Raw genomic sequence first — 144,179 nt, 5'->3', positions numbered from 1 at the left:
AGAAAGAGAAAGAGTGAAAAGGGAGTGAAAAAATATACTAAAACTGTATGCATGCGCCCACACACAAACAAACCGACACACACACACACACAGAGTTTGAAGCCTCACACAGAGATTGTGAGGAATAAGCATGTGTGGAGAGAACGTTGAGAGAGGGAAGAGGTGAGAGAGAGAGAGAGAGAGAGAGAGAGAGAGAGAGAGAGAAAGCTCCAAGTGGCAGTCAGCCATATGGATGAGTGCTACACAGAACTGGCCAGCATTTTGTTGTTGTCATACTGTGACACCAAAACATGAAACATTTAACAAATGTTTTGATTGAACATTTCAATAACATTTGACATTAATTATTCAGTGTAGAGGTCAGATTTTGACCGACCACTCACATCCGGTACAATAGAAAATGACCTTATTAAGCAGATCTTCGTTACTAGTGTCATAAAACCTTTTTTTATATATTGAACTATATTGTGTGTGTGTGTGTGTGTGTGTGTGTGTGTACTGTATATGTGTGTGTTTTGTGAGCAAAGGCATATACATGAAATCTGGAATACTTTTATCTATTTGAACACATACTGTGGCTATGTGTGTGTAGTATGCCAGTGTGGCATGAATCTGCTCCTTCAGCAAAATTTCTCTTCCCTCTCTCCTGTACACACACACACACACACACATTGCTCGCCTGGCATGCACCCACGGTCCCTCCCGGCACTGCTCCAGGTACTACTCACCAAACCAGCCTATTAATAAGCAACATATTTGCTTTGCAGTGCACACTTCTCCTGCCGTGTTCCAATAACTCCCCGCCTCTCAGCTGCAGCCGTGTAGGGGGCTGCGTTCGGAATACGTGAGGAAGTCACCGCCGAGGCTGAGGTGTGATTGCACCCAGGGATGCTCAGCATGTCTCCTTTGGGTGAGAAACATAGAGCTGAGAATTCAGAAGTGGAGCGTCGTGTGTCATAGCCCCGAGCCTGCTGCATTTGGAGCACGACTGCTCTTGCAATTAAAATGCACTTCTTTCTCTCCCCCTGTCACAGTAGGAATTGTACTGTTGCAACCCAGGGAGCTTTCCTGAGACCAAATATTGCTAATTACAAAGAAGAAGTGCCACTTTTTAATTTGTGGAAAAGCAGCGTTAGACATCAAACATGGAAGATATTGTCAAGAATAAATAACATTACAGACAGGAAAGAAACATGAACCATGAATGACGTAGAATGTAATGTAGTGTAGGCTTTGTGTAGCTGCAGAGTAAATATGAGTTCTCAAGCTATACAGTGCATGGATTGTCCATTATGGTTAAAATTACAAGTTTTAAAGTTGATTGGGATCCATCATTGCCCTTTATCTCTCCATCAGTGAAAGGACAGTTTGTGTAGTTTTTTCACATTCCTGTTTCTAATCTGGCCATAGACTGCACATAGTATTAACACCAAATCCTGCAGCACAATCTTTTTTTGACCCATTTGATTGGCCCTGATCAAACTTGTATATATCTAATACGGAGACATTGGCAGTGAAGATGTGCCAAATCCCTGCACTCCCAGTACCACCCTTTTTTTATAAAGTTTGTATGCTTATATTTGCATGTCATATTAATATAGGCCTATCCTTACGAAATAAATAATACTGTATGGCCTAATATTACGGGTGTAGCATGGGGGATATCCTTTACCAATTTCACAAACACAAGTGTCCTGTTACTTTTATATATAATTTCATTTTATATAAATGAAAATTTCATTTGCTGATTAAACAAATTTTTAAATGTAACATTAAAAAAAAAATGCTGCCTATAGTTCAGCTATAGATTGTATTGAGGATTATGTGCTTGTAATTTAATTGTGCTTATAATTTAATTGTGCTTATAATTCATAGATTAATGTTTATCCATTCAGGGTCCAAGTGGTGTTGTGTCAGAATACTACAGTACCACTCACAGAGTCCCCTGCCCCTAAATTGATAAATTATTCAACCCGACCTAACTACTATATAGAAACAAAACAACACTACCACCCCCCCTCCCCCCACCCCCCAAAACATACAATTCACTATAGGCAACCTGAAAATGCCAACAATTCATGTATGTGAACTCTAAGAGGAAACTGGATTACAAAGGGGAAACCAATCAAGCATAAGAAGAACAAACTACACACACGCACACACACACACACACACACACACACACACACACACACACACACACACGCACACACATGACCAGAGGCAATTTAAACGATTTACTTTGGAGGTATGGTAGGCTTGTCTGACAAAATTCTAGTGGACTGAAATTCTGGTTAACATTAACGTCTCTGTTTTATCTGCTTTGTGTGTCTTGGAATCATCTGTGATGTGAGGTAGATTTAAGTGCAATAATTTGGTCCAAGTCTTAAAATGCACTACCTTGTTTTGTGACTTACAAACATGTTTTAAAAAAAGTTGATAGAGGGTGAAAATAACAAATAGACCGCTATATGTTCTATTTTATGCTACATTGAATGAGCTGTGGTATGACTGAATAAATTATATGAAACAAAAATAAATATGGTAATGTCACTGGAATAATCAGATTAGTGTCATTTATACGCGAGGTGTTCAAGACAAACAGGGACTTTTGATTGTGCAGGATAACAGAACACAGTTATGAGAGTATATAATCCTCTGTCATATTAATGTACCTATCCTTGCTTTTCAATAGTGCTTGGATACCATCAAGGTAGAAAGTTTTCTCAGGATGCTGGAACCATGATCAGACTGCCTGCTTCAAGTGTGAAACACCGGCCTTCCAGGAACTCCTTTAATAGCCATTTCCTTTAAAAAATACCTTGTTTGATCACTCTGTGTGAACGGCCTCATACTGCCCAATACACCACGTACATTACAGGAACTCAGCTGGAAGTTATTGTCACTTTCTCCATACAGTCTTGACCTCGCTCTTAGTGATTTTCACATTTTGGGCCATTAAAGGAGTTCGTGGGAGGCTAGAGTTTCAGCAGTGATAATGAAGTGAAGCAGACTGTCCAATCATGGCTCTGGCATACTAAGAAATCTTTTTACCTTCATGCACAAAGAATGCAGCTTTACAGCTCTACTATGAAAAAAATATATATATTATGTTCAAACCACATGAATAATAATATCTGAACACAGCCTATGCTTGAAATAAAAGTAGTTGTTTGGTAAAAAAAATAACTTTTTTTCCCCTGGGACTTCACAGCTAATAATGCTAACATGTTAGCCGCTTGCCTAAATAATCAAACATCATTACACAAAGATAAAGTCAATATCTAAATAAATATATGATATTAGAGCTCATTTATCATTCTAATTATATTTCACCTACAAACACAGTGTGACGCAGTTAAAAGTGAGCATGTGATGGTTTTAATGTGTTTTGCGCAATGCTAAACTCATGGCTACATTCACGCTCAGCTTCAGTAAAAAAAACAAAGAAGCACACAGCAGACACAAAACACGTCATGGCTGACAACGTTCAGAGTGGAAGTTATGTAAATACCATTTTTGCTTTAAGGTTAACACACACCATCATTCTGAAATGGTTGGCTTGTTCTAAAAAACCAACAACACAGCTGTGGGAGTAATTTCCACTTTAAAAAAATTGTGATCATTTTTACAGTAGCTATAGCAGTATTATGGTATAAAGGTTACATTTACCAAAATAAATAACAAAATATTTTATGCTTTTTTTAAAGTAAGTGGCCTTATTGTCTAAAGCTGATAAAACCGTGCATGTGTGAATGTTTTCATTAGCTCGTTGTCTAAAATAGCGTTGGTGGTGGAGCTGAGCTCTGTGTCCTGTTGATTGGAGCGCTGACGGCCCACCGTTTGTCAGCGCTCTCTAAAGCCTCATCGCAGAGCAGCAGGGCTCCCTGATTACTTAATTGCTTGTAAGAAGCTCATTAAGGCCTCCTATCCATCATAAGTTGTGTGGCGAGGATGATGAGCCAGAAAGGAGAGTCATGAACAGAAACCGCTCCGTTAGAGCGCTTCATGATATCAGCTTTGAGATTAGTGTGTCCTGTTGTTACACAGCTCTTACAGTAAAAGTGTTTATTAAATTTTAATACGAGTGCTTCACAATCTGATTCCTTGATCCGTTGTCCTAAATGGGGTTTTATATGAGTTTTATTTTTAAGTACCAAAGATCTAGACAGGACTTAATAACCTTTGCTAAAAATCTTAACATAAAGCCCTGAACAATGAAGAAAGGGAGTCCACATATTGCCCCAGGCTGATTTCCCGTCATACTATAAGCATGAGCATTTGAATATTTGTTGGATTTGCATTTACCACAGTTTTAACTTTCTATAATGGCTGACTGGAAAGATGTAAATATGTTCGTTCTGCTTCCAGGTTTTGTTTCAGCTCTCAGGTGCACCAAGTCTGAAAACCCAACAGTAGCTTTAGGATAACTTCCAAACCCGAGAGCATCAAACATCCTAGATTTAGACACACTCTAAAAATCGTTCTTCATATTCACCAGACACTTAGACACACTCTTACAAAGTGCACTTCCTTCTGATAACAATATCTTCAGTATCTCCTCAGCTTCTTGTGCTGTATGGATCACAACCCCACAGATATTATAATAATTGTACAGCATTTGCACCTACACATATTACATACACATTTAAACTTACACATAAGCAGGTGCAGAATAGGGCTTGGATGCTTGGCATATTAATTGCCGATCATTTGCAAAACGGGATGGGGAAAAAAAAATCCTTTGCCAAAAGCAAGTCTTAGAAGCCTCCAGCTGGGAGCGTCAGGGGCAGGCTTGTTGGCATCGTGGCAGCATATGTTTGGTGCCAAGAACACCAACGATTTGCATTTTCTTTATATCATTTTTACAAAGCCAAAATGCTCTCTCTTGTGTAGAAATGATCTGGATTTGAGTCTTGCAATTAATCACAAGTGAAATATATTTGCCGATGAAAAGGCCTAATTCTAGTTGCGGTTTCTTTCTTTTTTTTTGTGAAAGTGGGAGCAATCAGTTACTTGCGTAACATCTGCACAGAGCTTCTCCACGCAGGGTGATGAATGTGCCTTTAGGGTTGTATAGTTTGGCTTCATTTAGACTGGCTTGAAGGATAGAAAGAAAAATAGCACCATAGTGTAAGTGAGGTACTGCAAACACAATCAGTCATTTGTGGGGTGAAGCAAACCATTTTCTTTGTTTCAAAGAGTAAAATGCACATTTTCTGCTCTCGCTGAATATGAAATGGCATAAGGCCATGTTTTGACACCGCATGAGCGACACAAAATTCATGTGCTCTTTCCAAAATGTATTCATCCGTTTGAGAATTTGATGCTGCCTTCCAAGTTTCTTGCAGAAGTTCAGTCTGGCTTTTTTGCAGTTAAGGACAAGTTGAGGGAACAGAAATTGCAAAGGTTCTTACTTTTGTCTCTCTGTGTACAGGTAATCACATGGGGCTTAATGTAGAAATGCAAAGAATTTAGCTAAAACAAAGAATGAAATGATAAAAAAAATAATGATCAGACAATTGGTTTGTATAGTAGAATCTATTACACAAAAGATTGGTTTACATGGTACTTTTTCAGTACGGATCAAATGATAACTTCACTTATTCTGTATTTTTTCAAACATTACATTACACATAGTTCAATGGGTGTGTAATTATGTCCTGACAGTTAATAGGTTAATAGTATATATATATATATATAGTCTTGTCAAGAACAGTCTTGTCAAGTGCATTTGCAAAATCTGTCAAGCACTATAATGGAACTGGATCTCATAAAGACCATCCCAGGAGGGCGAGACCAAAACCTACCTCTGCCGCAGACGAGAAGTTCATTTAGAGTTATTAGCCTGAAAAATGTCCAATTAACAGCACCTCAGATTAGAGGCGTTATGAAGTCTTTACAGAGCATAAGTAGCAGACACATCTCAATATCAACTGTTCAAAGGAGATTATTGCATTTTTTGGACGCCTTCAGCATTTCTTTACAATGTAGAAAGAAATAAAAATCAGGAACGATCATGGATTTAGAAAGTGACCCCAAACTTTTGACTGGTAGTGTATATATATATATAGTCACTAGTGGAATTTGGAAATAATGTAGAATTTACAAAATGCTTATATTATTGTTTTATATAATCATAATATGTCAGCTATGCGCATGTATACTGTGGAGTGTAAATAATACAGAATAAAAAAAAAAACCTTGGCAAACACAAGACCGTTTGTTTTCATTACAAAGGAATAGAAACGCCCTATGAGGGCTGATATAATTGACACATACAGATTCACTTATTTATAAGGCACAATACATATAAAGTAGGCCATACATGGCCACCTCACAGCAGTAAATGAATAAAACATAAGATATGGAGATATGGATAAGGAGATAAGATAAACTGCTATGATACACGATATACAGGGAAAAGACTGCTGAGTAAACCCAACATATAATTCTTGAAAGATACAACCAGATAATCATGAAATCACCCAATGCTCATAAATATCACCATGATTCAATTCACCATGGACATTTAGCAGACGCTTTAATCCAAAGCGACTTACATTTTTTTTAAATCTCATTACACATCTAAGCAGTTGAGGGTTAAGGGCCTTGCTCAAGGGCGACAGTGGCAACTTGGTGATTGTGGGGTTTGAACCTGGGATCTTCTGAACCGTGGTCCAATGCCTTAACCACTGAGCTACTCCTGGCCCATATGTACACATATGGACTCTACATGCAGTAATGTTTCAACAAGCAGACTACCAGTATATGCATAAGGAGACTTTTAAGGAGAAATCTGCTACACTCTTAGTTCACACCTAGCACCCATCCTATCATAACGGAGAAGCCAATCCCATGTTCACTGTTCCGTTCGTGTGATACCATGACAGTGAAAAAAACTAATCACCACAGTTTTAAACTAGTTGTAGAGTATCCAGTGAAAGGTTGAAATACAACCATGCATTTATTTTGGCCATAAACAGCAAAATTCCGAATGTTGAATTAACATGCACTGTTAAATTGAACAGATAAGCCTGTGGGTTACTGGTTTACTTATCACAAGGTTGGTGGTTCAAGCCCCAGCCCTGCCAAGAGCCCTTGAGCAAAGCACTTATCTCTAACCTACTTGAGGGCCGCTGTACCCTGGCTGATCCTGCGCTCTGAACCCAGTTGACTCCGTTGGACTCAAATCAACTCTGAAAAGGTTACTATGTAGAATAACTGGAAACACCCATAAAAAACAAGTGATCATATGTTTATATGGTATTTATTTATTTTTGTTTTTTGCTTAGTCATGTTTATATGAACTTAAATTAATTTCATCACATTGCTGAGGTTGTGCTAAAAAAAAAGATATAATGCTTTATAATTGCACACACCTATATTTATTTATTTAGATTTATTAATTAAAACAACCACAAAAATGCTTTAAGGGTTAAATTTGTTGATTTTTACTCTTACCAAGATCAAACTAATTTAGCGGGACACATGAACTTTGCCATGATGCTCTAAAATTTTTCTTCACAGCAGATCATTTGAGATTCAGAGTTAGTTTAATTAGGAATGCTGCAGGCAGTGCTGCCTGTCCCTAAACAAACTCCAGAGCAGATTTCCACGTGACAGAAATCGTATGGCACTAAAAAACAAAAAAATGACTGACTTTATTTAAAAACTACAATAACCTTTAAGTGGTCATCCTGTGCATGTTATGATTTTTAAGTTTTAAAAGAGCTGCTTTTTTTTGTAGGCTAATTATTTACAAAATGCCTCTCATCAAAGAATTCATTAACAAAGAACATTAATTAAAAAATAAATGAGTAAACATCAATATCAAAATCTCAGCACTGTGGAAGTGAATACATTATGCGTGGTAATGATGTTTGAAAGGGATTTTAGCACCTCAGTGGGACTCTTTTAAACCCCTTACCTCTTAGGCAGTTGCTTATTTTGCAACCCTTTGTTGTTAAACAACAAAGGGAATGGGCGCTCATAATGTTATATTAATCAGCGGATTAATATTTCAATTTGATTTTCTTTATAGTTGAGGTGCTCTTGGCATTTCCATTTTCCCTCCATATGTGCAGCGATGTTAAGTGGTATCATTACCATTTCTACCTGGGGCTTCTGGAGATAACAGGCACCCGTGATAGCTCTATTCGACGCGGTGAGAGCAGTGCTGGGTAGCGGCTCATGCATTTTTAACAGCGCTGTTTGCTGCCGCTCCACTGCCATTCTTTTATAATGCAGCATGCAAACAGCTGAGTCACAGATTTTTTTTTTTTTTTTGACCAGGGCTAAAGAAATACAAAAGAAGAAGAAAATCTTTATACTTTAGGCTTCAAACCAAAAAAACTCCCCAAGATTGCAGATGTTAAGCATGACATATTGCAAAAGAATTGCAGAAAATTTTTTTCTTTCAAATGCATGTCATTAATAAAACTGCAAATAGGAAGAAGAGAAGGTGTATCAGTCATTAACCAAATCCAATGCATGTTACCAGCCATTGTATGTTGAACATTAAATACATTTTGTGTCAAATTTTAAGTTCAAGAAAAACTTTAAATACTGTATATTTTGATTCCTCAAGATCATACGAACTCAAACATGTTTCACCAAATTGATGCTTCTTTCCTACCCACACTAAGATCTTTGTCTTCCTGCAAATATGATGTCCGGTAGAGATGCCCAGTAGTGGCCAAAAGACAATACATACCAGATATTATGCACAAAACAGGTGATGTCACTAATTACAGGATTTTTTAGCCTAACTGCTAAAGAGTTGTGCTAATTAGAATAAGCTAGTTTAGTTAATGTATGAAACAAATATGTGGCAGGTGCCCACCTCTGCACAAAAATGGCTACAAAAAGGCCTTCAGGATGATCTTTAGGTTTCCATTAAGCAAGCATAGATTGAACAAGTGACACCAGAGTACTGCTGATGTTTTTGTGACTTTGTCCTGGATCCAGCAGGTTTTGGAGAATAAATTACTTAATACTCAATATAACTTGTTGTAGAGTAATTTCATTGCTTAAAATAGCAAATTGTTCTTATTATATAAATTGGCACTATTTATAACATTTTAAAATGTCAAACATTTTAAAACTTTCCAGAATTCCACTTTTGTCCTAATACTTTTGGCCACCACTGTAGTTTAACAAAGACAGCAGTAAAAAAAAAAAAATAGTCTGTGTAAAGATTTTAAAACTTTAATAGGTGAGTGTAATTTCTTTACAATCAAAAGTAACGGTCACAATTTGATAAAGTTGCTGGAAAGGTATGTGACAAATTGAGCTGACATTAAAGTAAACGGTTCCATTACCGTCAGATACAGACCATCCATCAATGTGTCCATCATAAACCTGCACCGTTTTAAGAGTGACATCTGTAAATTATTATTAATTTTTCTTTTTTCGATTTAAGAAGATCATTTAAAGATGCCAATTTGACTGTTTTAGATTTTAAAATGCTGGAAAAAATTTTTACTTAGGAGAAACTCAAAAATATTCAGGAGATTTATTGTAATTTTATTTAAAATGAGTTCGGGAGGTTTTCCCTGGCCACCACACATTTGTATTGTAACACACAGTTGGACAGCAGCTTCATCAAACAAATGTAACCCCCCCTCCCCCACACACACCACCCTTACGCGCACACACACACACACACACACCTGGAGAGATCAACATTGAAGCTAAAACGTGTGAATAACATTCTTATAGTCACTGTATTTATACACATGTAGAGTTATTACAGATAAGCATGTGACAAACATTTAACTTCAATTTCTGTATTCCACAAGACGCATGAATTAAATTTATACCACAATGTTATTACATTTTATTGTGCAAACTGCGGGACAAATCACTGATTCATGGTAATGAGTTTGAATTTGTTTTAAGATCTACTTTAAGAACTTGGGGGAGCTGTATAGGAAACACTGCACATAATATAATCATAAAAATGAGCACTTAAGACTAATAAAATGTTCTGTTATTTCATATTGTATAAACAGTAGTTACATTTTCTGTAAGGAGACATTTATTACATAGATTATTGAATGTGGCTTCAGTGGGAAATTCATTCCTGTCAGTAAGTTTTACACCACAGAAAAGTTTCCAGAACTTTCCGCTTCCTTGTTCCTCAGTAGTATTAGCTTCAGGATAGAAACAAAGAGGGGCTGGTGAGAGAACTTTTATAGCTTCTACTGTATAATGTAAGTGTGTCTGAAACTACTGTAACATGGAACCTTTTGGATGTGCTGGTAGAGGAACATGATCACAACTTGATCACTCTACCATGTCTTTCATAACACTGTTAAAAAAAGTGTTTTTATCCGTACTTATACCAAGTTATTGATTGTGTGAAGATTAGCCCTGTACTCACACTCATATTGACCTTTAATTAAAGTTTTGTAGTGTTGATTGCACTCTCTCCTTCACCCTCTCTTGCTCTCTCTCTCTCTCTCACACACACACACACAATAACGGTGTTGTTTGTGCAGCTCTCTCATATCCCAAGCCAGTTTATTTATTGCTCTCAATCACACTGGTGGCTAATCAAACGGCACAGCTCTTAGGTAATGCTCACTGCAATTACATAAGGCCCTGTTTCTCATAAACACCACCCAGTTCGGAATAAAAATAACATAATTGCAAAACACTTTTTTGACTGACAGCCTTTGATTGACATGCCATTAGGTAATTGTTCACAACAGCTGATTAGTCAGTGACAAGTATTATTCAAATATCGCAGCAACACCTTGGAAACCCGAGCAAAGCAAGTACTCATCTGCATTCAAAGTGAGACCTCTGTGTGATATATACGATTAGATTCATTATATCAAGAACTGACATGAGAACTAAAATGATTTAACACCTTTGCCACAAATTATACGACGTGTAAATATTTTCCCAGTAGATTACAGGAGTTTGGGAACAAAATCTGGCAGCACAAGTATAACCCAGGGAGTATCAGGTCTAAAAACACATTTTACATTCCCACATTATGTTCTGTAATGTTTTATGCCTACAATAGGGCTCTAATGCAGCCTCAAAGCATAATTCAGCAGCTTGTTGAGTCTCTGAAATGGTTAACTGAAAATGACTCCCTTGACTCATTTGTGTCTGCACATGGTGATTTATCTTTATTTATTTCATTCATTACCGCGGCTCACACAGCTAAAGTGATTAAAGTCCACTGATTTCAGTCAGGACAGTCATTTTCCGTAAGCCATTTGGCTAAACTCAATTGTTAAGTTAAAGAATAAGAGATATTCACGTAAGATGATCTCACAGAAAAAAATATTTTTTTGCAAAGAACTGTTAGAATTAATTTAGGTATATTTACAAATATTGACAATTATCTAAAGTTCATGTCCATATATACATTTTTATTTGTGTTTTTGTGTTTTAATGCATATAAATGTATGTTTGTTTTGACATTATTACAGAAAAAAACATATTGAAATAATCTCTGTCCCATAATCTTTATCCATATTAATTAATATAGAGGCATATGAAAATGCTACTATATATTGATTTATATGAATACTGTACATATTATGTATAATATGTAAATGCAATTTCAAAATTATATTTTAAAAACATAAAAATAAACAGAAAAAGGTAATGCTGGTTTTGAAAGAATGGTGTCAGAATACAGAGTGCATTGCCGCTTGCTCTATATGCCGCTGTGTCACTGCAGAGATGACAGAGTGTCCATGCTGACCCCTGTCTACTGCTACAATGGGCACATGAGCATCAGAACTGGACTATGTAGCAATGGTGGCCTAATCTGGTGAATCACATTTTCTTTAACATCAGTTGAAAAGCCAGGTGTGTGTGCATTTCATAGTGACGGTACCAGGACACTCTATGGGAAAAAACAAGTTGGCACACGGTGTGTGATACGCTGGGCAATCTTCTGTGGAGACACATTGGGTCCTGGCATTCATGTGGATGCTCCTTTGACACATACCACCTACCTCATCATTGTCACAGACCAAGTACACGCCCTCATGGCAGCAGTATTCCCTGATGGCTGTGTCCTCTCTGCGCAACAAATATACCCTGTCACTACAATTATTTTACAGCAATGGTTTAAGGAATCTGACAAACATTGTTGACTTTGTCTTCAGATTGCCAGATGTAAAGCCAATCAAGCATTGGTGGGATTCTAATGTTGAAGTTTTAATTCATTTTTAAGGAATTGATGTTAAATAGTGTTGAATGCATGAATGACCCCCTGAAACCCTTTCAAATACAACTTTTAAAAAATATATAATAATATGGTGTTAACAAAATGCCCAAACTGCGTAACTTCCTATTACCTGAATATTTGACTGAAATTGCTGATGCAAAGTTTTAGGTTGTTGTTGTTGTTGTTGTTGTTATTGTTGCTGCTGTTGTTGTTGGTAGTGGTGGTGGTTTTCCTTTGGCTGCTTCCTGATAAAATGTTTTTGACACATTGCAGGAGTTTTGTATTTTCTATGTCACGTGAGAAAAAAAAAAAGGTTAATAATGATTTAAATCATATTTGCAACATTGGGTGAGGTCATGAATTCAATATTACATTATACTGCCATGTAGTTAACATTGGTCTGATGCCATCTTATAGAAGTAATTTTTAAAAACCTGCAATGTTTGGCACCCCATCCAGGTTGTACTCCACCTCATGCTCTAAGTCTCCTAGGAATGGCTCTAGGCCCCCTGCAACCCTGTAGACAGGATAAAACTATATAGACAATGAGATTTTTAAATAACAACCTAATAACAATGGCGTTACTACGTCTGTAACATTGCCAAATTAACATTGCCACAACATTGACACTATAAAATTCAAGTCAGCTACAGTACATGGAGGCCACACCTGCCAACCTCCAGGCCTTAAAGAATATGCTGCTAACATCTTGGTGCCAGATGTTCTAAAATTGAACTAAAATTAGATTTTTTTTTTTCTGCATGTTTTTAAACCACAAGAAAAGTTTTAAAAAGGTCAAATTTACTAATCTTTTGGATCTTTTTAAGATGTCCAGCCTACCTCTGCATTTTACCTTTAATCTACTGATGGAAAATAAACAACATTATTGCAATTCCTTGCAAGAATTACAAGTTTATAACGAGCATTAATTTCTCACTTTGATGATCAGCATCACCCACAACAGCCTTTGACTCATCACCTGAGGTAAAAGTCACTCGCTGGGTTTACTCATCTTCAGCCGTCTGATCATTGTTCATACTAACGATACTGAAGAAATCATCATTTTTTTCTATCCTCGTCTGTACAGTGAGTAAAGGATTTATACACCATTCTGATGATTATATGACAGAGAAGAAGCATCACAGACATTTTGACAGACTGAATCGATTGTTGATTGATTACAAGCTGAAATGATTATGCTTGTGTCAGTTTACCAATTACACAATAATGTAGTCAATTAAAATAAATAAATAAGACAAATCTTTAGACAAACTGACTGATTACCATGATAGACTAGTGTTTAGCACTGCGGCCTCCAGGGTCGAGGGTTCAGTTCCTTCTCTTGGGTCTGTGTGTGTGGAGTGTGCATGATCTCCCATGCTTGGTGGGTTTCCTCCCACAGTCCAAAGACATGCAGATTATTAATATGGGCAGGGGTATTTTGGTGGTTGAGGCGTTAGACTTTAGATTCAAACCCAGGTTCAAACCTCAGAACCACCAAATTGCCTCTGTTGGATCTTTGAGCAAGGCTCTGTAGTCACTCTAGATAAGGGCATCTACTTAATGCCATAAATCTAAATGTGAATTATTAAGCTAATTGAGATTTTCAAATTGCCTGTAGTTTGTGTGTGTGCATGCTTGTGTGCCCTGTGATGGACTGGCATCCCATTTCCCATACCACACCTCACAGCTCCAGGGGTCACGATTTAAACTTGATCTTACTGTAGGTCTGATCTCTGTGTAGAGTCTCTCATGATCTCTCTGTGTAAGTGTTCGTTCCTTTAGACAAACAGCACAGAACATCTTCACGAGAAAAAAAATTGTTGAATGATGGGGACATCATGTCTATTATGTCACCATGTGGGTCATTTAGTACATGCCCTGATTAGGCAAAAAAGACAGAAATCTGCAAAGATGGATATCAGAACCACACCCAGAAACAAATAAAAGTGTAGTTACTAATATCTCAAAAGCTTTGTATATTGAACCTTATGTACTGACTCAATGACCTAAACTCCTCTATATATTATTAGCATCCTAATAGGCCATCTTATACTCTTTAATTCCCTCAATGACCTGTGAGCTTCGACACACAAACAGTCACCTCATTTCACTCACTCCCTATTTCTCTCTTTCTCTCTTACTCTCTCTTTCACACACACACACACACACACACACACACACACACACACACACACACACACACACACACACACACACACACACAGATAATGAGCCTGTGATAAAGGCCCTTCAGAGTGAATTGCCCACAGCTGCAGGGCCCCTTGTTGCGCTGGCAGCAGTGCCCCTGTCATCGAGCGCGTGTGCCTATCTGACCTGCTAATTTGGAGCATATGTAAGTGCTCTTAAAGTGGCGGCCCTTTTGACATGCCACAAACAGCAGCTGCCACAGCTGCCCTCCAGAAGCTTCATTTAATTCAATTACATCTCTGGGAGATATGTAAACGAGGCCATGCTCAGAGAGAGAGAGACGGAGAGAGAGCTGCCGCGGGGCAGCTCGCCATGCCGGAGGGAAAAAAAAAGGTGGGGGAAGATAAGGAGAGAGGGCTTGGAGAATGCAGAGACCCCTTAAGCCCTCCCTGTGCCAACCCACTGCAGCTATTCACATACACACGCACACACAAGCTCTCCACGCCCCCACCCGCCAGTGTCAAGGCCCAGGTGGCTCAATAGGCAAATGGCTGTGGTAAGGATTCAAACTTCCCACTCCCTTCTTCACCATCCTGCACACAGCCAGCGCCACCTTTGCCTCAGATTCATGTGTGAGGGCAAAAAGTGGGAGGGGGTTTAATCAGGGTCATGGGCTTCTATCACTCTGATCAGGGAAACTCAGCCCCCGGGCCACCCTGCAATTAATGCAACTTTTGAGTGAAGAAGGGGGGAGATAAATATTCACCATCTGGCAATTAAGGTTCACAGGCTCATTCTGGCTCAGCCGTGGCTGCACGAGTGATACTCAGTGATGAGAGGAGGATAGGGCTCCTAACGCTGGTCTAGCGCCCACTAGATAGCTGCATGGCAAAGTGTTGAAAGGGGTGATTTGGATCCCATATTTTCTCCCTTTTAGAGCATGTGTGCCGTGTGATTTTGGGGGTTTAGGCCTCCCAGCTGCTGGCTGCTGTGGCGTGTGCCTGAAAGGAGCCCAGATCATGGTGATCAAATTAACTCCCCTCCCTGAAAGGGGCGCAAAGGTTGTCAATGTGCGCCGCATCGCGTTTCACTGCCTCATTGATGTTATGATTACTCATTTAACCGAACAATGAGTGCCAAGTGGCTCCAATGAATGCCCTCCTGCATGAAAGGAGAGCGCTGCTTGTTAAAAGATAGTGATTTAATAGGAACGCTGATTCTTTTCATCCTTTTTTTTCCATCTGTGTATTGTGAAACACAAATGGATGGAAGACAAATACAGTGATTAGCTGGGTGATTAATCTCAATTATTCAAGTTGCAAATGTGGGACCTTTTACCCGGCTGAAATGTGGAGAATAAGAGCCCTTGCTTAAGACAAAAGCGAGACAAAGAGGAGCAATGAAGTACCAAAGCCTTCTGTCAACACCAGTATAAAGCCACAATGCTCCTGCTGTGGGTCAAATAATAGAAGATATTAAAGATCAGAGGTAACACTGACCATTTCTTTATATGGTTGCCCTTTATAGTACACATGCAAAGTGAATTAGACAGTTTAAAGTTCATGATACCTGTTAACATAATAATTTAGTTTAATCAGATACCTAACAAGATGTAATACTCTAAACCAATACTACTGGTTCTTTCACTGATATCATTTTTGACAGCCAAGTAAAAGATATATCTACAAAAATTATGATTATTGTTATACTATAAAAAAAATCACCATCATTATAGCTTCGCATAAATGGGGGGTTGGGGAGTTGGGGGGTTATAAAGCAGGTGCACAGATTTCATGATGCTTATTAATAGCCATAATGTTGTTAACATAAATGTTGGAATACTCGTTAGCTATGTTAGCTATGCAGCTTCAAAGAAAAACTGAAAAAAAAAAAAAAAAAACGTGCCATAACTGATCAAGGAAGATCAGGATACTTAAGATTTCCTCCTGAACTATTCTTTCAAAATTCTACAATCTGTCACTACAGTATATTGATGCTTAACTGCTGCTCCTGCTGCTTCCTTCACTCAGGACTGGGTCAGCCTGTGTGACCCCAATCTTCCACTAATTGCCAAAATCCCTCCAGCTTCCAGCTACTGTTGTGCTTTCCTGTAAAGGGATAATTACACATTTTGAATTATTAAGACTCATTATCAAAGCTTGTGCTTAACTTGATTTGCTGTACTGTACAGTTTCTCTGATCTTGGCGATCATTACTTATTTAAGGGACTCGATGCTTTTTCCCTGTTGGAATATGTCATTGTGTGGCTTAATAACACAACCATCTCACATTCCCTTATATTTTAATTTCCAACAAAATGACACGAGGATAGTCGGCTCCGCCACCGCCACCACCCAGCCCTACCAATAAAGCAAACAATAAGTGTAGCTTTTGACTTTGTTAAAAAAAAATATTTTCATATTGGCCAATTAATTAAACTAGTATTTTCATAAGAAAGTGTACATTAAAAAATGTTTTTATTAAGACTCTTTCTCCAGGGCTTTTGGATTTCTTTTTCTTAGACCTACTTTTATGACTACAAAAATTGTCAGTTGATTAAATTAAAGAATGGAATAATTTTTTTTAAGTTAAAAATTTTTTTTTTTTTTTTTTTTTGTGTGTTGTCAGCACTTTTCCAGACAGTTTGCTTGGTTTGATTGTCTTCCAGAGCAAAAAAACAGACTTCTGAGAGAATCATTTTATATTTACTTATATAAATATAAGTAATATCTAGATGTACGTTTATTTGTTGAAGACTGTAACATTAATCACAACTAAAATTAATTTAAAAAAGTATGATGTCTTTTTCTATAACAATTGCATGAGAAGAATTAAATACTGTGGTTATTTTAGAAAAATGCTTGAAGTAAAATTACATCACACCAACGCATTATTGACCTGGAAATGTCTTAATAATAACAACAAAAAAAAAGTTATTATAATAAAAGATAAGCCATTAGTAGAAGAATATTAAGTATAGGTAATGCAGATAAGGAGCCAACACAAGCGCTGACTGTCTCTTAGATTCATCTACAAATGACTATGAACAAAAACTTTATTTGGATTCTAAAGCAGTGCATTGCGAAACCTGGCTCGGGATATATTTGTAACACGTTTTCTTCAATCCCATAATTAAATATTCTGCCTGACATCACACTATGTGGTAAGTGTTCAGTTTGAAATGGAACAACACATGAACAACACTGTACAACTCTGTTCCTCAAACCCAGGGTGGTCACACAGCCGGGGTTTTAGTGTATATTTCTGGAGTGTTTGCTATTTCAGTAAGCAGGGCCTCAGTCCAGTGGCGGTTGAAAATGTGATCAGTTATGTAAATAGCCAGAAAAACAACCAGGATTAGAAAGCTAAGAAGGGACATGTGGTACAGACACTATATCTGCCCTTGTATTGGATTTCAATGCTGAAAATAACACACTTATGAAAAGCACTGACCAGACACTATCATGTGTCAAAACATACTGTATCAACCTGCTTTGTGAGAGGTTCCTTTATATAAAAACTGGTGTGTGTGTGTGTGTGTGTGTGTGTGTGTGTGTGTGTGTGCGTGCGTGCGTGCATGTGTGTGTGTGTGTGTGTGTGTGTGTGTGTGTGTGCATGTGTGTGTGATGTGATCCGATGCCATCGAAGTCATTGTGACAACATAAATGTTGATTATTTTCCTATAATAGAACAATCCTGGTGTTTAATTCTCTTTCAAGTTTATGTCTCTTTCAACTATTTAAATAAAACAGAAATGAGAAATTCAGTTTGACATGTTATAGAGAACCTGCTGTTCTGAAAAACATACCTGTTTTGGGAAAGACAGTGTGACATAGTGCTGGCATTGGAGACTCCTTATAAAAGGTTCCTTACAAAAGTCTTCACCACATCCATGATTATGGTATTATTTTCTGTTTTATAGCTTGCTAACTAGGATCCTTAGATGTTCCAGCATGGCAGTGCCCATGTGCACAAAGTGAGCTCCATAGAGGAATGGTTTGCTAAGAATTGAATAAAAGACCTTGAGTGTACTACACAGTCCTGACCTCAACCTAACTAAACACCTTTGGGATAAATTGGAAATCCAACTATACTGCAGGTGCTTTTAGCCAACATCAGCTGGGGAGTAAATCTTAAATGAGACATTTAAAAAGCAGATATGAATGATACTGTGGTGTCCACAAACTTTTGGCCATACTGTGTAACAGTGTAAATTATACTTGCATTACATATCACAAAGGCCTATTGTGCAACTGAATATATATTTTTAAAGTGATAAGATGTAACTGTGAGATGCTGGGGTGAGAGCACTGCAATGTCGTGTACTGTTTTTTAGCCACAGTATAAAGAGAAGATTGGTGAAATAAATTTGACACCAAAACTGACAAACCAGAAATAGCTGAAAGATTAAGCTATTTTACTCAATCACTCACACATCATTTATACCGATTTATCCTGTATACAGTGTCACGGGGGGCCTGGAGCCTATCCCAGAAGACTTAGGGTACAAGATAGGGTGCCAATCCATCACAGGGCACACACACAAACACATAGTCTGGGAAATTTGGGAATCCCAATTAGCCTAAACGGCATGTTTTTGTATTGTGGGAGGAAACCAGAGTACCTGGAGGAAACCCACTAAGCACGGAGAGAACCTGCAAACTCTATGCACACAGACCGGGGCAGGATTCGTACCTGGACCCTGGAGGTGCGAGGTGAGAGTGCTAACCACTAAGCCACAATGCCTTCCTAAGGTATTTTAATCCAATATACAAATGAAAATTAGTACTGTACAGTACATAAGGCCTTAAAACAGAAATACAGTATATATAAATTTGTACCATTTCAGATGACCGGATATAAATTTACAGATGCTTGTTTTCGCAAATTGATTACGCAACTGCATGATAATATTACACAGTTCTACGTTTTCTCTCTTGCAGTTCTAAATAAATCTTTTACATTCGCAACTTTTTCTATCGCTAAAAGTTACCTCTAACCGAGCCACACCAGCGGCACAGACACGTTATTCTGTTAAACTCATTTTCCAGAAGTGGTCTGTTCCTAATCAAAAAATAATAATTAAAAAAGGTTAATAATGGTCACATTACTTGGTTACATGATGGGTTTTGCCGTGGTAAGATATTTGGAAACCAAAGCCATAGTTGTAACTGCATTATATAAATAAGTAGTATATGATTAAAAACTAAAGCAATACATTAAACCATGTCAAACAAATAACTAGTACAGTATCAACATATTTTAACTCATATTCTAAGAAATGTGTTGCTTTAAAATAGGTAAATAATTATTAATAATAAAAACTGAATTATTATTTCACAACCACAAGATAATAGCTAATATTCTTTCTTAAATGACAGTAACAAGGTTCAACAAGACAAATTCCACAACATAATCTAACCCATGGAGATGGTACATGTATCTGTTGATCTATGTCTTTACGGCAGACATGTCTGTAAGGCAGAAAAGAATTATTTGTAGCACAGTGCACACATGTACATGCACTTTTCCTCTACTGCATACTGCTCTACCAGACATGACGTGATGTCTTACCTGTAGCCCAAGCCTTACTAATTATAAGCACAAAAAATAGCCACTTTGTCCCCCTCTGTCCCATCCCTTTTAGGAACGATGCGTGAGTCAGATTAAATAATCATTGAAAGCAGGGTGCGTTTCACCTTGGGGACATATTGTCCCCTGTCAGAGGAACCTTCGGGGACAGAAGGCAGCTCAGCGGGAGAGCACAGTGGGATGCGCGCAGCGCTGATGAAACGGAGCTGGCTTAATGAAGGCATGGCCCGTGGCTTCCGCGGCTACGCCATATGTTTCGCCAAATGCAAATGGCCCCCCAATTCAAACAACTTTTTCATCTTGATCTATGCAAATGTGTTTATAAATACAGGCTTATAAATATGGCATTGTGCGTTTAAAGGAGCAAGCTCAACCACCCCCGCATACACGCACACAAACACACACACATATACACATACACACGCACCCTCATCACCCTCCCTAACACCAAGCAAACACGAACAAAAATGGCCGTCAGACCTGGGACAGATTAATGGCATCCCAGGGGGTGGTTATGGACTTGTTCACATGCTTAGATGCACAAAGAGCGCCCACACACACACACACACACACACACACACACACACACACACACACACACACACACACACACACATGCACAAACACACTTAATGCCAGTGGTTTGGCATTAAGCCACTCAGGTGAAGGCTCAGCTTTTAAAAGTGGGGTTAAACAGTTAATTACACTGTTTTATCTTTATCGGTTGTTGCCAACATCTAAAGATTTATTAATACCACTAAAATAATGTCTGTATTTATGCATTGAAAGACGCATCTGTCATATTCCAAACTGTTTACATCATCTTCATTTATAATAAACTGTATAAATACAAACACAATACAACTATGAAATTGAAAGAGTCATTCCTTAATAAATAAAACTTGTTAGAGTTGGCAAGTCATTGTGGTATGACATGAACACAACACAAGGCTTTTATAGGGAAGTAACCCAGGACTTGGTGCAATTACTGTTACCACACCAAAGTTGATTATTTTCCAATAACAGCACATCCGAAAGTGTTATTCTCCACTGCAGCAACTTGCCAACAATTACATTGGCAAACGAGTAACTTTTTATATATTAATGACAGGCAAGCTGTATTCTTCATTTACTTACACAAATTTTATAACAGATGTAAATGTCATCACGTTTGTCTCTCTTTTTCTTTCTTTCTTTTAAGACTAAAAACACTGCTTGTCATAATACAGAGAAACTGCAAAGTTATATCTTTACCTTGGACTGTCACTGGAGACATGGAAGACTCCTCCCAAAGTTGTTAGAAAAAAGAAAAAAAAATCTTCTGATCTATTTATGTGCCGCTTGCCCGTGTAAGCTGTTACTATAGAAACGACAACATATTAGAACAAGCGTATTGATATTAATCTGTGATTTGTCTTGTAGCAGGCAGTACTGCCAGAGCAGCTGTTATAGACAATCAACACCCACTGACCAATATGAGTTGAGATGTTGATCGGACTATAGTATTAATATTGTTATTCATATGATTTAGGTATAATGAGGGTGCATCATCTGCCGGCCAGAATAAACGAGCTTCATAAAGACAATTTAAAGTGTTCTGACCTCAAAATCACTTAAAAGCTTTGATATGAATGCTGACTTCAGCCTAGATCTCCTGACTCAACATCAGTCCACAAACTTTTGGTCACACTGTATACTGTAACAGTGTAAAATATGCTTGCTTATCATATCTGAAGTTTAACAGACCTGAGTAAGTTATGGCAGAGAGACAGAAAGGCCTATTGTGCCATTAGGTTTTCCTTTTTAAAGAGATAAGATGCTGCTGTGAGATACCAGGGTAATGGCATTGCATTATAATGAACTGGTTTTTAGCCAGACTTGTTATAATTTTGAAACCAAACCTGACAAACCAAAAATATCTGAAAGATTGTGGTATTTTAATCTAATCTAAATGAAAAGGTAGTAATTATGCCCTTAGTGTAAAAATAGATATAAATTTGGATCCCTTCAGATGACCAGATATAAATTTATGAAAGCTTGTTTTCACAGTGTATGAGAAAATATTATGCAAATTTATCACACAACTGCAAGATAATATCACACAGTTCTACTTTTTCTTTCTTGCAGTTCTAAATTAATCTCTCACATTCTCAACTTCTTATCTCCCTGAGTTAAAAAAAAAAAGTTACTATTAACTTTTACCTCCAACCAAGTCACAGCAATGGCACAGACGCATTATTCTGTTCAAACAGATTCTCTAGAAGTGACCTGTTCCTTCTAAAAAAAAAGAAAAATAAAAAATAAAACAAATCTTTGCCTTCTTGGTGTAATTATTGGAAACCAAAAAAATTGTTGTACCTGCATCATTTAAATAAGTAGTACTATGATAAAAAGCTGCATGTGTGTTATATTAAATTGCATTTATAAAATAAATAAATTAATTAATTAATTAATAACATAAAAAATACCTTGCAACAAAAAGCACAACTGAATGATTGTGATTCTGATTATGGTGTTCAAATGCAAAGCAAACCTATAGAGTGTACCACCTGGCTTCTCTCTCTCTCTCTCTCTCTCTCTGTGCCATCACTTAGCATAGAGGTGGTCAGATTGTTGAGGGCACTGCGGTAAGTGTTGTGACTGCACCTGAGCCTCAATCTGTGTGCCAACGTCTTTATCATGGCTCTGTGGTCTGCCTGGTGCCCGAGCTGTGACAGACCTGTGCCCAGCGAGAGACCACACTAAATCACACTGACACTACCTGCTCACTTCTTACAGCTTGCTTTACATTCAGCCTGCACTTCACAAGCTCCTCATTATTATTATTTTTATATTTCATTTTTTATTATCTTGTAAACCATTTTAATCGTTAACAGAATACATACAATCGTACTATACATATTTCAACACAGTTTATTTATTCTCACTGATTCTACTGATAACCTAAAAGAAAAACACTGTTTATGTTTTGAAAAATAAAAAAACTAAAATCTTACCCACTTCACAATTAATGTTTATGTTTTGTAAGACAGCCAATATAAAATTATTAACGTAATTTAAGGCCACATACACGAATCTACTATAATCCAAAATCATTTATTTTATTTGTTAACTCATTTTGGATTGACCTAAAAAAATGGAAAAGATGAAAATGGAAATAAAATAAAAAGTAAAATGAAATTTTCAACAATAACAAAAATATTTTTCTTAAATAGAAAGAAAGAAATACACAGCGCTCTGAACCTATAATTTCTCAATAAACTAGGCAATAATATATTAGTAGGAAACATTTAGCCCCAGAAACCGAATGCTTACTTTGCAACTTGATAATCAAATGTGCACCATCAAGTTTAATTTGAGCTTTTTCCTAATCTTTTGATTAGGAAAATAATAATGAAACATTTGTTAAGGGGTAGGGTGTAAGCATGTGTGCTTGGTCTGTGATTATTAGAGTCAGGGTTAGTATTAAACTGTGACATTGAGACATTAATGGTCAGGCAAAGAAATGAAATAAAATAATAATTAGGGCGAGTACAATAATCATAGTCATGCTCAACAGTGACGGTCAAAGAGCAGGCAGGAATCATCAAACAAGGAATACCCATCATAAAAATATATAGGAAAACAGGTTGGGGTCAAAATCAGGATGCATAGAGTATGAAATTGTAGAAAGCAAAGCTATCAGCAGTTTTTTTTAATTTATGAAGTTACAGCGAGATAAGACATCAGGTCATTTCTGCCGCGCATGCCTGAAGCTGGGGCGGAGCCTGGAGGCCAGACTGATTAACTCACATCACTGCTTTGCTCATATTAAAGCTCCACTTTACAAATAGTGGTAGTTCAATTTAGCAGAAAAGTTGTTGTTTTTGTATCATATAAAATGTACATGTAGTAAAGTGGAAATATATTAGATTATTAATGTTAATATGACATTATTTGATGTTGTTGTTGTTGTTGTTGTTGTTGTTGTTGTTGATTATTAATTACCAGGTATCTACAAGACACAAACTCTTGTACACTTATAAAAATGTGAAACTTGATATTGTGGAAGCATTTGAAAATAATAATAATAATAATAATAATAATAATAATAATAATAATAATAGGACATTCTAGGATGTCTCACACCTCAAGGGTTAAGAGTTGCATCCTGTCTTTGGTTCTGCGTGTGTGAAGTTTGTGTTTGTTTTTCTTGTTGGTTTTGTTGGTTTTCTTCCAGGAAGTCTTGTTTCCGATAACAGTCTAAAGACACAAGATTTGTCAAATCGCCAGTTTGCCATGGGTTTGTGCATGCTTATGCCCTGCGATGGACAGGGACAAAGTCCCCTGGGATGGGCTCCAGACCAAAGCCAACACTGTACAGAATTATGTGGTATGTTAAATGAGTAAGTAAGTGAGAGTTCTAGGATGTTTAGGCCACTATGAAACACCTGCACAGACGCCCACTTACTATTTATATGTGTTAATGTTTATGTGTATATTTAAATGCGCTCACTTACATCCACACATGAGAGCAAAGTATTTACAACCCAATGGCGCACTGAAATTGGGTTTATTATCAGATTATTAGTGTTAGACACACGAAAAAAAAAATCTCATCATGCGGTATTATTGTTTCATAAGGTTATAAATAGACCAACTTTTTAAGGGCGAACTGCAAACAGGTGTACACAACCATTACAATTACACACCAGTGTTGGGACAGGACAGGGGTGGAGTCAGAACTAAAACCAGTTTTCATGGACAGTACTGTAGAAGACACTTTGTTTCTTTGTAAATATTGTATAATCTCACAGCTGGTGAGAGACAGACAGGTGAATACATAATATATTGAAAAAAAGGTTTTACTTTCAAAGTAAAGTCACTAAAAGTATTTATGTAACAACCTCATCTCGAATGTTTTTAGATAGAACAACATTGGACACTTTGGATAAGGTCCAATTTTTTTATTTGATAAATTTTTTAACACAATCTGAGGCCTGCTTTAACAAGGTTACTGATCAGAATGCTTTGTTCAAATTCAAGTCTTTTGTTGATTTATAAGTCCCGTAAGGATCTACTCCCTCTCGCTGATCTACATCTCTCTCTCTCTCTCTCTGCTAAACTACTCCTTTTACTGTAGGCCTGCTTCTTCTCCAAGTGTCTCGTCCATCTCTGTCGTTCAGAGTTCGGTCTGATGGGTCTGATGGATGTGGCGGAGGAGTCATTGTAACCTGCAGGATCACAGTGAGCTCATTAGCCCGTGTGCTCCGGCGCTAATTCGGGGGTTACGAGCTGGATGTTAATTAATCACGCGCTTGGCAGAGAGCGGCGTCCTAGCGCGCGGCTGTGAGCGTGCATATCAAGCAGGCCGCCCGCCACTCCAACGCTCTCGTTCATGTGTTGTTTGTGCAGCACCAGAGAGAGCAAAGGTGTTAGGGAGAGATAGACAGGAAGGAGAGAGTGATGGAGTCTGATTATCACGACAAGGGGGGAAATTTGTGCATTTGTTATACCATAACGTTGTTCTATATAATCATGCATCATGCTTTGTATACATTTTCATTACCTTTTGTTAAGTGTATTAGCTATCTCAGTTGTCTCAGCATAGGACTCAACCCAAGTGTCACACACACAGGGGGGGTCGGGGGTTTGTTCATAATGTTTCAAGAAGTCTCAAAACTATAATGTAGGTTATTAAACTACACAAATCAGCCTAATTAAATCATGATTTAATAACACTGATAGCATTCAAAAGAACAAACATTATCCCTTTTGTTATCTAAATTCCATATGATGACATCAATAATAGTTTTCTACCTATATTTTCTGTCACTGCGAATAACACTTTTGTTCAAATACTCTACAGATATTCATTAAGCACAAGAGAACCAGAGTTTTAAAAAACTACAATAACAACAACAACAATAATAATAACTATTAATATTATTATTATTATTATTATTATTATTATTATTATTATTATTATTATTATTGTTGTTGTTGTTGTTAGTAGTAGGAATAATAATGTGGAGGTAGCCTTGCAATTTGCATACTGCAGTTCATGTTGAGATCCAAAATAAAATTGTACAAATATGTATTAGTTACTTAGAAATGAACTGATAAGATTTTGGTATAAAAACAAAGAAGGAGAAAAAGTTTTCCAAAACTCCTGCTGTGCCTTTCAACGCATGTCAGCTGGTCCCTACTGTTTCCTAGCAAGGTACAATGGCCCCATCTACTGGAACAAATTAAAGTTTTCTGTTTTAACTACAATGCTTGGTGTACAGTGTGTACAGTATGTCCCTATTTAAAGACTCACCTGTCAAACTTTGCATCTACAGTTAACTAGATCATCTCAATCTCGCAGTATGTACACTGTATGCAGCACGGTTGTATATTCTCATGGGGACAAGAATATGATCAAACTGATGTGTTTACTTGAACCTTTAGGGTCGAGGGTTCGATTCCTAGCTTGGGACTGGGTGTTCGGAGTTTGCATGTTCTCCCCATGCTTGATGGGTTTCATCTGGCTACTCTGGAATCTTTCCATAGTCCAAAAGTATATAGATTAGGCTAGATGTAGTGTGTGTGCTTGTGCTCTGCAAAACTGCCATTGCCTGGATATTCTTGTTTGGCCATGCTTTCTTAACCTAACCGTGACAATGAGGTAGTTAAAGTCACATCAATAAGTCTGGGCCTGTCAGTGTCATGGCTGTCCTCAGAATGATCCACCATTTATTATATTTCTGGGCAGTGATGGCCCTCTGGTGGTTATTTTCCATTCAAACAACAAGAAAACAATTAAAAAGTATGCACTATTAGCTCATCCTTATATTTAGTCAGACAGAGAACTCTTTTGGACAAAATCATGTGTATTTGCATTATACTTTTTATAATTTTTTTTCTTCTTGGGTAAATTGGTTGTGAACAGAAACTCCTGATGGAAACTGATAGACTTCTATACGAAAAAATCCTTACATATAATGGGAGGTTTGGAATGATCTTCAATTGAAATGGAATGTAAATTTATTTAACTCCCTGAAATTCAGTAAAACTCATATAATTACTAATTAATAGCAATGTTAATCACAATCTTAACATTTTTTCATTGCTTGATGAAAGCTTCATTGCTCCCATCTCCAAAGAAATTCTTTATAAAATAAAAAAGTGAACACATAAACAGAAAACCTTGTACAGAATACAGGCAGAATCACACCTTCGATTTACATTAAAATGCATAAAAAATATAAAAAAGAAAAAAAGAAGGGCTGTAGAAAGTGTAGTACTTGTCTACGTCATATGCTAAACACATGTCTTCCATTAACATGCTCTTTTGGATAGCAGGTGTTCTGTCAAGTGGTTCTACAAAATATGCACAATATATTTAGTAATTTGAAAAAAAAAAGATTCGGTAAAAGATTGATCTAAAAAAGATCAGAAGGCATACAAATGAATAGTGCAGACAACTCTGAATAGCCATGTTGCATTGCACTTTTCCATAACGTTGGACCTTATTAGTGAGAGGAAGCAGCACCTGCATCCTCTCTTTGAAAAAAAAAAGGAAAGGTGAAGGAGGGTGCAGTTTGAACGTTGAACTTATGCAGAACAAACAGAGTAATATGTGACTAGTTCAGGACATGAGACACAGCCAATCCATTTTTACCTTTTAATACAATCCAGACAGCATCTGTGTGTGTGTGTGTGTGTGTGTGTGTGTGTGTGTGTGTGTCGAATTATTTATTTATTTATTTAGAGATAAAGTATGAGAAAGTAAATGAGAAGAAATATGTAGTCGTACAGATGAAGCTACAGAGATTGATTTTTTGGCTGGTTTGGTGGAATTTTTTTATTCCTGTAACTGTTGCTAATTTTCCTCTCGCATTACAAGGAGACATTGTTAGCACAGGTACAATGTAAAATGAGAAGAAGCACATGTTTCTCTATTAGCTCAGATAAACAAAAGAGAGCTTCATCTCTCACCATGTTTCAGCAATGTTCAAAGCCATATTAACACAAAATGCAATATAGTCCTGAGACCTGGACTCTACTGTTGTGTACATTGCAATTTCTACTGACTATTTATTTCTAATCCTGTCCAGGGTGTACCCGCCTCGTGCCCTAAGTCTCCTGGGATGGGCTCCAGGCCCCTGCGACCCTGAATACAGGATAAAACGGTATAGAAGATGAGTGAATAAATGTTTATTTCTATTCATAGCTCACTTACTCACTCATCTTCTATACAGCCTTATCCTGTATTCAGGGTCACGGGACCTGGAGCCTACGGCAGGAGGCTTAGGGCACAAGGCAGGGTACACCCTGGATAGGGTGCCAATCCATAGCAGAGCACACACATACACACACTCATTCGCACACTACAGGCAATTTGGGAACGCCTAACCTGCATGTCTTTGGACTGTGGGAGAAAACCAGAGTACCCGGAGGAAACCCACCAAGCACGAGGAGAACATGCAAACTCCATGCACACAGAGACGGGGATCGAGCCTTCTAGTCATAGCTGATAACTATAAATTTAATTAAAGTCCCCAACTAGAAAGTACAGTAGTTTGTAAAAAGACAGTCCTACAATTTGTATATATATAATCTTTACTGTATATATAGAGAACAGAGTTGAGAGAAAATGTCATTTACTGTATTTATATATATATATATAGTATCAGTAAATGCTGGACTTACACAGCACAGCTACACAAATCATTTGTGCCAAGTTGAAAATTCTTGGCTCAGTTTTTACTTTACAGTAGTAGAAACTTCTACTTCTACTTTCTAAATTCAAAGACAGGGCTACTAGTTTCTACTGGCATCATCATAAGCAGTTAGTCGAATAGAACTGTGGGAAACCGTTACCCAAGTGAAAATACATTTAAACTAATTTCAATTCAGAATGACAACAAAGTAAATCTTGAAAGCCACTGGAGATCACATGTTAATTATACAGTAAAGATTAATATGCAAGTCGTTTAGTCTGGATTTTACCTTTAATAAGCTGCTTTTGTGCTAAAAGCAGATGAATGAATGTAGACATGTCTGTCCTAAAATAAAACTGTGAAAATGACTAATGTGGTGTCATTTCTGTGAAATAAAGGCACATTAACTTTCTGGCAGATACCGAAACATTGCCTCAAGGGTTTTCACTCTAGACAGAGTTTTAGGAGATCTCAGTGAACTGTCAAATTTAATTGGTGTGAAATTTTACCTTGATGTCAAACAGATTCAATGAACTGTTGAATTTTGTCAGCAGACAGCTGCAGAACTTACACAGTTCTAACATTCATCATAGGCTCTTGATAGAAACTAAAATGATATACTGTTGCTGTACTAGTACTAATACACAGAGCAGCTGTGGATACACAACAGTTTGGAGTCTTACTCTTTGGTAAGTGTGTAGATCAAAATCTTGGACTGAAGGGTTAATAAAATACAGCTAATGTTGGGGAAATCTCGTTAATTTAGATCTTTAAAGTATGTGTTCTCTTATAAATCAAATTGACAAAACAGACAGGCGCACATTGTTTCGCACCAGCTGAGCAACATTCCTGTTCAGTTATCCATTACGGTTTGTCTCTTACATATCATTGTGTTCTGCTGATTCAGCACAACTCTTCTACAAAACTGGATCTGGTAAGAGGAAATTTTATACCGAGACTTTCCAGAAGACTTCTGCCTAGCTGAGCAAGACTTGTGCTCTTAATTACCCAATGCTGAGACGTGGAGGACATACTGTACAATAAACTGATACATGCCGGGTACATGAGGAAACACCTGGCTCACTGGAAAAGCAAAACAGGATTTTTTTCACACCATGCTCTGTCCTGTTCTGATAGAAAGATCTTTATGGAACATTTTGAGGCTTAACAGTGACAAATCTAAAAATCTACACCAACTGTCTGACTTTATTATATTCTGTTCAAACCAGTTCTTGCATCACATTCAATCTTTAGGCAATTCTTTTCTAAATGAAACCAATTTGCTGTCAGTTTCATTTCTTTTACACTGTAAGCCTAAACCTTTCTATTCTGTAATAGACACTGTTGCTGTTCAGGTTTTTGTCAAACTAATAAAAATGTAAACGAATTTAAAAAAATTAAAAAACATGAACAAAAATAAATACAATCAGGATCAAAAGCCTACTGGATAAACACACCCCAAGACATACACACACACACACACACGCACACACAAACACACACACACACACACACAAACACACACACACACACACACAGACACACACAGACAGACAAACTTACTAATACTATTATTATTATTTGTTTATTTAATTATTTCTTTATGTATTTGTTTGTTTGTTTGGAATGGGTGAGTAAATGGCCAATTTACAAACCCATAAAAAAAATCTTCATTTCCTATCTTTATTTTAGAAAATATCTCTAAATTATAGTTTCACTTCAAATTTTTATTTCTCCCTTAATTTTCCTTATGAATGTATAATGAAGTAATAAATGTTTTTTTGTTTACTTCTACCGGATTCTAATTGTACCAGATGCTTGCACGGTGTTCTTAGCTTACTGGAGGTTTCATTTTAATAAAAAGTTGTTTAAAAAAAAGAAGTCTGCAGATCATTTATTTCAGCATGGACACTAGTTAGTTTGCTCTCTAGTGAGCTTAAGTTTCAAATGTGAGAGAGGAAGAAGAAAATGAGTCTGCTAGCATTAAGCAGCTGATTGTTCTGTTTGCCATCTGTCCATATAGCAGCTGGCTGATTATAGAGGATGTTGCTGTTCTCTGTAAGCTCACACCTATTCATTTATCACACACACACACACACACACAGTCATTTTTTGTAGCCACTGTTTTTTGAATAATTTAAACCAAATAAAGGTACAGAGTGATGAGGATGATGTGAAGGACCAGTGTTATATATATATCACTGAGCTTTGCCTTGAGTCATCTCCAGGAAGACTTCTACACAATGATTAACTCAGTGTTTATTGCACCTCTTTTGTCGCCTTGCCCATTTGCTCATTGTAAGTGAGTTATTTCAGTGCTATCAACAAGATTACAGCTCAGTCCATTAGAGCTTCACTATTAAAAGCATTCAACACCCAGTTTCGTTTTTCTGGACCTTAATGAAAGCAGTTGATTTGTCACGTCTTTACTGCTGCTGAATTCAGTGGCTGATTGTTTGTGGGTTTTTTCCCACTTTATCTTCAGTGAAAAAAAAGCATGCTCAGTTGGGTTAAGATCAGTTGCCAGACTGCTCACTTTAAGATAATTGTTAAATAATAATAATTTCTTTGCTTCGTATTGCATTTCTGGCATGTTTGGTCGTTATCCATCTGGACTGTAAAGTCCTTTAACTCTCTGAATGAATTCCAGACTACTAGTTTCTGCTGCAAATGCATTCATATTTATATATTACGAACTTAAGCAGGAACTTGTATGTAGGACAATGTGTCACAAATGACAATGTGTCACAATTTCCCTTTAAGAGCATACCTCATCATGGTTCATCGTAACAGCAGAGAGCCTGTCATTTACTTTTGTTAACCAAACGCTTTAGTTGTGTTACAGGAAATGGTTTTGTAACTATGGATTATATATATGGGCTTTTGCAATTTTCTCCAAGAAACCTGAAAATCAACCCATGGCATAGTTCCAGTCACATATCACCCCCTTCCTTTTGTAAAGGAGATAAGGCGGGGATGTACATTCTCATCTTTCCTGTCTGGACAGGACACAAAAAGAAAAAAAAAAGTATGTTTTGATGAGCAAATAGAAAATTATAAATCTAAAAAAACAATGAGTAAGTCTACTATTGAAAATGGAAACTTATCATGTTGAATATGAAACACTTTTACCTGTAAAAGTTTAAAATAGTAAAAACAAAGTAAATTGAAAAAAATTAAAGCAAATAAATTTTTCCTTTACAGATGAAGAAAGGAAACATGTCTCTTGGTAGGTATTTAAATCAAAGATATTTTTGACACACTGACATTCTTGAGTTACTATATTTGTCATTTTGTTAAGCCTTATCTCTTCAAACTTTTTAGTTTCTTATCTATAAGCACTGCAAATGAACTTTATGTAAAGCAAAGCAGCATGTTACAAAGTCCAGCTTAGACTAGTTTGACTTGCCTGGATTGTTTGTTTCAGTCACGGCAGAGAACTTCCACCTACGGTACTAACATTCCCACGTAGTATCACCACAAAATCAATCACACACACACAGTACTTCCTTCTAACTGCAACATGAATAATGGAATGCAGAACCAAATGCTGATTTCTTTCAATGCCACATGTCAGTGGGTTAAAGCGATGGCAAAACTCAGATCATCTTTTATACTGTATGTGTTAACTTTTATTTGTCCAAAAAGAAACATGAAATGATTACTAGCTGTTTGAAAAGCACTAAGCTAACTTGTGGCTTTGACAATTTCAGCTGCAGTAACATCTGATAGATCTGAATAAGTTGTTTCTAAGTGGAAACTGTGATAAGCCTTTGGTTCAGAGGTTACACTCTTGCCATTTGCCAAAGCAGAAAACCTGAAGATTGATTCATGGGTGAACTTGCACAGTGCTGGAAAATCACTGTCCTTTGGTCCTCTGCCAGAGATTGTTCAGAAGTTGTAAACAGTATGTTATTAACATGGCTCAAGGCTGAACCGAAACTTTAAACCTAGTGTTTAGAAGTAATGGGGAATGAAAAAAGGACTCCCTTTAGTATTTAAAATGCCATTGTTCATAAATTGCCTATCACCACTCCTTTACTTTTAGAAGATTTAAAAGATTGCATATGGAATAACAATAGCACAATAAGGCCACTTACTCTGTGAGGTTTAAATTCTTTTAAATTATATGTTTTATTAAGAACTTTATGTTTAACACCATTGTACATAAGCTTTTGAGTTTTAAAAAAGTCATGAAAAGGAAGTCAGAATCAGACTGGATTCTGATAACATCATATTGGCTGTTCTCTGTTTTTTTTTATTTTTTTTATCTAAAGCCACTGCTAGCAGTGACCAACAAAAACAGAAGCAGAACTAAAATAATTCTTGATAAACATCTACAGATCTGCAATCAACATTCGCACGAAAAGAGGGATAGTTCGATCCTCCAGTGATATTTGAGGTCTAGGAACAAGTATTGAAAAAATGCATCAGCAAAAATAAATGACCTTTTACAATAGGAATATTTATTTATATTAATAAAATATATACTTAATATTCTTAAACATTTACATAAAATGAGTATGACAACTAAAGTGCTTGTAATTAATATAAAAGTTCCCCAAAAGGAAAAAGAAGGAGGAAAAAAAAAAAAATCAAGAAAGTAATTTGGGGTGCAGTGTTACAGACCTGTTTTACAAGATAAAAAAAAAAAAGAGTAAATTAAATCAGCAAAAAGTAGAAGACATCCAGTGTTTTTTGGTCCTACATTAACCTGAAATATGACACATATGTTACATTACATACAGTTCTCATAAATAGAACACACCCAACACTTATACTTCCTTCATCATTAACACACTTCAAGTAATAAATGTTTAATCTGCACAGTACTTTAAGAAATGTCACTTAGATCCTTCACTCCCGAGTTAATAGAAATGTGCTTAAAGCCCTGGGATTTTACAAACCATAAGACTATGATAAAACTGATAAAACTCAGTTAGGTGATAAATTTATTTATTTATTCATCTTCTATATGCATATGTACAGGGTTAGAGACTATCCCATGAGACTAAGGGCACTAGGCAGAGTACACCCTGTACAGGGTGCCAATGCATTGCAGGACACACACACTATAGGGAACAGAGGCTTAAGCCTTTGGACTCTGGGAGGCCGAAGCACCCGGAGAAAACTCACCAAGTATACTCTGACCAAAATACAGCCATCCCTTAGCATCACAATATAAACCCATTTCTACTGGTTTCTGAGCATGACTCATTACTTCTTTTTCTGCTGCTTTAGCTTTTTCCTCTGTTTAAGGATCATGTCATACAGTCTTTCAAGCCCTTCTAGTAAACCATCACCAATTATAGCACATGAAGGCTGCAAGTGCCATGGAGTAGAGGCGCCGAGTTCCCCTAATGCCAGCATCTTCTCAATTTCTGCCAGGGTCAAAGAGTTCCTGAGGTCCTGCTTATTTGCTACAATAAGCATGGGAACACCTTGACTCTCCATCGAGTGTGCAAGCTTGTGAAGTTCAGTTTTGGCTTCATCCATCCGTTCAGCATCCACCGAATCTACCACAAACACGATGCCATCAGTGCAGCGAGTGTAGGATTTCCAGAGCGGACGCAGCTTCTCTTGACCCCCGACATCCCAAAAGTGAAAGGTCACTGTCCTCGAGCGACCAAGGCATACTTTGACCTTCTCTGCATTGAACCCTTTAGTAGGAACAGTGTTTACAAACTCATTAAACTGCAGTCTGTACAGGACGGTGGTTTTGCCTGCAGAGTCCAGACCCAAAATGGTAATGTGCAGAGACTTCCAAGGAGAAAGATTAGAAAATATACTGGATTGATCAGACATCCCGTTTCCCATTTTTATCTGGTGTGAAGTCAGATGAAGCAAAGGCAATGATGTAGATCCATAAGTGGACTTCCGGTTTGACTCTCAAAAGGTTCTAGGAAAAAAAGAAGAAGGATACCCGTGAACAAATAAACATATAGTCATGGAATTTATTAATGGTACTTACCTTTAAACATACATATATAACAGATTCCTGGGTTGACCTAAAATCAAACAACCCCTAGGTTCAATTTGGTTAAGTAGCTAACTAACTAATCAACAATTTACTGTGGTTATCATCTAATATTTAATTGTGTGGGTTTCAGTAAGCACCATGAGGTCCGGAGGTTTCTAAGAAATGACTAACTAGTTTATTTATTTAATTTATAGTTTAGCTAATTCATGTTTTATTGTAGTTATTTATTTCAATATTACAGTTATAAGAGTAATTGTAAGGTCATGTGATTTAAAGGCTGGAGCTTACATTTTTTCTAGGGACAATATTTTCTTGGTATGTCTAATACTAAGGTATTTTCTGATGTGATGAACACTGTCAAACTGGATCTAAATACAATTTTAATAAACTTGGGAAAGTGCTAATGTGATTTTTAAACAAAAATGTTTTGGATACACAGTTTAAGTGTAACCACTAGAATTCCAGTCTTAGAAGCTGCACACACCCACATGCTCGCAGCCACTCAACTCATGCGTTTGCGGTCACATTAAGTTTTGATACTTTGGAGGCTTTTAAGGAGGTAAAATATTGCCGTTTCTTTACTATATGAACAATTATGGTAGATAACAGAGCTACATGCTGCTCAGTTTAATATTAAACTCTTGTATTTGAAGTTAGTTTTTATTGTTTAAATATTTTTAGGTGAAAAAAAACTAATGTTATAAGGAATGAGCTACACTTCTACAAGGCTACAACTTTTAATCATTAAAATTTAAAAACAATAAAATGGGGAAAATATAATATCGCATATGGATATTTATAAAATTGTGATATTTAAAGAATGCCAATGTTTATCAAATAGGCACCTGAGTGTCGTGATAATATCTTATAGGGAGGTGCTTGGTGATTCCCATCCATAGTAACATTAGAATGTTTAAGTAAAAATGAACATAGCAGCCAATACAAACACTGTGGTGTATATTTACAGAAAGGGGCTGCAAACTCATATGCTCATAGTAATAGTTTGGATATAGACATTTTAGACAAACAAGCTTAATAATAATAATAATTATTATTATTATTACTACTACTACTACTACTACTACTACTACTACTGATACTATTACTACTATTACCATGTTTTGTTACAATATAAAGTGAGATAAATAAATAAGTAACATAATACAAACAGATAATAGTGTTTAACTACAAACTATTACATGTCACTTTTGAAACGACACCACAAACAATAATATTTACCAAACGCACAGATTTTTTCTCAGTAATGTTCCCTTCCTGAAACACCCCACGGCTCGCGACTTTAACTGCAAGACCAAACGGACACATGTACTATAGGTCAGCCTTCCACCATAACCACTACTTTTAGCGTTATACTAAAATAAACAGTCATATATTGTTCTACTTACCCCTAGCACTTTACAGAACTTTTTTTCATTTCCACTGTTTATTTAGCCGCTAGGACACACACACACGGACACCACTGAGTGCAGCAGCAGCGCCGGACACACTAAGCGGCGGCAGTTAGCTCCGAGCTCCTCATTTGTTTACCTTTGAAATGATTGGTCGATGAAAAGCACGCGCTTCATAAACTGTGACGCAAGCTGCAGGTGCGCGCTTAGGCCGTTTTTGCATAGAGAACTGCAGCGTTGAGGCTTTTAGCTCAGTGAAGGTTCCTTATTATAGCACCTGTATGGGGGAAAAAAATGAGCGTGAGAGTTATATAAATACATCATTCACGATTTGTGCAAAAACAGGTTTAAAAAAGAAAGAAAGAAATGAGCTCATTACTTTATGCAAGTATTATATAATATATTTAATATACCAATAATTTAGGCAACATGATTCACTATTCTTGTATATATTATGTATGATAGATAGATAGATAGATAGATAGATAGATAGATAGATAGATAGATAGATAGACAGATAGATAGATTAACACAACTGGTAATGCCTTTATATGCTGAAGCAATTTCTCCTTTACTGGAATCATGAGGTCGACCCCCAAAGACAAAAGACAAAAGTTTGCCAAGAAAGAATATTGAATATCCTGCTTCTGCGCCCTGACCTGAAACCTACTAAACACCACTGGAACACCGACTGCAACCCAGACCTCCTCACATGATATCAGTGCTTGTGCCATTATGACTGAACGGGAAAATCCCCACAACCACACTCAACCCTAACTCTGGAGCTCTGAATTTTTACTCTGTAAAGTAAAAATCCTTTCCAGAATGTTGGACGTTATTATAACAACAAAGTGGCAATACATCTGAAATGTTATTTTCAACGTGCATATATTAGAGAGGGGCTCAAAAATGTATGTAATACATACAGGTGTTATCTATGCGCTTTTAAAATTTGAATTGAATTGCAATTTGTGGTATTATCCTTCCTCCTCAGTAGTTGAACCATTGTTGATGCTATCATGTGACTGTGATTTTAAAGCCTATTTTTCCATGTTGAAGTGTGTATGGATTTTTTTTGTATGTATATGTTTGAGTCAGATGTCCACAAACTTAGATAGATAGATAGATAGATAGATAGATAGATAGATAGATAGATAGATAGATAGATAGATAGATAGATAGATCTACTGTATCAATTGGTTACTGTAATAAATGACTTTTTTCAGTAATTAGTATAATGATAAGAATATCATGCCAGAGTTCTTTGTTTTAAGAAAACATGTTGCTGAGGACCCAGTGCACATCCACTAATACAATACAGGGACACATGTGCACCCACATCCACTCACACACTACAGGCAATTTGGAAATGCCATTCAACCTGGATTGCCTGGAAATGCCTTTGGATTATTAGGGTAACTGGAATACCTGAAGTAAAGTCACCAAGCATGGGGAGCACATGCAAGCTCCACGTATAGAGAGAGTCAAACCCCCAAAGCTAAAGTTACATATTATATTGTTTGGGAGAGGTTTCCTGTTTTTTTTTTTTTTTTTAAATTAATCTTGTTTTTTTTTGGGTGGAAGGGGTGGACCTGGAGCAACATCCTATATTTTGTGTAAGGTGGGAGTACACCCTGTCTGTCGATCAGCACTCTTATACAAAATTATTGTATAAGACAACCCAGAGGAAATCTATGCAGGTAAAAAGACAAAAAGAATTTGCACACAGAAAATAAATCACATCCACTATTTTTTCTGTATAGGTCTGAGTTTTACTAGTGATGGAAAATTTGCTGAAAAGTAAACTCTTGAGTAGAATAAATTCAGCAGAACTGTATAATATATTTTTTTATATAATAAAAAAACACTATTATTACCTTTAATATATTTAGTTGAAACAACTATGACAAGTCCTTCAGGATCATAGCAATATTACATAATAGTAATCATAATACAGTTTACTCTGTTTGTACTTGAAGTAATATTTTTTCCTGTTAAAATGTTATTATTTCATCCATGATCTGGTGAGTTTGTCTTCCACACGGTCAATAAAAGCACTGTACATCCCTCTCCTGCGTCGATGTCTCTGAAAAAGTATACATTAGTTAATAATAGAAGCAAAAAATGTCTATATTAAAAAATAAAAGATTAAATAAAAACACAAAATTGAGAAATCTGTGACTTAAAATTTCGAGAACTGCACTATGTATGTAAAGTAAATTGTATAATTGTAGGATAGGAAGTATATAAAACATTTTTTGCATGTTTGCATGATCATGTTTGCATGAACAAGTTTGCATGATCTCAATCAGTAGTTAACTCCCAATACCTGTTACCCTCAGGGCTTCAGCTTAAAGCCAATTGCAGATGATAATTTCCATATGATGTAAATGGAACATCTTTTTTCATACCATTACCCGTTACTGTGTGCAATGACCAAGTCACTCATCCTTTCATTCTCTTGGCAAACATGTGAGCTTTATATATACAATTGGACTTAAATTTAGCTAATAAATAATAAACACTCAACCATGCTGCCCATCTGAAATCACCGTGTATGTAGCTGATGTGGAGGGCCAAGTGGAGTTTGGCAGTATGAGTCTTGCATCCCATTTGGGTTCTGCTGGTTTGAAGGTTATCATTTTCTTTGATGGTTTTCCTTTTGGAGGAGTTGGCTCAGGTTGGATACCTGAAAATTTCATATCGCAATATTTATAACAAAAACAACGGCAATAATAATAATAATAATAATAATAATATATCACAAAGCAAGTAATTAAGCTCACGTTCTTGCAAAAACCGAGTCTTTAAGTTAAACTTTCCAGGATCCTTTTCTATGAAAGTCACCATGTCTGGCAGGTTTTCATCACACTGCAATCACAAACAAACAGAAAAGGCCTCTTAAACAGTGCCATCTAGTGTTAATATGTTACACCAAAAAAACTGTTTACAGCATTTACATCTTCAGATTTCGCGTGTTAAAGTTGTCAGTCCTTGCTGTTGTGACATGAATTCCAGGCATGAACCTATTTCAGATTAACAGTACGAATATTACCCATTCGTACTGTTAATTACTGGAGTTAATTACTGGAGTTATTCATTGGTCAGTGAGTAATGCACGGCATACATAAAGTAAAGTGACATTCTTGTAGTAAACTTACAGGTCTGAAATTGTGAGGCTTTGGGTTTTTGTAGGGACCATTTGGAAACTGTCCAAACTTCACAAACTGTAGCTGTGATTCCAGTAATCCAAGTGGTTTGTATGATGAGACAAACACTGGTGTATTCCTCTTTTGTTTTTGCTTAGACCACATGACAGGGGGCATTTTATCAAGGCTTTGAGAAATCTCTTTTAATCCTTCTTTGAGTATAGCCGGGTCGATTGTTTTTTTCTTGATCCGAGGCAAGCTTAGAGTGCGGTATAGTTTTGGGCTAAAGTCTGGTGGCTTTATTTCCCACAGGTCTACATGTCTGACAGCTGCCGCTGGCAGCAAGAGTGTGTGATTCCTACTACGGCTTGTGATTAAATTTTGACTGGCAATGAAAAGAAGCTTTTTGTTGAAAGTGAATGACCTCTTTGAGTCCATTATATCTGGACAACGCTCTATATGTACCCGGTCCTGAGAAAAAATAGAAAAGATTACAGTACACAGTACAGATTAGAGTACAATACTTGTTTCCTCATCAAAATAAACTGAAATGTACTCAAATGTAATTTGCATATTAAATTATATATTTATTAAATGTTTATCCTACCATTCCCAGTTCCGTCATTCGTCAATTGTATATGTGACACAGCGAGGAGAGCGAGTTGCTGTGTTGCACTGCAACTTTGAATCATTGTGAACAATAAAAAGAGGTTGCTATGGAGGCTTCAGCTTAGAGGGCTTGCACAGAAAACAACTCATGATAAAAGCCACAGTAAAAGGAAAAGAAACTTTGTTATGCATTACAAATATTTTTAAATGCAGTCTTAAAAAAAACTGACATTCAGATTTAATTTAATTCATTTTTATTTATATAATGCTTTTAACAGTGGTCATGGTCGCAATTTAGCTTTACAGAATCCTAAAAAAATAGGGAAATGAGTATGAAATGTGACAATTAAAACCCATCCTAATTTGGGTAATAACTGAAAGGAGGGATTGATTTGCAGTCATACTGATTGTTAGGAAACTGGAAGTTCAATATGACAGAAGAGGTGTTTAAGTTATATGGAGTCCACTTTCATTATTGGTGGCTCAGATACAAAACTGTTTGTGGTGATTTCAGTCCTATTGAACTATTAAATGACACAAGTCATCAGAGAACAGCTGTCTGCATCAGCCGAGTCTAAGACCATCTTAATGGTCAAAAGAAACTGTCCCCAGTCACTACACACATCCCAGGCAGACCACACGCGCCTCCATGAGACAAGATCTCCAAATCAGAAGCGGGCCACCAGGATGACTCAGACAGGTCTAAAGGGCAGGGGGGTTCTGTATTACTGGCAGCTCATGAGTGCCATGTGTAGCTATTTTACATTTTAAAAAATCCTTAACAAATGTTTTTTTACTGCTGTGTGTTTTTATTACTATATACCAAATACTCACAAAAAACACCATGTAGAGAAAAATTTAGGCCAGTAGAGGGAAGCACAAGGCATCAATCTGTGTGTGTGTGTGTGTGCGTGTGTGTGTGAGTGAGAGAGAGATAGAGAGAGATAGAGAGAGAAACTGATGTGCTTCACCGCAAGTAATGATAGGCACACATTAGTTTTCTTGACAACAATGTAACTATAAATGGATGAAGCAAGCAGGCTATCTATTTTTTAAGCAGATTATCTATTTAGATTCAAAGCTTTCCATGATCCAGCCTGCTAAACATGCATCATTGTTGGAGCTAAGAGTTAGTGACTAATGGCACATTAGGTTTCTATCAGCCAATACGCCAATGCATCCATAAACAGGAATTTTTTTTTTCATCTTCAGTTACAGCATGGTGCAGTATAACATTAGCAAGTGAAAGGAAATATATAAAAGCCCTGGATTTCAGCTAATTTGCACAATGTAAAATGTTCCTTACTTACACAAGTTTTACATTAACTTTTATCTTTATTCAGTATTAGCCAATAATAATCAACTATATTAAGTATATAAATCTGCAGATAAGAGTTGCCATATCCAGTGAAACTTGTGGGCAAATCCAAACAGAGACCTAGTGTCTTTATAGGCAATTCTGTCAACAGGTCAAAGGTCACACCTGGCTTTTATTGGGTTAAAAACCAGGTGGGGGAGTAAATGCCTTAGGCAAACAGCTCAACACAGTACACAGGCAGTTGTTAGGGGTAATCAGGTTGTTAGGAAGATCAGGACAAGGTAGTGCAGCATGAAACTGTCCTGAGAATGCGGCCTCAGCTGGACAAACATATCACAAGCCTTTGAGCCCTTAAGAATATTAGGTTTACTCATGACCTCATTATCCTTTTGCCCTTTCATTTGAACAGGAAGGGTCACGGTTCTAGATCGCTTTTAATGACTGTACTAGAACTTGCAAATGGCCAAAACAAAAGACATCCTATACAGAATAGTGAATGGTTTTGCTTTCCAGCTGAGGAGAGAAACGGAATTTTAACACATCAATCTAAACTCTTATATAAACATGTATTCATGTTGATTTAAAAACTATTGTCATTGTGTAAACACAACAAAATTGCAGAGATAGCATTGTTTCTTGAAAGTGTCAAAAAGGTGGTGAATGTTAGTGATGTGCAGGACAGAATTGGTTAAATGCAAAATGTCCTCAAATGTCTTGTTCTCCATGCTGCATCTATAAAACTAAACTGACTTCAGGAAAATTTATTGTCCTGATATGGCCCTGATACCGTGCTCCTCCTACATTTTCAGTGTGAAAAAAATGTGGTTTAAAAAAAAATAGGTATTAGCTCTGTTTAGAAGAAAACTCTTTAATTACTTATTACTTACTTAATAATATTATATTAAGTAAGTTCAAAATATGGCTAAAAATGTCTCCGTATATGATCGTACATAAGTTGCAGAATGGTTTTGACATTTTCGGGGGTTAAGCTCGTTAAAAGTCTTTCTGGTCTCTCATCGTCTTCCAGTGATGTTCGTCCACTCTTGAAGCGTCCGTGTTACTCAAAACACCCTGAACGACTCATGGCAGCATGGCTGTAAACTTGCAGAACCATGTAAAATGACTATATGGAAAATTTACTCAGTTTCACGCAGAATTTCACATTTACACTTTTTATAAGTTGCTGTCCGTGATACAATTGCAGACGTAGTAACAGACATTATTTAAATAGCACAGGACGTTAAGCCTCTCTATGTGCACAGGATGATGTCTTTTGACACACTGACTTACTGTATAAAGGTCGGTGCTCCCTGTGCTGCCATCTGTTGGCGTGTTACAAGACTTAAAACTTTTTTTGACCACTTTGTATTTTAGAATGGCTTTTACACAGAGCACATAAAGATAGTCGATAAATATCAAAATGTATTGTCACTTAAAATTCTCCCAGTTGCACAAAAAAAAAATGCACTTTAGGGACTTTTCCCTGTTTTTCTTTTTTGTACAAAAACTATCAGTAATTTTTTTTTTCCTTGGTAGGCAGTTTTTGTCCCCTGTTTCTTTACAGCGCTCAAGAGTTAACCAGACTGTAAGATATCCTGTATTTAAACTAAGAAGCTATACTGATGTATCATTTTTTTTAATGCAAGAATTAAAACATACAAGAACAGGGAAGAAAGACATTGATATAGTTTTACAATGTACAATCATACATAATAATAAGCAAACAAAGGTCTTTGGTTTGCATTTAACAGATTAATATCCATAAAGATAAGTGCAGAGAGAAGAAAAATAAGTAAATAAAATATTACATAAAGTTACATCCTTTCAGAAAATTTGTCAAAATGCACCAAAAACTGTACACTTTTTTTGTTATTCATAAGTCTAAGAGAGGAAACAAGATGGTTAAATTTAGCAAGGAAGAGGGTGAAAGATACAGGAGATTTACGCCATTTTTGTTTATGAATAAAAAACTTAGCATTCAATATGATAAAATTAACAACAAATTCGGCAGATGGTAGCTTTGGGTTTTCATAATAAAATATAATATCCTTGAGGTCAAAGGTATGGGTCACATTTGTAAGGATAGAAACATAAGCACTTAAGTCACTCCATAATTTTTTAGTAATACCACAATCAAAAAACAGTTGAGCAGCAGTTTCCTCCACAATTTCACAAAAAGAGCAAGACTCATCAACATCAGAATATCTTGAAATGGTCGAATTAACTGGATAAATTTTATGAAGTGAATCTCCTTAACTTTGTTAGAAATACAAAACTTATTTGGTAACAGCCAGGCCTTTCTCCAATTTACATTTGTTATAAATGAACCCCAGTAAAAATTTGGAGTAATTTTTCTTTTTGACTGAAAAATCATACTGATGTATCATTTTGAAACTGTTACCGCTTAAGTGACGTCACTACTGAACTGTTACTGTCACTACGGAACTGTTACCGCTTAAGTGACGTGAATACTGAAACTTATTCTCAAATACAAAAAAAAAAAAAAACAGACAGGCAAACAAACAATATCGGGACTGCGGGTTACTCGGAAAGTTTAACGAGCTGAAAGTCTCAGGGATGTGAGGGGGCGCGAGCGCGCGCGCGGGACCAGAAGATGAAGAGCTGCGCTCGCGCCGATACCCAGAGACGCTTGGCCGAAGTGCACAGAAATAAGGAGGATTTTTGTTCGGATGTAGGAATAACCAGTGAGGACAAACTCGACTTGTTTTTTAAGCTTATTGGAGACCGCTTCTGAGTGACGAGGCATCGCAAAAAAAAAAAACAGACATTCCACTAAACTGATAAGAAGAGCAATGAGTGCAGACATTTGGCTGGGGTGTATCTGTATCTGCCTGGCTGCTGTACTTTACACCGCTGACAGCACGCAGACTGGTAAGTGCAAACACTGTAGCTAACCGAGTACAGAAACAACGAGATAAAACGAAAATATGTGCAATACACGAACATTCATCATCTGTGCACGTAAAGTTAAAAAGCTCTCAAACCACAATTTAATCTCTTTCTCAGTCATTATTTTGGGCTTGTGCTTCTAGAACTTGTTTGTCATCAGTCTTTGGTCAGTGAGCACGTCGTATTATTTAAGACCACGGACTTTACCTCAAGACCTACAAACTCACTTCTGATTTGTGATTTGTGAACTGCATTATAGTGAGCAAAGTCATACAGTGGGAAGCAACCTTAAAGTAACAGTACTGTAAGCAGTCGATTAAAAAGAATTTAGAAGATACAGTATATACAACATGAATTTAAAAATGGGTTATAACCATGTCTTAAATTCAGTAAAAAAAAAACAAAAAAAAAAAAACTAAAAAGTCTGGAATGCTTATGTTTGGCTGCAACTTCCAGTTAGTCATTTTCTTCACAGCAAGAAATTTCTCAGTGTTACATGAACACCCTACGGCGCGGTGGTTTAGTGTTTAGCACTTTTGCCTTGCACCTCCAGTGACCGTGTTTGATTCCCATCTCTGGTCTGTGTATTGTGGAGTTTGCATGTTCTCCCCATACTTGGAGGGTTCCCTCTCAGTACTCTGGTTTCCTCACACAGTCCAAAGAGATGCAGGTTAGGTTAACTGGCATTCCCAAATTGCCTGTAGTGTGTAAATGAGCGTGAGCGTGTCAGTCCAAAAGCGTCAAACACTGGAGATTTTATTGTGGGGACACTATAGATCCACATAGAATTGTGCAGACAGAGCTTACACTAATAAGCTTCCAGTGTTCCAGTCTCTAGCTGAAGCATATTTTCATCAGCAGCAGCTATTTTCATAACAGCTTGTCTCCCACAGCACTAATGCTAGACAGAAATCTGTAACCAATTTTCTCTATACTCTGACCAAACCTAACATGTGTAGCTCTATTACAGGAAAGACATTATTTTCAGGGAATATGCTACGGTTTTTGATATGGTATGGTGAACCATAAAGGGTTCTTACTTTTATAAAAAAAAAAAAAAAAAAAAAAAGAATTAAATTCATTTCGAATGAGCTAAGTTATAGGTAATGTTAGGGAAAGAAAAATTTTCGGTCATTAATTTTCTGTTAATTTATGTCATCTCAACTCAACATTTGAGTCATCTCCAAATCTGTTTTCTGTAGAGCACAGTTTATATATAGATATGCATATGGAACTTAACCTTTAAGTAATACATGACATGCTACTAGATATGCTAGGCCTATTCATACAATACAAAAAATGTTACAGTCCTACCCTATATTTGATCATGTTCAATCTCTGAAAACACATTAGCAGGCTTAGTGAAGCAATACACACTGTAGTTTTACAGTTATTACAGTGCATTTTAGATATTAATGCACATATTCACTAAGAAATAATCTGCATTTATATTTTGAAACATTACTAAATAAATTGAATTTGCTGATTATTGTTGTATCTGTTAAGATTCAACAGACAATTTTTAATGTGTGCAACAGGAGAGGCAGAAAAGATGGGCTTATTGGATTAGAATGCAGCACAAAATCTTAAATTGGAAATTCCTCAATCACCCAGTAAATCTATATATTTGCAGAATTTCTGATTTGGCCTACTCCTGATCTGGGGGTTTATATTTATAATATTTATAATTTTAACTTAAGATTTTGTCTTGCAGAGGCACAATAGATGGAGCACTTGGTAAAACTATAGACAACAAATCATGGAAAACTCTTCTCAAAGAAAGTGCTACAGGCAACCATATTTTCCAATAACTGCTTAGTCTTCCCCTCACAAAATTACCTTAACACTGAGTACTCAATCAGTGGGAAGTTTTTCTTGAATATGGCCTGGGACATGTGAGGGCCATCCACAATAACTATCGGGCAGGTTGCTCATCTCACCCACTAGTGACCAGGGACAACCTCCTCTAGTAGGTAAGCCAACTCCTGGGCGAGTCATTGCAAAATGATGCAGCAGTAAATTAATCCACCTTTGCAGTGGAACAATGAAATGCAAAAACAACTTTAACCTTGACTTTAACTAACACATGCACAAGTTTCGTAAAACAAATGAGTTACGAACTAAATGAAAATCTGGTGACTCTTGATTTATCTGGTGACTGACAGATGCTTAAGATTCATTTTTGTAATCAATGTCACTTTTGTCCTCCTTTTGGCTGAGATCCAGCACTGTCTTTTATGAAGGAACTGAAAGTAGAATGTTTTTGAAACTGGGCATAGAATATTCTAAATTTGGGAAAACTAGACTTTACTGATGTTTGAAAAGGTTTCTACATTGCTACAGGAGTCTTCAAATCTTTAAGAACATCTTTCCCATTTTTTCACCTTCCCTTTCATTGTTTAGATGATCTTACATTGTTGCTGAATAGGATACAGGAGGTCATTTTTCAGTATGTTATCTTTGTTCGTTAGTATTTTACATTTCAGGCCCAACTTGTTGGCTTGAGCCATCTATTCTCTCTCACATTGGGCTTTCATCCCCATTACCTCTCACCATAGTGCAATACAGTAGGTCTAGAGATCTCTAGGACGGGAGAGGCTTTGATCCTACCATACAGTGTGAGGGTGGAGATGTTGGGATTGGAGCTACATTTTTAGGGACATCTGCATGGTTAATGGTGTTTAGATCTGCTTTACTGTATAGTTTATAACAAATACGCTTTAATCAAATGTACAGTACAAACAGTGTGTGTGTGTGTGTGTGTGTGTGTGTGTGTCTTTAGTGGAACCTCCTGAGTGCAGTCCAGGGGGTCACACAGTTTTGCAGAACCCATACCGGAGCACAAGCTTCAGCTCCCAGCAGGGTCCCCAGTCAGGCCTGCAGGAAAAGCTCATCTGTGACCACTCACTGACACCTGGCTGGTATAAGTTCCAGATCTTCGATAAACCAGCTCAAATGCCCACCCAGTGTGTTGAGGTACAGTAAATATGTTTAATTTTTTTCAAAGTTAGAAATCAATCTCAGGCGCAAATAGTGTAACATTGATGCACTGTAAACCAAAAGAGTTCAGCTGGTTTAAAAGTCTGCTGTAGTTATTTAGGTTTGGTTTCCATTTTCAAGGAAACAATAAAAGAAAGAAAGGGGAAAAATGCACACACACACACACACACACACACACACACACAATCTCAGCAAGGATTCTAATTTTTTCATCCGTAATATACTGTATCAATGGCTTTCAGTTATATAGTGCAGTCTTTCCATATATATATATATATACTGTGTTCTAATATTCCCCATGTAATCAAAAAGCACATTATATGTATCATGATTCTTTTGTATGGAAATACAATTATCAACTTCAAGAATGACTTTTATTGATGTTTTTTTTTTACATACAGTATGTATTTGCATTGGAGGTGGTAATGTGTTGTAGTTCCTCTATAAACAGCATCCTGTGTGGTACTGTACAAGCAAATCATTTGCGTAGTTTGTTTAGAATTGTAACAAAACCTTAAAAAAATACTAAATCAGGATATTTATTTGCAATATTAATCAAACTGCACATAGATATTGGGATAATATTGTATTGGTTGGTCGCTGGTGATTCCCTTCCTTGCTATTTCATTAGAGGAAGTTCATATACAGTACCACCAGCACTACTACTACGAAAAACAATAATTATGTACACACATTCTCATGACCCACTTTGTGCCAGGGGTTCCCTGGAATAGGCTTCAGACGATAAGAGATATGAAAAATCAATGGACTCTTAATCACAATTTAAGCCAACTTAAAAATATATGTTTGAGGAGCATGATGTCCAGTGATGTGTCATGTAATGTGAGAGGAAGTAAGTATATACTGTACTGTAGAAAGGCCATACCGTAAATATTGAGAAGCTGTTACTTTCTGTGATTTGCCTAGGTGAATCAATGCGGTACCCAGGCTCCAGTGTGGCTCTCTCTAGCTGACGGGGAGACTCTCCCACACCCCCTGGAGGTTAAGAAGTTAACAGCGTGTGCTACCTGGCAGTTGTTCAGTGGGCCAAATAAGGAATGCTGTCTGTTTCGAATGCCTGTTACCGTGCGTAACTGTGGGCAGTTTTATGTGTATCACCTGCAGCCTACACAGGGTTGTATGGCCTACTGTGCTGAGGGTAAGTCATTCAGCCTCATAAATATACAAGGGCAGTGTAAATTGAAAAGTGTAAATGAACATTATTCGATGTTACTAGTACTTTTCATATGTAGGTCCCTGAATTTTGTTTGTACAGAAATGTCTGATTCCCCTGAACCAACCTGTGAACCAGAGCACAGGAACAAAGATGGAAGTTGCAACGGTAACCCCAATGCATGCAGATCATAATTTATTGTGCAATAATGTTGCTGATGATGCCATTAAATATTTTTTTTTTACATTATACCAAACCCAATGACTTATGTGTCCCTTAATTCAGTTCTGAATTTCTAGCATGTTTTTGTAGCAATATAAATATAAATTAATTTTATGGAATGATTTCTTGTCTGCATTTTTATATTTAGAAGCAGTTTGTTTGGGTCTCTACAGGGTCTTTTCCATGCAAGCCAAAATGATTAAGGTCAGAGATGCCAAATCTCCAGAAAGTCCACTTAATGAGCTTAACATATGTGTTTACATGTTGTGCGTTAGCCTTCAGTGTTGCCATGGCATCTAGTGGAATTGAGTAAAAACTCAGCTGGTATCAGTGGGGTGCTGGGAGTCTCTCACTTTCATTACAAGCATTACTCCATAATGATTTTGAGTTTTTTATAGAAACTTAACCATAAAAGGAGACAAATACAATAGAAAATATTTCCTAATCATATTTTTATCAGTTTTACTGATATTTTGACACACAGTATCGGATTACAAATTGAATATGCATATGTCTATTTTGCAACAGCAGAAATGGGACATTACTGTGTGAGGAAATTCTATTTAGGAAAAAAGGTTTTGGACATCTTGACACACCACCACATTCATTACCCAACAGCAGCATTGCAAGAACATAGCCTAATTTTTTTTTTTAATAAATAAAACATTTCCATACTGTTATTATGGCTCGTGCAGCATGGTGGCATGGTGGTTAGCACTGTGGCCTTGCAACTCCAGGGCAGAGAGTTTGATTCCTTGAGTCTCTTGGGATAGACTACAGACCTCCAATGTAGTTCCCATGCATCATGGGTTTGTTTTTTTGTTCTGTACTATTCCTGTCTTTGCCCTTGTCCCATAATAGCGTTTGCCCCATTGTGTTTACCTGTTTAAGTTTATTTATTTGTATTTAGTTATTTCTTTGTTTAGTTGTCTTATCATTGATATTTATATCTTAAATGTATGAATTTATATCTTAAAGTATGAGCATTTTTTATTTTCTGTTGTGCTTCATTAATAACACTTCATAACTGTCTAATAATGCTCTCCTGTGATTAAACTCAAGCCAGGGACTTTAATTATGATTATCAGACTCACATTAATAAAGCCCATGTAGAGTTTAGGTAGGTGTTCTGTGTCATTTCACCTATTACAGATGTTTTAGTGAAACATATTTCTAATTTCTTAAAAAATAAATATTTAAAGGTTTTAAAAAAGAAATGGTAAAAAATTGTCTTTGTTGTATGTTTTCCAGAATTCAATTAATATCTGACTGGATTTCCCAGATGTGTAGATAACATAAGTGCATTAAGCTTATATTTTACTTGCAGACTTCATAATTCAATTGATTAAATTCCCTTTTTTTCTTGACAGATAAGCAAGCTCCGTCTCCATCAGTACCAGAGATTGTGGCTGAGCTGTCAGGACCCAGCGTGTTCTTGAAGTGTATTTTTGATGGCCAGAGTGGAAACAGCTCTTTAGGATTTGTGGTGACCTGGTGGCGGCTTGCCCCAAATGGAAACAAAGAGGAACTCAGACAGGAGACAACTTTACAGACTTCAGCCTTTATTGAGTTGGATGGTATCAACCTTCGACTTGGAGACAGGGTAAGCAATTTTATGGAAAGGTATCCAGGTTACATACAGTACATCATTACATCACAGTGCACGATAAACTGCAGCACCTGGTTCATACCTTATAGTACACTGTCTTTTAAATGAATAAAATTATTTATCATATTTACCATGTTGTTTATATGGATGTGGATTTTCTGTTCTTTTGTACAGATCTATTGCAGCTGCTCCAGTTTCTTTCTAGATGCTCCAGACAAACAAAGTCTTGCAGTGGAGAGTGTGGAATTCTTTGCAGGGATCCGAGTATGTTTACAGATATCCTTTTTATTCTTGATTTCAATGTGGTTAGACTAATCGTTAAGACATTTAACATTATGGCTAATTTGCTTTGGTTGGATTGTAGCTGCAGCCCAAACTTGCTTCTATCTTGGAGGATGGAAAGGAGCATGAGTTGGTCATAGAGAGCACTGTTCCTGTACCCTGTCTTTCAGAAACATGCATGCTTTCATTGCAGCTCAGCACCAGTAGCCAAGGTACAGAACATATCATTTTTAACACCGCCATACATAACTACATGTTGCTAAATCCATTGAGTGGAAAATATATTTTTGATAATCATTCATTTATGGTATTTAAATTACAAACCTAATTCCAAAAAAATTCACAAACCCGATTCCAAGTTGGGACACTGAACAAGTTGTGAATAAAAACAGAATGCAATAGTGAAAGTTTCGAATTTTAATATTTAATTCAGAATAGAATATAGATAACATATCAAATGTTGAAAGTGAGACATTTTGAAATGTCATAACAAATATTGGCTCATTTTGGATTTCATAATATTGATACAAGCCAATATAAACAGTATACTGTATATTCAAATACACTTTGCAAATGACCCAACACAGCATGTGTAATCTAAGTAAATCTAATTTGTAATTGAAAAAAAAAACAGTGGTTACCAGTGGTTTAAAACAGTGAAATAACTGCTAAGAAATTACATTTTAAAACAATGATTATTTTGACAAAAACAAAGCTAATCACAAGCTTCTGCTTTGTACAGTAAAACCTTGGATTGCGAGTAACTTAGTCTGCGAGAGTTTTGCAAAAATTTTAACTTGATAAACAAGCGAGCAATTGAAAAATGAGTAGAACGTACCTGTATACCCTTTGTCCGCCGAGCATCACATGATCAGAACTGAGCCCATGGTTATTCTCTCTCGCGCGCATTATGCGCAGGCTCACTTGTATAGTCAACATCTACTGTATGCGTATGTATACTTAATACTATAGCATTGTGACCATGTGTGTGCGCGTTAAGCATTTTTGGTTATTACATGTCCAAGTGGTAGTGACTGTTCTTTGACTGCATACTGCAACAACGGCCTCGTGAAGGAAAACGTTAAAAATGTTGTAGCAGTGCAGGAGATGAATCTGTTTAATGATGCAATGTCATATTTTCGCGAAATCATCAAAAGTTTTTTGGATAAAAAGCATGTTTCTGGAACAAATTATACTCGCAATCCTAGGTTTAAGTGTTTCATTTTGAAGTGCGTGTCTAGCCTAAGCTGTTGTCTGTTCAGATGAGGAGGTGCTGGGTCCTGATCTGGCTCTGTCTTCTTGTGAGGTGAAGCTGTCACATGCTCCATGCCAAAACGGAGTGTGCAGCCAAGCACTGCTTCACTACAGCGCAGTGACTGATCTCAGCAAGGACGGAGATAGAAGCACTGAAATCTCCATCAAACCTATAGTCAGCACTGATTTCCTCTGGAATGGATATACACCAGAAAGTGCGCAGGTATTTCAAAAAGATATTGCTGAAGTCTGTAATGATATAACATTATATCTGACATACTGTAGAGTCTGTATAGGTTTTGTGAAATTATATGCTTTTTGTTTGTTTTTTTTAGATCATGGTAAAGGATGTCCTACCTGCTTATTGCTACATTTTTACAGACCCTCACATCATAACATTTGATGGCAGGTACAGTAAAACATTTCAAACATATTACAAAGGTAAAATAACATGTGAGAGTGAGTTACTGTACAAGCACAGTGCACATGCATTGAATCTAAAATGGTACTGGGACCAATAAGCGCTTATCTGTTCCCTGTTCCTAGGACATATGATAACTTCCATGTAGGCACATTCGTCCTGTACAAGAGCACAGTTCAGCTGTTCGAAGTGCATGTGCGCCAGTGGGAGTGTGCTAGTATAACAGCCCACCCAACGTCCTGTGTGTGTGGCTTCGCAGTCAGAGATGAAGCCATGGTCATCTCTTTTGACATGTGTAATGGATTGGCTGGAGAAACAAAGCCACGCCTCATAGTGAAGAATGGAGATCTGGCAAAGAGCGGAATTCGCATCACTGAGTCTTATCAGGGTCGGAAACTGACTGTAAGGCACTGTTACCCGAACTAAATAATTAAATAGTATATTAATGGTAATTCTTATTAACCTTATAATTGTGGGTTACAATTTTTTTGTTGATAGAGTCTTCTGATCTTACTTTAATTTTTAATTATTTGCATGGTCTTTTCAGCAAAAAGTGCACACTTGTATAGATATATGAACATATGTATAGATATATATTTAATAAACTCTCCCTCTGTTGTAGCTGACATTCTCTTCAGGTGCATTTGTTCGGGCAGATGTAGCTGACTGGGGCATGAGTCTGACTGTGATGGCCCCCGGGTCTGACCGGAGCCACACTGAGGGTCTTTGTGGAACTTTTGATGGACAACCACTCAATGATTACCACGGAGCAGGAGGCGAAAGTTTAAAAGATAGTAATTCTTTTATTAATGCATGGAGGTAAGACCTTTAATTCATATTGTATTAATCTGGTGAAAAAAAGGTTTTGGACCATTTTAAAATTTTGCACTGTTATACAATAAACAAATATCACCTACAATTGCAGATAATTAATTGTGTTAGATAATAATTATGTTAAAAATCATTTGCAAATGTTAAAAGGCTTTTCCCATAAAACCAGTTGCTTATATGATTTTCGGTTGATATGTTTAAATTTCTTGGCATTTACTTAAAATCAATGAAAAGTGAATTTTAAAGGAATGATGTCCAATTTTTTTGGTCCGCAGGCTAGAACCAAGCAGCAGCTTTTTTGACAAAATCCCACCCGACGAGAAGCAAATGAGCATTCGTCCCTTCTGCCATTGTGAGAAGAAGCCACGCCAATCAAACCTTACACCTAATCTTCCCTCTAGCTCTTTTCCCTGCTCTCATTTGGCCCATTTTCACTCTCCTTCTATAATCCCTTTCCGGGATATCACAGCAGAATATATCAGAACCATCAAGCCTCTCACAGGCAGTGCTAGAAACCATCCCAAGGCACACAGACAGGCTACTGGCTCTCAGAGTCGGGGGAGGTCCCAGAACCACAAACAAGCTTCATCAGCCATTGCCGATCAGAGTGTAAGCCAGTCACACTCAGAGAGCTTGAAGTATTTTTTCCCTGAAGACCAGGTTTTATCTACACATCCCGAACTACCAGCACCAACATGGCCTACTGAGTCTGGTCTGACCGAGGCAGATGCCCAGAGGCTGTGTGGTGATGCCGTGCGTAATTCCACTGTGGCGCTTGGCTGTGTTGGCCTGTTGGATGAGGTTATGGAGAAGGCACTGCAGATGTGTGTGATAGACCAGCAGCTGAAGGATGAAAGAGCCTGGCTTGGAGCCACCTTGCCCCTTCTGGAGAATGAGTGTGAGAGAAGAGTGGTGCAAGAAAAAGGAAGAAGGGAGGAGCTCCGGGATGTCCTTGCCTTCCTTAAGTGCCCGAACCTATGCAATGGCAACGGACAATGCACGGAGCGTGGCTGTATGTGTTTTCCTGGGTTTGGCTCATATGACTGCAGCCAGGTCTCTGGTGAGTCCGGAACGGCTACATTTGCAACAAAAAATGTCTGTAAATGTTTTTAACAGTAGAATCTATTCTTTTCTCTTGTTGGAAGAATGGGCCAGGAAGTATGAAAAAAAAGACTTCCCACAGTACATACAATCTGCTATATAATTTACATATTATACCATATATAATTATTATAGTACATTTAAACCACATTTATTATTGAATTTAAATAAAAGTTTAACAATCATTCAAACAAGTAATTTATTAATGAATAAAAAATTATAATCAGTGCCAAAGTGGCACTAAATTAAAGTAATAAAGCACTCTAGTTTTTTTCCAGATCAGACCCCAGAGATCACAGAATTGGAGGGTGGAGGACTCTGTGATGTAAAACACAGCTCCTGTTCCACTGTCAGAGTCTTTGGGAAAGGCTTTAGGAACACATTTGAACTAAAATGTGAAGTGATGAAGGAGAAGGTAATGTCTTTCTTGACTTTTTTTTATTTATGCTTTGTATATACTAGTTGGATGTAAATGTCTCCTTTTTTGTATAGATAGGAGATGGTGAATCACTGGGTGATCCTCTAGTGGTTACTGCACTGTTTCTTAGCTCATCTGCTTTAAAGTGCCAGCTCCCTGGTGGAGATGTACTTGCCGATGTCCACCACCCACCTGTCACTCGCTGGCAAATTAAGGTACCTGTTTTTATATATACATATACAGTGTATATATATATATATATATATATATATATATATATATACACTGTACACTTTACACTTTAAAAAGTTGAAAGTCTATGTTAGATATGCTGTTGGCATCAGAGGTGCGAAAGAGTGGCGAGTCTAATATAAAGCCCACTTTTTAGCTGGAATAATGTAGAATTACAGTATTTTAATACATAAAACGTTTTGACACCACATCAGATAAAATACGATAGGCTTATTTATCAAGAACAGTATAACCGTATAATGAATACATGAACTTTATCTCATTTTGCACATGCACAATTCATGAATATAAACACCATGGTGGTTTTTGTTTGCCTATTAAGTGAATATGCCCCAAATTGCATACTCATTAAAGCATACACTCCATGCACGAAATGCTATTACACATATGTGAAAAGAGACAGGCTCCACAATTTTTGTAGCTGTCACGGTTATACACACACTAATGTTGAATAATGAGAGGGGGGAAAATAGCTTATTTTAAGTTAACTTCATCTTCTTTTTGCTTTGTGCAGGTTTCCAATGATGGCTACAGCTTTAGCAATGCCAAGATATTCACACTGTTTGATGGCACATGTCAAGAGTGTACACTGAGCAATGGGGTTCGGTGCACTTTAAAGGTGCGTAAACATCTCCACATAGTAAAATCTTTAAAGCTGCCATTAGTGTATTAGTCATATACCTTTGTAACAATCTGCAGGGAGATGTCTTAAAGACATTCATTCTTTTATACAGTTACAGCTAGTAAAAGTTAAGAAAATAAAATATTTTGACTGTGCGGCCAAGTCATTATGCAGAAGCATTCTTAAAAGATTATTGCATCTACATCTGCGTTACTTTAACACATGCAAATGTTTATTCCATGTAAATTATTGCAGCTTGGTATGTTTGAACATGCAAACAGGCTTGGCAACACAGGTTTACTGGGTAATGGGCTGCTTGCAATCATTCTTAAACATAGAACATTACTTCACTGCACATGAGTTACCTTCAATCTTAAAAGCCATTCCTTTGAACCATTGTGTGTGTTTGGAAACAATTTAGCAGATTGGCCCCTCTCTTTGCACACGAGTCACATAATAATACATTATTATTTCCTATACTGTGTACAATAGATTATTTTCCTTCTCTTTATAAGTATTTGCTAATAATACAGATTCCAACATAGCCTAAAACATTTAAATAATATTACTTTTGTCTCTATATCGTTACAGATGTTAGGATGTTTATAAGAGCCCTGACGCAAGGCTTTAAAGGGCGTGAATGAAACAGGAGTTTATGAGAGTCCTTATGATATGTACAGGAAGACCTTACCATTTAGAGATGGCATGGGGTTATTAATTAAGGAACATAAAAGGAAACTAAAAGAAAACTGAAAACTAGTGATGGTGGGATAAAGCTTCATAAAACCTTGAAGCCTTGAAGAGCAGATGTATTCTTAGTTATTTTACCAGTACTGTGATCCTCTCAAAGCTGTCTTGCCCTAGGTTGGGCATGGGAAATACAGTATACATAAGCATACATGATACACAGGAAATACAGTATACATTTTTCTCTTGTGAGCACAAGAATAGCCCATTTAAACCATCTGTTGTTTTCTCCTCCTATTAACGTGCTTGTGCTTGTTTGTAAGTAATATTCCATGGCAGTAGCACACATACTAAAGTGACCCTCCTCTATTACATTAATATTTCATAATTTCTGTCATATAGGAGGGAGGGACAGTGATGTTTTCCAACTGGAACAATGTTAACAAGATGATGAAATAATAATCATAATAATAATCATAATAAGACATCATAGCTTAGTGGATGTGAGTCTGGTAGGATGAGATTAACTCTTTTCAAACTGAGGCAGTGTTACTGAGAAGAGGAAAGAAGAGAATGGCAGTACATGTGCTTGTACAAATGGTTGTTGTGGGGTGGGGGGCGATATTTTTTTATTTTGTTTGCACAGATATTTACAAAACAAGACCGTGAACACAAAACTACACAGCAAAAGACTTAATACTTACAAAAATATACATTATCAATAATATTTAAAGCACCTTTAAAAAAAAAAAAAAAACAGAGCTTGGGCTTTATATCCGTCAATACATGGCGGCAAGATACGAACCACTTCCTGAACAGCCGATCGCAGCGAGGCTTCAAACATCATTAATGACGTCAGTTTCTCTCTCTCTTTTTCTTCTTACTTTGTCTTTGGCCCTGATACCTTAACGGTGCTTCCTAAATGATTACATGAAGTGCCGCGGTATCAGGACTCTTATTATAGACACGCAGCCAGGTGCGGCGAGTTCACAGTGATTACAGCGTTGCCTGGCAACCGTTTGTATAAATGGCCGCGCCATTGCCTGTGCAGACCTCCGCGTGGTAGCAGCCTGCGTTCTGAGCAATTTATGCGCAGTTCTGCCCCTCGCGCGGCCCGCGTCGTTATACACTGGGCATTTCCAAGTGCGTCACAAGAACATAGAACACAATAAATAGAGAGAGAACTCTAACCTTTAAGTTGGGAGATAATATGGACTGTACATAATGAAATATAAGTAATTAAGAAACAACGTGAGAAAGCAGAATAAACCGTAAAGTAGTTTTTGAAGAAATGCAAAAATAATTACATAATAAGAACACAAGTAAATAAAATCTAAAGAAAATTAAACAAGTTAATTAAATGATTTTATAAAATGATTATAAAAAAGTTTATAAAAATATATTTTTTTTTTAAAAGAAAATCATTATTTTATTTGTTCTTACTGATATACATTTGGACATGTTTATTTACACCTTCTCAGAACAGCAGCTGTAGCATTGATGGTCAGTGTTATGGAGAAAGTGAGCACAGTCCCAGCAGCCCCTGTCTCATCTGTCGACCTGACCTCTCCAAATACACCTGGTCCATTAGTGAAAGTAAGACTGTACCTGATCATATTTATGAAGAGGCATTTGATGCTGATGTTTGTGTTTAAAAACTATTCATTCCTGTCATTGTATCCATGTAATAAAATCTTCTTGTTTTTTTCTGTAAATAAGTATAAATACAGTTGAACCTTGGATTATCTGCATAATTCATTCCGGAAGTGGGCTCGTATTTTAAAACACTTGTAAAGCAAATTTAATTTTCCCATAAGAAATAATGGAAACTCAAACTATTTGTTCCACAGCCCCCCAAAAAATAAATACATAAAAAATAATTAACAAAAAAATGTAAAGTAAAAATAAAGCAAATTAACCTGCACTTTACCTTTAAAAAAAGTAAAAATAAATCCCAACAGATAAGTGTTTCCGTTTGTGTGCGCAGGCGCTGTGTGAGTGTGTGAATTTAAAGTAAGCTTCCCTTCTCCCCCTTTTCGTCTTACACAATTACCCTTCCTCCACTCTTTTCACACACTCGCACGCACACAACGGAAACACTGTTTTATCGGAAAAATAAACAAGAAATCAAATTAATTAAAGATCTTTGCTCGTCTTGCGGAACACTCGCAAACCGCGTTACTCGCAATCCGAGGTTTTACTGTATATAAAATGTGTAGGAATTTTGTTAGGTGAATGTGCATATGTGCTTTTTTTTTAAGTAATGTAATCCACATTAAAACCTGGGCATGTATGTAAGTTTTTTTTTTGGATTGTCACATTGTGTTCCAGAAAATCAGCCTCCAATATTTCATTTAGAACAAAGTCTCCTGCAGACATTTTATGGGGAAAACTTTGTGTACCAGTTTGTATCCACTGACCCAGAAGGTTCTGCGGTTCAGTTCACTCTGCTGTCTGGGCCCAAAGATGCTGTTCTTTCTCCTGCTGGCCTGCTCATCTGGAAAGCCCTTTCACCCTCCCCTGCGGCATTTGAGCTGGCTGTGATAGATGACTGTAATGCAGAGACACAGGCCACTGTAAAAGTGAGGTGTTGTTTGTTTATACTATCAAACCCACACTTGGTTTAAGCATTCATTGAGTTTACAGAAGGCGTTACAGAGAGCATTTGTTCCATAAAAACACTAATGTTTTCTAGTTACACTTAAATATTTCTACATTAAGTACTGTGCAAAAGTCTTGAGCCATCCTCAGTCCTTAATATTTTGCTTCCAAAGAGTTAGACTTTCTTGTATGTTGTAATGCAGTATTGACAAATAGTTCTTCAAGGATTTTAGCAAGTTTTTTTTTCTCTCATTTTCAGTGCAGTCCAGGAACCTGACCAGCTTTAGGGGAAAGTATTTTCTTTGTTAAGCCACACAGTGACCTATGAATTATTTAGGCATACGAACATCTAATTTGAGGCATGAACCAGTGAGAAACAGGTACAAACAATGACAGATGATCAGGCTGGTGATTAAAATACTAGGGTTCCTGCATACTGAGTGGTTGGAAAAGACGAGAGGGGGATGAGGTTGCTGCTGAGGTTGTTACACAAACCACCAATTTTTAAATTGTATCTTCAGGCATTTGCAGCCTGTCAGAGTTAAACATTTGCTCCAATTTAAAAAATATATGATCAACATTTATTTAATGAAATTTTATTTAACATAAAGAAATAAGGTGGTCCCGGGTTCGATACCCGCCTTGGGGTCTGTGTTTGCATGTTCTCCTCATGCTTGTTAGGTTTCCTCCCACAGTCCAAAGACATGCAGATTAGTCTGATTGGTGTTCTCAAATTGCCTGTAGTGTGAGAATGGACCTGGTTGTGTGTATGTACATGTGTGTCCTGCAATGAATTGGTACCCAGCCTCATGCGCTAAGTCTCCAGGGAAAGGCTCCAGGCCCCCTGTGACGCTGTATGCAGGATAAAGCGATATTGACTATAAGTGTGTAATGAAGAGGTGGCTCAAGGGTTTTGCACAGTTTTGTTAACTTATCTGTAGGTTATGCATAAAAAGTGCATACTATGACCACAAGAGGGTGGCAAGTTTCTAAAATGTGAACACAAAAGTATTATACTTGATATCCATACCCAGTTCAGGTTTCCGCAGGACGTTCTAAAGAATAAAAGTATTAAAAGAATACAGTGTTTGCATATTCTTTGTAATAGATAGATAGATAGATAGATAGATAGATAGATAGATAGATAGATAGATAGATAATTAGTGCAAATATTGGCTATAATGTAACTTATTGTGTATGAAAATAGTAAAAAAATCAGCCTTAGCCTTACACTTCACATCAAAACGGATTGCTGTTGAGACTGTGACTGCTGTTGTGAGTTATTTCAGGAATACATACATGTTTCCCAGGTCTCAGTGCGCCCCTGTGACTGCGACAATGGAGCCTCGTGCGTGACCAACATGAACTTCCCTCCTGGCAGTGGCGAGTATCTTTGTGTCTGCCCAGCTGGTCTGGAGGGAGAGAGATGTCAAGTTAATGTGAATGACTGCAAATCGAACCCGTGTCAGAGAGGTGACTGTGTGGATGGACTCAACTCTTTCACATGTCTCTGCCCAGCAGGTTTTACTGGTACATACTCATACTCTTTCATTTTATAAAGTATAAATATAATTATAGAAAGACATACTTGTCAGTGAGATAAACTTTTGCAATCGTTGTTAAGGTTGCTTTAGTTCTGTTTCGATGCTGTGTGTAACTGCAGGTGTGACATGTGAGGAGGACATTGATGAGTGTGTATCAGCTTCATGCTTCTCTGGGGTAACCTGTAAAAACACACTAGGGTCATTTGTTTGTGGACCCTGTCCTGATCACTTCACCGGGGACGGAAAAACCTGCATCCGTGAGTTCATACCTCGAACTTCTATATTACTTTTTGAGCAATTTTGACTCTTGATCAGTTCATGTAAAACATATTCACTTTTATCAGCAGCATGACTTCAGTACCATTATTATTATGACTCTACATATTATTATTATTATTAGTAGTAGTAGTAGTAATTGTAGTTATAGTAGTAATATTAATACAGTAGCAGGAGATGAACCTCCTCTCATAGAAGTTGCTTGTACTGGTTTGAAAGGAAAAGCAAGACACAGAGACCGCACAGAGGATCAAGGAGTTAACATCAGACCCTTCAAGCCCAACCTCAGCCCAGGTATGAAAGTTAATTTGAATCTGAAATCTTGGAACAGTGCAGAGTTACGTCTATCCTAAGACTTGTAGACTATAATACAGTTTGCTTCAGAGTTTTGAATCTGCTTTGAAGCTATCTGACAAGGTAGCATTTGTGTCTAATGAGGTAGCTATTTGTAAGTTACATACACTAAATATACTGTGATTTTATAGTTATAGTGGTGGCCAAAAGTATTAAGACAGAACAGGAATTTAATGAAATTGCTCTATATATCAATATTTACTATGAAATCCTTTAATCTTTAAAAAATGCTGCATCCTGCTGGGCATAGTGTCCAAAAGACATGTGCATAAATAAATAAATAAATAAATAAATAAATGAATTGCAAAAATGATTACTCGGTGCAAAACAAGCAGTTTGTCAACATGGAAAGCAATTAAGACTTGCAGTCATCTCAGGAGTGTTCAAACACTGATAAAGGTGATATACAGGTACTTTATAATTGAAATGCTATGATTACTTTTTTTTATATGTCTTAAAAGTTTGTTTCCCTTGTCATCTAAATTATAATAATATTTTTTCTGTAGCTCAGAGCCCGTGCTCCGGGCGACCCTGTTACCCAGGGGTCCAGTGCTTTGAGAGTGTGTATACATCTGCTGGATATGTCTGTGGTCCCTGTCCTCAAGGTCTCCATGGCAATGGACAAACCTGCACATCAAAACCAGAAAACAGTAAGTAAAGACACAGTAGAAGAGGGCATGGTTGTGATGATTATGGCACCAGTAAAAAGCAGATTGTGTCCTTCAAGAATAAATATTTTATCTTCTCAGTCTTTGCTTTATGACATTCAGAACATTTTACAGGGCCAACAGCGGTCACTAGGGAAAGGGACAGACCTGATGTTCTTTTCACTTCATCATCCTCCACCTCATTTCCAAAATCTACAGAACCCACTGTTATAGCTGAGAGACTGCATTTCAATAAAAAGACACCATCACTCATTGAGAGAAAGACTACTTTAAGCTCAGTTAAGCATGATAACAGTCCTGCAGCGGCTTCTGGATCTGGAGGGCAGCTTCATGACCAGGACTCAAAGCCCTTGGTTGTTGAAGATGCGAGGACCTGTACTGATTCTTCCTGTTTTCCCGGTGTTTCTTGCGAGCCTTCCAGCGCTGGACATTTTGAATGTGGCCGCTGTCCTAACGGATACATTGGGGATGGGATCACATGTAAAGGTTAGCTCTTTTTCATAATTATTGCCATTTAAGTGCATTAAATTCAGGCATAACAATAAATCATTTTTGGATGCCTTTATAAAGGATGTTCAGTTGTACAGGAAAGTCTTCAGGACAGGACTCAGGACGAGTAGCATTTTTTGCCATTTTAAACAAGTGTGAGAGAGAAAGAGAGAGCTTGGCAATGGAATGTAATTGATATAAGTGTTGGAAAGAATTGGAAATGTAACTAAAAATGATAAAAAAAATATAATGTCATTCTATAATAAACAAAAATATGCATTCATAGGAAGAATAAAAATAACTTATGTGCTCTGTTTGCAGCCACATGTCGTTATCCATGTGGTCAGAACATGGAGTGCACTCTACCTAATACATGCACATGTAAAGAAGGATACACTGGATATAACTGCCACATTGGTGAGCTCTTTTTCTTAAATTAGGTACTATCTAAAGCAAGTTTCACACAAACACATTATGCGCATATCAACCCACAATCTCAAAATCTGTTTCATTTTAAACAGCTGTGTGTCGTCCTGACTGCAAGAACAGAGGGAAGTGTGTAAAGCCCAATGTCTGTGAGTGTCCTGCTGCATTCAGTGGACCAACCTGTGAGGAAGGTAGGACTTGTCTCTCAATCACTGACACTAACGATCAATAACTTTCAGCAGTGAAATTTACAGTGAATTTACCAGAAGGGTTCAAGTCAACCTGGAACGTGTAGTGAAACATCTGGTCAATGAAGAGTTAACACTGATTAACATTTACTGAAGACTTCTAGCACAGTTCTGTGAGGAGACTCTTGGCTGCTGTAAAACATGAATGGTGCAAACATTTTAAAGAAGGCCATACTTCCATAAATGATGGCTGAGGTGGCTCGGAGCCCACTGCATGAACATTCTGTGAGTGAAGCGCCTGAGTTAGCTAAAACTGACAGCTAACTTGTCCCTAATCGTTCGTCCAGTTGCACATTACAGGAGTTATTGCCACATACCCATATACTGTAGTCCTGATCTCCTGGGAGTTCCTGGGAGGCCAACGTTTCAGTTGTAGCGGCTCTCCGATCATGGGTCTGGTGTACTGAGAAAATTTTCGATCTTGATGTTATCCAAGCACTAGTGAAACACTGTGAGAAGTGTGTAAGTGGAGCAGGGGATTATATAGAGAAATACTCTTACTCTCAGAACTGTGCATCTGGTGTTCTGCAAAAAGTCCTGGTTTGACATGAAATTAATGAGAGGTTTTGGAGGAGATTTATGAGGTTGTTCTACGAACAAGCATAGAACAAGACAATGGATGTTTTGGAATTTGGTTAAATAATCTTATATTTAGTTTTTTGTAAATGTTTAATTGAAAATTATAGATAATTTTAACCGCACATTAGATATTTTTACTTGCAAGGATTTAGCAATTCATTATTTATGTTGCTGTTTATTTCATTGTTTTCTTTGCTTTGCCTCCCAGCTACATGTGACCCACCATGTCAAAATGGAGGCAGTTGCTTGTCCAGGAACCTGTGCACCTGCCCCTATGGCTATGTTGGGCCACAGTGCGACATTAGTGAGCAGAGTTTTCATTTACTTGAGCAGTGCATTCTGACAACAGTCTTTTAACCATAAAAATTTAATTTTGCATACCCTTATTTAAAAAAAAATTGTGTTCATTTGATCAAATAAATCTCCAATATTACATTTTGCAAGTTCATATTGATTTTATCTGTGACTGTGCATCTACAGTGGTGTGTACCCGGCACTGTGAGAACGGTGGAGAATGTGTATCTCCTGAAGTGTGTAGGTGCAAGCCTGGCTGGTATGGACCAACTTGTAACTCAGGTACTTGCCTGTATTCTTTTATGTAGTAGGAAATTATTGTTACAAAAAAAAAAATAAGTTTTGACTGCTACATCAGAGGCTACTTCCAATAATGTTCCTTAAAGAAAGCTTTAACTTGTAAAAGACAGAATTTGTTTTTTATTGTTAAAAAACTTTAGTATTTATTTATTATTACGCTTAGTTTGTGTCAGTCAAAACTTACTCGCTTACACTTATTGTTCGATAATCAACTGTAATCCGTGTGTTTGTATTTCAGCTGAATGCAAGCCTGTGTGTCTGAACGGTGGCACCTGCATCAAGCCTAACATCTGTGCATGTCCTAGTGGCTTCTATGGATCACAGTGCCAGATAGGTACAGTGCAGTTATAGAATATTTTGTAAGCCTTGATACCTATGATACCTTTACAAAAGCTTATCCTAGGAACAAGTGTATGGTGGGAATAACATATTAAGACACATACAGCATGAATACACATGTTTGCATCTAGGAATAATTTAGCATAGCTCATTAACCTCTACTGACTTGTTTTTGGGAGGTTGGAAAACGCCACAACAATGCCATATTTACTTATCTTACTCATAAGACATAATAGCTAATTAATATGCAGATAATTTTGTGTGAAGAACAATATAAAATAAAATAAAACAGGGTACTTTTTTTTGTTGTAGCTGTGTGCAACCCTCCCTGTAAAAACCGTGGTCAGTGCATGAGGAACAATGTGTGCTCCTGTCCTGAAGGCTACACTGGCAAAAGATGTCAAATCAGTGAGTGTTACATTTCCAATATTATAGTTCCTCAGACAGAGATTTTTGCATGTATTAATTATGACTTGGTTATTTCACCCGTCACATCAATAAAAGTGCCAAACCTGTCAGGTAAAAATTCCATCTGCATTTCAAATTTCTGCTAATTTTAACAAACTCTTCCACTGACTATGTGTGATATTGTGCTAGAGATTCTGGTATATGGATAAAGCACAAAAGGCGCAAAAGTTGCATTAATCTATTGTACAATAAGATCTAGACTGTATGTGAATGCAACAGTTTTATTTTGATATGAAAGCTTAGCTACCTACCTATCTTTAAATATACATACTTATATTGTCCAAGAAATAGCAAATGTTTAAATGGTTTTGACTACCTTGTATTACACTTGCATGTTTGTGCACAGGTGTATGTGATCCAATGTGCATGAATAAAGGGAAGTGTGTTGGACCAAACACCTGTTCCTGTGCTTCTGGCTGGCGGGGAAAAATCTGTGACATCCGTAAGTGAGCTGGTATATAAGTCAAGCCTTTTAGTAATTATATTTAATATACTGTATTGTAAAAATAAATTTAAAAAAAGGCTGTAAATTCATAATACATATTTTAGAGCAAAGTGCTTAACATTTTACAGGATCACACTGTAAAAAACTAGGCAGTTAGAGCAGTGAATTGGTTTATGGTAAAATAAAAGAAGTTTAATGCATAGTGGGAAATCTATCAATTTTAACAGGGGTGCAACTCAAGGGGTATCCTTAGGTTCTGAAAAATGAGTCCAACATGGATTGATATGAGTCCAAAATGTGTAGTTCCTCAAATGACCTATATCATCTGGCTCCAAAAGTGTGTTAGTCCCACAACAGAAATAAAAATGGTACAAAGAAAATGGTTTTAGTTTCAATGGTTTTTAGCTAGACTTCCCATTTATGACAACTGTACATGAGTAAATTTTCATGCAATATAGTTAAATCTATTGATGCGATAAATTATTATGCATAATTAGGAAAATGGCTGATTTGAGTTGTATTGCAGGTGTCAAAACCCTGGCTGTCCACTATGCACACTTTAGATAACTGGAATCAATGCGTTAACCAGGGATTTGGAGGAGTCAGCTCCAGACCAAACCTCACACAGTTGAGCTTCAAAATTGCTCTTTAGAAAATCTATGGCAGACATCATGGAGAATTTGTCCATTTCCTCTTATATAGTCTATGGTATAAATGGAAATAATTCTCCTTGTGTCAACTTTGAATTGACCTTTAATCAGCTCAAGCTTGATGAGATAGTTATAGTGGCTCAGTGTTTAAGGCTCTGCATCCTGTTCAGAATGTTGTGTTTAAATCTCAGTATATCAAGGACTGTAATGTATGGGATCTTTATTCTCTATCTTTAACCTTCTAATTAAATGTATGCTGTCAGCCACATGAGGATATGTACTAAATTGTGTTTTTATAGTATATTACAAGGAAAAAACAATATACTGTAAAAATAACAGCAATTACCTGTATAGATAGTTCAGTACTCTACTGTAAATATGGGTTAGAGTTATTTACTGTATGTGCAAGTAGTTGACTGGCAACTCTCCTGTACAGTACACTACAGTAAATGTTTTTGCAGTGTAGGTGAGAATACCAGTACAACATATTAACAATACACATTATGCATAATTTCTGTTCTGTATGTAGCGATTTGCTTACAGAAGTGTAAAAATGGAGGCGAGTGTGCCGGCCCCAACACGTGTCACTGCCAAGCTGGATGGGAAGGTTTACAGTGCCAGACTTGTAAGTCTAACTGATATCTGGGTCTCTATTAAACAGTAATACACAGTATTCTATTTTTAAGCTTTCATGTCTTTTGTATTTGGATTTTCCAACACATAATGATGAGTCATATTGTATTATTAAATACAGCCATCTGCAAACAAAAGTGTCAAAATGGAGGAAAGTGTGTGCTTCCAAACTTCTGTCAGTGTCGCTCAGGGTACACAGGAATGAACTGTGCTGTCCGAGTAAGCTAAGATTTAACTTCCTACTCACTGTTCTAATGTTGTTGTTATTATTATTATTATTATTATTATTATTATTACAAGCTACACTTTGATATATATATATATATATTGAGTATGGAACATAAAGTAAGTCTGAACTCTGAATTTTCAGACAAGATGATAAAAGAAGAAGAAACGTATCAGGAGATGGTTTTATAAAAGGAGTCTCTATCCATCTCATACTCCACAGGAGTGGACATCTGAAAGAGAGAGAGAGAGTCTCTTAGACTCTCTCTAGAGAGTGTTCTCAAGTTTGTGTAAATGTTTATAGCAGCCAAATTTTCAGGCAGCAACCAAAGTGATCATACTTAAAATGTTGATTTTTTTTTTTCAACTTTTTGGATTTTTTTTTACATATTTTTTGGATCACACATCAAATTTTGCAGTTTCGCTCTGCTGTTAGGTGAGTGCACTTAACAAAGCGTGTCTGCCAAGTGTACATTTCATAAGAGTATTACATTATTCTCCATTTTCAGCTGTTAAACGCATAAGTTTTTTTTTTTATAAAGTCTGTAAGTCACAGTGTATAAAACAAACTGTAAGGATGGATTACAGCTAATTGTGACATGTAACAAATTGATGATCTTATATTTTATACATGTACATTTCCTAAAAAAAGAATTGATTTTATTATTATTATTATTATTATTATTATTATTATTATTATTTTACTGTGATATTTGTTTTATTTTGTTAAACACTTGTTTTAAGTTTATTTGATGTTTATGTATTTTATATTGGAATACAATAAATTTTAAATGTACATTTGTAGTCCTGGTGTTTCTTATCCATACAGGCATTGTGTTAAATTATTTTATTATATTATATGATTTAGAAATTATTTCTATGTTGAGTTTTTACTTTTAATAAATAACCTAGGGTTAGGGTTAACCCTAGCTGTTATGAGTTACATGATAAGTAACTTACCCTTAAGTACTAGTTCAAAGGCTAGATAAGATGGGGAGATTTGCATCAGGAAGGGCATCCAGGGTAATCCTGTGCCACATCAAATATGATCTGCATGTGGTGACCCCCAGTGGAGGAATTTGAAAGAAAAAGGCATACTTCTTACTGTATATAAACCCTAATTTCAACAAATACTGGTAAGTTTTATGTTACATTTATTACAGTTTTATGACTTATATTTATAGAAAAAATAAAAACTTACAACAATTTTATTAAATAAGTAAAACTGACCCAAACATTGTGCCAAAACTACAAGGCACAGTAACATCCTCATTAACCGTTGAACTTGATTATACTAATCTGCAACATGCTTTCTACCAACTTCTTACTTCTTACTTATGTTATTTGCATCATTTAAACATCTTGTAGTGTGTATTGCATAAAACCACCAACATACATACTTATCACATCCTACAATTATGCATTACTTACAGTAAAGTATATGTGATGCACACTGCAGTTACAATACTTGCACTACCAGGCACACACAATTATGTACAGTGCAGATCTGTTACGTACTCTAAACATTTTCACGGCCCTTATTTAATCTGTATAGTTATCGAATGCTGTGTACTTACTGTGTATAGTGTCTTTTTCTATAACAAACGCACAGTATTATTATGTAGGCCTGTACTTTTACAGTCGCAAACAGCTGGAATCGAATTCCTTGTGTGTCAACATACTTGACCAAAAAAAACTGATTCTGATTGTAATTCTGCACACATGTCCAATCTTAGATCTGAATCACTTTTAGTGAGGTGTATGTAAAGGCAGAATAAAGATGTTAAATAAATATATACAAATCTAATACATACCATTAAGTTTATGTCCTAAGAAATATATTCTGTAATACACAGCATGTACCACAAGTGCCTAGTCTGGATGTTTTTTCAATTAGATCAAAATTTTTCTTGATTTACATCCTTATAAAATACACATCTTATTAATCTTGAAGTAACTTAAATGTATTTTTTCAAATAACGAGATTTAAACAAAATAAATAATAACAATTTGGAAATCTTCTAACTTTGTTGGTGGTCTTTTGGCTGCTCCCAGCAAGGGGTCGCCACTGAGAAATATTCAGTCCGCACAACAACTTGGCACAGGTTTTATTCTGGATGCCCTTCCTGACGCAACCCTCCCATTTTATCTGGGCTTGGGGACCGGCACTGCATCCAGTGGCTGGGGGGTTTGGGCACTGGCTGGGAATAGAACCCGGGCCTTCCGCATGGCAGGCAAAACACCTACCACTACATCAAATTGTGATTGTTTCAATAAATAATTAATAATGTATATATTGTATAGCAGAAATCCACAGTGGGCAGTGGATGTGATTGTGTGTTTGTGGGTGTTTACAAAGACAACTGAGTTGTGATCATGTGACCCTCTGCGTCAAAACAAGAAGCGCATGCGTTTACACGTGTTACATGATACTTGGTACTCGTAAACCAAGACTTGCTTGTTTTTCAAGTCAAAATTCATCAAAAATCTTTGCTCTTTTTGCGGGACACTCGCAAACCGTGTTACTCGCAATCCAAATTTCGCTGTATATATATATATATAAATATACAGTATATACTGTATATATCAGTGGTGGCTGCTCTAAGACTACAAGGGAAGCTCCGCTTTCTCTACTATGTCAGAAAATAAATGCTTATATATGCACTGTCGTAGTTATATTGGTTTTAATAAAAGTGCGCTAGAACGCGTTTAACTTCAAAACTAGGTCGTTCAGAATCAGGTATTTATTGTAGATTGTTTGACGCGATTTTCTTGTCATACATTTCCGTGCAGCACAGCGCATTAAACCCTCCTGAAGCCCAGCTTCACTAGAGCTCTATGGGCAAAAGCACAAAGGAGCTTTTTTCACTGCAGAAAAGCTGGACGGTAATTGGATAAATGCACCAAAATTGTCAGTTTCAGGGAAGCTCAGCTTCTCTGGGAGTGAATGGAGCAGTGGGCGGGCCAGGACGCTGGGCTGCTGCATGATGATTGGAGAAGCTGTTTAAAGGGCGGAACCACTTTTTTGACTGACAGAATTTACATACAAATAACATAATGAATTTTATGATTAAGGCCTAATATGAGCTAATAAAAGCTAGCAGCTGCCACTGATAATCTACCTTTCAATGATCTAACTGAATTACAGAATTATAAAATTTAAAAGCGCACCACTAAATTCTTTTATCAGAGATAAATGTTTTAATTGATTTCTGTCATACATATTGTTACATACTGTTGTATATGCAGGCATATATAAATATATTTCAGGCATGGCAATGTGCTTTCTGACAAGATGTACAGAATTCATATTTTTTACTGTAAATATAAAATACATTATCTAAATTCCACCCCCAGGGAATCAACCTCACATACAAACATAAACTTGTTTTTTTTTTCCATTTATTTTATGTCATAAAAACACACAGTACACATACAGTATAATGTAACAAATTTGCTTACAAATGCAAAAATAAGTAAATGAACAAACTTAAATGAATAGCACCATGTGGCCAGCTCTGCGGTTCTGAGGGAGTGTACAGTAAGTACTGAGATCAGAAAAGTTTTTTTCTGTCTTCGCACTGAGGGCCAGAGAACAGACTGCGACAACGACATTTGTCTGGAGAAAAACACTTCCCACCATTCATACACGGTTTCTTGCACACAGCTGTAGAGATAGAACAATATTACTATTGTATAACAACAATAAGGCACACAGAGTGGTTCGACTGATATCAGTATTACAGTTATAAAAGATTAAAGAAAGAAGACAAAGCTCACAGTCTGACTATTATATTAAAGCTCCCATTAATAGTGAAGTCAACCAGATAATCAAGTCCAGCACTAATATTTTATAGAGTAATTAGAGATTGAAGTATGTACCTGTTGCATGTTGAAATATTTTAACCACTGCATTAAAACCACAATATACATGTTGATATGGATGTAATACATAATATTGTGCCATGAGCAGTCAATATGAGTCAATATAATATAGCCTATATGAGCTTATGATGTGCGTGTGTGTGTGTGTGTGTGTGTGTGTGCGTGCGTGCATGCATGCGTGCGTGTGTGTGTAGTTTGGCTCACCAATGTGACAGGCTCCCCCTAGCCATCCCTCTGGACAGCTGCAGATTCCAGGATCCACACAGCTGCCTCCATTGTGGCAACCCTGAGGACAGATTGCTGTAGAAACAGAACCAGCTCATACACACAGTCAAAATGTCATTCAGTCATAAAGCATACACACACATTCTCATACTGTCCTTTTTTTTTATATATAATTTCTTTTGAGAAAGATCATCAGTTTGTGATCATCAGTTGGCTTCAAATCTGCAATTATTTACAATAAATTACATTGGAATGCTTCCCAGTTATCTAATAATATCACTAAACAAGGATTGGTGAAAATCTAAAAATGACTTTTTAACGTTTTAATTATAAGACAGAATTAGAGTGGCATGTTGCACATTAATGAAAGAGGAATCCTCAATTATCTCCTTCCTACTTAGCCTTATTTCCTAAAAACTGAAACCAACAAACCTTCTTGACATTTGGATCCAGTCCAGCTGGAGGGACAGATGCACTTGGCTTGTCCGTTCACTGCGATGCATTCTCCACCATTCCAGCAACCATCACCGCATGCCACTGGTAAAGACACACGTTACCCATTTATTCAAATATCTTTCACTCTTTCACTCCAGTTGCACCTTCAGGCAATATTATTCACAGTAACTTGTTGTAGTTATTTCTTATTTCTCTTGTAAATTTAAAATCTTAAAAAAAGATTTCATTTTCCCAGAAGTCCAATCATAACACTGGGAGCTTACTGAAGAAACATACTGTACAATATACCTTTTTCGCAATATTTCCCACCAAATCCTGGAGGACATCTGCACTTTCCAGGTCGGAGACATTCACCTCCATTTTTACACTTTGGGTCACAGTTAGCTAAAATCAACAATCATATTGGTACATTTCACACAATCATATTTCATGTCTTCAGTTTATAAAGGAGTTAATTATTTCAAAATGAAATCAAATATTCTGTTTAAAGTATTACATAGCCAAAATGAAAACTGTCCTGCAGCCAAACTCTCTCTCTCTCTCTCTCTCTCTCTCTCTCTCTCTTCACATTTCCCACACTTTAAATGAGTAAAAAACTGGAAACATCACCATACTGGCAGGTCTCGCCCTCGTAGCCCGGTGAACACAAGCAGGTGCTGTTTCGGATACAGATCCCAGCATGTTTGCATGGTGGATCACACACTGCATTCAGGTCAAACACAAAAGGTAAAGAGACGCCACGGGGTGAGTCAGATCTTCCCAGGCAGACACCAGCCAGCAGAGCCAGCATGACCATACAAAGGTAGGTCCAGAGCAGTGAAGATGACCGACTAAACACTGCCATTCTCGTGTCCACACACACTCGCACACACAAGCAACAGGGCAAGAGTGAAGGTCTGGGAATGCTGTCCAGCTCTCTGGATGTGCCACCCTGTTCTACAGCACACCTACAGGAGAGAGGAGGAATGACACTGAGATATAGAGTGAATATGACAAAGAAAAAAACTAGTGGAGAGTACAAATGTACTCTGTACAAATGTGTTTATGACCCAGGCTAACCGTTCCACGTGTTACAGCCTGACTGTTTTACTTTTGCATTTTATAACGATTTGATAAAGATTTATAGTAAAAAGTGATTAGATGAAGATTTGTACTAGACAGTGATCATTTTGGAGCTTTTAATTGAAATGCAACTTTTTTTACCACAAATTTTAACCCCATTCTGGTTCCTAAAGAATGTGTTGGTATGCTGTAAGGTCTTTGTTTTTTAAAGATAGGCATTTTATTACAAAATTATGCATATTAATTTGTAGTAAGGACCTTGGATAAAAAGAATCATAATACAATGCCAGTTCAATTGCCCACTCACAGATTCTTATAGATGAACAATAATAAAGTATGTACCATCTCTATTGAGCTTGAGTCCACAAAGACAAGCTCTCATGAAATTTTCATGGTCTATTTGTAAAATATCACATTCCCAGATGTAAGGAAATGTTTTTTCCAGATGTGCACCAAATGTTCCCCCTCCTCACAAGGAGTACAATGCAATGTTTTCAGACCACATTCGATGCATTTCTTTCTCCAAAACACACAAGAAAAAAACATGTTAGATAAAATATAATAACAATAACAATACTTATGGTATGTTCATGATTTGTTGTTCAGTCAAGCCTCTCTGTATGCAGATGTCACATATTTGACATTTCTCTGACAAATAAATAGAAAAGTTATGTTTTACTCTTGTTTATTTCCTTTTCCTGGGTTATGAAGACTGACTGTTTTTTCAGGTGTTCTTACAGGAATCAAAGCAGGCATCTTTCTTGCAAGTGAAAAAGAAAGCAAGAGATTTCTCTAACAGCATTAACAGATGCCATAGCTGTTCGCCCAAGAGACCTCTTCCTCACTGTCTGGGGTGTGAATACTTTTAAACAAACACTTTAGATAGTTTACTAACACGTGCATTCTATACTGACTTCAGTATTATCAATGAAGCAGAATTATCAATAAAGTTAAAGAAAATGTGCATTTGTTAATTAAGTATGCAGCAGCATTTTCACTGTACGATTAAAGCTTAGGTTTTAAATAGAAGAAATGGCGCGACCTAGTGGGCATGTGGCGTATACGCATGCTTTTAAAAAGCATTGAGTTAAAAATTACTTGTACAGTGCAGTTTTTTTTTTCTTTTTTTCCCACGGGTTGTCAATTTTAAAAAAATATATTTTATGACTCAACATAAATCTATGTAGCAACATTGCGACAGAAGGAATCATGCAGAAACTTTCCCATTTAAACAGATTTTATGTTTTGAATCTAAATAAAAATCATCCAGATTCTTTTTAGCAATATAATTACTCTGAAAATAAGTGCTGTGAGAATACCAAATTGGGTAATTCTGAAAAGATACATCATAAAAGATGGGCTGCTGATCATTAGTACATTTTGTCAGAAGCTATAGTCTGCCCTCTAGTGGAAGAACAGCGATTAGCCCTTTTTTTTATCCTAATACTTCAAATCAATTACAGTATATAAATAAATTTTTAGAGCTGAATAGGGGACAAGTGTAAATAAGGGGATTTGTTATAAAATATACAAAAAAAACACTAATGTATACTAGAATGTAAAATACATTATCTGTAATATTCCACATGATCCCAAACGTATATAGTGGTCAGCATTGACACCTTGCACCTCCAGGTTCTGGGTTCGATTCCCGTCTCTGTGTGCATGGAGTTTCCATGATCTCTCCGTACTTGGTGGGTGTACACCCACAGTCCAAAGACATGCAAGTTAGGCTAATTGGCGTTTCCAAACTACCTTTAGTTTGTGAATGAGTGTGTGTGTGCCCTGCAATGGATTGGCACCCTGCCTGGGGTGTACCCCACCTCGTTGCCTAGGCCTTCCATGACCCTGAATACAGGATAAAGCGGTATAGACGATGATTGAGTTTGTGATACCAAATGTAAAACCTATTACATAAAACTGTAAAAGATTTAAGTGCTACCACCTCTAGCTACATTTGTTTTATACCTCAAACCTGCAATGTCTATTGTCTATGTCTCAACCACTGTAGTTACTGCACAGCCTGTTTCACTATTGATTTGTTACATTGTCTGTTGCACTGTTTTGATGTACTGTTTAACATTGCAAACTAGCAAAACCAAAACCACTTCACATAAACACAACGAACAGGCATTTCAAGTTCTTTTCTGTTCAGTTTTCGCCTGCAATGCTTTCTCTGTCCAAATTCAATATGATTAGACACAACAAGAGCAAGAAACAGGACACATTAACAGCTTTAAAAATGTATAAATTAAATAAAAAAATCCTCAACAACAAAAAAAACCCCAGAAATCCTCAAGTAAAATTTTCTTTTAATTTTTTGTATTAATTAATACAGAACAAACAAAAACACACCTCAAAAATAAGGTGTGGTTGAATAAGGATCTTTTAGTCAGATTTGTCAAGCTGTACATTTTTTCTTAGATTTTTTTTAAGTGGTAAAAAAAAAAAGAGAATATTTTTAATGATTAGTTAAAAAAGATCCAACCATTCCGGCTTCACACAATATCATATTGCACATTTTTAAAATAATACAGTTTACTATATATATATATATATATATATATATATATATACACACACACACACACACTACCGTTCAAAAGTTTTAGAACACTTGAAAATCTCTTTGTTTTTGTTTAGTGATTTATTTTCTACATTCTACAACAATGCCTATAAAATAACACATATGGGATTAGGTTATTACGTAACAACAAGAAAAACAACAGTTAGTTGTTATTTTAAGACAGAGAGGTCGGCCTTTTTGTAATAGGTCTTGTAAGGACAGTATTGTCAAGTGCATTTGCAAAATCTGTCAAGCACCATAATGAAACTAGCTCTCATGAAGGCCGTCCCAGGAGGGCGAGACCAAAACCTACCTCTGCCGCAGACGAGAAGTTCATTTAGAGTTATCAGCCTGAAAAATGTCCAATTAACAGCACCTCAGATTAGAGGCGTTATAAAGTCTTTACAGAGCATAAGTAGCAGACACATCTCACCATTAACTGTTCGAAGGAGATTAATGCATTTTTGGACGCCATCAGCATTCCTTTACAATGTAGAAAGAAATAAAAATCAGGAACGATCACGGAGCTAGAAAGTGTCCTAAAACTTTTGAACGGTAGTGTGTGTATATATATATATATATATATATATATATATTTGGTTAGTGTATCAAACAGTCCCAGACCACACATACTGTATATTATTGAGACGTTTATAAATATCCCATTTTACCATTAAATAAATACTTCATAACAGGTATAAAAAGTGTAAAGTTTATATACATAAAAAGTCACTGTCCAGACATAAATGTCTATAAAGCAAATATTTTTTTCTCCAATCCTCCATTCTTCTGCTGCTTTGTAAGTAAAATGAAACAAAATGTCAGTGGTTTATAAAACAGTCAGTGAAACTAACATGTGGTGTCTTCCTTTTACATCACAAACTCCTCCTGAAGAAACTGAGGTATTCAAAAATGCGAGACCACACTGGACCGGCAAATTTGCAATCATATGTCAAAAAACGTCTTCTAATATGCATCCATCTATAAAAAGTCATCCATACATATGTCTGAGGAAATTCTGTCTGAGGCTTTGCCATCTTCCTGACATGACCATGCACAGCAATTTAAACATAATAGGAAAAATCTCTAATATCCTTCAGTGCAGAAATGGCGGGATTGGTTTAAGGTGTAAGGGGTCACTGTATCACTGTCATGTGTCCATTGGAATTGGTGGTGTTTGTGCCGCAGTCCACGTACAAGTAACTCTCCTGAGAGATCTGTTCAGCGTGGCCAAAGTACACTGTGGTAACAGTCATCCTAAGGGACAAAGACGACATTAAAAGTGAAGGTATGAAATGAACTGTATTGCAGAACAAAGGCTAACATAATATGGTTTGAATATTCTCTACATGAACACTGATCTTCATAGTATGGTTTTGGGTAATTAGACATTGATTTGAACATATTTGACCCATGTATTTCTAAAAATGTACATCATGTACATCATGTACATCAATGTACATCATACAGATTAAACATTTTAATACTACATACGTATGACTTATAATGACTCATAATAAGGCGTTGTGAACCGGAAATGTGTCATGATGAAACTACGACTGCATTAAAATTTACTTCCTTTTTTTTTTTATACCTACAAACTCTTTTACCTCTTTTTTCAGATAGATACAGGGTTGACTGATTTCCCTAAACAGCAAATCTTAGGGACAGCAAGTTTTAAAAATAGAAAGAAAGAAATTCCCCACTTGTACCACTATTATAATTTTTTCATTAATTATAGAAAGGCTTATTTTTGTGCATTTATAGTTACATCTGTTGTAATGTCTGTGAAATCCCTGTTTTCACTTATGTTAGAACTTTCGTTATAAAAGTGATAAATAATTTCAATTCCCCATACCAACTTCTCTTTTTCTGTTGCTTAAAGTTAATAAGTCAAAAACGACAGCTTTCTATTTTTTTTAAGACTCCTTTCCTAAATGTTTTTCAGTGCCTGGCATACAAATAAATAAATAAATAAATAAATAAATAACTTGCTGTTCCAGAAATTTACAATTGATTGGCCTGCATAAAACAAATAATACATTACAGGAAATTTGCTCAACGGTCAAATATATTATTATTATAACCTGAAAGGACAGTGCTAAACTGTCAACTTTGCAAAAGTTGAGCCACTTGTCAGTAAAGCTAATTGAAAAGAAATACTTCAGTTTGCTAGACAGCATAAACACTGGACCTGAAGCAAAAGAAAGAGATGTGGTCTGATGCGTCCAAAATGTATACCATTCCAGAGTGACAAGCGCGTCACCCTTTAATACCTATAAACCCTTTATGCATAGTGGCCACAGTACAAATCTCTGGAGGCAGTGTTATGACCGGAGATTACTTTAGTTGGTCAGATCCACAATAAGCTCAGCAACATTACATTGGACTAAAATGAAGTCAGCTGATGACCTGAATTATCTAAATTTATATTTTCCTCCTCCCTGATTGCATGGGCAATTCCAAAAACTGTGAAAAAAATTACCTCTGATGAGGAATCATCACATGCATGCCGTAATCAAGGGACAAGGTGGTTAAACAAAATATTAGATCGAACTAATTTTTTTATTGGCCAGGCAGTGTACACATTTCTTTTTACAGAAATTTTATATATTTTGTATTTTATGTCTTGAGTATTTTTTTTATACAGTTAACTCTCGTAGTAGTTCCAGGTGCAAGGCAGATTAAACGTTTGTATTAATACACTTCTAATACATTGTCATTTCTGTAGTGACAAATTAGACAGAGATTTGAGTGTCCAACATACAAATCTCTGAGTAATTAATGACTACAGGAATGACAAAGTATTAGAAGAAGTGTATCAATACATATGTTAAATACGCCCTGTAACTGAAGCTACTATGTTACAGTACATTATAAAAAAATGACTCAACACATTCTGAGAAATAAGATTCCTGGAAAAATGACAAAAAGACTGAGAATGACAAGAATGCTCTGTAGTTACACACTTTATGGCAATATAGTAATACTTACTGCATGATGACCACAATGTTGTGCACTTTTATTGTCTCCATGGTACAAAAGTCACTGAAAGGTAAAAACAAATGTTAATGCATACAATATCCATCTAAAAAGTCTTATCAGGAAACCATATTTCACAACTTAAAATACTTACTAGATGTAGCTCATCTCATTGGCTATGACTGTGAAAACAGAGAAATCAACCTAAACAGGAAAAAACACAGCCGCAACAAAGGGCAGTTAGTGCTGCTTACAGTGTTTACCCAGCAGTGAACCCACGGATTAGTGTAAGAAAACTCAAAAGGTCACATCATTGCTGTAAAAACTAACAACATGTGTACTCCAAGGCTTTCAGTAATTAAAAATGTAAAATCAGAGAGCTAGTATGTAACAAAATACACTACTAGAAATGTACAGTGTATTTATTTCGTTTAAATTTAGCAGTAGACTCTATGTTGGCTCAGCTGGTTTACATTCCATTGTTATCCTTTTATCATGATGGAGCTGGTGACTCATTTAAAACAGGAGCTTAAAAACAACATATAAAGGCACTCGGTAAGCTAAGGTAATAAGTAACACACACATGCAAACACACTGACACAATTGCTGTAGCCACTGGCAGAGAAAACATCCATAACCTGGAGCATACAGTGACCTGGATGAGTAATATAATCTCTTAAATTCAGAAGTACCGTCAGTTATAAGACACTCTGTCCTAGTTATAACATGTGTTGGTGCTTGAGAAAACCCTTAGAGGGTGAGATTTGTACCATTTTCTTGTATATAGGTTAAAGCTAAAGATTACAGGATTTTCTGAACTTAAATATGTTCTTCTTTTTCTTCTACATCAATCTTCTAACTTCAACCACAAATAAAAGTCTAAGTGAAAATGAGAAAAAACACATTTACAGGCGGAGATATTTTGCAGCCTCCGGATCAAGAATAAATTTAACTGACTAATAAGCTTCTACTTTAGGGGGGTAAGTTAATCCTTTACATATTTTACCTTTTTTCACTTACATATTTTATCTTTTAAACTTTGGCCATCTCATCTCACAATGATTTAATGCTTTAAATAGTAACAAGCCAAATTTTTAATGGATAAACAATACTTTAAAAGAGTTTTTTTATTTATTTGAAGATAGTCATATTTGCAAGTGGAGCTGAAAGTAAACCTGGTGTAGAAGTTAAAACTGAAAACATGGCTTTAAAATAAAAACTTACGCACCTGCTGCATATCCAGGGGCATTACGCTTGTCACATTGCTCACAACTGACTTTCCGATAACTGTCTTATAGAACTGCACCTGTGCTGTGATGTTTGCCACTTGTACTGGATAGTAGTTGTTATTAGTAATGTTGAGAGTGTTCTGAAATGAGACAACGATTAACTTGATTATTACATAATTCACAAACAGCTCAAAATATCATATCCACCTTACTCCACAGTAAAACATATCGGATGGATGATAAATTAAAAAAGGGAAATAAACAACATTAAAGGCATTACTAAGGTGTTAGGTCATCACAAATCAACCAGAGTACTGTAGCTGTAATGCACCTTGCCAAAGATTGTAGAAGTCGCTGGAAACAGTACTTGTGCAATGAACAGGATTCTTTTAAAAGCTATTCCATTAATTGTTTTTTTGATGATGACAAGAGTGCAACTGATAAAACCACATGCATCTAATTACCAAATTTTAAGGTTTATTTTAGTTTATTATTAAAGTAAATTTACAGTATTTACAGTAAATGCATGAGAGTAATGGCCTTGTAGGATATTTTTAAAGGACACTAAGTGATACTGCTGTTACATTTTCAATAGTTTTCTTCAATAACACCAAATGAGTGCTCATAGCATATTTACTGTTTACATAGTTACTTGACAGGAGAAAAATCCATACAAAAAGACAATACAGCAGGGCCATTAAATTTGTGTAGTTCATACTATGATATAATGTAATAGTGACATATTAATTTACATATATATTATTAATTTATATACACACACACAGACACACACATACATACTGAAACTTTAAAAACTGCTACCCAATAGCCTTCCTGGTGCCTGTTACACAGTTACAGCACAGCTTCTGTAACTGACTAAGAGATTAATTCAATCAATCAATCAATGCAACAGAAGAAACAAATGATCTCACTGTAATGTTAAGATAGACAATCCTTTGCTGTGTATCAAAGTTGACATGCGTAGATTTCACTCCGACATAGGCAACATCAATGGTGCGGGGAAAGAGGAAAAACACAGCCAGGCCACAAAGCAGGAGACACAGCACCACTGACAAGCTCACGTACAGTTTACTGTAAAAACACAGGTTTGTTAATTACAGTCACTTAGAGGAAGGGTATTTGAATTAGTAAAACATTATATATATATATATATGAGCATAGAATAGACTTAGAATAGACTTAGAATCCCTTAGATTCTTAAAAATCTAACAGATCTATGAAGTATCCTTGTGAAACATACGTTCGTCTTGGTCTCAGTCTTTGGTCACTATATGGTATCAGGGCCACAAGCTGATTTTCTTGTTCTGAAAAAGAGAGAATGTACACCATCGGCTAATTTGCTTGTGCTTAAACCATCTCTATTTGTCACTAACTGATTCAATGTTTTAATGACACTCAAATGTTTTAAATAGTGATAATTAAGATTATAAGAATTACACCATTAATAAAATATCAAATTGTTATTTGATGCAATTAAAGTATGAAGTAATTCATTCTAATTTAGTCAAAAGACATCTGCAGTACTCTGGTGTCATGTGTTCAATCCATGCCTGCTTGATTGCTTCGTGAAGATTGTGTACAGAAATTTGTTACATAAGTTTGCAATTAACTTGAGGATTCTGTAGTTTTACCCATATTGGGAAAAAATGACACCCCATCCTCAGAAAGTAAAAGTTCTGCTACATATTTGTTCCATCTATTAACTACCATTAACCAGATAATTATAATAAGCAATATCACCAGTTGGGTAAAAACTAATTAGTGACATGGCACTATAAACTATAACACATGGCACATTTTATTATAATACTTTTGGCCACTGCTGTGGATACTGTAAAACAGACACCTTAACTTAAGCACCAGTAAAAGCTACTAAAACTTTACATTTATGACTAAGATGAATATAGTATATAAATCCTCTTTTGGGAAAAAAAAAATCGTATTCTAGTATTAGGTTTTCTAGTTAACAGAAAGCAAATATTAATGGTCCCCCCCCCCCCTTTTTTTTTTTTACCTCTTGGTATTCGTCCTGTTCCTTGACAAGTGGGACAGGTGACGCTGTCCTTGCCTGTGAACTCAACATAAGGGAACTGCGATATAGCAGTCTTATCCTCCTCTACCATCTGAGAGTCAGGGTCATCAGATGTTAGTTTCTCCTGACCTTCGCTTCTGTGTTTCAGCAAAGAGAAGATTGACTTGCCCATGACTACATGTACAAAAGAAATAAAGAAAAGACAAACAGACTGTTGAAGCACAGGTCATCAGTGAATATGGCTTTAAAATATCACATGCACAACTGACTTTTTACACAATCTTAGCTTTATAATCTTATAATTGTTATAATGTGACACAAAACAAATGTATATACAAAAATTAATGAATAAATAAATAAAACACTGTATATGGAAGAATGGAAGTGTGTTTTTTCCTTTACATGAAGTTAAGTTATTATTTCTACTTGGTCACCTCATAATTTTTAAAATGGTGTTTATTTTTGGAACATGTATGAAGTATAATTCTTTTATATTATCTTAAATTTTTTACAAAAAAATTAAATCACTTTCAGAAATTATGGTACTTTTCCTTGTTGCGTTCATGCTGCATACACTCAGCATGTATTGTTTACAATTACTATGCCTGGTCCTCAAGGTCCAATAATGTACATACCATGAATTGTTTGTAAAGGAATACTGTAAAGGCATATGCTTATACAAGTTTAGAGTCTAAGACCAGGACTAAATGTGCAAAATCTTTATGTCCCTGGTAGCACCAAAGAAGCATGAAAAAGCACCTTCTGCTTACAAAGTTATTTGTAAGAGAGTGACCTAATATACTGTACCAGACAAAAGTCTGGACAAGTTTGGGTTTTATTTCTACATTCTAAAACAACTGGATTTAAAGAGTGCTTAATGATAATCACTTAATTTTTACTGAGGGGTTGTCTCTCAACTGGCCGATCACATTAACCGATTGTGATGATGCAAAATTGATAAATCAACAACCATATCAAAATGCCATCTCCAGTCTTGTAATATTACCAAGTCTCTTTAAAAGATGTCAAATTTGCAATATGCAAAATTTGTTTCTAAAGCAGAACAACAGTGTGAATAATTTAAGTATGAAAGGTTATCTGCAAAGGCTGCAGCTATATCTTGTATTTTGATGTTCACTCAACAACCTATGTCAGAATCCCTCAAAAAGCTTGAGCCTTACTCTGCAGAAAGTAGGAAGGTTAAAATAATTATCACAAAAATAATAACAAAGAGAGAAATAAAGAGGAGTTTCTGTCTCTGGCCAAGACAGCCTGGGCTTATCTTATAGCTCCATGCATGCCATGCATACCAGATGACAGTGAGGATAATTGTAAAATAATTGTAAAAAAAATAAATAATAATAAAAAATAATAAAATAATAAATATTTAAATAAATCATATTTATAAAAATATACCTGCCTTCACTGCTTACTAATAAGTAGCCATGATTGGCTCACAAAATGCAAACTGTCTGATGTGTATGGTTATTTACAAACAGGTGGTGCAGAATTTCGTTTGAATTTCCACAGACTTTCCAATGACACAGCTGTGTTACATCTGCTGCATGTTATAATGAGTGACTACAGAAGAAACAGTCACATTTTAGGATTTCGGTGTGTGTAAGAAATAGAAAATGTTTTCTATTTAGTTGGGCAAAGCTATTTTACTGGTTTCGGTTTCTTTATAATCTACATACAATAATAAGAAAATGGAATATGTTGCATTACAATAAATACAAGAGGACACAAAGGTCATGAAGACACAAAGGTCAGCTGTTTCAAAATAGTCCTTGCAAGAATAGTATTGTCAATTGCATTTGCCAAACCCATAAAGCACCATGATGAAACTGGCTCTCATGAAAACCAACTCAGGAAAGCAAGACCAAACGTTACTTCTGCTGCAGAAAAGTTCATTTAGAGTCACCAACCTCAAAAATCACCAATTAACAGACAGCACCTCAGATTAGAGACGTTATAGGGGCATTACAGAGCATAAATAGCAGATACGCCTCAATATCAACTGTTTAAAGAGATTATTACATAATGTTTTCAGCATTGTTTACAATGTAAGAAGAAATAAAAATCAGCAAAGATCATGGAATCAGGAGGTGTGTCCAAATTTTTGACTGACATTTGTTTTTTATTATATGACGTGTTATGTCAGTTATATAATATTTCATATCATAAATGGAGATTTCTGGACAAGGTTGGAGAATAATTGCGGGATTTAGAATAAATGCAGGACAAAGTAAATAAGACCCTTATCTTGAAATAACAGTAAGATTAAAATCTTAGCATAAGCAGATTAGCACCAGAAATGAGACTGGAGGTATTTATACTCCGCTGTTTAATAATTTAAATAACCTACTGCGCATTTAGGGCCTCGCTATTCCTCCCATTTTCTGTTGCAAATAATAAACAAATCTGTTAGTTGTGTTACCTCTGCGTTGTACTGCATTTTACATTACTGACATTACTGATATTATTTAACGTCGTCATTTAACCTCATGTAGACCTCGGAGACATACATCAACGTTTAAAATGTACTAACCTATACATACATAACCACTGTAACCAGGCAACAGACATTTACAAATCGTTTTCCCGTCACGTTCTTACCTTCCGTTTCTTGTTTACGCTAAATCCCGCTGTGGAGACTTTGACGAGGGAAGCTTAAACGCACATGCGCAGAGACGCACACGCGCGCATCGTGCACGAGCGTGGCCTCGTGCATCAGTCGCAACGCCGCGTCATGCTTCTTTGCGTAGCTGGTCATAGAGTCCGCTCGCAGTCACTATGCGCCTGCGCGCCCGCCATATTGGAGCGGTCTAAGTCTGATACAATGCGGTGGATTGAGAGGCAGACTTCTCTACAAAATCGATTGTAATTCGCTTAATTCTGAACCGAAAATAGGACATACAGACTCTAATCTATGAATAAGCATAATCAATTATTATTTATAAGTTTAGCTTTTCTCCAAACTCTTAGATATATTTACGTACATTAGTTATGTTCTTATTAAGCAACTGGTTGCACCACTGGTTGCATTCACACCCTTTTGATAGATGGATGGACAGTTCACAAACATCATTAATATTGGTAATCTTTGTCATTGTGCTAATATAGCTTTATACTACAATTTCATATTTTTCTCTTTTGACCCAACAAACTTCTAAAGCCTGCCGAAAGAAGGGGGAGCCTAAAGAAATGACAATGGCAACTCCAACAGCAAACTGCAGCCGACGCTGCTGAAACATGAAGACGGAACATGACTCACTAAGCAGAAAGAAATGGAACAGCGATGTAAGGAATTCTACATCAACATTATTGCCTCCTAGATAATGATTCCGCTACAGGTTGACTACAGAGAAGATGAAGATATTCCTGGCATTATTGCATCTAAAGTGTAAAAAGTCTCAAAAAGAACAAAGACCTGGTATCATCAACAAAATGCTGACGACAGGCTGGAACATCCTCTGGAAAACCCTTGCCTTACTCTTCAACAACTGTCATGATACCAAAAAAGGTGACCATGAAGATCTGAATAACTACCAACCAATAACCCTACTACCAACCATCTACTATAGTTCTCCTCAATCAGATGACAAGGAACAGCCATGTGAACAGCCTGGCTTTTAAAGCGGATTCTCGATGATCGGCAATTTACATGTTGTCAACCAAGCACTGGAAAGAAGTTGAAAATGCAAATTGCCACTTTGCGTGATCTTTATTGACTACAAATGCGTTCAATTCAATCAAAATAAATGACGTTACCAATGCGCTTATCCAACAGAATGTCCCAAAGAAGTACATTTGAATACTATAATATCAACACTGGCTGTACAAAAACAATTCAGCTGTTCTACATTCAACCTGGAATCTGAGGAGTTCAACATGGTGACACTATCTTGCTAAAACGTTTGAAGGTCGCACTGGAAGATGTCTTCCGAACACTGGTTTGGGACAACCAAGGCATCCAGATTGATGAACAGTGGCTTTACCATTTATGATTTGCTGATGACATCGTCCTGTTTGCCTACAACGTACAGACTGCTGTGTTGATGCTACAAGAATGCTATTGCCATCGGACTGTGAATTAACAGGACTGCAAAATCAGCCTGTGCATTAACAGGACCAAGACGCAGGTGATGAAGAAAACCTGTTGCGGTATCACAATAAAAGGACAAGCTATTGATTTTGTTGACAAATACATTTACCTACTGTAGGGAAAGTCACCCACAACCACAAAATCGACTCAAAATATCTGCACACGACGGAGCGGAGCGTGGAATAGCTTTAAGAGCATATAACAATTCATCAAAATGAAACATGTCAAAGCCTGTATCCAAGTTTTCAATTCCACCATTCTTCCTGCACTACACTACACCTGTGAAACATGGTTGATGAGAGGAACAAAGGGTAAAAGCTACAAATGACACAAATAGCGAAGGAAATAGCGAATACTAAAGATCTAACTAAGAAATAGAATCTGAATCGAACACATTGAACAGCAAATCAAGTTTAAGGACACCTACAAAGATGCCAGAGAATGGAAACTCAGATGGGTCGTGCAAGAAGCAACAAGACGACAACCATTGGGCAGCTTGAGCAATGCTATCGTGGCCCTATGACTTCAAACGACCACTATGATGTCTCCTAGACCGCTGATGGAATACAATGGAAACGTTATTTGGGAAAAACTGGTATCAACTAGCTGGAAATTGTGAACTTTACAAAATGCTGAAGGACCTGCACCACCCTAACTGTGGAGGACCCTAGTCTTCAAATATCAATTATACTATAATGATATAGAACTACTGTATATGCAATATATTGTTTTAAATGTTTAGATATACAATGATCATATGTTAAAATTTGGCTGCTAAGCAACTATGTAAGAGTCAAAGTAGTTAATGCCTTTGTTGCCAGGCTTTAGAAAAATCTAAACGGGATGTTTAGTTTTAATATCATGTTCAGTGATAATTCCAGTTAAGTTAGCAAGAGATTATTTGTGTGGTCATTTTGGCAGTATATTTACACTATTAACCCTGATTACCACAAAGAACACTATAATCTTGTGACTTGAGAATTCACTAATAGCAAAGTTGACAGCTCTCACACATTGAGCATGAGATTCACGCAGGCACTCATCTTCACACGCATGCAGCACAGGCCCACTTTATTTGTGTTTTTCTTCTTCTTTTCCTTCTTCTTTATCATTTCATCATGCTTTATCTTTTCTTATATTTTCATATATATATATATATATATATATATATATACAAACACACACAGGGGGTTGGACAATGGAACTGAAACACTGGCCAATTTAGTGTTGAAGGTTTCATGGCTAGATTTGACCAGCCTGGTGGCCAATCTTCTTTGCACACGACATTATGTGGCATATCAGAGTTCAAAAGAGGACAAATTTTTGATGTGCGTCTCACTGGCGCATCTGTTACCAAGACAACTAGTCTTTGTGGTTGTGAATACTTTTTTGCCCCACTGTATAATGATGATGATGATGATAATAATAATAACAATAATAAGATACAGTCTATAATTACCTCCCATAGTCCAAAGACATGCAGATTAGTCTAATTTCCATTCCCAAATTGCCCATAGTGTGTGCTTGAGTGTGTGTACTGTATGTGTGTGCGCTGCGATGGATTGGCACCCTGTCCAGGGTGTACTATGCCTTGTGCCCTTGGATAGGCTGCAAGCCCCCTGATGCCCTACAGGGATCTGCTGGAGAGCCTGTGAGTAGTTTGGCTGGTATGTAAGCCTGGTCCTATTTTTATTTATTTATTTATTTTCTGGAATTCATACAGGAGCGCATCTGTTGTTTTACTTCAACACTGTAACACTAAAAAATACAGAACCTGAGGCATGCAGGATAAGCTGTATGGTTGGTGTAGGACAAAATGGCTGGGCATGCACAATGGGCGTAGTGTGAATGCCTTTAATTTTAGGATCTCACTCCAAGCTTTTCCTGAAATTATAGTTATAATCAATAAGCACTTTATCTGAAACAGTATTCCAGCTTACTGAATTAACACATGTTAGTAGAAGTATTAAGTATTGGTATTTTCTAAATGTAGGGCAAAACATTACTCTTTTAATGGCCCTCTTACAAAAACAAAATTTATATGTTCATATGTCAACAATATGATGGAAGTTTAAATTTTTCAAGTTGAAATGTGCTAAATTGCACTGTGATTATGAATTCACCCAATATATATATACTCAGCAAAAAAATTAACATCCCCTTTTCTGTGTATTTTAACAATAATGTTGTAAAAATCCAAATAATTTTACAGATCTTCATTGTAAAGGGTTTAGACAATGTTTTCCCTGCATGTTCAATTAACCATAATCAATTAATTAACATGCACCTGTGGAATGGTCGTTAAGACCTTACAGAAAGTAGGCATTTAAGGTCACAGTTCTAAAAACGCAGGACACTAAAGAGACTTATCTACCGACTGTGAAAAACACCCAAAAGAAAGATGCCCAGGGTCCCTGCTCATCTGCGTGAACGTGCATTAGGCATGCTGCAGGGAGGCATGAGGACTGCTGATGTGGCTAGGGCAATAAATCGCCATGTCCGCACTGTGAGACGCCTAAGACAGCGCTACAGGGAGACAGCAAGGACAGCTGATCATCCTCGCAGTGGAAGACCACGTGTAACAACACCTGCACAGGATCGGTACATCCGAATATTACACCTGCGTGACAGGTACAGGATGGCCACAACAACTGCCCGAGTCACACCAGGAACACACAATCCCTCCATCAGTGCTCAGACTGTCCGCAATAGGCAGTCCATGAGGAGGAGATGCACTGCAGTACTTCAAGCAGCTGGTGGCCACCAGATACTGACTGGTACTTTTAATTTTGAGCCTCCCTTCATTCAGGGACACATTGGGAAACATTTTTAGTTTATGTCTTATGGTGTTGACTCTTTTAGTGTTCATACAAATATTCACACATTAAGTTTACTGAAAGTAAAAACAGTTGAAAGTCAGAGGACGTTTCTTTTTTTGCTGAGTATAGTTTGAGTAAAGCACTATGTGCACACTGTGTTCCCTGCGATAGATTGGCAACCTGTCCAGGGTGTACCCTGCATCGTTTCCTACTGTAAGTCTCCATAAATGCACCCATAAATCTCCTTTTTGGTCTTTCTCTAGACCTCCTGCCTGGTAGGTTCAACCTCAGCATCCTTCTATCAATATGCTCACAATCTCTCCTCTGAACATGTCCGAACCACATCTTTACACTTTTCTTTAATTTTAGGTGACCTGTGGCATCTGCTAGATAGCACAGTGGATCAGAGTAGGAGGAACTCCAATGCCAATGTCACACTAGACTGTTTTTTGACAGAAACAAATATTCCAAGAATGGAAAAAAGAGGAACTGCCTCAACACAGTAACAGATTCTTCTGTGTAATGAAAATGAATAAAATTACCCGTCCTCCGCTCTTGTACCATATGCATTGCTCAATTGCATTAGCAAGTCACATCATGTCAAGTCAAGTCAAGTAGGCTTTTGTTGTCATTCCAACCATATACAGTTCAGTACACAATGAAACGAAACAACATTCCTTCAGGACCAAGGTGCTACATACATGCAACAGCATAAATTAACAACACAACATAAATTAACAACACACTTTATCAGAACCAGCTGGCTACTGTAACTATCTAATTAGCTGACTAGCTCAGATTAGACAGATTTAAATTTTTAAGTTAACCTAAAACTATCTATTTCTATACAAAAAAGAGACAACAACAGACAACAAAGTGAACGTGCAATGTGCAAACAAAGAGCTACAGTGTTTGTTTGTTTTTAAGTGTGATGAGTTATGAGTTGAGGTAGTGGGAAGAGAAACAGGAAACATTTGACATTTCTGAAGTAGCAGCAATGATAAATGTCACATAATTTTAGTTATTTTCATCCATCCTTTATTTTAGCCAATTCCATATACATCATTGATATAATTTATACATTTGAATATTAACGGATGAAAAGATGTGTGTGTGTGTGTGTAATTTACAGGAGTGGCAACGAATACTATGTAACTTATGTTAATTAATTTCTGGAGCATAACAGAGCTTGTAATAGCGATTTGATTTTGCTGCAAAAATCAAATATGCATGTCACAGTAGCAGTGAAGTAGCTTTTGCCAATAAATCCTGTGTTAAATGAGACCAAGAATGTTTTCCTGAATCAATCAGCTGGAAGCAGACTGTGATGGCATACTGAAAGGGTACTAAAGCGGTAGTGTGTCAATACCAGATTTGAAGGATCAGCAGGAGAACAAATCTTTTTTTTTAAGTGTTTAAAATAGATTCAGTGAGATAATCTTTTTCAAAATCTTAATTTCTTTAGCCTTTCTATGATTGTTTAGGCAGACAATCCTAGAGCAAGCCGATGGGCCTAAAATGATGCATGTATTTAGCACAGTTAAGCACCAGCTCACACGGATTTCCATAAAGCAATGGTGTAGCTCTTTCAGCTGATCTTCTTAAATTTAATGTGGTTCTGGCTTTAACTTTTTACCCTGCAAATAATTAGATCCAATTTTATTTGTAAAGTAATGTTCTCTCTAATTTCTGCTCAAGGAGAAAGGTTATGTGCATTAGTAGAACAATTAAAACTATTTTATATGCACTGTAGTGAGATACCAAACATTACTCAGAGTATCATGCAAACAACCCAACGCAAGTTAACGCAAGTGTTTGATAATTCTAGAAATAATGAAAATTGCAACATACTAGAGAAAGTGAGTGAGGTCTGCTTATTCGTTACAAATAAACGATACTCGCTAATATGGACCCAAAATTTATTTCACAAATTTCAACTCAAATCAATGGCACAGTTGCAAAGTGGTTAGCACTGTGGCCTCACACCTTCAGGATCAAGGGTTTGATTTTAGCCATTGGTCTGTGGGTGTGGCGTTTGCGTGTTTTCCCTGTGCTTGCTGGGTTTCCTCCAGGTACTCCTGTTTCCTTGCACAGTCTGAAAACATTTAGATTAGGCTAATTGGTGTTCCCAAATTGTGTATGTGTGTGGATTCATGGTGTACCCTGCCTTGTGCCCAGAGTCTCCTGGGATAGCCTCCAGACCCCGCCCGCGACCCTGTAACAGGATAAGCGGCACAGAAGATAAATGAATGAATCAACTCGAACCCTCGACGGCAATATCGGGTGTAGTTTTGCGTGGCTTCCGCTAGGGGCGGAAAAACTGGAAAGTGGGCTATTTGATAATAAATCGGAGGGCTTTATGCCTTTAATAAACACAATATTTAGATTATACTGTACATTTATTAATTGACCCTATTGATTCTTTAATATAATATAATTCTGCAAATGTTTTGAGAAGTTATTAGGTCTTATTGGGTTACCAGATAGGTTTCTGCAAAATACTGTAATCCACACAAGCTTTACCCTGAGAAAAACTCCATAAATGCAAAAGATTGTTATACATTGTTATATAATACAATTATTATAATAACGCATACTGTGAGAATAAGTTAATATCAGGTGGTATATAACCCTGAACTGATTTTTTTTTTATCAGTTTCACTTATTTGTTGTAAGTTAAGTAATAATTAACCTTATCGTTTGTGTACCAGGACCAAACCATTCGTCACTTATTTTGAGGATTACCGGGCGTAGCCGCTCGGCTATAAAACTTAACAAGCACCGAATTTACGCCAAAACACGAGAAGAACCGAACTGTTTTAGAGTCCCTTACAAGCGCATAAGAAATAAAACGTGTCCTTAATAGCAGTACCCATGAGATATAAAGGACAAGTTTGCCTCGAAGCCCCTGTGAATTTCGGTAAAGACGGCGTGGTTCAGTCGCGCTTCCTCCTTCACCTGTTCAGGTCTCTCGCCTACACAACACTGCGCGGACAAAATGGAGGATACACCTGTGTGAGGGGGAAAAGAAGAAAACTGCAGAAAAACTCAGGAAATACGTGCTTACAAATGTTTGGTCGAGGTTCCCAAGAGCGGCTATTTTAAGTGTTTTTAAGTCAGTTTCAAGTCGAGTGTTTTTATTAGCCGAACTTTAGGAGAGTGGATCAGCCAAAAATGCGCCTGTTATTTGTGATCCTTATCATTTTCACGGTAACAGGTACGATTATTCATAATTTTTATTTACTTGAAACCATTTCTATTTGTTCGCTTTTCTTCTTTTAATATTGTTACTACTAGGCTAAAACTATGTTGGTCTCTATACAACAGAAAAGGGTATTCTGACAGATTGCATGTATTTTTAGGCCTAAAATAAGCTCACTGTTTATTCAGTGCTGATTTTTTTTTTACCTACTCAAGCAGATATTTATCAGATTAACTCTTTTTAATGCTTAAAGTAATCCTCACCTTCGTTTTTGATTTGCTGTTAATTCCAAATGTAATATTGATAGTCTTTCTGGTAATTTCCTGCCAGTTATATCCAGTTCATAAAGCTCCATAAACAAACACAAACTTACTCCAACTATACAATTATAGTGACTTTAAATTCTGCTATATTTATTTTTAATAACTATACTTGATTTTCAGTATTTTGTTAAATGTGTACATTCCCATACCTAGAAATTAGATTGTGTGTGAGTGGGTTACAGCATAACCCCACTGACCTAGTTTCTGTCTCACGCATGTGAGTCATAGTTTCAGTTAACACAATCTTTCAAGAATGCCTGTTTTTTGTTTCATTGCCTTCATGGCATAATTTTAAAGACCCTTGCTCTCATTCCACAAGGCTAAAACTTCTCCCCTCTAACACCCCTTACTTATCTGTGCATGTGCTATTCATAAAGGCTCAATACCTTAGAAGAAAAGCTGCTTTTGTTTTAATGAATATACAGATGTTTCTGTCTAAGAGCTGTAGTGCGGTACCTAAAGCAGTTTTGTGTCTTTGCAGTTGCACATAATATTTTTGTACTTATTGGGAGCATACTATTTGAGAAAATCTGGTTAGTTTTCTATGCAGCTATAGATACGGTATGTCACAACCTAACTGTATATCATTAATGTGTTCAGTAATAAGGTGGAGTGATTTTATGCAATCAGTTAGCTAGATATTGCTGCTAAACAATTGCATTTAGAGGAATAAAACGTATTGGTTAAAATTATCCCTGGTTCTTGACAATTTACGTAAATAAAACTGTGTGGTGCTCAAAATGTACCCCAAATAACTTGTTTCTAAATCTATAAAGTCAGTCTTTATATAAAAGTTAATTTTAGTTCTAGTGTTAAAGGGATGTGTAAGAGCAGAGTAAAATACATAAAATTCACACAACGGGTGTTCATAATAAACCAGGTATCATATATTCTAGTTATTTAGCTTTTTTTATGATAACATTTATACATCTTACTAAATATGTTCTTACAGTAAAAGAAATTACTTATGCTGTATCCAGTAATATTCTAGATCAAAGTAAAAAATTTATTTGGGTTGCTATACAGTATGCTCCCAGAATCGTTTCAGATTATGCACCCTTTACAGCTCTTTATATCACATTTGAGTGTTTGTTTTATGATTTCAGCAGCCGCAAAATTTTGCTTCCTGAAACGATTCAGTATCATGCCGAGTTATTGTTCTGTATGAATAGGAACAGGTGCATTAAAAGCTTTATCCTAGAATTGCTACCTTGCAATTATAAAAGATTAGTAGAACAGGACAAAAAAAAAGACACAATTATGTATATGCTACTGGATTTTCCTTACATTCTGGATAACCAAAGATTAACCCTTTTCTTTCTGACAGGTTTCACCACAGGCGTTAATGTCATCTGCCCTGTGAAACGCTATGTGGTCATCCTGTTCCAGCCAGTCACTCTTAGGTGTGATTACACGACCACAGCCACTGTGCCCCCTATCATCACCTGGCGGTACAAGTCCTTCTGCCGAGACCCAATCCAAGCTGCCCTGAATCCAAGCAGTGCTGACAATGCTTATGCCCAGGCTAACCCCAACTACAACCCCAACACTGAATGCTCAGATGGTTCAAGGACTGTGCGCATTGTGGCTTCTAAGCAGACAGCTGTCACGCTGGGAAACCAATACCAGGGCCGCAAGATCAGCATCACTAACAGTAAGGAATAATGTGAATTTGTTAATTTTTTTTTCTCCCCTCTCACTCTTCCTCTCTCTCTCTTTCTATCTCTCTATCTATGTATTAATCTGTCTTGATTATCTAAAAGCATCCTTGTCCCTGTAATAGAAAGAAACACTTTAGTTCACAAATAAACAAAATTGTAAATTAGGTTAAATGCGTAGGGCTACATACAAGCTACATAATTGCATTTATTCCTGATACAAGGTATTAGGAATAAAATACCACATAGATCTATCAGCATGCTTCATTAATAGCTGGTAGCTTTAGAGAAAGAAATAAGGTCATAGTACAGTTCTAAATATCCAAAAATGATTTGAGGCATAGTGCAGTTCCTTTAATCGCATGGCTTTTTCTTTTAGATGCTGATCTCAACATTGAACAGACTGCATGGGGTGATAGCGGTGTGTATGTGTGCAGTGTTGCATCGTCCCAGGACTTATCAGGAAATGGTGAAGACTATACCGAGCTCATTGTTTTGGGTAAGATTTAATGATCATTTATATTTATTTTATATCGGCACACAAACCCAAAACTTAGGTTGTACTTTTCTGCCACCCGTTTTCTATTTTTTTTTTCCTTTCTTGAATTGTATAGTGTTTTAGAACATTTGTAGAGGGGTCATGAACATGAATTTTACTTTTGTTGAGCCTTCATAGGAGTTGGCAATTGAGCAGTCACATGGTTTAATTGTTGAGAAGAACATTTTAAGAGGAGAGAACTTTTCTGCTTAGAAAGTCGCAGCAAAACCCAATCATGGCTTTGTCCTCCTTCTTTCACAGAGAGAAAGTCAAATACTACAGACCTGCTGCCTGGCATTGACTTACTGATCATGGAAGGTACACTAAGTGCACCTCTGTAGTCCTAGAAGCCTACTTGTGTTATGCGCTTTTACCTCCTTCATCAGGCAAGCTACTTTGTCAAGTAAAATGAGCTGAAGGTCACTGACTTTCTCAAGAATCTAAAGGTTAAATAAAAAAAAATCTGTTTCATGAAGGCAAAATTTGCATATACAAGCAAGGTTTATGCTCGTAAACACCAGAAAACGGCTCCGCCTGCAGTAGAAGTTGCTGTAGAAGTTGCATCAACTCTACAATCTCTGAATTGAGAGTAAATGTCCAGGCATGAGTCTGTCTTTGATGTTTGCATGCTGTGTGTGATCTGAAGTTCTAATTTTGGTGGCAAGCTGTCAAGCTAGTTTCATTTTTTTTTTTTATTGTCTTTTTGATTTTTTATTGATTTTTTATTGAAATGTCATGATCTCTTGCACTGCATTGGATGTACTTAGTGGTTAGCAATTGAAAATGTACCCCTCCCCCCCCCCAAAAAAAATAAAAAAAAATTTGGTTCTTCTTAAAAATAATAATAATAATAATGCCCCCCCCCTTTTTTTTTTTTTTTTTTTTTTAAGAAGAAACAAAATTTATCAACAAATTGTACTGTGCTCTAGCCTTTCTCCCTTCAATTTATTTCCCAGGATGTCCTGGTTCTAAGGATGTAAATTAAATGTTTACAAAGCCTGATACTGCCACCATTATATAAAATTTCATTGTAGGAATGGTGTTCAATTTGTATCGCTTGGAATTATCCCATACCAAAAATTGACGCTAGTAACTCTCATGCTTTTATAAGGCCCTTCTTGGGCAATGTTTTTTTTTTTTTTTTTTTTTTTTTTCCTGCCACATTTTTGTAAAGTTCTCATATGGGTCTTGTTTAGCTATTGTGTGATGGTGTGTTCCACTTTCTGTCGATCCAGCATTGCATGATGGGGCCAAGCTTTTAGAACGCTAACAATTCTTCTTGTCAAAAAGGGAAAAAAAGTTATTTTTAGCAGTTTTGCTTAGTTTATGATTCTAAAAACAAACCATGTCTTTTGGATTTTGGAAAAGCTGCAGAGCTGATCATGCTGCTAAACTGCTAAATTTTTGCAGGTACCTTGCTCACTGTACACATTACACAACAACTGACCTTATGCCAGTGTTGCCTTTTATACATGTTGCTGTTATGTGAGCTGCCCATGTTGCCCAGAATGCTGCTGATGATAAATGGGTATCGCTTGGGTTAGTGCCACACATCAATTTTCTGTTTTGTATGGCTTTACTTGGACAAGGATGTGTTAGGGTTAGGGTCGTGTGTGTGTGTGTGTGTAAAATATATAACACTTTTCCCCCCCATAATACCTTTATCCCTGTTTAAAAGAATATTTAAATGCTCTTTTTCATGTTTGTATTAGAAGAACCCCCAAATTGACTGTTGGCAATGATTTCTTTTTCATTTTAAGAATTTTGCTGCAAGTTGCCACATGCTAATTTGCCTGTTGTAATTAATGCATATAAAGCAAAGTAAAAATTAGTACCATTTCTGTTTAAACTCTTATATATAGCAAATAATGTTTTGCACACTTTTCATATGCTTCGGAAAGGCATGTCCTTCCCGCCAAAATAAGCAGTTAAGTTAAAAACTATGTAAAGGTTTTCTTATTATGCTTTGTTCATTTACTATTCAAATTCGAATTTTATTTGTCACATACACAGTCATGCACGGTATGATATGCAGTGAAATGCTTATATGACCGCTCATGATCTTTAAACTCTAAATTATCAATAAAAATAAATTGGGGAATGGGAATGAATAAAATATAGAGAAGATAAGGACAGAATATAAAATATGGGATATAGTGAAGAAAAAAAACAAAAAACCTAGCTGTACAAAATATACACAGTGATGACATGCATGATGAAAATATGCAAAATATGGAAATGTGCAAAAGTGTGAAAAATGAAATAGATTTAAATGTCCAGAAAGTTTGCGGAAATGAAGTGAGCAAAATGAAGTGTTCAAAATGAAATGAAGTATAAATATCTAAATGTGCATTAATGTATAATGTCCATGAATGGACTATATTGTCAGTCATGAGAAATGTTCATAAAGTGCAGTGTGCAAAAGGATGGTTTTTTTTTTTTTAGTCCTGTCTGTTTTGGTTGAGGGACCTTATCGCCTGCGAAAAGAAACTCCTCCTTTAGTCTCTCTATGTTGGCCTTCAGGGAGCGAAATCACTTTCCTGAATGCAACAGAGAAAACAGTCTGTTGTTGGGGTGACTGAGATCTTTCACGATTTTCCTGGGGGGAAGTAGTGGCCACGCAGTCGTAAGTGTACAATGAGTACAGCAGGGGGCTCAGAACACTACCCTGGAGGGCTCCAGTGCTGAGGGTGGAAAGGCTGGAAGAAAAACTCAGCCTGATCATAAAGTTAGTCAGAGGCTACAGACTCCAGGCTTAAGTCGAACAATATCTGTCTGCCCAGTCTTAGTAATAGTTCAGGTTGTTTACTCTTTACCCTTTATTGTGTCCTCTTTGTCAGATTGGTTGTTGGTAGTGTTGGTGATGATTGGCTTCCTCTTGTTGCTGCTCCTCATTGGGATCTGTTGGTGTCAATGTTGCCCTCATACATGTTGCTGTTATGTGAGCTGCCCATGTTGCCCAGAACGCTGTTGCTGCCCAAGAGCATGTAAGTAGTTATACCTGCATTTATTTGCCATTGCTGTCCTTCTTTTTACAATTGTGTTCAATGTAAAAGTATATGTACTCTAATAATTTCTTGTTGCAGTTGGTCTTTTTATTTAATAGCCTTTGCTGCAATCTTTGTTGCTATAACTTGCATTATCGAAATGTTAGGGAAGAATTATCATTTTGGAGTTGCACTGTGCGTGCCTAATACTGAAAGTAAAATGCCAAATCTGAAAATTAAGTATTAATTCACACATTCTGTTTTCAATTCAAGTGTATGAAGCAGGTAAAGCAGTGAAGGCTGGTATTCCTAGCCAGTATGCAGCCAGTATGTTTGCTCCTAGTTTGTATGGACAACCAGCATATGTGGGGGGGCCATCCCCACCCATCCCTATGCTGCCCATGCCCCAGGGTGTCAACGTCCCTCCCCCTAATGGCTATGGCAGGGACTTTGACACAGCCAGCTCAGGTGGGTAATCTTCTATAAACATGATTCTTCTGTGAATTTATGAGTAGTAAACTAAAGGTGTATACACAGTACTGTATGTATTTATAATGTATAGAAACAGACAGCCAAAAAAAATTATACACACTTCAGGGGGGGAAAAAAAGGTTTGATGTATATTTTATTCATATACTATTAATAATTTCATACTGTATGTCAATTTATAATGTATAGCAATAAATTTAGTAATTAAAAAATGTATACAGGTTTATGAGCGAGATGGATAAGAGGAGAGAGAGAGAGAGAGAGAGAGAGAGTACTCTTTGTACTGTTTTATTCGTTTTTGTTAAATAAATAATGGCCCAGTGAAAAAATTAAGTTTAAAGTTTTGAAGCATTTCTTTTTTTTGTTTGTTTTCACAAAAACACAGAAATAAGAGGGGTTATCAACTTTTGCACATGACCGTACACACACACACACGCGCATACTTGTGTGTGTGAATATAATATATAATATAATTATTTTTATTAATCATACATGCTGTATATGTTATGTTGGCTATGGTACAATGTATGTACATGCTATTATATCTAGCCCAGTGTTCCTGTAGAGTTTAACATTGGAGACATGCTCACTAATGAATCTGATATTTGACTTCTTGGTGTTGCTTTATGCTTTCTGTTGTAGTTGGTCAGGGATCTCAAGTACCGCTGCTACATGATCATGATAGCCAGAGTAAGTTCAGAATGCTTGTTTACTTCTTCTTTTAGTTTTATTTACAGTCCCCATTGAAAGTATAGGAACAGCAATGGGTTCTGTTTGTTTATTTATTTATTTAGCTGTACAACAAACACTTGGGTTTCCAATTTAAAAAAAAATCCAGCTTCACGCATTTATTACAAGCTAGGAATATGTAGCCAAACATTAAATGTTATTTGCTTTAAGACATAAATATTACCTAATAAACCAAAAGATTGGATGATCTGCCACCAAAAGGTGGCGTTTTTTCTTTAAAGCTTTGCAACACATCTAGATCTGAAAATAAAAGTAAAAATTCTGATCCCTTATCTCTTATTCATCTTGTGATCCCAAATCCAAGTGACTTGGTGTATAGCAGAAACAAACTTAACTGTGATTGTAAATACCTCAATGGCTGTTGATTTATCTATTTTTTGTTTAAATTCATTTATTTCTTTTGTCTTCATATTTATGGGATGGTTTTGTTTGTTTCAGCTCGTAGCGGATATCGTATCCAGGCTAATCAGGATGGAAATCCTACTCGTTTGCTGTATTATATGGAGCGGGAGGTGGCCAATCTGGACCCCAGTCAGCCTGGAGGTGCTGCAGTCCCACAAAGCCGATGTGAGTTCTCTTGCCCAGGGATCTATGCTGAATTGTATGATTTTAGGTGGTCATTGTTGGAGTGTTAATGGAAAATCTGAAAGATCTTTCTGGAAACGTTTAGGAGAAGAACTGTAATGTGTTTTTTTTTTTTTAAATACGCTAATACGCTTTCCTTTGTCACCCACTTGCATTCTTACTCAATCTATCTCTAACTCTTTTTCAACCAACTTCTTTCTCTCAGTTGATGGTATGAGTGAGATCAGCTCCCTGCATGATGGCGGAGACCCTCGTAATCGTGGTCGATCCAGGCCTCCCCAGCTGAACACAGTGTATGATGATGAGAACATGAGCACCATCAGTAGTGTATCTCAGAGTATGCACAGAGATGATCCCAGGAGAGGTGGCGGAGGTGGTCCTAACCGCCCTGGCCGTGCTCGTTCCATGGACAACCTTGATGATATCGGCCGAAACTACAGAGACCGCGATTATCCTCCTCGAGGAGCCAGAAGAGGGTAAGCCAAGAATTGAGTGGCTTATTATCTACAGTAATCTGAATATATAATATTAATTAGTGATTTGTCATTTTCTTTATTCTAATAATCAATTTGTTCTATCTGCAGTTCTGATGATGAATGGAGTAGCAGTGATCGAAGATATGACCGTGTCCCAGATGACCGACATCGTGACTATTCCCCTGATGACCGCTTCCGTAGCGATTCTCGAGGAGTTGGCTTTCAGGGACGGCGCAGTCGTAGCCGTGATGATTTGATGGATCTAGAACGTGGGCGGGGAGGCAGAGGCCAGGATGCATATGATGATGGCTTCCTACGGGAGGCAATGGAGAGGAAGAAGATGGGCGAGCAGCAGCGGGCTCGGAGCCGTGAGCGCCTTGACAGCGACAGTGACCGCTCAGACCGCTACAGGGGAGGACGTGGGGGGCCACCACCACCACTTCCCTTCAGCAGGCCTGCAGGCAATCCCAACCAGCGCCCTGCCAACAACACCAGCTTCCCACCTCCACCATCCTACACAGAGGATACAGACAGCTTAGCATCATCCAAGAAGAGCAATCTCCGCAAGGTGACAAGCTCCTACTTGTATTTCATACAACAATTATTTTTGAGATGCGGAAATTATAATAGTAGCATTTTCTTTGCAGTTTAAAGTCGTTATAACTGATAAGTAAATAGGGCCAGCACGTAGTCGTCTTGGAATTACAATTTTTCTTTTTTTTTTGGGGTGGGGGGGAATGAAAATATTATCATAAAAATCATAGACTTGACAGATAAAACCTTTGATTCCAAAGTTATATTCTATATATTTCTGTATTCTTTATTATGCTCTGTGAAAAAAAATGTTATTTATGTGATTTGTTTTTTGTTCACAGAACGGAGCTGTGAGTCGCGAAAGTCTGGTCGTGTGAAACATTAAGTATTTGCGGTCAACATGTTCTTTAAGGTGGTTGATTTTGTTTTGTAAATTTGTGTTTTTCACCGTCTATTGCTGAATGTTTATTGTGGGTTTAAATAGGGATGTACATGCGTGTAAATGCAGTTTTATTTGAGAGTCTCAGTGAGTCAGAGTCTCATGACTTAATGCAATGTTACTATTTTAAAAGTTTTATGAATTTTAATGTGATGGATTTATATCTAAAATCACTGTTTTATAATTATGAAAAATGCATTTTTAAAAACACTTTTCATGTATTGAATATTTCCCTAACATATGGTGTACAGGTGATGTCAAGACTTTGCAGTAATCATACAGTTAATAGGCTTTACATCCTATTGCTCACAATGCATTGTAAATGTATACAAAATATAATAAAAAATACAGATCTTTGTATTTACTGTAAATATATTTTTTTCAATTAATTAATTTTCAGTATGCCAGTAATCATTTCCCTGTATTGATATTTTTTATGGTTTGCAAAAGAAAATATTCCTCTTACAATGTTACTGTAGTTGTAGAAATTCTTTAATTGTCTTTTTTTTTTTAAGAATTTAACCAGATGTGTGAACTTTCATACATTATCATTAATTTGTTTTATTCATATTTTTAACCAAGATACGTTTTTAATGAATTATAAATTACTTTTAAATAAATCTTTTCTATATAAAATACGTAAAATTTACTTGAGATTCCTTTTGCTGCCACTGGGTGTCTAGCTGAACATGAAAAGGGCCTGCAGTTCTTTGCTCCCTTTCACTATTTATAACACAATTTTTTGTGTTAAATCCGTCCACATTGCAAAGCTTGTAGAGGGGGGAGGGGGCAAGTGTAACAGATTACAAAAAAATGATGCTATTAGAATATGATTATTTTTGCTTGCTTTTTTTGTTTTAAAATAAGCCACTTTTAGATTACACTTTTAATCTAATCAGAATTAATTGCAGTTCTGCTTTTATTTTATACATAACTACATTATATGTTATATAAATTTATACATGCATGCATAAAAACAAAGCGTTTGCAAGTGTGACATTTAGGGGGATTTTATATTAAATCTAGTTTACTAGCAAGAGATGTTAAAAAGTCCATTTATTACCAGTCAATTAGATTAACAAAACGTATTACTTTTTAGCAGGTTACATTAGAGTTTGTTTTGCAAGTTAAACAAAATGTGGCAAACATTGTCCAAACCTAGTAGTGAACCTACTCAATCCATCATCTCACTAGTAACAATACACACTAAATAGCCTTTAACTATCCTTTACCAGCAGGCAGAACAACACATTCTGTATACATTAACAAGGCCAGAGAGAAATGAATCGCTGTTAAAATGTGTGTGTGCACGAGCATCGGGTTGGGGGAAATCTGGTAGACAGTGGGATGAAAAGGGAGGGTTTGGGCACACATGCCATGTGGAAGGAGATTTGCATCATACTGGCATTGCTGGCATTTTAGTCTTGCTCTTTAGGGAGTACGGATCCTCCTCTAAGGTAAGCGTGCTCTTTCTGTAACATTACATGTGAAGGATTTCAGGTTTAGAACAGTAGTTGAACAGTAAAGTCAAATCAATATTTGAATCACAGATCTGCAGTTTTGTTAAAGATATATCAATGTAATAGCAACAATTATTTGATCTGTTTAAGAATCTGGTATTATTTTAACATAATTTGTATTTATTGTTAATATTTACTTTTTAATTACTTGCATGTTTACTGTGTGTCTTGAAAATTAAGCTCGTACTACTTATTTGTCCTGCTTGTTCTGTCAAGTTCTTATATAATGTATTAATGCATAAGTACTGATTGTACCGAGTGCAGAAATTGAATTCATACTTAAACATTCTCCTCTAGTGCGATTTGGGCATGTAGTGTCCTGCTTTTTGTAACACTGGTGTATTAAATTTATGTTTGCTCATGGTCCTGTAAAAACTGATGCAGCTAACACACTAAACTATTATAAAGTTAGGACAATTTTTCCACTTGTAAATAAGCATTGAATAATAAGAAATAAGATAAGATGATCTGATAAGCATCAGGACTTAACCCCCCAACCCCCCACCAAACCTCGCCAACTGGCATTTTGTAGAACAGCTCCAACCTCCCAAGATCAGTTAGATGCTCAATTTATGGTCTGTGTGCATGTTCTCCATGTGTATGTGTGGGTTTGCTTTAGGCTCTCCGGCTTCCTCCTACAAATAAAATATTTTTATCATATGTAGATTGGTGACTCAGATTATCCATAGGTGTAAATGTCAGTATGTGCATGGTGCTCTGCAATAGACTGGTATCTTATTCCCTCTTTCCCCTGTAATTGCCTCCGATTCCACACAACACTGTGCAGGATTGAGCGGTTTCTCAGAATAAGACCGCTTGCTTACCTTGGTCTCATATTCTGTTATGCATGATACTTTTGTGATTTGGATTAATCACTCATCCTGATGTAGTTGCTATCCTGGGTGTTAATAGTCATCCTACGCTTGTCATTCTACTGAAATTGTACAGTGATCAGCCATAACATGTTAAAATGGATTTTTTTCCATTCCATTTAAAAAAAAAAATTATATACCAGTATATCCACGCTTATTTCTGCCTGTGTGAAGGAAAGGCTAGCTTCTCTGGTCCAATTCCACAGAAAAGCCAATGCAGCACAACTTGCCACAAAAAGTCAACACTGCTGTCCTGGCTTTGAAATTTCCTCGATCCCAATCTGATCAAACACTCATGGAGTCAAACACGTCCTACAAATCTACAGAGGCCCCATCCCACAACAAACAGCACCCAAAGGATCTGCTGCCAACATTCTGGCATCATGACCACAGTACACCCCTCAGAGGCCCTGTAGATCCACACACTGTGGGGCCAGAGCTGTAAAGGTGGCACAAGGTGAACCAAAACAATATTGGCCACAATGTTTTGCATTATGATATTATTGCTGATTGGTATAGTTTTGGACTTCAAGAACCACTGAGGACCAAGTTTGTTGTTAGATTTGTTGTTAGATTTGTTAGTTTATTTTTCTACTAGTTCTAGATGAGGTGGTAACTTGTGGCTAAATGGTAACTTTAGCAGTCAACATGTGAACACTTTTGTTCTCTATGAGAAGATTTAGTGGTTGCCCATTAGGGATGCATTGCTTATTTGCACGAAGAGATCCATAGATATTTTATATTAAGCATATTATTGTGACAAAAAGTATCTTGCTTTATGTATAATTTTACTTCATCCGTTTATATTTTCCCTGTTTACAGGATCATGGGATTACAGGATCCCATTTACATGGGCTTTATTAAAGAAATCTTTGGTTGTAGAGCTGTCTGGTTCTTTCATAAACCCTGTTTGACTTATTGACATCACAATGTTAGCATGAGGACATTTTTGGTGAAATGGGACTTAACAAGAAGAGTTTAATTAATTTTAAGCAGTTAAAGAAGGAACAGAAAAAGACAAGGGTGAACTAGAAGTGGAAAAAACTGTGGCCAAGATTTGTTTTGTGAATACCACCAATAGAGTTCCTTATGTTGATCACCCAGCCTTTAACCATAATATACACTTCCTTTTCACAATTCCCTTGCCCTCACCAGATCTATTACATCAGCTTGAGGAGTTATAGCATCAGGACCTGCTTCTATACTACAGTAAAAAGTAGTTATAAAGTTATGCTAAAAACAGGAAGGCAATAAATGTTCCTTCATTCTCGAAAGTGGTGGGAAATTGAACTCAAGGTTGGCCCACACAAGCAGTAAAAGAAACATTCTATTTTTTTTTTTAGATTCTTCTGAGAGGACATATGGACAGTCCATTCTAGCTTTGTGCAGCAGTAACTAGAACCCAGATATCATGCAAGGTCATCATCATAGTGTTAACTCTTCCCAGCAACAGTATCAAAATCTGGTCTGGCTTCATGATGGTTTACGCTTGGCTCAAGATAGAATCCAGCCATTACATTTGTGTGGACTTGTGCGCATTTCTCTGGATCTGTGAGCAGAGATAGAAGAGTTGACTGCCACATGGTGATGTATCCCATCCGAAGATAGCACAGCCTGAGTAACCTGGGTAAGGGTAGCAGGTGGAATCATGGGCCATCATTCCTGAAGTTGAGCACTACATCTTAACACAACCCTGGTGAGTCAGTCAGTGACTTGAGACGTTGCTAGTCTCCTGCACTGCTTTCTTGCCAGATCCATCCCTGCCAGATCCACAGTACCAGAATCTCACACATCACTCTTGCATCAGAGGTAGCGCTCTGCAACTTTAAGTGGGTGACAGAACCTTCTATTAATTCACCATCACACTTGGCAAAAAGATAGAAGAGAGAAATATAATGTCCATGTGAGAAACATTGTCTTGAATGTAGCTGTTAAAAAAGGCTGGGGTGAACAAAAGTGTGTCATCTTGCGAGAACCAGTGACTCACAAGTTTTTATTTTTATTTTTTTTTATCATTTTTTAGTTTATTTAGTGGCTGATTTGTTTACTTGCATTTAATAAGGTGTCTTGTGGGTGTATGCTAAATAAGTACTTTGTGTTTGACATTCGTTAAGCAGACAAAGACTAACCGCTTCTTAGAGACCTAATTTATTTAAGAAATAGAGGCTTACAGTACACAGGGTTATAGGCTATTTATTCATCTTCTATACTGCTTCTCCTGTGTACAGGGTTGCAAGAGCTTGAAGCCAATTTGAGGAGACTAACGTGCACAAGAGAACCCCTTGGACAGGGTGCCAATCCATCACTGGGCACACACACACACATACGATAGACAATTTAAGAATGCTAATTAACCTGCATGTCCGTGGACTATAGGAGGCAACCAGAGTACCCAGAGTTAACCAGCCAAGCACGGGGAGAACATGAAAACACAGACCCTAAGTGGGAATCAAACACTCAACCCAGGAGGTGAAAGGCCACAGAGCTAATCACTTTGCCACCATACCGCATCTTTGTGTTTTCATTAAAATTAAACTTTGCTTATTTTAGTCACTGTGGCCATGGCACATGCTGAGCTATATATAGGTCAAATCATGCTTCTTTAGATGAATCTTTCTTCACCACAAATGTGGAAATGGCCCTTTTTCTGCATTTGCTGCATTCCCATTTCAAGAGAGGTTCTTCCCTGATGCCTCACCACAATTTTTGCCATGGATACATTATGCTGCATGTAGTCACTATAGTCACTGCCAACCAGTTCTGGATAGTGTGTGTGATGGTTATGCAATATACAGTACTATAGATGTACAGTACAGTATAAAATATAGCTGTATAAAATCAGCCATATACTGTAAAAGGGACAATTTAAGTCCTGAAAGTGTAATATATTTTCCAGGACTGATACTTAAAAAAAGAGTAGTCCTTGGAAACCAGGACAGGTCACAACCCTTGCTGCAATTCTTGTGTTGTTAGAATGGTTATTAATATGAATTTTGACACTACCTTGTACCTAAAATGAATGGTTTACCTAAATAATGATGTACTATGACTTTTGACACTGGTTTACCTTTAATTAATATAGAACTTTGCTGACACATGAACACTGGGGTCACCAAAATTCATGTGATCATGTGATGTTTAAGAAAAGTTATACTTAGTATTTATGTAAGATAATGTTTTAAATGGATTAACATATGTAAGTATTTCAATACATCCCAACAAAATTAACTATTTATATGTTTAATTCAAGTTCCCTGTTTGTCTAAAGATCTGACTCAGTCAGTCTCTTTCTTGAATCCTACTTCACTTATTGACTTGAGAGTTCTTATTGGGCTACATCCAGCAATTTAATCTAGCCTGAAATTAGCAGTATTCCAAACATATTTTACCCATTTTTTTTAGCCTTGGATGATTTCCTCCATGTGTTTATTAGTGGGTTTTCTCTCACTAATGAACACATGCAGGGTAGCCTAATTGGTGTTTCCAAGTTGTCCATAGTCTTTAAATGTGTGAGTGTGTCGATATGTCCCAAGTCTGGTAAATGGAGAAGGGTGTATAGAGACCTAAATTTTTATAAGGCAAAGGGATGAGAGAGGGATGAGGTGAAGAGCTATGGACACCAATGAAATAGTGCCCATGGATGAGAAAAATATTATTTTTTATTTTAATTACACACATTTTATGGCCAAAAGTTTGTGGACACTTGTGGTTTTTTCCCAAATTGTTGCTGCAAAGTAAGACTCACACAATTATACAAGATGTTTTGTATGCTGTAACATTACAAATTACATGGCTATTTGCAAGGGTTGAAGTGGAAGAATTTGAGCGTACTGCATAGTGCCCTGCCCTCAACCCCCCACTGAAGACCTTTGGAATGAATGCTGACTGCCCCACAAGGCCTTCTTGCTCTAGACTGCCTGACCTCATTTGTGATCTTGTGGTTGGATGAGCACAAATCCTCACAGCCACATTCAATATTCTAGTAAAAATCCTTGCCAAAAAGAGTGGGTTTTTATAATCACAATAAAGGGCATCTAAATCTGGACTGGGTTATTCAAGATACACATCTTGATGTGATGATCAAGTGTCTACTAACTTTTGCCCATAAAGTGTATTTATGTGAAAAGAGAAATTGTTTTAACTTCCATATTGCACCACATATGGATAGGGAAACTATGGTTGAATAAACAAATTATTTAAATAATTAATCACCTATATAAATTAGAATTTTTCTTATTAGAATACTGTATAAGAATATAACTAGATTCAAATACATTCTTATTCTTTTTCGTATTGAGAATGAACAGATAATGTGCTCTAAACAGATACAAATATACTATTGTAATGCACTATTTTTTTTATTCTTAAAATTAAGATTAAAACCAAATGTATGTATCAGATGAGGCCTTGTGTAATACAGTAAAATCATGAAACCAATGGGAAGTTCTTACTTCCATGTGAAACTGAGGGAACGTGTAAAGATGAAACTCATGAAAAAAAGCTTTATTAAAATCCTCATTGCATGATTTATTAACAGCAAGGGTCTTAAATATTGTTCGCAAAAGACAGGTGTGGCTGAAGGTTTTTTCAGCCAATCAGAACCTGATCTCAGGTGTCTATAGTTGGTTGTTAAAAAAAAAACTGTAGTCACACCTGCCCTCTCCAAATATGTTGAGATTATGTTGAAATATGGTGGGATTAAAAGGAAAAAATATACACCTCTTGACACCTGTGACGAACAGTTAAGAAACTGACTGATGCACTTGAAGTTGAGGAGATTTTAGTAATAAAAAAAATATTCCAGTTTCATGTCTGCCTAGGGTTTTATTTTAAAAACATAAATGGTTATTTGGAACACTTAATGATAAAGATAGTGTCACTGTGGTACATTGCAGTAGAGTGAAATAGGAGTGTTTTACTGTATCAAGCATGGATTAACACTATGCAGTACTGTATATTTACTTCTGACCTCTAAAGCTGCTTGTCTTTCTAATATTTCAAGTTTTTACTGTAATTAGTCTGTTCAATGACTCATATCTTTATAATCTCCATCTTTTCATTCTTCCATAAACCCCTTCATCTAGTCTGTCTCCCCAAACATCTAGCGGGACAATAGTCCTTTTCTCTAGGACTATTGTGAGGCTGCCCTGAAGGGCACGAGCCCTGGACTGTGCTGCACTGACATCATGACCTTTACAAATGAAGTCAAGTGCAAGTGTGTGTGTGTTTGTGGGGTGGAGAGATGTTCTTGTCTGTAAAAAAGCATTATTTGTATTAACTATAGAGAATAATTCAGCAGATATGGGCTGAGGCAATGATGGTAGCTAATATGAAAAAGTGGGGAGGATTGGCCCTGATGGACAATTACAGTATCAACTTTCCTGTGTTGTGTGGTGTCAGGCTCGAACTGGCTTGTTGGGACAATAAACTCTGTGTGTGGAGGCACAAGGGGCTGGCGTGGGTGTGTGTGTGTGTGTATGTGTATGTGTGTGTGTGTGTGTGGGGGGGGGGGGGGGGTTGCTTGAAAGTGTAGCATTTGGATTGTCATTTCATTGCTGAGAAGTGCACTATTGTCAGATAACAGAACCATGCAAAAATGTGGTACAGTGTTATCCAAAGCAATGACATCATATCTGTGTCAGAGCACCATGTTTAAAAAACATCACACCAAAATCCTCAAGAGTTTGGGATCTGAGTCCTTTTGAATGTATTCTCTTTTTTATTGTCTTGTTTAATTATTACATAACCAAAATTCTTTTTAATTAGATAATATGTTCATCAATAATGAGAAAATGCATGAAATGGGGAGTAAGAATGTACAGTATAGTTCAGTGAAAAAGTTAAAATTTATGTCTGTTATTTACCATGTAAATTCTATACTGTATTTCTAAACACATACTTAATATTACAACATATACACAATGTTTGGCCATACTGAGAAAATTAGTTGAACTTTTAACCTGATAGTATTGTTTCTTTATTCACTATTGATATTTTAACATATATCAAACTTAACATATATCAATATTAACATATTTGCCCCTTAAAAAAACAGTGTAGTAGGGAAAGCACCTTCTTTACATGCAACATAATTTTTTATTTTATTTTATGTAAGGTAACAAATAATACAAATTACAGGAATGCCATATCAAAATTTCATTGTATTTTTCTAGGTCAGATACTTGGGAGTTATCATGGAGAAAAAAAACAACTCAAGGGGGTCTAAAAAGAGAGATGTACATACTGTGTACTAACGCATCTTCTTGCCCAGCAAATCTATGCCATTGTTATTTCGTAAACAATTTAATTAAACAATTTTATTTTGGAACAATTATATAATATAATGTAGATTAAATAATTAAAAGGTAAGATTCAATTTAGTTAATGGACACATTATTTATCTGACATATTTCTCTAACTTCTCCTACAAAGCACTGTGCAGAAATATTTTCCAGGTTTTCATCCTTGCTACGAGGTGTTATCATCTCACGGCATTACTGATGACAAATTTTTGCAGATACTTTTGAACTGCTGAAATAGTCATGTACTGAAGGGTCACTGTAGTGATTCTGCTCCTGAGTCATTACAACTTCAGAGAATCCAGAGAAAAAGGCAAACAGTGTATCATCACTCCTCTTTTGATCTATTTGCATTTTTCCCTCACATGCTTACAAAAAATTGGACTCCATAGAGTCATTCTGCTCAGCATAGAAGATGCAGATCACTTATTCTTTTCTCTTCATTCCATCATTGTTCCTTTCTCCATCCTCCTCACCCGTTTTTGTGCTATGCCAGAGAACAGTGGTGCTTATTGTGCCATGATGAGCATTGGGGGTCGGTTTATGAATGGCCTCACGGGTAGAACAATGCTCTGTACACTGCAGCCCTGACATCTCCATCTAGCATAGAGGGAGTGGAGAGAGTGTTGGGGCAAGGTACAGGGGGAGGAGAAATGGAGAGAACTTGTCTCCAGGTTGGGTGGTACAAGGGGGTGTGAAAGTGTGAGTGAGTATCAGGGAACGGCTGCTCGCCCTGCTGATTAATGCTGGCTATTTGATCAGAAAAGGAAGCTTGAAGTGATTTGCTGGGTGAGTTAAAAAAAAATCATCAAATATGTGTTGATCTTCTAGTGTAAAGTCTATAGACTTTTTTTAAGGTTAGCTTGTTTATGTTTATATGGTTTACGATTAAATGCTAAAAAGAAAGGAACATTCGAGTTGGCTTTTTGCAATTCCATGGATTTGACTTGCATCGGTATTTGTGGTGGTCAGAGACGGTGTCGTGCCTATGATGCGTCACGCTGTTCTGTAGATAAGCTTAAGTGTGGGCGGCTTGGAGAGGATTTCATGCTCTGGCATAAGTATGCAGGATGTTACTGAGACAGAGCCAATGCATGGATGGATTGACAGAGGAACAGTGAGAGACGCTCAGGTGAAGGAGGGAGTGGAAAAGCTGGGGTGCATGCTTACTTTATTGTCTTTATTAATACAGATTTACCTATTATTGCCTTGAAAAGGTTCATTGCTTTACTATGATCCAGGTTGCGTCTCTGTTTTTTTTTCTTTCTTTCTTGTTTTCGTAATTTGGGTTACAAGGAGATACAAACATGACCAACACAGGTTGCTTTAATCCTTTGGTAACAATCCTGTTTGTCTTTAAGGGATTTTCACTGGCAGGTTGCAATTGTGCCATTTTTTGCTAATTAGGAATGATGTGTTTTGAATACTTTAAATTTTATTTTAAGTTAATAGTCATTTCTATGATGCTTTAAGTGAATTTATATAGAATTAAAGAACAAAAGGCAATCATACAAAAATCAACTGGATTTATTTATGTATTTATTTGTATTAGGAATAATACTTTAAAAGAATATGATAGGATCCTCTGAATTGGAACTGGGCCTCTGTCTCTCCACCCTGAGGTGTGGGCAGGAAGCTACAGTGTAGCACAGAGAGACCACTGAGTCCACCATCTGCCCATAGCTGCAAGTCAGTATACAGCAGATAAATAACATTCCTAGCACACATGGCAAGGCTCACTTGAAAGAGTATGAGACTTGCCAATGTACAATATTATTTTGGTGACTAAACAGTTGCTCAGATTCTATAAGGCAACATGAGAACAAAGTCTAAGATCACACCTGAGCCTTTGTCCAACTTTTCTCACTTTTTGTCTAAAGAAATTGAAAAAGTTGTAATATATAGGAGGTTGTAATTGAATAAACATTTAAATGGTTTCTACGTGATTAGTAACTGGGAAGTTGCATAGATCTTTAAATAGTAATTTTGGAGCTTACACAGTTACAACACAATGGGTTTTCATGATCAGGATCAACCCTTATGAAACAGGGCAAAGGCTCCTTGTGCATCTTTAACAAGACTGGTTTTGGATTGGACTTAACTGGTTTTAAAAATATTTACACTTGTTTTGTAAGCACAATCTAGTAATCTAGCCCAAAATTTGATAAGACTTTGCCTACAGATTATGCACAAATATACAAAAGGCCTACTCTCAAACACAAGGGAGTAGTCGTTTTAGGACCATCTGGTCCTTGGGTAATTTTAGTGGGCACCTGTGCTGGCGTATGGGGTGTGCGTCATGGGCAAACCATAAGGCAAGCTGCGTGTTGGCCTGTTCTTGAAAAAAATAAAACTCTATAACTTAAATGTCACTTCATTTTTCTCTTTTTTTAAAAGCTAATTCCAGAAGTGAATTTGCAAAGCAAATTTAAAGAATTAAATAATTGACTACACACTGTTTATCAAATAGCAGCCACCATCACCTGTGTCCTTTAGCTTTAGGGTCCCTCTTTCTCTCTCCCTCTTTCTCTCTCTCTATCTCTCTGGATGATATGATATTATGATTTGCTTAACAAGGTCACATAGATTTTTTGTTGAACTAACAGTTGTGAAATAGAGTGTGTTTCAGTGTGTGTAGGAACAACTTTTCCCTGTGTGTGGGGTGTTGTGGCTTGTTGTCATGAACTTTACACAGTCTGCATTGTTGCGCTTCCATCTCTGACTGCCTTTCTTCCATCATTCCTACATGATACTACTGCATAGCTGTTCACTTGTCCAATGATGGAATGCGCTAACCACACCATGAAGTTCAACAGAAGTCATTCATATAAAAAAATTAAGATACCATTTCAAAAGGGCACTCAACCTACATATACCAAACCCATTATACTGTACAGTTTAGCTTACAGTACAAGCAAAGCAAAACAGTGTAAAAACAAACAAAACAATAACAACAAAAAAAAAAAAAACATCTGGAGATGCTGGCGTTTTTAACAATTTTGCTTTAAATAAACCATTTATAAAAATTAAGGTAATGCTAATTCATAATAATAATATTGAATATTAACAACATTTCTATCTGAAACCATATTTCTACTTATTTTTCTACTTATTGTAATGACATTTGTTCCAATTTAACTGAGATCGTTGAAGTTATAAGACATTATAAGCCACAGCTACAATATAATCTCCACAGGTCGTAGAGAGGGCATTGATGGAAAAGTAGATTGATGGATGCCAAACAAGAGGAATGTTTGGTGTGGGCTTTGAGCATGAAGAGAAATGTCTGAATATTCAAGACTGCCCACTACAAGCATTCACACATATCCATAACTAATGGATCCTTTATCATGCCTTTTCCTTGACCATGTATTTGTCTTTCACAGATCTTCAAAAGAAGCAAAGGAGTGGAGCTTTTACAGAAATAGAGCAGGACGAATTGAGCTTTAGCCTTCAGAAGGCCAGAGCAGAGCAGAGAACTGGAGCTGGTATGAGGCAAGTGCTTTGGCCATGTTGTGAAAGTCTTGTTTGTCTGCTATGAATGGTCTTCTTGTTTTGCTTGGGCAAATACTTTAGTGTTAGAGCGGCACTGATTTATACTCCTAGTCTCCGTCAACTGGTGCTTAGGTCTTGCTGAGATGTGATGGACTGGATGATTCATTGCTTCACTGAGTAAGTCTACAGTGGTTATGAACATTGCCAAAGTTATTCAGCAGATACAATTTGGAGAAAAAGATTATGGATGAGTTTGTGCTACAAATTTGACTTAGTACATATCCATCAGAAATATTGTGTGCCTTTTGTGGACATTCTGTACTTATCTGGTTTCATATCATCTCATGCTGTGTGTTGAGTGTGATAAAGATCTGTTCTTTTCTTTTGATATAGTAAGTGGTTAGTTGTCAACGCATTAATTACACATCTCCATGATCATTTCTTTCTTAGGAAAATAAATGGACAGAAGTTTTATGTTTTTGTCAGTGAGTCAAGCTTATGAGCTTGAGCTGTCTGGGGAATTTTCAAACATGTCCATCACAGAGATTTCCTAAACAATCCATTCCAAATCTCCCCATCTGTGGTACCCGTCTGTTCACAAGAACGCTTTTTTCCTTTTGAGTTTGTGTGCGAGTTTGTTTGTGAGGCAGAAAAAAGAAAGACAAAATTGAAGTGTGTGTGTGTGTAAGTGTGTGTGTGTGTGTGTGTGTGTGTGTGTGTGCATGTGTGTGTGTGTGGCCTTAACTAGAGGGCACACACTGACAGCACACCAGTACAGCCTGTAAATAAACCGAAGCAGTTGGTGATGCCGTTGCACTCTGGCTAATGATTTCTGAATGATGTGTCATCACCAAACACGAAGACGCAAAATCTGACATCACACTAAGCCATTCTGTTCTCCCACACACTGCAGCTCTGTAGACATCAGGTGCTGAGTGTCTGATGTATGGATATAAATGTGTTAGGGTCTGTGTGTGAACAAAAAAAATGTTTGTTGCTCATGAAGAAGGCTAAAGCCATGGCTGATCATTCTGTTCATCCTTATGTAATATTTGCTGTGTTTAGAGAAGTTAGAAAGTCAGATGATACAAGAATGTGATATTATAGCGATAGCAGTTGCCTGCAGTTCATGCAATTCAGACTGGTTCTTTTTTAAGTGACTTATCATGATGTATCTAATAATCAAAACCTTAGTCATCATGAGCTAGTGATAGGCTTATCATAACACATCACAAGGTAACATTTGGCAAAATACAACACTGATGGGTTTATCATATTTCTGTTTATTCACAGTATTCTATGTTGTGTCATTTTTATATTTAAGGTGTTTAATGATAAAACATTTGTTGTGAAATGTGTTAAGGTTAATGTTCCTGAGTTGAACCGACACTATGAAGTCCTTGGAACTGCTGCTGCCTTTACTGCTACTAGTACGAGGTAACGACCGCAAGTCTGTTGCCTTAAGTATCAATTTGGGACTGAAAATGACAATATTTTTTACCTATCTTAAATTTTTTATTGTAAATTGCCCTTTTTGTACAGATATTCATGCTCAATGGAATGTTTGGATGCCCAGGGACATTTCAGCCATGACTAACTCCTGTGTGGTAATCCCATGCACATTCATATACCCCTCAGCGGTCAGACCGTACAGGGGCACCCATGGAATCTGGTATTTTGGCCAGCCCTATCCACAACTCTACCCTCCAGTGGTTTTCAAGTCTCGCACAGACATTGTGCATGAAAGTTACAAAGGCCGTACCAAGCTCCTGGGTGACCTATCTCAAAAGAACTGCACGCTGCAAATAAGCAACCTTGGAGGTGAGCATGCAGGGAGGTACTACTTTCGAGCTGATCTAGGAGGAGCAAACATCTATACCTACCCAGATTTCAGTGAGCTCAAGGTGTTGGGTAAGAAAACTATAATGCTATTATATGGAAGGCTATTCATTTTCCACATATGTAAATATCTTTGATAATATTGAGAAATATGTTTGGACTTCTGGCCTGTTAAGATCTGTTCTGTGTTAATAAAACTTGAATGTAAACTTGTTAAATCCTGGTTTCCTTTTAGATCAGCCCAACATTGATGTCCCAGAAGAAATAGTCAGTGACAGCAGCTTGGAGTTGACTTGCTATGCTCCAGACAACTGTCCTGACATGACTCCTGAGATCCACTGGATGTACACAGACTATCTCCCTGATCCTCATTTTGCATCAGAATATGTGGAGGAAAGCAACACAGCAGTGATGTCCAGCACACTTACTTTCACACCCAAAGCTATGCATAATGGTCAACTGGTTGGCTGCAGAGTCCATTACCCCAACACCACTTTTGTGTATGAGCGTCTTATCGCGCTGGATGTTAAATGTGAGCACATAAACCATTAACTTTTAACCCATGCTTTTGAAGGAAACCAGTATTTGCACACCATCACCTTGTGAACAGTGATAGATTAATTGCAATCGCAGATGATCTTATATGACATATCTTTTAATTTATTAAACACAGCAATTTTAGTGAGCTTTGTGGCTGGATTTGAACTTTGATGATTAGAGTCAATGACCAAAATAATTTCACTCATTTGATTGAACTGGAGGCAATAATTGCTGTGGAATGCAGATTTGTTGAGTAAAATGCTAAAATATATGTTATTGTTGCCAAATTATATGTATTTCATACTTTCGTTCTGTAGATGCCCCACGCAAAGTTTGGGTAAACGTCTCCAAGGAGGTAATGGAGGGAAGCTCTGTGGTACTTCACTGTGATGTGGACAGTAATCCTATGCCACGCATTACATGGTTGTTTGGAGATGATGAACTGATGACAGAAACTGGCTCAAACGCATCTCTTTACCTGGAGTCAGTGACTGCAGAGCAGGAGGGTTCATACACCTGTGTTGGTGATAATGGCTATGGAACAATGAACACCTCTATGTACTTGGCTGTCAAATGTGAGTCTATATGTCCCACTTGTTGAATTTTATTTTTTATATACTACTTATTTATAAGCTGTGGCTTATAAAATTACTTTGTTTGATGGGTTGTCCTATAGATGCCCCAAGAGAGCCATGGGTCAATGAGTCCCTGGTGGTGATGGAGGATTCCTCTTTGGCTCTCCATTGCAACACTCAGGGCAATCCTGTTCCTACAATTACTTGGTTGAAGGATGGAGAGTTGGTGGGAACCATAAAAGCTGGAGAACAGTCCATACTCGAGCTTACAGATATCAACCCACAGACTGATGGCACATACCGCTGCCTGGCTGAGAATGAACATGGCCGGGCCAGCAGCTCTCTAAACATCACTGTGGAGTGTGAGTTACAGTAACAAAAAAATTAATCATATTTCTGAATGTGAAGAAAAAATATATTTAAACAAGAGACAACTTCTGGAGAAAATGTGAAGTAGAGGTGCAATGGTGCATTGCTTTTCCTGTACAAAATGGTCAAAACAGTTTATTTTAAGCCCACATAGTTCCCAAAATATAAGATATGAGTCCAGTGAGTGTGTGTTTGTGTATGAACATACGTGTGTATGCACGCACGCACGCACGCACGCACACACACACACACACACACACACACACACACCAGAAAGCCAGATATCTTGGGCACCTTTGGTGCTACAGCTTGATTATTTAATTGCTTGTAAGAGGAGACTTTTATTTAGCTTCTTGTGAGTTTTTTTGTGTATGTACATACGTGTGTGTGTGTGTGAAGTGAGAGGGTATGGTTTGGCCTTGTTTAGCCTCTGTCTGGACAGCTGATACACACACACGCACGCACGCACGCACTTACGCACGCAAACACACACACACACACACACACACACACACACACACACAGTAAGAGGAGACTTTTATTTAGCTTCTTGTGAGTTCTGGTGTGTGTACTCCAAAAAATGTGGTCACAGATGTGATTTAAATACTCCTCTTTCTAAATGATTTGAGCAGCCTTCAATTTTTTTTTGTAGATTGGCTTACTGGTTGATAAAAGTTTTGTGAGTGTCTCTACACTTTAGGTTCCAAAGTATTTTAATAGGAAGATTTTAGGACAGATTTTGAAGAAGGGACTTTTTTCTGTATTTACATGATTTGACAGTACAATGCTGTTTGACGTGATATGTCTCGTTTCCTGATTGAATAGAAAAAAAAAATTGTGAGCTATTGTCATGGAGACCAAAGGGGGTCAGTAGGTCTCAAACAAATCCAAATACAGTAACTGTAATACGGTGATTTTTTTCTACAATTCCCAGAAAACCCAACTGAATGTTTCAATATAAGTTTTGTGAGGGAGCATGCAAAATTGAGTGACGGAACGCTTACTTAGAAAAGTATTAGCAAGCTTTTCCCAGGGGAGGAGAGCTTGGGCCATTTCATGGCACCTGTAGGAACAAGGATTACAGACAATTAAGGAACATATTAAGCACAAAAATATTTACAATTTCTGATTTTACTAAGAACTTATGAAAAAATGATCTGACATTCTCATCACTTGTTTTTGTTCCCACAGTTGCTCCCATTTTTCTTGATGATTCCAAGTGCACCATAGTGCGAGAAGGTGTGCAATGTGTCTGCATAGCCACTGGCAATCCTGAACCATCCATAGCATTCCACCTTCCTGACCACAATATCACCATTAATGAGACAAATGGCCGTTACAACTTCTACACACATACAGATGGTTATACATCAACTGGCATGATAAAACTGAGGGAGAAGGGTGACCGGGAGAACAACGAAGACATAGCTGTTCATGTACACTGCAGCATCTCTAACGCTTATGGCTCTCATTCTATCCGGCTAGAACTGCAGCAAGAGAGTGAGTTGTCATAGAAGCTTAAAAATGTATGGATCTATACAATGTATGGAACAGTTAGAGTATATGTCTTATGTGCAATGCAGTTTGGTCATATAATAACATAGTCGGTTTAAGGAAATAAAAAAATTAGGATTTTTCTTAATTAGGATTAAGACTTTCATTTTACATGTGATCGAAAAAATTGAATGTGTCAGTGAACAATGACATGTTTGCTATGTTATTTTTTGAAAACATGATGATTATGTGATGATGATAATGATGATGATGATCCTGACAGTTGATTGCAATAATTTTTGTTAATATAACATATAATAAACTTCAAACAAAGCATTTATATTATATTTTAGAAAAGTACCTGATGGCTGTAATAGTGGGAACTATCGGAGGAGTGGCAGTTATTGCCTTTATCATTGCAGCTGTAAGATATGTGGGACAAAACAACAAAAAGTAAGTAATTTACCATATCCATTGCACAGATCTGGGGAAAGGGGAAAAGCAAGGAAACACCAAAGCCTAGTCATCCATTCTCAAATGTGTTTCTTTTTGATCTTGCTATATACATGACCCATGAAACAATTTGATCAAATGGTAAGATGGTACATGCAACAAGTTGGCAAACAAAATGACAGTGTTGGCCATGATGTGGACTCCAGATGACAGACTAACAAGACTTTGATTTGCCTTCCATTGCTTTCTAGCCTCAATCACTAAGCTAAGCTAAACAAAGCAAAGGCACTTAACCTCAAGTGCTTCAGCAAATATACAACCACTGTTATGCTCCTGACAACAGACAGTTGTCAGTTCCACAATTCCACCATTTTTGATATTGACACCAAAAGCAAAAGCAAAAGTGCTTTCTGGTTATGGAGGCAAAAGTGATCTGCCTTTCTCAAAATGGATGCCCAGGCTTACTGTGTTGCCCTGAGCTAGTCATTAGCGTCATTCCGTGTGAGACAGAGTCTGATCCTCTGACTCCAACCTCCAGAGAGAATGGCAACCCTGGGCAGGACGTGGGCTCTAGAGTGGAGAATCCCTCCATGTACTACAGCGCAGTCAAGAAGGACAAACAAAGTCTCAGGAAAAAAGTGGTGAGATATTATGACGATGAATTATGAATATAATACTATTTTTACATGTGCCGTTGTTCATAGTGGTGTTTTGCTGATGTCTTGGGGTTGTTAGAATGCGTTGAAATGATACCAAAAACCCAGGGTTTAAATTCTGTGCAATCTTTGCGTAAAAGCGTAATACGTTTAAGTCGACTATTTTGGACTATAAAATATAAATCTAAATATAAACAGAACTTAATACAATTTCAAAATGTCAAAGGTGTTTTTTTTTATACTCTCACTGGATGTCTTAGGCTATGTTCACATTCCACAATCCTGTTTGCTTAGACTTGATCCGTTTCTCTTGACATTTGTTCAAATGACCCATATGCCCTTAATGTGATTCTATCTGCCCTTAAAAAACACCCTGAATGGACATGCCATATTAGTATCCGTTTTTCATCACACACAATTGACCAACAAATTATCAACATGTACCGCATGTGACATTATTGGGTCATAAGATAAGTATCAATTAAATGCACTAGAATGTACTAGTAGTCCAAGTCCTTTTTGACCTAAGAAATGTCAAATACCCAAAGGAGAAAATGGAGATATCCAATGGAGAAAAATGGGGTATTATCACTAAAAATGTACTTGAATTGTTCAAAAAAGGGACATTTAGCAGCATTGGCCTTTGTGTTAATTTAATTGTTTTGCCGTTTTTTTAACATTTAGCATTTTAGCTACAGTACATACAGTATGTCTGTGACCATGCTTTGACATTTTTGCATATATTTTTTTAAACATTCCTCAAGCTCAGTAGGTTGCTTTGTGTTTTGCTTGAATTGAATAATTTGCCCAAACATTAAGTCAATCACATTCTGTCTATCTTTACTGAATATAATCACTACTACTATTTGGTGAATTATGATCTGACCATTCTCATTCAGAGATATCTAGAAGTATGAAAATTGCTCAGCTCTAATTTTAAATGAACAGATTTTTATTTTTGTATAGTCCTAAAAAAAAAATCATATCTGAGTCATATCGTGGCAGAGCAAATGGATTAGCGACACTTCAACCTAGGAATGTGAAAGTAGCCTTCTACAGTACTTTTCCCTTGCAAAAAAAATCGTAAAGGGTTTTATTTGTCTACAAATTAACTGTTTACCAGCATTAAATGGTGGAGTTGTACTAGAACTCTAGACGTGGTTATTTGCTTGCCTGATGGTGAAGTGTGGCCTTTGCTTTGAAGCATTCCTGACTATTCTTTCCTTCTTCATTGCTTGTCTGCATTCTTTGTCTCTTTTGTCTTTCCCCTAACTTAACAGCTTAAGACTGAGCTGCTGGGCTCTAAGTTTAATTCCATCCTAGAAGAGAGCACGGTAAGGCTAACAAATCAACAGCTGCAGTACAAGTAAACAACCGTCATACAAGTAGAATATATTTTCTTAATTTTTTTTTTCTCATTCCGGTAGTAATCTATTATACTGTACCTGTATTAGATTGGTTCTTTGTCTAACACAATAACAATGCTTGGCTCCTTTGGCTTTGCTACATTTAACCTCACAACATTCTTTTGATTGCCAACATGTCATTAATTTATCAGGATATAGAGTGGGGGAGAAATAATCAGTCAATACAGTAGTTGACTCTGAGGGCAGTAATGACTTGCTCTATTTTTGCAGGGAGAAGACAGCGATTACCAGCATGTTGGCTCGACTGCAGGCATGGAGAGGCAAGAGCTGAATTTTCTCGGGCGACAGCGTGAGGGAAGATTGGGGAGGGGGGATGACACCACTGACTACACAGAGATCAAAGCCAAATGAATCGCGATCCTTCCCTGAAGCCTCGACCGAAAGGGACACAGTGGCCTCTAGCTTCCAATAAATTCCTTTCCACAAATTCATTCTGTACCAGTTAGCATACTCAAATTTACCAAAACTATCATTATTTTACCTAGGTCTGTGATTATTTCATTTCCTCTGATGTTTCGGAAAGTAAGTAGTCTTCTTACGAGGACTAGTCCCCATGTACAGTATAACCATATTTAATACCTCGCAATCTCATTGTTACATTGGGAAGTAATGCAATGTCAAAAGGGGCTTGCTGAAGGTGTCCTAAAGCATTTACAGAATTACATTAATGTTAAATACTTGTTGAAGAAGAATGGGTCGTGGTTGTATCCAAGATTTCTTTCACTAGTCATCATTCACGCTGTGTCCACAGCAAGTCGAAGCGTCAGGGAACGAGACATGCAGCATGTCTCGAAGTTCTAGCACTATCTCAAATAGAATGTTTTCCCAAATCTAGAGGGTCTCTCAGCCACTTTTTAAGTGTACCATGGTAAGTGATCGGTGAAGTATGCATTCTGTTTTTCTATGACATGCCCAAAAGTGATTGTTAAAGTGTTTTGAGTTTGTCTGACCCCACAAAGTAAGCATGAGGATAATGTTTACCCAATGGATTTCTTTAAAGTGGGATAAACAAATAGCTGGCTAAAAACTTTTTCATTTTTCTGTACATGATGATGATTATGTTTAGATCAAATAGATACATCTGTAGTCCATCTTTCCTGTCAAATGTTACATACAAACTTAAGAGGTGATTAGTAGACTTCTTTGTTTTAAAAAAAGGAAAATTGGTCTAAGATACAGTATTTCTTAAAGAGGAAACATTTCAGTGCTATTGCAATGTGAAGTACTGATTTTAAGAGGAAATAGTGTCAGCGGTCAATAACCTTGCTTTTTTTTTTTTACTCATTTAAGACACATGGCAAAAGGAATGGCCGGTCACACCCCACTTTCTTGTGGTCCATTTCCTGCTAACAAATACTGTGCCTGGTTTTGTTTTAACTACGCTCCAGTCTATTTTTGATTTTTTTTTTTTACAAACTCTTCACTCTTAGGGTAAAGTCAACATATCAACCAACCAAATTAAGATAGCAGAATGCAATTAAACACAGCCGAATACATATTCAAAGGGAAGAGGATGTCACATCAGATCTGTTTAAATGAATACACTAAAGTGTCATATTGAAAACTATCACTTTACCCAGGAGGGCTTTATTGAAATGTATTATTTATCAATTTTAAAACATCCTCCATTCAGGTTATATGAAATTCATCGATATGTACAATGTATGTACATATATCAAATCCTAATGCATACGACTCAATTTTACTAAATCCTTAACACATAAAATCACTTAACCGACATTTGTAAAGAATTCATGAAAGGCACCAATATAAAGGGATATCATTTATGTAAATACAGTATACATCTGTTCTCTGTTGTGAACCATTTAAAACCCAGTACAAGATATTTATTTGGGATTTGCAGCACAGAAATATAAAACAGGCAATTAATAACGGATCTATTTATATAAAAAAAATATACATCTATTTAGGAGAGCATTTTGTTAGTCCAGTCTAATCATTGACTTTATGTATTGTAAAGAGTATTTGTAAGCATTTGACTGTGTGATGATGATAACGTTGGCTTTTTTTTTTTCTTCTTTATGTAATAATTTGGACAGGGACTTTGAAACCCTTGGACAAAACAACGATGTTCAAAGCTAATCATGCATTTGTTTAATTTATTTATTCTTTTGTTAAAAAACTTTCACCTTCAATGCCATCTTTAAGGCAAACAAATAAAGTACAAAAGATGGGAACGAATCACCTACTGTCATTTGTTTAAATTATATATCACTCAAAAGATTAAAATGCTATGTAAGGATATATGATAAGTATAATGGGAAATTGCTATTTATATTAAAACATATACCAAAAAGGTGGAAAAAAATAGGTATACTGTACATGTGCACAGGAGCTTACTTTAGATATTAACTTTTGTTTTACATCATCATCCACTGGCTCTGAGGCAGAAAAGGGGGTTTGAATACTGTCTGTGTAATGTGATCAAACTTTACCAGTATTTTATTTCCCTTTTTAATAATACAAAAAAAAAAATCCAACATTACTGTAACATTTTCATAATATAAATTGAGAGACTAGTTTTTAGAATTTTAATTCTGACTTGAGTATAAGTATACAGTATTATTTATAGAGTATTATTATATAGAGCATATTTGGCCTTGCTCCCTGGAGGATAGTGTCTCCAACGATGTTACAGGCTTGCTGCATAACACATTGTGGCTTCATGTGTAATAGAGGAAGCATGTGCTAGACTTCAGCTTTTGTACCTCACAACTGTTGTATAACAGAAGAGACCTTGTAAATCCCCTGCAGTGACCTTCCATACACACTGCTGGATGTGTGGATCAAAGAGAATTTTAGTGTAACCCACAAATTACCATTAATTATAAATGATCTGTCAGCTAAATTTCTGTGTACACAAACGTTATAAGGTATATAACTTTACTTTTACATAAGGAAAAGATTAATTTAAAGTTTAACTAAAGGTAAAGTAAATCAGAAAATGACACAGCAAAGAAAAATGCCAGTTTGGGTATGAGCTCAGGGCAAAAGTCAGTTTCACATGAATTTCTGAACTTGTGGTTAGAAGATGTGCAGTGAAATGTTTAGTAACATCTAAAGGTGGAAGTGCTTTTTAAAGTCTGAGGAAGGATGTGAAAGCAGTTAGAACAGCTTTCAACAGCACACAAGCTTTATATACACTTAAACTGAAAGTCCTGGAGAAAGGAGGACGTGACAGAAGGAGGTGCGTTGAAATAAAAATATATAATAGCGATAATAATAATTATCAATAAGATACATGCTGATGCGTGTGATGCATACTGTTGCTTTTTAGTTACTACTTTTGACTACTTTTCTAAAAAAACTAATGCAAATAATAGCAAAGCTATATTAGGCTAATATCAGGCAGGAAGTTTACATAATCGTTCGTTAATACACTACTTAAGTAAAAAATTTCTTGTTCCCTAATAATTATACAATAGAGAGAAAGGCATGTGTATGAACACATTGTTAATTATTTGCAGATCTGGTTTGGGTCCGAGTGAATGTTGAGAGATGAATATACTCATTTTTGTTTTGCTCCTAACGTTTACAATAGAGACCAAAGGTAGGTGCTGCTGTCTATCATAGCATGTGCACTTTTATACACACAGTAGGGGTATTTATTTATTTGTTTATTTTATTATTTTATTATTTTTTTAAGTAATGGGGTAATTTTTGTTTATGTAAATTCCTTGCTTTTATTCTTTTTTAGGGGAAAATAACAATGCTACCACTGTGGTGTCAACCTCAGATAATGGCTCAGCTTCAGGTATCACTTTTCGGTTACAAAAGTCAAATAAACTTTCATCGTTATTCAAAAAAACCATTTATCCTTTTAGTTTTTTTTTTACCAAATGTATTTATTTTCCTGTAATTCTGCTTCCATTCATGTGGAATAGTGAAAACCATAGCAACAAAAAGCTTCCTGTATAATTAGACCAATTCTAATATCAGTGTTATTGGGCAGAAAATGCACTTGAGTTAATTTGCAGTGTACTTTTATGTACATTATATTGTAGTAGTCAGTCTGTAGTCTTTGTTTCATGTACATGTTTTTTGTGTAAAAGCTAAAATTTTGGTCTGTTGTCTCAAACACAAATTTACACTCCAGTGTATTTCAAAAACAAAAGGAATGACCTTACCAGTACTTTTAGAAGATAACTAAATCTGCAAATCACTGTAGCATAAGAGCAATAAACTCTTGTAACTTGACTCTATTGGAGAATACAAGACTCCACTTCACCCATTATCTATTATTGTCCGAATGTAAATGTCAACATAAACCTTGTTAAATGTTGGCAAAACAGCAGTAGTTTTGATGATATTTTAGTTCAGATACTTCTCAAATAGAATTACTTAGAATTTTTTTTCCATCTTGTAGGCTACCTGGTTTATCCAATTAGCTTATTAATGCTCTTTTTGGGCTACACCCACTGTTCTATGTATGACTGTCAAAGCATCTTATGTGATACATACAGGGGTTCAGAGAAATGATAAATTTGAACATTTTAAATTTTAGGTGATCTTTGAAAGCAGTAGGTTTTCATTTTTTTTACTGTGAAAAGTTCCTGCCTACTTTCTATTTAACCACAATTTTCAATTTGATGAGTGAACATACTTACATTGCGGTGTGTCTCTCAGTTACATGCACAGTGTATTATAAATAAAAAGAGGAAACCTCACTAACTAACCAATCAAATTACAGACAGTTCATTCTCCTTTAAAGCGATCTCTTTCACCTCCACTGAGAGTCATGCATATAGCGCAACCAACACCTTAAATTCAACAAGTAAGTTTCACATTTCTTTCTAAATGCAAAGTTTTCTGAATGCAAGTTTTTTTATGTATATACTTAGTAACTCTTTGACAGATACTGTATTTACTATTGTCTTTCTAAATTTTCTTGTCAACCATAATACAATTGGCAGTTAATGTAATTGCTTCACTATTTTTCAATAAGTTATAGTAAGTAATAAAAATAGTGTACTAATTATTTCTCAGACCACAGTGCTATTGAATTCTCAGACTGAATTTGTGAAATGTTGGTCAATTTTCTGAAACAGCAAGTCTGACATAATCTCAACTGCAAGGCAAATTCCAGGTTAATATTTATCTAATAATTTCTACAATGCTTATGAGCTGTTAATTGTTCATACATTTAATATAACAGGGCACATCTGTACATCAGGAAAGACTTTTTGATAAATAATTAAAAAAAACAAACATTTGGGTCCAAACAATACATGCCATACTACAGTACAACCTTTTTAACACATTTAGATAATAATATAAAGAAAAATAAGATCTGAAATTCCAGTGATATTCAATTGATTTCAAACATAAGTATCTTTGGTATATTGCAAAAAAAAATTGATCTCACCAGTACTTTCAGAGCAGATTAAAATTGTCTGCAGATCACTGTCGCATAAGAGGAATAAACCCTTTTGGAACATGCCGCTATTGGAGAATAGAAGACTCCAATTCCCATCATATTTTATTGTCGTATAACCTAATTTTCAACATAAATTTCTTTTAATGGTAAAAAATAATAAAATAGTAAATTCTGATGCCATTTTAGGTCAGACAGGTCACAATTCATTTTAGCGAAAAATTTCTAGAACAGTGGTTCTCAACCCTGGTCCTGGAGAAACCAGGGACACTGTACATTTAAATGTTTTTCTTTTCTTTTTTTGACAGAACTTCTCAGTTGAAAAGTAGGGATTTAGAGAAATTATAAATTTTAACATTTTAAATTATTAGTTGCTCTTTATTTTTAAAGCAGTAATTGTTCAATTCAGAGCTTTGTTTGTCAGAGCAGAGGGTCTATGAAAGGTTCCTGCCTGTTTTTTACTTAACCATGATAAATAAACCTAAAGTTTAGATCAGTTACTTGCATAGTATGTTACATATTAAAAAGAAAACCTCACTAAACTAACCAATACTATTACAGGTAGTTCGGTCAGTGAAACCTTTACCTTCACTTCCTCCTCTAAGATGAATGCAACCACTTCATATAACACCAGTAAAGGAACTGAACAACCAAGTAAGTTTCACATTTTTTTTTTTTGAATGCAAATAAGTAAATTGTATGCATTTTCTTTTGACTGTTTATTCAAATATAACACAAATGACAGTTAAGGTATATGCTTCATCATTTTTCAACAAGTTAAAGAAAAGTGTATAAATTCTTTTTTTTTTTAAACACAGTGCTCCATATTTCCCTTTTTAATATTAGAATAGAAAAGACTGAGCTTGTCCAGGAGTGAGGTAAAACTGGTTTAGGTGTTTTTAAACCTCGGCAGAACAGATCTTAGGTAAAAATCAGAAGAACTTATAGAGGCTCTGTCAGGTTGCAGTGTCTGCAGATTGTTAAAAGCTGCACTGAGTTCTTTTATGGCTATGCTAGTCTTAGCATTTAGAGCACATACACTGTTAATGCAACAATGCATATGAATTTGCGTGGTACATAAAAGGGCCTTTAATTAATAATTAGTAATTTAAGATAAGCAGAGCAGTGAGAGGAAGCAGTGATGGAGACAGAGAAAAATACTTGGAAGGTTACTAAGGTCTTGTTCAGACTGCAGGCAAATTCATTTCACAGATCTGATCTTTAGGACTGACTGTCTACATTGCTCTTTGAAAGTGATCAGACCAGATTTGGCTCTGTTTAGAATGCTGTGTAGTTGTGGTTCGCCTTTTTGCTTGATCTTGAACCATGGATCCATATCCAAACAATGTGAGTGTGCGGACTTGAAATTCTGCATTGTCTTGCAAGGGATATAATAGACCATTTAAAATCCGAATTGAGTGGGTAAAGCATATAGACTTAAGCAACTATTTCACAATCTAATTTGAATCTAATGTGGCTGAAATCAGATCTGCAATTTTTTTTTACTGTTCAGAATACATGAAAGCAATCTCCAAACTGGATCAGCTACTGTAATTGGATTTGGACTGACAGTCTAAACAGTGTCAAAGGTATTATCTTAAAGGAGACATTCTTTGTTCCTTTAACATTTGCAAAAGTACAGTAAATGTAGTATAAGCTATTTATAAAGAGATCCCAAATGTAACAAATAATGTTAAATAATAAAGGATACAAACTACAGTAACAGTGACAAGCCTAAAGTTTAGTTCCATTTTTACTAGAAAAGTGCCATTTCAGAATCACATACTGTATGTTCAGTTCGCAGCATTAGCAAAAGTTTTTTTGCTTATATTGATACAAATAGATCAATCAGGAGGCAGAATGGTTGTGTAGTGTTTAGCACTGTGGCCTCAGACCCTCCAGGGTTAAGGGTTTGGTTCTGTGTGCATTCTCCCTGTCCTTGATGGGTCAGGTTTTCTCCCACAGTTCAAAGACATACAGATTAGGTTAACTGCCACTCCAAATTGCCTGTAGTGTGTGTGTGTGTGTGTGTGCTCTGTGAAAGATTGGAACCCTGCCCAGTGTGTACCCTACATCGTGCCCTGACTCTCCTGTCATAATAGGCTTGAGGCCTCCAACGTGACCCTGTTCACTGAATAAACAGTATACAATATGATAAATGGATCAAACAGGACTTCTCAAAAGTTCTATATGTACTGTATGAGTCTTATGCTCTCTTTTTACTTTTACATACACTGTGATTTATTCCTAGATTTATAACAGTATTAAAGTTCAACATTTTAATATGAAACAATATGTTATTTGGTAACATGTACTGTAAGAATAAAGGTGGGGGAGATTCATGAGCAGGCAGACAGCTATCATGTTATATTTTTCAGTACTGGAATTTAAGTTAGCATTTAAAACAACATGGCTGATGTCACATCAGATCAATGTAGTTGCAATAATGTGGGGTTTTAATAAAGGTGTAAACAACAGGCAAGATCAGGCAATGTACCATCAACAGTGTGAGGGCAAAGAAAAAAAATAGAAAAAAAAAATAACAAGCACACAAAAGCTTTGTTAATACATAGGTGATAGCATTAACTTACAATGAGGTTATGTTCAAAGTCTATTTAAATAGAGTGATGGTGATGAGGGACAAATGTGTTCAGTCAGAATGCCAGTGAATGTGACCAAGTGAGTGTGTGTTGGGTGTTGGATATCTTTGGTTGGCATAATTGTAGTCCATGGTTCTTGATGGGAGTTGGAGCTCTGGGTTAGCATTTCTAATTTTGTGACAGCTAAAATGTAAGATATGTTGTTGAAATTTCTTTACGTGGTTTGTTATGTAAACTGTAACCAGATGTGTGAACATGATGATTGTTGTAATTAATGCAGCTCTACTAAAATGTGAACTAGAGACATGGATGCTTAAAATTAACCAAAAAAATTACTCATGCATGCAGCCAATTAAAACAAACAAACAAACAAACAAACAAACAAACAAACAAACAAACATTCATTTGTTATAACAGCATTTAAAAAGAATATGTTATTACTTTGTGAAAGTAAAAGAAAAAGAAAAAAAAATCATTGGCTATTTTAAGAGGTTTTTATACCTTGCAAATGGCAACATTTAAAGATTCCCTAAAATTGTGTTAAATTTAGGATTATTTGAGATCTTAAATATGATAGTGAAAAGCAAGTGTTACAAAACTGATCAGAATACACTTTTAAATCAGCATTAGACAGGTTCTTCATTTTACACACACACACACACACACACACACACACACACACACACACACACACACACACACACACACACACACACACACACACACACTGTGCTTATCTTATCTTGGTTATTATTGTGACCAGTGTTTATTCAGTAACATTTGCTGGTTGCATTTTGTAACTTACATTTTTATGTATTTGTTTTAAAGTGATCCCCTATTTCTCAGAAGATCCCCTAAATTACTTGGACTTCAGGACAGTTCTCATATTTATGCTGGGAGTGATTTTTTCTACAGTTATTTTCTCTGTCGTGTTGTGCGTTGTGAGTGTCTGCATCAGGTAGAGTATTTTATTTCGAATTTTTGATTCAAATGTTCAAATGTTATGATCAGACTTTTGGGGGGTTAGAGGCCATGTTATTACAAGGGCAAAGGTTGGGATTTGGAAAATATTTCCATTACTGTACATTCTAAATTCATTATATTCTAATACATATTAAAAAGGGCTACGTTTAGAGACTATTCTCTTTACTATTACCTTTTTGGCACTGCTTTTAATAGTAATAATATTCCTGTACTGTACGTACAAAGTTTTACATATGTCTATTGTATATTGTTGTACTTTTTGTGTTTCTCTGCAGATGCAGAAAAACAGATGCAAACACTGACAAAGAAGGCATTATCTTAGAGGCTGTTAAAAGTGAACATGACCAAGTAAGATCTTATCTTAGATGACCCTATATTTTATCTTGTGCAAACCTCTAAAATGGCTGAGAGCAAACCCTCTTTCTATTTTTAAGCAAGAAAGCTAGCAATAAATAAATAAACAAATAAATAAATAAGCAAACAAACTTTTTTTTAACCAGTTGGTTATAATGAACTTTTAGTGCAACAAAGAACAAGTAGTTGTACTGTAAGTAAAGAGTACAGATACACATAATGCTGCTATAAAGTATCCGGGGGTAGATACAGTATACTTTTAACTAAGTCTGTAGATTCCTGCAGCTTCACCATGACACTCAAGACAGCTTAAATTGCCCTTAGATTTGATGTGTACTGTATATGGGCTATTATATTTAATCCAGAGTACCTTTTGCATACATAGCATATTATATGTAGTGACTGAGAAGATGAACATAAAATACAATCCAAGTGTCATAAAACATAATCAATGTGAATTGCCTTCGTGATAAATCAAGAAGAAACTAAAGTTTCCCTACTAACTGACTTAAGCTAAAAATGTCTATTAAAAAAAGGTATAAGTTGCGGAACCATAAGTTTTGTGTGACTTTAATAAAACAGCTTAATGGCAAGTATTGTACAGCTTTTCTGTGTTCTAACCAGCTGTCACTGGAAAGCAATGATTTTCTCAAAATTAAATGCATTATTTATGTCACATACTAGTAATAAGAGAAAATCTTTTTTTTGCCTATACCTATCAAATCAGTGGGAATAATAATAATAAAAAAATAGACTACTGCTGAAATGATCAAGCTTATTATTTTTCTTCCTTATTATTCTTTAGTCAGTGATGCAGTCTGATGAACACCAGGCAGATGAACAGGCCCCTCTTCAAGTACATTCTCCTGTCTCCTCAAACACATCTGCATTAAATGGTGGGACTGATGAGGAGATGAAGATCTTAGGAAAGGAGCAGACCGAAGGAATAGGAGTAGTAAATGAACTTGATTATGCCTCTATCAACTATTCACTGTTACAGAAAAAAGATGATGGTGGCTCGATGCCACAAAAAGTGGAGAGTGATTATGCAGAGATTCAGCTTAAAAAGCCGAGTGAAGGAGCAAAAGTTGAGACCTTGTCTGATGGAGAGAGGCAGGATGAACTGAAGCAGGATGGAGTGGATCAGGATTTAGACAGTGAAATGGTGAGCCAAAAGGATGTGTAGTTAAGGGAAATTAAGTTTTAAAGAAGTACTCATGGTTTACAGTACAGAAGGACAGTGAGAGTGACATTTTTATTGTGAATGATTGATTGTGTGAAGATTTAGCTATTTATGTTTTCAGTCACATTACTGTACATGTGCCCCAAATGCAGCATAAAGATTTGCATTGCTAATATGTCGACCAGATCTTTTTTTGTTTGTTTGTTTCTTTTCTGCTTTTCCTCAACACTGAGCAACCCACTTCCCCTATTTTTAAACCATTTACATATATCCTGTTGAAGGTCTTGAATTTAGCAGAGTTGAGCAACTGTTTCCTCCAGGTTAAAACTAGACAAAAAAAAAAAATAATAGCGGACTCTAATATATAGCAGTATTAAAAACCATTTAAAAAAACTAAAGAATACAATGTTACTTTTAAAATCATAGAATCATTGCAGGTCTAGAACAATTTTAAATTGGTTTTAAATGTTTTATACTGTAAATATTTACTTGTCATGTCTTGTTTATGAAGAATTCACTGATGATTGTGAGCATTTGAATTGCATAAAATAAAGCAACACTTTTATAAACTGAATTGTCTTTATGTACAGAATAAAGAAGTTTTGCTTGTGTGTACTGTATGTCCAAGTTGAATGCACCCAATACGTAGATACATAGAGTAACACTGCCCACTTCTGGCATAAATGGATATTGCCTTTTTGAAACTTAAAAAGAAAAAGAAAGAAAAAAAAACAGATATGAGAATGGCCAATAGACCAGTTAGATTGCTATTTAATAGTACATGGAAGATGCTTTCATTATAGACTATAAATTATGTATCCACAGGAATTTTACCATAATAATACATTTTTCCTGTAAACTCCAATTTTGAGCCCAGAAAACATCAGTAGCTATATTTATATGAACACTGATGTTTCACTCATAACTGGAACAATAGACCAGTTACAATGAAAATGTTTCATCTAAAGAACACAGTCAGAACAGACTGGGCCAATACATCCTAATCAGAATTCAGTTTTAATCAGAATGAGAGATGTGGTGTAAACCTTTGATAGGTACTGTAATTTGTTCAGCAAGAAAATATTTGCCATGTAAATAATTTAATAATTATAATTAAATTGTCTCCCTCTTATATATTCTTTCTATGCATGTTTGTTCCACATGGGAGTAACATAAGATGACAGTTTCCATGAGGGAAAGTTTAGCTGGATTTCCTGATCAGTAAACTTCATGGGAACAACTCTCTACCACCAGTCTTTCCTTCAAACTTTATCCTGGCTTCTATGATCCTGAAAAAAGGGGCACCGACATATCTTGTATTTTCTAGGCACCCTATTACCCTAAATTATTGTAACCAGTCATAAGGCAGGATTTATTGGATAAGGTGAAAAGTATAACCAGCACGAGTACAAGTCACACAATGTAAGATTTCATTCAGTCACATTTAGCTTTGATTACAGTACACAATGTGGTGGCCAGTTTATGCGTAAAATGATTCCTCATACTCCCAGAACCAATCTTTTATATTGAGTCCTGCAATATGACTGTGCCATCTGAGAAAAAAAAAACTATGTGATAACCTGGTCAATTAGTGGACTTCATTTTATTAAATTATTAATTATCAATTATTATTACGCTCCCTAGCAGATTTAAGTCTTTCTCTCATTAATCAGTGGTTTTCTTATGTCCACACAGATGATTAGTCATAGTTCACATTTCTTGTGTGTATAGAAATGCTCTTACTTTCACAATTAAACATAACTATCGTTTACCAAGTGTCCTTTTGCCCAGACAGTGTACAGTATTATGAAAGCTGTATATAGCGCCGCCTATCAGTCAATTTTGCGTAGTGGCCACTACAGGTATTGCAACAAAAAATCCCCCAGCGGCCCCCCAAAATATTTTTTTCTCCTATAGACCACATTGATAAAAGAGGGGTATATAAAAGTGTTGACGTGACATCATCAACACCAAACACGTCTAATTTTAAACCATGGAGCTTTGAATTTTGTAAATAATAATAATTTTAAAAAATCCAAGGAAAGCCCCTTTTTGTGCATGTCACCGCTGTGCACAAATGTTCTTGCTCTGCCACGGGAACGAGCTGGCTGGCGAGTTTCTACCATATAAAGCGAAAACTATATTAAGCACATAAATGGCTATATCAATATCAATAGGCTGTGCTTGGATATATATTTATATTATATTATTTATTTGTTAGCTCTTATTTTATTTTCACTTTACTGATAGATTGAGTTTTGGATATACCTTCACTATACTATAATTTTCTAACGTTACTGGAAGCCAGCGGCCTAGGTGGCGGTTGGATACGTCCACCCAGTTTTATAAAGACTTTTAAAGATTCCCCCGTCTTTTAAGGGGTAAAATAATTCAGATGAGCAGCATCCCATCTGTAGTGCCAGCTAGATACAGTGAAACCTTGGATTACGAGAAAAAGAGTGTGTGTGTGTAAAAAACTGTTGGCTCAGTTGTGATGATGTGACGCTCGGCGTCAAAACAAGAAGCGCATGCTGTCATGCACACTCGGTCCGTGACTGGCACTAGGACCTGGGAGTTGTACAGTCGCGACACAGGATCACGCGGTTCTGTGCTCCGATTCAGACACAGCTCACTCATACAATGAATTCAACTAAGCTCGACACCAAACTGTACCACTTACAGCAGGGAGGGTCGTCCGTGAGCCGTTACTCTTGCCGTCCAGACCACCTGGGGAGATGCCGTGCTCCGGACAACCTGCTACGAGGGACTGGTCTCCTGCATTAAGGACGAACTAGCCGGACGAGAATTGCCCGCGAGGCTGCAGGGTCTTATTCAATTGGCCCTTCGGATAGACCAACGCCTGCTTTCTTGCCCGAAGCCAGCCTCTCGGACCCTGCTGTCCACCACGTCATCGCCATACTACACCATGCCCTGCACCTCAACCTTTCTTACCCATGCTCCGGTTCCTGAAGCCTGACCTACCTTCACCCTGTGAAGGCCTGTCGGATCTCCACCTCCCGCCGTGGTTGACATAGGAGCCGGGGAACCCATGCAACTAGGATGCGCCTCCTTGACTGCTGCAGAACGGGAGCGGCGGTTTAAAGAAGGGCTCTGCGCCTATTGTGGGTCGGCGGCGCACCACCGAGCTATTTGTCCACTTCGGCCGGGAAATGCTCAAACCCGGTGAGAAGTGGGGGGGTTTCACCGGGTCATCTCTAACTCTCCTCCACCTTGACCGATTCCTCCCATCTCATGGTTCAAGTACACCTCCAATTTGGCCCCAAACAAGTTAGAAGTAATGTGTTCATTGACCCCGGTGCTGCAGGTAACTTCATTGACTTCTCTTATGCCAAAAAAACTGGGGGTAAAACTCAAGGGGTTATCCCAGCCTGTTCCTCACCGATCATACAACCTAGCAATAGACCTCCAGCCAGGAACTGTCCTGCCTTGCGGCCAACTTTACTCATTGTCATCCACAGAGATGCAGGCAATGGAGGAGTATGTAACCAACGCTCTGCTACGGCACCATCCGGCCCTCCTTCTGGCCTGCTGCCATGGGGTTTTTCTTCGTAAAGAAGAGGGGCGGCAAACTTCGTCCATGTGTCGACTATCGGGGGCTCAACAATATCACTATCAAAAACCGACACCCGTTGCCTCTTACCAACTCAGCCCTGGACGCTCTCTCTGGTACCACCATTTTTACAAAGTTGGACCTCGGAGCGCCTACAACTTGGTGCGCATCAGAGAGGGCGATAAGTGGAAGACGGCTTTCTTCACCCCTATCGGACACTATGAGACCCTTGTAATTCCATGCAATGCCCCCGCACACATCCAGCACGTCAGGGTGATTCTAAAGAGATTGCTCGCCCACCAGCTGTACTGTAAGTTGGAGAAGTGCGCTTTTCACGAGCACTCCACCACGATCCCGGGTTTTGTCATCTCGCCCCAGGGTGTGGCCATGCACCCGCAAAAGCTAGAAGTTTGTGTCATTGGCCCCTACCCAAGACCCTTAAGCAACTTCACCGGTTTCTCGAGTTTGCAAATTTTTATCGTCGCTTTATCCGGGACTACAGTACAGTTGCCGCGCCCCTGACCGCCTTGACTCGCCCATCAGCTCTTCCTTTCTGACTCAACACCACCGCCATTTCTGCTTTCAAGAAGCTCTGCTCCCGTTTCACTACCGCTCCAATCCTTCTCCATCCCGATGCCAGCAAACCATTCGTTGTGGAGGTGGACGCTTCAGATGTGGGCGCTGGAGCTGTTCTATCTCAACAAGGTTCAGATCAGAAATTACATCCATGTAGTTTCTTCTCCAAAAAATTAGATCCCACTCAGCAGCGATACGGAGTAGGGGACCTCACACTGCTGGCCGTAAAGTGGGCTTTGGAGGAATGGCTTCACTGGCTCCAGGGTGACAGGGAGCCATTCATCTTCTGGACTGACCATCAAAACCTAATCACCATCCAGAACCTGAAACACCTAATCCCCACACAGGCGCGGTGGGCGTTGTTTTTTGAACATTATAATTTCCACCTCTCGTACTGCCAGGGGTATAAAAACACCAAAGCCGATGCCCTCTCTCGTCAACATGAGATAAACGTCCCGGGTGGACCTCACGTCTGTCCTTTCACCTTTGAAGATAATCGCACCACTACAGTTGGACCTGGAAACGAGGGTCTGCCAGACCACAGAGGCCGAACCGGCAGGTGTGCTGCCTGGACGCCTCTTTGTGCCCAACAACATGAGGTCAAAAGTCCTCCAGTGGGGTCACTCCTCCCCCATCTCGAGAGATCCGGGCACGCGATGCACTTTCCAGTTCCTTTGACGCGACTTCTGGTGGCCATCCATCGCCCAATATCGCCGCCGACACCCTCCGGGACGATTGTACCACGTAGGTGATAAGGTATGGCTCTCCACAAAAAATCTCCACCTTCACAACGAGTCTAGGAAACGATTACCCAGATTCATTGGCCCTTACCACATCCCGCTCCCGATCCACCCGGTATTTCACATATCTCAACTCAAACACTTTCCACCTTTTCTATAATTACACCAAGCCCCCCAGCTGCTCCTCCCCAGATCATTGACGGTGGTCCCGCCTGCACTGTGTGCCGAATTCTCGATTCGTTTTATCCTCGACCCTAAACTTATTCAAGACTACTGTTGTTGGGTATCCTCCACCTCAGGACCATCAGGAGCCGGTCCTGGATAGGGGGTACTGTTATGCGCACTCTCTCCGCAACTGGCATTAGGACCTGGAAGTAGTACGGTCGCGACACAGGAAGCATAAAAGGAGACAAAATGGCGCATCACATCGCTCAGTCATTGAGTTCGCCAATGCTGGTTCCGACGCAGCGCTTCCTAATCATGAGTACTCACCTTTTTGGGTTTTCTCTTCCTGACAAGTGTGTGTTGTTAGAACGCAGGTTTAATTGTGTAAACTCTTGCTCTCGTACGGAGAGAGTTTTAATAATAATAAGCGTGGTAATTCTGCCGACTCGCGCTACTTCCGTGTTTGGGCTAACTGCGGTTAGTTTGTGACACATGCGTGATACATGATACTAGGTGCTCGTAAACCAAGACTTGCTTGTTTTCCAAATCAAAATTGATAAAAAATCTTTGCTCATCTTGTGGAACTCGCAAACCGCATTACTCATAATCCAAGGATTCACTGTACTTTAGAATGCATGCACTGCAATTAACCTTTGCAATCTTACTACCACAATAACAAATATTTTCTAAAACATTTAATTTTAAAAATAATTTATCAAAAGCAGGTAAAACTCGCATGTACTGTAGGTTACCTCAGTAGCGATAATGTTAGTGGACTTTAATTCTACATATACCCAGCCTATGTTCAATGTGTCTTACTGCTTTATTGTTTTAATGACATAATCTCTAACAGCCTAAATAAGTAAAGCTGTTTGTTTTAATCAGGCAGTGTATGTCTCATAAACAAATACCTTTATCTTATCTTAACGCTTGCTGCCTGAAAATGTGCCAAATTTAATATAAATAAGAAGTTGATTAGCTGTTAGGGAACTAACAGGCAGGCATTCCTAGTAATTCTATAAACTCCACTTTTTATGGGAAGTCTAACTGCAAAAAAGATTTTTCTTACAGCAGTCTTTACTAACAAATAATATTCAGGCTGCACCACTGTTGATTATAACTGATCACTCTAGCAAATGTTGTACTGAATTTTGTCTCAAAACAGGATGTGGGCTGGTTGGCACACCTTTAGCGTAAATATTAGAATCTCTAACCGGAATGCCTCTTTCTTCTCTTTGTTTTCTGTAAGGTTGCTCATGCAAATTTACCACACTGAGGAGTTCTCCTTTGTTAGATTTTTTTTCCCATTTATTTGAGGGGTTCACTTTGACAAAACACTGGTTTTGACTGCTTTTTAGGAATTGTAATGTACTTTTTATCCTGCAAAAACTTTTCTGATAAGTTGACAAAACACCTACTACATTGATCTTTCATGCTAATGCATTATGGATGGCAACATTTTATTTAAACTGTGGCAAGTTTCAATGCATTAGTTAGAATGTTCGAAGTATTAAATTTTGAATATACAGTACATGCATTGTACTGTACATTGAGATTTCTATAAATATTACAACATTTACTGTATGTCTTGGATGACAGCTAATATTGTAATTTATGCATTAATATTATAATGCATTATAATGCATTAATATTATATATTTGTAAAGGTGCAAGATTCTGAAATGAAATTGGACAATAGTATTTTGAATGAACAAATTTTGTTTGTTAGTTTACCTAAATATCTATTTCTGCAGAAACAAGTTTCATATCAGCAGTTTAACTGAGAGGCTTTTACCTTGAAAGTGAGTCATTTGCAGCTGCAACATATCAAATATGATTATGTGATGCATTCATGCATGAGCAGAATGGATGCACCCAAGTTTCTGAGAAGCAGAATTTGAAATGAAAATGTCTTCTATTTCTAAAGCAACCAGATGACACCATAAAATACATGTGTTCAGTGTGGAACTCTGTCTTCCCTGGGGTTTGTATTGTTTTGTAATAAAATTCTATTGAAATTTTGTAAAGTACTTTACTTTTTTCAGATAATTATTGAAGTAAGGTATAATAATAATAATTAAAATAATAATAATAATTATAATAATAATAATTGAACCTATTACAGGTGATATGGTTACTCTAATGTCATTGTCTTATTGAAAACACTTTCAGTTTCATAAATTTATGAGTACATTTTAAAAACATGTCCTAAAACCTGACAAGATACTAATATCTCACAAACATAAGATAATCTTCAGCATTTTTTTTGTAATAATCCCTCATTCGTGATAAATTCCACAGAATTGGAATGACCCAGGTTTAAATCCCATGAATGCCAAGTTGTCCTGTTAGGCCCTTGAGCAAGAATGTTTATTTATTATTTATTTGTATAATAAAATGCAAAACATTGAAAGTCACTCTGGATAAGAGTGTCTGGCAAATGCATAAATGTAGTTTTGCATAGGTGAATATTACCATTTCTCTCAAACATGTTCACAAATCAGTCTAAATGTGTGATAGTGACCACTTCTGCTTTGCTGAGATAATCCATCCCACCTTACAGGTGTGCCACATCAAGATGCTGATCTGACATCATGAGTAGTGCACAGGTGTACCTTATACTGCCCACAATAAAAGGCCACCCTGGAATGTGCAGTTTTGTCTCACAGCAAAATGCCACAGATGCCACAAGCATTGAGGGAGCATGCAATTGGCATGCTGACAGCAGGAATGTCAACCAGATCTGTTGCTCGTGCATTGAATGTTCATTTCTCCACCATAAGCCATCTCCAAAGGCGTTTCAGAGAATCTGGCAGTACATCCAACCGGCCTTACAACCGCAGACCACGTGTAACCACACCAGCCCAGGACCTCCACATCCAGCAGGTTCACCTCCAAGATCGTCTGAGACCAGCCACTCAGACAGCTGCTGAAACAATTAGTTTGAATAACCAAACAATTTCTGCACAAACTGTCAGAAACCGTCTCAGGGAAGCTCAACTGCATGCTCGTCGTCCTCATCGGGGTCTTGACCTGACTCCAGCTCGTCGCCGTAACAGACTTGAGTGGGCTCACATTCGATGGCATCTGGCACGTTGGAGAGGTGTTCTCTTCACGGATGAATCTCGGTTTACATTGTTTAGGGCAGATGGCAGACAGCGTGTGTGGCGTCCTGTGGGTGAGCGCTTTGCTGATGTCAATGTTGTGGATCGAGTGGCCCATGGTGGTGGTGGGGTTATGGTATGGGCAGGCATCTGTTATGGATGAATAACACAGGTACATTTTATTGATGGCTTTTTGAATGCACAGAGATACCGTGATGAGATCCTGAGGCCCATTGTTGTGCCATACATCCATGAACATCACCTCATGTTTCAGCAAGATAATGCACGGCCCCATGTTGCAAGGATCTGTACACAGTTCTTGGAAGCTGAAAATGTCCCAGTTCTCGCATGGCCAGCATACTCACCGGACATGTCACCCGTTGAGCATGTTTGGGATGTGCTTGACCGGCGTATACGACAATCTGACAATCTGATAAACTCTATGTGAAGAAGATGTGTTGCACTGCATGAGGCAAATGGTGGTCACACCAGATACTGACCGGTTCTAAATCCCCAGACCCCCAATAAAGCAAAAAACTGCACATTCCAGGGTGGCCTTTTATTGTGGACAGTATAAGGTACACCTGTGACCTACTCATGATGTCAGATCAGCATCTTGATGTGGCACACCTGTGAGGTGGGATGGATTATCTCAGCAAAGCAGAAGTGCTCACTATCACACATTTAGACTGATTTGTGAACAATGTTTGAGAGAAATGGTAATATTGTGTATCTGGAATGAATTTTAGATCTTTAAGTCCATCTCATGAAAAATCGGAGCAGAAACAAAGGTGTTGCGTTTATATTTTTGTTGAGTGTATTTCACATTGAGTCCCACATGTACATGTCTGATTGTCTTTCTGTGCAGAACTTTCAGCCAAAAGCAAAGAAATTAAATTTGTAAGGTTGAGTATCTTATGCCTTGTTCACGGGACATAACTGTTCATAACATCAGTTTTGGTCAACATATTGGTTTAATTTATGTTGCAGCTTAAATATGTAAGTAGTGCAAAAGGTTCAATAAATTCTGTCCGGCAGTCGATTGAAGACACATACACAGTTTGACGCATGCACAGTACGCTGTCAAAACTTGCGGTTTCTAATCTGGCACAAAACCTGCTCATAACTTTATCTCTACTTACTGTAACATTTTTATTTCATTTTCATTCATTTTATTAAATTCTATCCAGCCAGTTTTGCATGTGGTTGTGGCAAATTATGGCTGGACAGACAGACTGACTGACTGACATAGACAGAATTTTTTTTTTTCTAAGGCTGGTTTCATGTCCTTCAATGTGTGAAATGTAAAGACATCATTGAAAGTTCTAACCAATGTACAGACAAAAATCTTTTTATTATTTATATAGATCTAGAGAAACAAAAGTGATCGGGGGCTCAAATTTCAAGTATGAGAAAGAAAGACAAAAATTGACAAATTCATGCTCCAGCAGCGCTCACTCTAAAGCTAACATTTTTTTATTTAAAGAAGAAAGTTCTTTTTCTTCCCCAAGAACAAAGTTTACTTTGTTATGTGACACCAGAAAAGTGTTATACTGTCAGGCTAAAAATGAATATGGAACAGATAATCCACTTGATATAAATATCAACATTGTTTATAAGCAATAACTGTTATCGAGCAAATAGTTGCTGTTCACTGAGATTAATGATTTTTTTTTTAAATACTCAAATATTCTTCAGTTTATTATCCACGAATGAACAGAAATCAAGAACTCAAAAAATTCTAACAAATATAATACCCATGATGAGTTTGGTTTTGTTTCTTCAGATACTCCAGATGCTCCACTAGGTGTAAACATCAGTCCTAAATTAACCGTACTCACAGAGGGAGACCATCTTATACTCACATGCACAGTGCAAAACAACAATCCAGTAGTGGAAATGCAGTCCTACAGATGGTACAAAGATGGTCAAGAGATTTATCAACAAACAGAAAATACATTCACTTGCCAAGTGTAACACGAAGTTATCAGTGTCAGGCCAGAAATTAGTAGGAGAGACCATGTCTACCCACACTGCGCAAGTATATGTGGAGTGTAAATGTGAAATATGAAATATGACATGTGAAATATTATGTTTAGCAATATTTCACTTAATACTAATCCTACATTACATTAACAAAAAGACAGATTGGTATATGGATAAGTGGGCAAAAACTGTTAAAGTTTCAGTCATCAGTTTTCTTAGGTTAAAATCTGAAAATACTGTATAGCTGTAACTTGTTGAAATGCTGAATATTAATGCAGCATAAATATTTGCATTACTAGAATGTAAATCAGAAATCTTTTTTATTTGTTTGTTTCTTTTCTGCTTTTTTTTTTCCAAAACACTGAACAACTCACTTCCTCTATTTTTAAACTATGTACAGTACATATGTCCTGTTGATGGCCTTGAAGGTACTAAACCAGGATCGAGTAACTGTTTACGCAAAGGTTCAAATATAATTTTTGTTGGCAAAAATGTAAGTACAATGCTAAAACAAAGAAATCAACAGACTCTAATCAGTATTGCAATTTATAAAAACCCTTAAGTTTTTAAAATTTATTTATGTGATGACTGTGAACATTTTAAAACTTTTTATTGTTTTATACTGTAAATATTAACTTGTGTTGTCCATAAAGGGTTTACCAATGATTGTGGACATTTGAATTGAATGAAATAAAGTAACGCTCTTATCAATTTAGCTGTCTTTGTGTATACTGTAGAATGAAGAACTTTTGGGGGTGTGTATGTCCAAGTTAAATGCACCTAATAAAGAAGTCTCTGAATGTAGATACACAGAGTAACACTGCCCACATATGGCGTAAATGGCTTTTATCTATTTAAATCGATTTTAAAACAGAAGAAAATTGGCCACACAAATTTAGTCACGTGATTATTATGAACAGATCAATTTAATTGCTGTCTGTTTAATAATATATGAAGTATGCTTCCATTGTGGATTATAATGATAACATTCTTGTAAAGCTCAGATCAGTAGCTATATTTATATGGACCATGAATTTTCATTAATAACTGGAATAATAGACCAATCAGAATAAAAATGCATCATCTAAACAGCTCAGTCAGAACAGACTGGCCCAATCCGACGTGATCTCAATTCATTTTTTATATGGAATGAGAGAGGTGGTATAAACCTTTGATACTGTAGCTAAGCTGTTCAATGGGAAAAGATTTGCCATGTAAACACTTGACTGAATTGTTTGTTTCTTATTGGAATGAAGCACTTCTAGTGCTTTCTGTTTCTAGATTTCTTTTATTATTCAAAAACAGTTCATTCTATTCTGGAATTTCAGATCAACAAAGTATGTATGTATGTATGTATGTATGTATGTATGTATCTATCTATCTATCTATCTATCTATCTATCTATCTATTATATAATGGCTTCAGCGTGTAAGAAAACTTTTTACCTTGATGATATCCAAGCAGTAATGAAACAGTGGGATAAGTGCCTTAGTGTAGAAGGGTATTATATTCAAAAAGAAATGGTAGTTTTTACTCTTATGACCGTGTTCTGTGATTCTGCACAATCAAAAGTCTTGGTTTGCCACCCCTCATCATTTTGATCACATCCATTCTGTTCAGACTACCAGATGTTTTCAATGCATGCATGTGTTATGGCCTTATTGAGGCGAAGGTAAACTTACGGTATTACAGTTTTTCTCAGTTGCTTAGGTGCTTTTCTCACATCACTATTAACATTTCCACAGCAAATAGTGTATTTCTCAAAACAATTGGTGCAAACTGCAAAACCTAGTGGATAACCAGCAAAAGCAGGTCACTTGCTCAAAATCGATAATCCATTCCTTAAAAGCAAGTATTCATGTCAATGAAACTGCCAGTGTCATCAAAATGAGAAGTCTTGATACCGTCTTTATGAACAAGATAGTCAAATGGCTTTGTCATGTTTTCATTATGACAGTTTACAGTCTTCTCTCAGTGTTTTCCAATGCAAAAAAGGTCAGAACTCGGTACTCAACACTACCTGAAAATACTCAAGACAGCACTACTGTATACACTTTTTGTACAGCCATTTGATGTAAAATCTACAGTAAAGTTAGACATTCCTGTAGTTAGGGAAGTAAGAGAGAACAAGACACTGAATACATATGTTTTAAATTTTTACTGTGTAGGCTGTTTGTAAACCTACAACATTGTGCAAAAGAAAAAAAAAACTCTACAGTCACTTATGTAGAATAAACATAAGGAACACCCTTTTGGTAGAGCTGTGCACAAATGTGAACAATATAACAGTACATATTGTAACTGAACATATGTAAATCATTCTGGCACATCCAGACGTTCGTGTCTGTCTGGCCACATATTTTCAATTGTTCAATTTAAGAGACATTTCCAGGAAAAAATTATAAAGAAAGGTATAAAATTTGCTTGACAGAATTTGATAACTAATTCAATCATTTTGTATGTAATGACTCAAGCAATGAAATGAAGACTATTACATTTTTTTTAAATTGCTTAGACACTAAAATTAAAACTTTCTCACAATTAACAAATCCTTATACTCAAGGAGCAAAACACCGGCCTAAATTTGCACAACTGTAAGCACATTTTAGGAAGACCTAGAGGAGGGGGAGGACAGCACAAAGACAACCAAACCTGTGTAACGAAATTCGTGCCACAATTGTGGGCCATGTAATAAAACACGGACTAACACTGAGGGAGGCTGAACTGAGAGTACAGCCTAACCTAAGCAGGAACACGGTGGCATCAATAGCTCGGACACAGGTGAGAAACTTATCTTCTGTCAACAGAAAATCCATATCTTACTGCATGTACTATATCAACCCGTTTGGTATGTATTTATGTTTCATTTTACAGTAAGCTAGATGTATTTTGTTTGCCCAACATAGGATTGAACGTCGAGAACACCAAGAAGGGAGGCGCCCTATATTTACACAGGAGCAAGAAAAAGAGATCATGAACCTCGTTTTGGACAATAATGCAATCAGACTTCGAGAAATTTAAGCCCATATTGTCAATGTTTACCAAATTTTCAATAATGTGGTCTCTCTGCAGGTCTCTCTGTCAACAATAGGCCGTATTCTTAAAAACCATCAAGTTGTGATGAAACAATTGTATAAAGTGCTATTTGAAAGAAATTCAGACAGGGTGAAAGTCCTGCGGCATGAATTTGTGGCAGTATGTTTTGTTCACTGACTGTAGTATTGTGTACTGCACACATAACCTTTTTACACTACACTGTAAAAAAAAATCCTGTTAATTTACAGTAAACAGCTGGCAGCTAGATTTTCCGGCTTTGAGCTGTAATTTTACAGCGCATGTACTGTAATATGGAATGGCAGTTTATTACTGTGAATTATTTTACAGTACTGAACTGTAAAAATATATGATGTACAGTAAAACACTGTAATTTATTGGTTAGCATTATAATGTTTTAGTATTTATTAGGTTATATTATAAAATTATTTTTATTTATGTTATATTTATGTTATTTATGATTTAAATTTTATTTCTTAATTTCTTAAACAAATTGCTTTGACAAAAGATGGCCTTAAATATTTAGACTTTTATTAAAGCCAAAATACATTAACATTGTTTCCACTTAACAAATAAGTGGACATTAAATAATTGACAAAATACAAAATACTTGTTCTCAACATGTAAAATAGCAGCATACTGAAATCCTGTGAATTTAAACAAATATATTGTTGCAAAAAGTGCTGTTACTTCAGATTTCACATGAACATTCAACTGCAGAACACTGCACTGACTTTGCATAAACAACACTTCCACAGACTTCGCATGAACACTCAATTGTAGAATACTGCACTGACTTCAAATGAACACCCTATTGCAGACCATCACACTGACTTTGCATCAAAACACCCATAGGCAGAGCACAGCACTGACTTTAGATCCAAAACAGGATGTTAAAAATGTGCTTGTATTACTGAACAAAGCCCCACTCAAAGTCCAAAAGATTTTTTATCAGGGTTGCTACTTGGACATTTACAGTTGCAGTCTTGTTATGGACAAGTTTCCCTGTCTTTTTGGAGATCACCTTCACCTGGCTGGCTTTGCCATTCTCTCAGGATTCAAACCAACAAAGTGCCTAAAAGGTAATGTAGAAATAACATACATAAGGCTTGGTAAGTCATGATGAATTTTATATAAGACTAT

General features: G+C 36.7%; 8 protein-coding genes across 18 annotated transcripts; 4 read left to right on the top strand and 4 right to left on the bottom strand.

Moving 5' to 3' along the window:
• Positions 1–32,794: 32,794 nt before the first annotated feature.
• On the bottom strand, positions 32,795–36,151 carry arl4aa (ADP-ribosylation factor-like 4aa). Of its 3 annotated transcripts, none has more exons than XM_053508053.1 (3): positions 36,019–36,127; positions 35,852–35,916; positions 32,795–34,531 (listed from the first exon to the last, which is right to left on the bottom strand). In XM_053508053.1, exon 3 carries the CDS (start codon positions 34,447–34,449, stop codon positions 33,850–33,852), a length of 600 nt encoding a protein of 199 aa, XP_053364028.1. In that variant the 5' UTR covers positions 34,450–34,531; positions 35,852–35,916; positions 36,019–36,127; the 3' UTR covers positions 32,795–33,849. The 3 variants fall into 3 exon arrangements, with proteins under 3 accessions (XP_053364028.1, XP_053364029.1, XP_053364027.1); XM_053508054.1 differs by having other exon boundaries at positions 35,861–35,916; XM_053508052.1 differs by lacking the exon at positions 35,852–35,916 and having other exon boundaries at positions 36,019–36,151.
• A 1,792-nt stretch (positions 36,152–37,943) lies between these two features.
• Positions 37,944–39,859, bottom strand: si:dkey-30e9.6 (uncharacterized protein LOC564083 homolog). Of its 2 annotated transcripts, none has more exons than XM_053507937.1 (5): positions 39,778–39,859; positions 39,183–39,641; positions 38,808–38,892; positions 38,574–38,710; positions 37,944–38,107 (listed from the first exon to the last, which is right to left on the bottom strand). In XM_053507937.1, exons 1-5 carry the CDS (start codon positions 39,793–39,795, stop codon positions 38,027–38,029), a joined length of 780 nt encoding a protein of 259 aa, XP_053363912.1. In that variant the 5' UTR covers positions 39,796–39,859; the 3' UTR covers positions 37,944–38,026. The 2 variants fall into 2 exon arrangements, with proteins under 2 accessions (XP_053363912.1, XP_053363913.1); XM_053507938.1 differs by having other exon boundaries at positions 37,968–38,107; positions 38,552–38,710.
• Positions 39,860–43,646: 3,787 nt separating this feature from the next.
• Positions 43,647–67,111, top strand: vwde (von Willebrand factor D and EGF domains). The gene is made up of 32 exons (XM_053506683.1): positions 43,647–43,989; positions 46,790–46,983; positions 47,935–48,166; positions 48,284–48,349; positions 49,774–50,006; positions 50,187–50,276; positions 50,377–50,506; positions 51,557–51,771; positions 51,884–51,957; positions 52,095–52,371; positions 52,592–52,788; positions 53,076–53,860; positions 54,180–54,316; positions 54,394–54,534; positions 55,086–55,190; positions 57,362–57,476; positions 58,212–58,462; positions 59,792–60,011; positions 60,145–60,282; positions 60,521–60,595; positions 61,162–61,305; positions 61,438–61,809; positions 62,134–62,229; positions 62,334–62,429; positions 63,274–63,369; positions 63,546–63,641; positions 63,898–63,993; positions 64,311–64,406; positions 64,813–64,908; positions 66,091–66,186; positions 66,316–66,413; positions 66,565–67,111. The coding sequence occupies exons 1-32, from the start codon at positions 43,911–43,913 to the stop codon at positions 66,571–66,573; spliced, it is 5,145 nt and encodes a 1,714-aa protein (XP_053362658.1). The 5' UTR covers positions 43,647–43,910; the 3' UTR covers positions 66,574–67,111.
• Positions 67,112–69,806: 2,695 nt separating this feature from the next.
• Positions 69,807–71,890, bottom strand: seraf (Schwann cell-specific EGF-like repeat autocrine factor). Its single transcript, XM_053507828.1, has 5 exons — positions 71,595–71,890; positions 71,274–71,369; positions 70,962–71,066; positions 70,509–70,604; positions 69,807–70,086 (listed from the first exon to the last, which is right to left on the bottom strand). Exons 1-5 carry the CDS (start codon positions 71,827–71,829, stop codon positions 69,974–69,976), a joined length of 645 nt encoding a protein of 214 aa, XP_053363803.1. The 5' UTR covers positions 71,830–71,890; the 3' UTR covers positions 69,807–69,973.
• Positions 71,891–75,248: 3,358 nt separating this feature from the next.
• Positions 75,249–83,608, bottom strand: tmem106ba (transmembrane protein 106Ba). Its single transcript, XM_053507996.1, has 8 exons — positions 83,497–83,608; positions 80,860–81,051; positions 80,086–80,149; positions 79,757–79,916; positions 78,824–78,964; positions 77,750–77,799; positions 77,608–77,661; positions 75,249–75,870 (listed from the first exon to the last, which is right to left on the bottom strand). Exons 2-8 carry the CDS (start codon positions 81,047–81,049, stop codon positions 75,750–75,752), a joined length of 780 nt encoding a protein of 259 aa, XP_053363971.1. The 5' UTR covers positions 81,050–81,051; positions 83,497–83,608; the 3' UTR covers positions 75,249–75,749.
• A 7,073-nt stretch (positions 83,609–90,681) lies between these two features.
• On the top strand, positions 90,682–100,145 carry lsr (lipolysis stimulated lipoprotein receptor). 2 transcript variants are annotated; one of them, XM_053506888.1, is made up of 11 exons: positions 90,682–91,021; positions 92,657–92,983; positions 93,367–93,486; positions 93,787–93,843; positions 96,366–96,512; positions 96,786–96,980; positions 97,644–97,691; positions 98,190–98,318; positions 98,542–98,812; positions 98,921–99,380; positions 99,688–100,145. In XM_053506888.1, the coding sequence occupies exons 1-11, from the start codon at positions 90,979–90,981 to the stop codon at positions 99,721–99,723; spliced, it is 1,833 nt and encodes a 610-aa protein (XP_053362863.1). In that variant the 5' UTR covers positions 90,682–90,978; the 3' UTR covers positions 99,724–100,145. The 2 variants fall into 2 exon arrangements, with proteins under 2 accessions (XP_053362863.1, XP_053362864.1); XM_053506889.1 differs by lacking the exon at positions 93,787–93,843 and having other exon boundaries at positions 90,685–91,021.
• A 1,056-nt stretch (positions 100,146–101,201) lies between these two features.
• Positions 101,202–121,516, top strand: mag (myelin associated glycoprotein). 4 transcript variants are annotated; one of them, XM_053508040.1, is made up of 12 exons: positions 101,202–101,242; positions 111,863–111,971; positions 113,335–113,408; positions 113,514–113,882; positions 114,046–114,342; positions 114,668–114,925; positions 115,027–115,287; positions 116,486–116,794; positions 117,142–117,241; positions 117,780–117,882; positions 119,178–119,231; positions 119,535–121,516. In XM_053508040.1, exons 3-12 carry the CDS (start codon positions 113,363–113,365, stop codon positions 119,673–119,675), a joined length of 1,938 nt encoding a protein of 645 aa, XP_053364015.1. In that variant the 5' UTR covers positions 101,202–101,242; positions 111,863–111,971; positions 113,335–113,362; the 3' UTR covers positions 119,676–121,516. The 4 variants fall into 4 exon arrangements, with proteins under 4 accessions (XP_053364015.1, XP_053364014.1, XP_053364016.1 ...); XM_053508039.1 differs by lacking the exon at positions 101,202–101,242 and adding an exon at positions 109,142–109,265; XM_053508041.1 differs by lacking the exons at positions 101,202–101,242; positions 119,178–119,231 and adding an exon at positions 109,144–109,265.
• Positions 121,517–122,456: 940 nt separating this feature from the next.
• On the top strand, positions 122,457–130,414 carry LOC128533695 (uncharacterized). Of its 4 annotated transcripts, none has more exons than XM_053507986.1 (8): positions 122,457–122,532; positions 122,813–122,895; positions 123,043–123,099; positions 124,057–124,119; positions 125,281–125,373; positions 128,148–128,277; positions 128,579–128,651; positions 129,463–130,414. In XM_053507986.1, the coding sequence occupies exons 2-8, from the start codon at positions 122,844–122,846 to the stop codon at positions 129,841–129,843; spliced, it is 849 nt and encodes a 282-aa protein (XP_053363961.1). In that variant the 5' UTR covers positions 122,457–122,532; positions 122,813–122,843; the 3' UTR covers positions 129,844–130,414. The 4 variants fall into 4 exon arrangements, with proteins under 4 accessions (XP_053363961.1, XP_053363960.1, XP_053363959.1 ...); XM_053507985.1 differs by having other exon boundaries at positions 124,036–124,119; positions 128,169–128,277; XM_053507984.1 differs by having other exon boundaries at positions 124,036–124,119; positions 128,166–128,277.
• Positions 130,415–144,179: the final 13,765 nt, after the last annotated feature.

This window comes from Clarias gariepinus, chromosome 11 (assembly GCF_024256425.1).
Source record: "Clarias gariepinus isolate MV-2021 ecotype Netherlands chromosome 11, CGAR_prim_01v2, whole genome shotgun sequence".
Taxonomy (NCBI): Eukaryota; Metazoa; Chordata; class Actinopteri; order Siluriformes; family Clariidae; genus Clarias; species Clarias gariepinus.
The sequence above is the reverse complement of the archived record's forward strand: the minus strand, read 5'-3'. Positions and strand labels throughout refer to the sequence as shown.

What these genes read in the sequence shown, in the direction of transcription:
- arl4aa (XM_053508052.1), bottom strand. Translation starts at nt 34,449, where the DNA reads ATGGGAAACGGGATGTCTGATCAATCCAGTATATTTTCTAATCTTTCT.
- si:dkey-30e9.6 (XM_053507937.1), bottom strand. An exon ending in AGCCTCACAATTTCAGACCT is followed by an intron (nt 38,893 to 39,182) that starts GTAAGTTTACTA and finishes TTGTGATTGCAG; the next exon opens with TGTGATGAAAACCTGCCAGA. An exon ending in GACTCGGTTTTTGCAAGAAC is followed by an intron (nt 38,711 to 38,807) that starts GTGAGCTTAATT and finishes TGAAATTTTCAG; the next exon opens with GTATCCAACCTGAGCCAACT.
- vwde (XM_053506683.1), top strand. Translation starts at nt 43,911, where the DNA reads ATGAGTGCAGACATTTGGCTGGGGTGTATCTGTATCTGCCTGGCTGCT. An exon ending in TGCCCACCCAGTGTGTTGAG is followed by an intron (nt 46,984 to 47,934) that starts GTACAGTAAATA and finishes TGATTTGCCTAG; the next exon opens with GTGAATCAATGCGGTACCCA. An exon ending in ATCATAACATTTGATGGCAG is followed by an intron (nt 51,958 to 52,094) that starts GTACAGTAAAAC and finishes CCCTGTTCCTAG; the next exon opens with GACATATGATAACTTCCATG.
- seraf (XM_053507828.1), bottom strand. Translation starts at nt 71,829, where the DNA reads ATGGCAGTGTTTAGTCGGTCATCTTCACTGCTCTGGACCTACCTTTGT. An exon ending in TGGGAAATATTGCGAAAAAG is followed by an intron (nt 71,067 to 71,273) that starts GTATATTGTACA and finishes TGTCTTTACCAG; the next exon opens with TGGCATGCGGTGATGGTTGC. An exon ending in TGGATCCAAATGTCAAGAAG is followed by an intron (nt 70,605 to 70,961) that starts GTTTGTTGGTTT and finishes CTGTTTCTACAG; the next exon opens with CAATCTGTCCTCAGGGTTGC.
- tmem106ba (XM_053507996.1), bottom strand. Translation starts at nt 81,049, where the DNA reads ATGGGCAAGTCAATCTTCTCTTTGCTGAAACACAGAAGCGAAGGTCAG. An exon ending in AACAGGACGAATACCAAGAG is followed by an intron (nt 80,150 to 80,859) that starts GTAAAAAAAAAA and finishes TCTCTTTTTCAG; the next exon opens with AACAAGAAAATCAGCTTGTG. An exon ending in TGCCCCTGGATATGCAGCAG is followed by an intron (nt 77,800 to 78,823) that starts GTGCGTAAGTTT and finishes TTTCCTGTTTAG; the next exon opens with GTTGATTTCTCTGTTTTCAC.
- lsr (XM_053506888.1), top strand. Translation starts at nt 90,979, where the DNA reads ATGCGCCTGTTATTTGTGATCCTTATCATTTTCACGGTAACAG. An exon ending in TACCGAGCTCATTGTTTTGG is followed by an intron (nt 93,487 to 93,786) that starts GTAAGATTTAAT and finishes CTTCTTTCACAG; the next exon opens with AGAGAAAGTCAAATACTACA. An exon ending in TGCAGTCCCACAAAGCCGAT is followed by an intron (nt 98,319 to 98,541) that starts GTGAGTTCTCTT and finishes TCTTTCTCTCAG; the next exon opens with TTGATGGTATGAGTGAGATC.
- mag (XM_053508040.1), top strand. Translation starts at nt 113,363, where the DNA reads ATGAAGTCCTTGGAACTGCTGCTGCCTTTACTGCTACTAGTACGAG. An exon ending in TATCGCGCTGGATGTTAAAT is followed by an intron (nt 114,343 to 114,667) that starts GTGAGCACATAA and finishes TTCGTTCTGTAG; the next exon opens with ATGCCCCACGCAAAGTTTGG. An exon ending in TATGTACTTGGCTGTCAAAT is followed by an intron (nt 114,926 to 115,026) that starts GTGAGTCTATAT and finishes GTTGTCCTATAG; the next exon opens with ATGCCCCAAGAGAGCCATGG.
- LOC128533695 (XM_053507983.1), top strand. Translation starts at nt 122,844, where the DNA reads ATGAATATACTCATTTTTGTTTTGCTCCTAACGTTTACAATAGAGACC. An exon ending in TAAAGGAACTGAACAACCAA is followed by an intron (nt 125,374 to 128,147) that starts GTAAGTTTCACA and finishes TTTGTTTTAAAG; the next exon opens with TGATCCCCTATTTCTCAGAA. An exon ending in GTTGTGAGTGTCTGCATCAG is followed by an intron (nt 128,278 to 128,578) that starts GTAGAGTATTTT and finishes GTTTCTCTGCAG; the next exon opens with ATGCAGAAAAACAGATGCAA.